At 39.5% G+C, this 142,960-nt stretch overlaps 6 protein-coding genes and 1 pseudogene across 7 annotated transcripts; 5 read left to right on the forward strand and 2 right to left on the reverse strand.

Annotated features, from left to right (window-relative positions):
- The first annotated feature begins 5,768 nt into the window (after nucleotides 1-5,768).
- On the forward strand, nucleotides 5,769-12,864 carry LOC148418594 (mitochondrial glutamate carrier 1-like). The gene is made up of 10 exons (XM_088422972.1): nucleotides 5,769-5,915; nucleotides 6,526-6,604; nucleotides 6,961-7,086; nucleotides 8,019-8,074; nucleotides 10,819-10,909; nucleotides 11,001-11,119; nucleotides 11,388-11,589; nucleotides 11,675-11,829; nucleotides 11,912-11,987; nucleotides 12,146-12,864. Exons 2-10 carry the CDS (start codon nucleotides 6,585-6,587, stop codon nucleotides 12,303-12,305), a joined length of 1,005 nt encoding a protein of 334 aa, XP_088279098.1. The 5' UTR covers nucleotides 5,769-5,915; nucleotides 6,526-6,584; the 3' UTR covers nucleotides 12,306-12,864.
- On the reverse strand, nucleotides 12,863-24,780 carry tspan2a (tetraspanin 2a). Its single transcript, XM_088422973.1, has 9 exons — nucleotides 24,706-24,780; nucleotides 24,029-24,298; nucleotides 19,317-19,419; nucleotides 15,210-15,307; nucleotides 14,959-15,033; nucleotides 14,406-14,498; nucleotides 14,261-14,329; nucleotides 13,722-13,805; nucleotides 12,863-13,650 (listed from the first exon to the last, which is right to left on the reverse strand). The coding sequence occupies exons 2-9, from the start codon at nucleotides 24,095-24,097 to the stop codon at nucleotides 13,585-13,587; spliced, it is 657 nt and encodes a 218-aa protein (XP_088279099.1). The 5' UTR covers nucleotides 24,098-24,298; nucleotides 24,706-24,780; the 3' UTR covers nucleotides 12,863-13,584.
- Nucleotides 24,781-26,789: 2,009 nt separating this feature from the next.
- Nucleotides 26,790-52,579, reverse strand: ngfb (nerve growth factor b (beta polypeptide)). 2 transcript variants are annotated; one of them, XM_088422956.1, is made up of 3 exons: nucleotides 52,438-52,579; nucleotides 34,233-34,363; nucleotides 26,790-29,363 (listed from the first exon to the last, which is right to left on the reverse strand). In XM_088422956.1, exon 3 carries the CDS (start codon nucleotides 29,350-29,352, stop codon nucleotides 28,750-28,752), a length of 603 nt encoding a protein of 200 aa, XP_088279082.1. In that variant the 5' UTR covers nucleotides 29,353-29,363; nucleotides 34,233-34,363; nucleotides 52,438-52,579; the 3' UTR covers nucleotides 26,790-28,749. The 2 variants fall into 2 exon arrangements, 1 of the variants encoding a protein (XP_088279082.1); XR_015866570.1 differs by lacking the exon at nucleotides 26,790-29,363 and having other exon boundaries at nucleotides 34,317-34,366; nucleotides 52,438-52,572.
- Nucleotides 52,580-61,669: 9,090 nt separating this feature from the next.
- On the forward strand, nucleotides 61,670-72,626 carry LOC148418597 (sodium- and chloride-dependent GABA transporter 2-like). Its single transcript, XM_088422954.1, has 14 exons — nucleotides 61,670-61,791; nucleotides 61,862-61,996; nucleotides 63,899-64,039; nucleotides 64,508-64,583; nucleotides 64,660-64,792; nucleotides 64,883-65,017; nucleotides 65,094-65,197; nucleotides 66,764-66,888; nucleotides 67,917-68,029; nucleotides 68,202-68,339; nucleotides 70,494-70,596; nucleotides 70,874-70,974; nucleotides 72,178-72,348; nucleotides 72,491-72,626. Exons 2-14 carry the CDS (start codon nucleotides 61,933-61,935, stop codon nucleotides 72,590-72,592), a joined length of 1,506 nt encoding a protein of 501 aa, XP_088279080.1. The 5' UTR covers nucleotides 61,670-61,791; nucleotides 61,862-61,932; the 3' UTR covers nucleotides 72,593-72,626.
- A 2,005-nt stretch (nucleotides 72,627-74,631) lies between these two features.
- LOC148418598 (sodium- and chloride-dependent GABA transporter 2-like) lies at nucleotides 74,632-82,342 on the forward strand. The gene is made up of 14 exons (XM_088422553.1): nucleotides 74,632-74,791; nucleotides 74,885-75,019; nucleotides 76,018-76,163; nucleotides 76,272-76,378; nucleotides 76,451-76,583; nucleotides 76,674-76,808; nucleotides 76,890-76,993; nucleotides 77,745-77,869; nucleotides 78,850-78,962; nucleotides 79,865-80,002; nucleotides 81,051-81,153; nucleotides 81,459-81,559; nucleotides 81,963-82,133; nucleotides 82,247-82,342. Exons 4-14 carry the CDS (start codon nucleotides 76,296-76,298, stop codon nucleotides 82,340-82,342), a joined length of 1,302 nt encoding a protein of 433 aa, XP_088278679.1. The 5' UTR covers nucleotides 74,632-74,791; nucleotides 74,885-75,019; nucleotides 76,018-76,163; nucleotides 76,272-76,295.
- A 23,359-nt stretch (nucleotides 82,343-105,701) lies between these two features.
- LOC148418599 (potassium voltage-gated channel subfamily A member 3-like) lies at nucleotides 105,702-110,549 on the forward strand (annotated as a pseudogene).
- Nucleotides 110,550-125,267: 14,718 nt separating this feature from the next.
- Nucleotides 125,268-127,992, forward strand: LOC148418600 (potassium voltage-gated channel subfamily A member 2). The gene is made up of 2 exons (XM_088423281.1): nucleotides 125,268-125,431; nucleotides 126,117-127,992. Exon 2 carries the CDS (start codon nucleotides 126,218-126,220, stop codon nucleotides 127,712-127,714), a length of 1,497 nt encoding a protein of 498 aa, XP_088279407.1. The 5' UTR covers nucleotides 125,268-125,431; nucleotides 126,117-126,217; the 3' UTR covers nucleotides 127,715-127,992.
- The last annotated feature ends 14,968 nt before the right edge of the window (nucleotides 127,993-142,960 follow it).

Raw genomic sequence — 142,960 nt, forward strand, 5'->3', positions numbered from 1 at the left:
ACAGAGGTTGGACTGACTTGAAGACTTTGTCAAACTGTGACAGTTTACCAATCTAAACAGACCTTTAAGTGTGTAACATCATCTGAACACAAAGATAAGATTCTCTTGTATGTACGAAACAAAACAAAACCAAAAAATCACGGATTGTACCTTAATCCAAAGTGGTGCCCACCCATTAATAACTTCCTTTTCTAATCCCTCTATAGTCATCAATTACATTGCCGTAGATATACTGTGTATGATTTAACATCATAAACAAAGTTTTAAATGCGAGAAAACCCTCATGTGATGAAGAAATCTTTGTCCGTGTAATGACCATTAAGGGAAAAAAAAATCCTGTATTCTTAGTTGAGAAAAGGAATGTACGTGTTTTTCAGGTTGTGTGGACTCTCCCATCCACTAATTGGAAGTCTGTTATTTACGGGCTCTGGGTGGCGCAACGTAAAACTCTGGCCAGCACTTGTCAAATCTGGCATTCCATGTATTCTTTTGTAAACCTCAGCACTTTAGCTCTTACGTGTTAGAGAGAATCCCTTTTGAAAGTATGATATACTGTACTTGGATTTATTTCATGTATATTTATTTTAAACAGAACAAAAAGAAATGCTCTTCAAAAGTTTAATGTCGCAGCTGTCTAATCGCACTCCATCAGGTCCCTAAGGCATTTTCAAGTATAAAGTCTACATCTTTAACAGGATGGATGGATTTGAATGACTTATACAAGTGGCAGAGAAAAGGTGGCAGAAAAAATCTGTGTTCCAAAAATTACAACTAAGAATGGGCGACACCAAGAATTGGTGCTGGGGCCAATTATTTAAGGTTTTGGTAATCATTATGATAGTCAGTACTGGTATAGGCCACTTTTTGGAGCAGTTTTATCATCACAAACTAGAAATGTTCCAATTGGAAGAGTAAAAAAATGCCATTCATTTCATGAAATTTTAAGGAAAATGCTATATTGGAATAGGTTGGCTATTCATGAAAATGATGTGTCAGGTTCTTTTAGGGAGGACGACATTTTGTGTATCAAAGTACTCGTGATTTCTCGACGAAGTATCAGTCATGTTTTTAAGTTGAGTACTCATACTGGTATCGTTCTGAAAAAATGACAAAACCTCATGTCCTCTTTGCTCACATGCTGGGTTTCGGAAACGTTGTCACAGGCTGTGCATTTATGTTGCTTAATGACTTGTGAAACATGGTGTACTAGTGCAGTGGTTCTCAAATGGGAGTACTAGTACAAGAAGTACTTGAAGGAACTTCAGTGGGTACTCAAGATTTTAAATAAAGCAAAACAAACATGCAAGAAAAAATTATTAATTAAAAATTTAAATGATTGAATTAATTGTTTGAGGAAAGTATAAGTTCATAAAACACATTTTACAGATCTGAAACTTTATGTTGATTATTTTTGGGGGGACAAATATTTATTATTAATTAATGATTTATTCTTGTGAGGAGATATTGTCACATCCCCTGTTGATTGGGCATTCTGTTCTAGGCAGAGTTTTCCTGCCGCAACAAGGGGGCGGGGTCACCGGCCGCACACCTGATGGCTATCGTCATCAATACCTTTTCAAGGCAGCCGGTGCAGGAGGACAATTTCTGGGTTATTCAATGAGCCACTCTCCAGAGAAGTCAGTGTAATTCCCAGCGTTCTGTTTCCTTAGTATCTGCCTATGTGCATTTTTTGCTTTGTGCTTTGTCTTTTGCACCCCTGTGGGCTCATTTCTTGTTGTACTTCGTTTTTTGATAGTCCTCCTGCTGACTCCGTTCCCTTGTGTCTTGCCTTTTTCCATTGACTCCATTTAGACTCTTTTGGTCTCTTTTTGTTGTACTTTAAAGTGATTGTTTGTACTTTGTGTTTTTGGACTTTTCCACACTTGTGCTTTTTTTTTGGTTTGTTTTGTTTTGTTTTTCCTTAATGGACACTTTTTGACTCTTATCATCTTGTGTGTCAGGGTCCTCAACCCGAGGTTATTCCTAACAGATATCTACTATAACTCCAAAACAGGACACTCTGTTTCATATTTTTCTGTGGATGAATATTCATGTTTTTCCAACAGGTCTGACATTTTACAATAATCATTTTGTTGTGGAAAAATATTAAGGTATTACTTTTTGACGACAGATTTCTTTAATGATCCAAAACGGGACAGTTTAGGTTGATTAATTTTTTTGTTGACCAATACAAAAGACGTTTGAAAGCTGAAAATTTCATAAATCAGACAATGATGGCATGTTTTTAGTTAGGGTTAAAAATGCTTTGCACTGGTTAAGGGGTACTTGGCTGAAAACGTGAACGTGATTGTGCTGTATTCTACAATGTGTATTTATTGTCCCAAAGCTTACTTGTTGAGCTTCATTTGTAAATGTTTCAATATTAAACATATGCTTTGGCTGTTTTGTTATGGCAACACTGTGCTGCTTGTACACAGTGAGCGAGACCGCAACATCAGGGATTTCTTCAGCTTACGCATCCTGATCCAGACACGCTGCATCTATGACAAAATGGAGTTTCGCACAACCCAGCTGCCTGGATGTCCTGGAGCGACTCGCGCCACTTTCACCTACCCGGTAGCCCCCAGCTGCCACCGCGGGGCCAGACTACTACTTACGAATGTGCCCTCAGGGTGGACGTGAGCCAAACCGGTTTTACATCTATAATCAGAACCTGATGACAACATACTCGCTTTCTAACTCCATGGGGTGTTTTTTTTTAACCATCGCGCATGCCTGCTTTGTTATACCTATGTCAGTGAAGGCATGTGAGCCTAGTGTGTGTGTTTACTGAGTTCATTCCCTCTGTACACAAATGTGCTTGTTTGACTCTCAGGCTGATCATGTGCTCTTGATTAAAGACTCTAAATAGCCTTCCAAGTTCCAACTAATCCGCGCTTGACTTAATCACATCCGGATTTGCATTTTGTTGAGTACTCACACACAGCTGGTCTGCTGAACTTTCCACAATGTCACCAAGGACTATATTTGGACTACATTTGCGAGGTATGTGCACAAGTGACAAAACGTTATGGGTTGAAGATTGAACGATTGTCAAAATATTTAATTCCTTGATGTAGAATCAACTTAACCAAGCGAGATCCAGTAGTTTGTACTGTGCTCCAGTGAATTGAAATTAACGTGACTGAATGATAGATTTTAAGATTTAGAAACAAAATTTGCCACACCAAAAGAAACCGTGGTTAAATGCTGTCAAAGTTGAAGGAATAAAGATTAAAAAGTACAAAAAATAAAAATCTTCATCTTCATAAATCATGAAAAATCATGTGGTTGTCCCAGCTCTCAAATGTTTTGGGGCATTGTCCTCAGAATCAACAATCAACTGTTGAATATCACTGTTATGTACAACCTCGAAAATGAATGCTTTTGTGCGGTATACTTTTTCATGCCTACATGTTACTACATGTCTGAGCTGCAAAATGTAATCTGCTCAATGCATGTGGTGGCTGGATTAAATCCAATGCCCCTGTCTGTCATGTTGGAGTAATAAAAACAATCCCACTCCTCAGTCTCCTACCATACCCATCTGAATGATGGCGCTCGAGTTCTTTTATTGTGGGGAGGAAAACAGGAAAAATGAAAGAGTAAAAACAAATCAACGCAATCGCTCTGAAATTGAGTCCTACATATAGTTCTTAATTTTTACTCATTTTCAACAATTATCTACAGACATCCATCCATTTTCTAGCTGCTTATCCTCACTAGGGTCGCAGGCTTGCTGGTGCCTATCCCAGCTGACTTGGGGCTGTAGGCGGGGGACACCCTGAACCGGTTGCTCGCCATTTGCAGGGCTCACCGAGATAAACAACCGTTCACGCTCCCAATCACACCGCATGATTTTGGAGTGTGGGAGGAAGCCGGTGTGCCAGGAGAGAACCCACGCAGGCTTGGGAGAAACATGCAAACTCCACACAAGAAGGCCAGAGTGAGGTGGATTTGAACTCTGGTCCCTGAATTGTGAGGCGGATGTCACTGTTCCACCAGCCTATCTATAAACGTGTGTATCATAAACAGAAACAAACCTCTGGATTAACTTTTCAGTGTCTTTAAATGGTTTCATTAAAATATCCTCGCTTTATGGATTTCATTATTTGAACAATTGACATAATATGTTAAAAGATTTATCTGATCTTTTTGTAGCTCTGGTAGATGTCACTAAAGTTTGCAACAACCAAAAATAAAGACGATTTCCCCCTTTGGTAGAATTTAGCAAAAAAATCAAACCATACACACAATGTACATCATTTAGTGGGCCACAAAATATGTGTACAATGCTGGAATTGGCCTCCGGAATTTACGTGACACCTGTGCTCGCGCTCAACCACGTCACTGATGATTTACCCAATGTAGGACAAAAAGGGTCATTGTTTTCTGTTCTGATGGCATTGTTGTAGACTAAATCTCTATACAGAATTGTTGAATGACAAAGTAATGACAATAATTATTTTAAAAATAGATTCTAGTTCATTAATAAAAGGGGTAACTAAGCAAATATTCTTACACCACAGCGTGACCATACATAATGTGGGCATTCTGTCAAAATTTTTGGCATGCAATAGTTTTCAAAATGACTAATGTCACTTTGTTCTCCCTAATCGGCAAGTCTACATTCAAGCAGAACTGCTGGCTGGTTTTAAATCTACTGAGGTGGTGTACAGGTCAGATTGTCAACACCCTAACACACATTTAAGTAGTAAGATACCAACCAAAAAATAAAAAATCCAAGTTATTTGATTTGACGGTAACTGGTTGGGTATAGCAGCTCTCATTTTCTGTGGGGCTTTTGGGAAGACAGCTGGAGTGTATTAATAGCAGGGCCACTCAGGATTGGGAGAATGCATGATGCACGTTGTCATGTGAATCCATGACATCGCTCTCATCATCATGTGATGTCCACTCTGTTGTCTTTGTGATCCCTCCTATTCCTGGCACACCTTTGATAAAGGGCTCATGTTCGTGCTTTAAAACTGATGACACAGAGGAGAAATATATCTTACAATAGGTTAAAAAAAAATTGCTTTTGCAAGATACATTATACAGTCACTGGAGCTCTTGGGAGCCATGCGTGAATCTGATTGCTTTGGAAAGGAATTTAATATAAAATCCGCAGTCAAAGTCTGATCTGTGATGCACTTATGAATCATCTATTAAAAAACAAACCCCAAAAATTAAATGTAGTGTCGTCAGTATTTTCCTTTACAACAGAAAGCATCAATTCAATTATTACTACTGTACAATGGACATGTGGGCCACAAACACCTTATTTTTCAAGTGAGGCAATCATTTTAGATTCTACATTCACTTTGAGATACCATGTAACGTTCAGTATATTCTGTGCTGATAGGGTCTGTCAAATCAAATTAGAAGACACATTTAGAAGACTACACACGTTGTTGCTACATGCAGTATATGTGAAAACAAAACGTTTCCTGCAACAGAATACAACTAAGTCAGAATAGACAGATCAGGGGTTCACAAGAGTTAGCAGCAGTGAAACGCATTTTTTTTAAGCGATACAATTTATAGTTTGTGCCTGTGCCTCGGATAAATTCACACTTCACAGTTTCTAAATTCCGGGCCGTTTTATTGAATGCCTTTTCATTTCAGACCCCCCTCAGGCTATTTGACGACAGTTTAAAAGATCGCTCTGGGGTCCAATGGCAGCGGCTTAAAAGTAGCCAATTGACATGGAGTAGGCATACAAGGGAGGGGTTGATTGGTTATGAAACGGTAAAAGGGCGGACCCTTTTCGCGTCTTAGACAATCGCAAAGACCCAATGGAAATTTCCAGGCTTCTGTGGAATTTCGACAACTGATAGTATCTGGCCGGATATCTTTCTGCAACCTAACGGCGCCAATAATCAGAAAAAAATACAATACAAAAGCGAATTTTGGTGAGTTTATCAGTTAACGTACTGTAACCGCTGTAACGTACTTTTAGTTTCCTATGACGTGCTTTGTGAGGGTACTTTTGCTTTGTTTAAAGATGCAAACCAATGTTAACCTAGAGGAAAATGGAATGCTACCGCTTGTTAGGATTTTTTTGCAGGTTTAATTCATAGCGTGGTGCTAGTTTACCGATCGAAGTTAGAATATATATATATATATATATATATATATATATATATATATATATATATATATATATATATATATATATATATATATATATATATATATATATAATTTCTGTCTAAGGTAAACACATGGGTATAAGTGAGTTTATAGAAGCGTTTTGTGTTTGCGTCTCGCCAGGCTGGAAAATATTTTTTCTTTTCTCTTACTTTGCGATGATGACTCATGTCCTTTTTTGATGTTCCGGAAAGAGAACACTGGGCGTAAACTCTGTGACGTCACAGAAGCTAGCTAAATGTATATTAAGCCCTCATCCGCTGTGACTTACCTTAACCACACCAGTGCTGTCAGTAGCGTGTGTTTACCCGTTAGGTAACTCATTTGTTTTACATCTATAAGTAACTCTTGATTTTGGTGTTATCTATTTAGAACTTTCCCATTCTTTTTTTGACCGGATCTTCCAACTGTACATCTTTAAGTCACTCATCATGTCTCAGCAGCAGATCAGGTATGTATTTTATTCCCCTTCTTTATATACTTTTACGTTTAAAATGAGCAATGTGAACAGTGGAGGACGTTTGCGAAGGTAGCAAATGTGTGTTCAAGGGTTTGTTCAAGGGTTTGTTCAAGGTCACTAACGTTCTCAGATTTTTGTAGTTTTAATGGTGGTTTAAATCTGTTAATGGTTATATTGGAACAAATTTCAAAATTTCTTTTGCCAACCCTTGACACAAACGTGTACTCGATCACTTTTACCTTCACCTTGCAAACTTTCCCCCCTAATTAGGATATGGGCTGAAAGGTCATTGTAATCCCTCGGTATGACGTTGTACATTTTCAATGAATGAAATTTTCTTCTTACAGCCTCCCTGCTAAGCTCATCAACGGCGGCATTGCCGGCATTGTGGGTGTAACGTGTGTCTTCCCCATTGACTTGGCAAAGACGAGGTTACAAAACCAAAGACAAGGGCAGCAGGTTTACAAGAGCATGTGAGTAGTCAAGCTTGGTCTTGCACAATTTACATTCCCTGGCCATTGTATACTCTGCTATGCCTTGTTTTCAAAAGGTTTAAGCATTTTAAGCCCTTTCTGGTACAATTAACTGTGTGAAAGGGAGAAATTCTTGAAATTCCACATTTTGTGGCCCCTGCTAGGGTAGCGCTCATGTTACACAGCATGGTATATTTGAGACAGATTAGGCTAGACTAGCACAACCAGGTCTCATTTAATGCAAATATACATTTTATTTGTTTGTTTTACTGTCATATATATTTCAAGTGACTCGTGTAATATGTAGTGGTTCTCGAACTTTTTTCCTTCTGAAATCACACTTTAAGTACCACTTAAATGACTAATGTTTCAATAATTTACCATACTACGCCCAAGTATTCGTCAGAAACAATGGCACAGTGTTATTCATAAAAAAACAGTGGCACAGTTTTGAGAAAATAATTGAAAATGTTACACTCAAATAAAAGTAGTATCGAAGTAAATGAAGAAAAAGGGTGTGCATCTCATACACTTTTGATTGCAGACAATTAAATAAGAGTTTGAGAAATAATTATAAGTACATTGACAAATCTAAACAATACTCATCCACTGCACCAGTTTAAGAAGAAAAAGTTTAAACCACTGTAACAGGGCCACTTTGGACATTCACTTAAATTGATGCTATAAGGCATATAGTTGCAATCTGAAGATAACGATACCATGTTTTTTTCTCCCCTCTGCACTGCCGTATTTCAACAGTCCCACTTTAGAGCAAAACAACAGTTAATTCTCGACTCAAAGTTAATTCTAGAGAAGTTTAAAATAACAGCAATAATTTTCACTCCAACCATGCAGTGCAAATTCACCATTTTGTAACAATAAAGAATGTAAGATTTAATTTGTTGAATTTTATTCATTTCTTTATTTATTAGGATGGACTGCCTTGTCAAAACAGTTCGAGCTGAGGGCTACTTTGGCATGTACAGAGGTAAGATTCTAAACTTTAATGATTTTAATCACTCAATGCTCAACGAGGATACATTATAAGTTGAGGGTAGGATCAGGATGTGTTGTTTAATTTCACTGGCTGCAGAAAAATATTTTCAATACAGTGGAACTTCCAAAGTTGAATACCCTGGAAAAGATGGGCAATTTGATGTATAGAACATCATGCATGACATGCAAATCTCTTTGAGACTTCAGATCAAAAATTCCCTAAAATTTTGCCATTGGCCGGCAAACCGAGTGTTCGTGATGCTTTAGGAGCTTTACAGCTTCACTAACACAAAGTTTGCTAGCCAATGGTTATAAAGCAAAAAGAGCATAACGTCAATTCTCTCTATATAAAAACATCAACGTGATCATTTTTGCATATTCCCATTTTGGATTTAAAAAAAAAAAAGGTTGCCACTAGATGCCGCCAAATCTTACACACTGTCCCTTTAGGACTGGTTCTTAAACTTTTTAGTGGTACTGAACGCCACTAGTTTCTTCTGTGTATTCACTGAACCCTTATTGAGTGAAAAATAAAATATATGTGAATCTATAATGTGCATATTCATCCAACCATTTTTGTTCTTGCTCTACAAAATTAATATGGATCAAAATATTAAAAAAAAAATCACATGCCATTCTATATTGTCAGACACGTTGTCCTCACTAAGGCTGGAACTGGAAGCAAACCCACAACTTCCGTATGTGAGACAGATATGCTAACCAGTTTTCCACCGTGCCACTATATACTGTATATTATAATGTATAATATGCTATAACAAACACATGGTTTGACCTTGGATGTTCCACTGCATTCAGTAATGTAAGGCTACTCTTTGTTGGTACTGAAGATGTAGAAGTATCTTTTAAGTACATGGTTTACAACATTTAACTAGTAAAGTGCCTGTTTTAAGACAAGGCTTAACCATTCCCATGTTAAGTGTGATAATACTTCCATCATCAAGTAAAATAAATGGAAATTCCTTTAAAGGGATTGTTAGATGTCATTCAAATCAAAGTGGACTTTTGCTTAGCCAGAAAAAAATCGAGGCCCTAATGTTGGGTCTCTGCCTGTGTGAGGAATGTTTGTTTGCATCTGTGTTTTTCATATTACAGACATGGGTCCCCCTGGGATATTGAAGGCTAGCCGATAAGGCGCAGCCACGCTGGAGGCAAACCGTTTATGGTTCATACTATATTGCTCTATTCCAAACTACAGGCACATGTTGTTTTTTTGCCATCTTTACTTGCCCTTTTGTGTCAACACTTCTTTGTCTGTAACTTCTATGTTGCCCCTTCACTTTCCAGACCTATGCAGCTTGCTTTCATTAGCTTTGCTTGATCTTTTAAATGACTTGTGAAACTCACAAGGGTTTATTTTCAAGTTCGATCAAAGTCTGATCACTAGTGTTGTAACGATATGTATCGATAAAAGCCTTAACAATTTGACACAAAGCGCTATGTCACTTGGCAATTTCAATACAATGTTTCCACACAGTAACAATGGCTTTGCTGGAAATTAACAAATAAAAGGAACCCCAAATTACACATTAGCATGAACTAATTCTAAAAAGTAAAGAAAAAATGATATCGGAACATGCTACTCCTCCTCATCCTAGCACAAAGAGAACAATAAATGATCTCTTTGTATACAGTCCACTAACTTAAATGATCACAATAACCTGGTTCATCATTACAATATAAATGCAGGCAAACCTTTTCGAATTTTTTAAAATATATTTAAACAATATTCATCATTCTCTTTTGATCTGCTATTATCATTGTTTTGTATAAAAAAAAGTTTGCAAAAGTCCTACTGTTTTTTTTTCCTAAACTGGTCTTCATGTCAGATGGCAAGACAGGTCCCTTTAAATGGACCTCATTGATGCACATTTTCTCGACCTTGCTTGCCTGTCGCTGCTGTTATTTGTAACCTCTGTGTCAGGCAGGTCAAAAAGCATCAACAAATCGTCACTTTGCCATTGGCTACTACTCGCCGTTTGAAAAGGCTATACACGTCGACTTTCTTGTCAAGATGTTCTCCTTGTAAAATGCAAAGGGGTTTCATATGAGCAAATAGATTGTGCCGGTTTAAAGATTTACTTTTGCCTCGCCCTAATCCAACTGGAGATGACATGGCCATAGGGCAGGACTAAATTTCAAAAAATCAAATCCCAATTTTTTATTTACTTTTTTTTTTTTTATTATTATTATTTCTTCACAAAAAGTTTAGTTTAATTTTTTTTTCTCCCAAATTTCCCCCTCCTTTTTAAAAGAAAATGATTAGGAATTTTATTAGGTATTAGGGATTTTGACTATAAAATTGTTTATTATGATTGTAAAATAACTTTTAAAACTATGGCCAGCATTGAGGTAATCAAGTCCGACTGGATCTTGGGCAAACACATTGATAAATCACTTAATAGCTATATCGTTACACCCCAACTGATCATGCACCATGTCTGTCTTTTCTTTTTACTAACATATTTTATGTTGTCAGCTGATTCTTTGCTTCTTTGTGCCAATGTAATGTCTGCCATTTATCTCTGTCTACTCTTATGTCTCTGTCTTCATTTTCTCTCTGTAACATCCTCTACTCTGCCTTTGTATTTTATTAGCTTCATATAGGACTTTAAATTTTAGTGTCGTAATGATAATGGCGGGGAATGTTTGTGTTATGCATGTGCAAAGATCAATGTGACCACTTGACATCTAACTGTTAGCTTGTTTGTCCCTTAGGCGCTGCTGTGAATTTGACTCTGGTGACGCCCGAGAAGGCCATTAAGCTGGCCGCCAATGACTTTTTCCGCCAGCACTTTGCGAAAAATGGGTGAGGCATCGCTTCCTTTTTGGACACCATTACCATGGAAGCGATTTGATTAATTATGAAGTCTTGACAGTTGAGATGTTTGTCTTTGCAGTCAGGGCCTAACAGTGTTCAAAGAGATGCTGGCTGGCTGCGGCGCGGGCATGTGTCAAGTCATTGTCACTACGCCCATGGAAATGCTCAAGATACAATTGCAGGACGCCGGCAGACTCGGTAAGAACATGTTAACAGACTAGACGAAGTTACACGGGACTGGGTAAACCTTTAGCTAATTCACTGTCAGCCCAGTAAAATATATTCTACAACTTTAGCTGTCAGTGAGTTAACTCATTCACTGCCTGCCTAGTAAATACCCCTTTGACGTCTAGGATCGTCAGTGGCAGTGAATGACTTTAGTGTGTCGTCATGGCACCGCATCAATGTTGATTGATGTAAACATTTCCGTTCTGTTACTCAACGCTTGTTAATCTTGTCTCTGTAGTTGCCCAGCAGCAAAAGCCAGTCATGTCGTCTCCCGCTAAGCTGGTGGCCACCAACACACTGCTTAGCCGCTCCTACAACTCAGGAACTGTGAACGTGACGGCGACACCGCGAGCCGACTCGGCGACACAGATCGCCAGGGAACTCCTCCGCACACAGGGCATCCAGGGGCTCTACAAAGGACTTGGGGCCACGCTCATGAGGTAAGAATACTGAAAAATCCTCCCCCAAAATATACGGGTTTTACAAGCGTCTTCCCATCTAACGTCATCTTCCGTTACGCCTCAGGGATGTCCCCTTCTCGGTAGTCTATTTCCCATTGTTCGCCAACCTGAACCGACTCGGACAGCCGAGCGCCGACCAGTCATCTCCCTTCTATTGGTCCTTTCTCTCGGGCTGCGCGGCGGGCTCCACTGCCGCGGTGGCCGTCAACCCCTTGGACGGTGAGGCCTCCGAATCATCTGCAAAATTTCCAACCCTGCATAATTAGAAGTATTGCCTCTAATGTCTTTTGTTACTTTCCAGTTGTGAAGACCAGACTGCAGTCACTGAAGAAAAGCTCAGCTGAGGAGACATATAGTGGAGTAATGGACTGTGTCAGGTTAGACTGCAAGCTCTATTTTCATAGAAGGCACATGTTTGCTTGGTGTAAAAACTGCCGCATCTTGATTTTTCTTTTGCTTACAAGCTGGCAGGACTAAAGGTGTTTTCCTTTACATGGACAATTTCATAAACGTGTTCTTGTTTTGTGTTCCACAGCAAAATCCTGCGTAAGGAGGGACCATCCGCCTTCCTAAAAGGCGCCGGATGTCGGGCCCTTGTCATTGCTCCACTGTTTGGCATCGCCCAGGTCATGTACTTTGTAGGAGTGGGCGAGTACATCATGGACAACTCGCCTCTACGTGTTTTGTCGCCGTGAGAGGTTCTTGCCGTGCTTGCAGCGGGAACACATGGAGCCAAAAGGATGGTCGCAACTGGCAGCTATGTTCTATCGGTTTACTACATCCATGTGAGGAGGAAGAAGAAATGTGTTGCACTTGAAACACTTTTGGTGGCTTTATGCTCGTTCGTTCGGCCTCAGACTTCGTTTGCACTTGATCAATGGCCTTACTGAGCGTAGAGTAGTGATGTTACTCCTCGATGCGGCTCTTTTCTTCCACCTCAATGAGGGCATAAGGAGCAGAAAGAGACACACCTCTTACGTTCAATGATTTTCCGTTACAGTAGTAGTTACAGTGGGTGACACTATCGAAGGCGTCATTTTTAAGTGTAAAAAGCTTTGTTACCACCATGTCACTGTGAATCACTTCCCTGCACATTTTGTGTGTTAGTTTTTTTTTTTCTTTGGTCGTCCATTCATTTGCATATAATTCCATTTCATCCTGCAGCAAAGCCTTTGAATGGAGGGAAAAAAAAAGTTACTTCCAATGTTTTGGTACTCTGTATGGCTGTACACATGCATTAAATAATGCAATCTACTTTGTTGGTTCATTTATTTCAATGATGGCACACTATTACAATGCAATGCATTTTGACCTAAATACACTTATTGGCACACCCAAATAATGTACATTACATTCACAATTATAGGACTTACTAAACTTTTAAAAAGACCAGTCAAACCTCTGCTGTGCCTTAAAAGTACAAAGATTGGTGATTGGTTGCAGTAATATAAATTCATTGTAATCTCTTGCTATCACTTCTCATTATGGTTGCAGTGAGGTGGAGCCAATCCAAGATAAATTTGAGCAGAGGTTGCTTGCGACCTGGACCAGTTGAAGCAAACTTAGTTGTGGAGAATTTCAAAATACAACATGCATGTTTTTATAAGTTTGTAGGGAGGCAAGTAGTCGAAAAAAGCCCACAAAAATTCAGGAGGACATGCAAGTCTGCGATTTGAACACAGTACTTCAGAAGACGGGCCAACCTCTAGTCTGCCCTGCATTTAATGTAGTCAATAAGACTTAGCTGCAAAAGGCTTGTCCAGTAGGCACGTAGAGTGCATGTTACATTCTAGAAGAAGTCAGGCTTACAAAAAGGCTAGTCCTCCAAAACAACGAGGCACACACTATGTTGGACATGCGAAGACTCGTCCATATTTACAGCAGGAATGTCACAGAAGCGTGCCACAGGCAGAGAGCATGTGTTAAATGCAGATGTGAGGTGAGGAGAGGAGAGATCAGTCCAATGATGGACGGCTATATGACCTCCCTGCTGTTCCGGATGGCACAACACAGCACCATGCTGAAGATCATCCCGAGGATCTGAAATTAATTACACACACAAGACACTGAAGACCTCCAGCGGTGCCTTCACTGACACTATTTACACATACCATTACTCCTCCAATGCCAATCCCGATGTAGCCAATGATGTGCAGCTTGTTGTTGAAGAAATCTGTGATAGCGCTCAGACAGTCCTGGAATGATAATGGACACTTCATTAAATACATTTGCAGTAAAAAAAAAAAAAAATGCCCTCAGAAATAACAAAAACGAGTGTGAAGTCCAGACAGTACCAGACAAAAGATCGAAATCTGAAAATCTGAATTGTAGCTCAATACTTCAGTCATCAATATTTTGATGGAATTATGTGGTTAAAACATATGTTCTGAGTCTGATTTATGACACGATTGACTGCTTTATCACCTGGAATGACTTTCAGCATAGATCTGCCCATTTTTAGTTGTGTTCATTTTCAGAGCTAAAAGCTTTAGTTTCTTGATAGCTTTATCCCAATTGGCCCCAGCTCACAAGCCTGCGGATGGGTGTTTTTCTATTGTTTCCCCACGTGATTTAGCAAAATAATCTTCTACTTTTCAAACTCAGCGCGCCATCTTGTGGACATAATTAGAATTAATCCGTTCGATTTTACCGTGGTCTCCTCTGGGACGTCAGCACATAGGTCAGATGCCGCCGACGTCGAACCCCCACAGCAGTTGAGCTATAAATAAGGAAAAAAAAAAAATATATATTATTAATTCCATAAATAAAATTTGGAAAAGAACCAGATGACTCACAGTTTTGTGGTAAATAAATGCAATGGCAGTTGCATTGGGATTGGATGCATCACCGATGGAGCTGCTGTAGAATTTTTGAACCTCTTCGACAATCTGGTAGAATAACATATAGGTTAAAATATGTTTGAAAAAAAACAAACATTTAATTCAATGAGAAGTTCGATTCAAAAAGTGAAACTCATGAGATACATCGTTTAATTCCTGCTCCTCCTCTAATTCCTGCCTAAATATCTATGTTAAATTTTGATGGGATCTGTGAATTTTTTTTAACTCGCTGATCTGCTCCAACATCCTGACCGTGTAAAGCTTATTCATTATCATCTTGTTTGTTGCACTCCCATTTTTCCCAGTAAAAGAACTGACAGCATTGTCTTTTTTCCAGCTATCATCAAGAATATAGTACAGTGATACCACAATTTACAAGGAACTGACCTTCATCCCGTGTAGTGTAGGTTTTTTTTAAAATTTTAAACATACACTTATTTTCACTGTTAACAATGAGAGAATATTACAGTATATTAAACCCCATTTGCCCATTTCCTGGTTTTTGTACCTGCTCTTTGTTGATGAATCCAAACACACCAGCTGCAATTTCTGCAGCGAAAATGATCAGCAGGCAGGCAAAGAACTGCAAAGGACAGCAATTTAAAACACACATGTATTATTTATTGTCTCTTTAATACTAATGCTGTGACAACAAACAATTAAATAAACGTTCAAAAGAACTAACCTGTACTTAATTAAAAATACGATAAAAATAAAGTGAGAACATCCTATGTAACATACACGTTTGATTAAACTTACCGAGGCGAGAAGACACTGAGATTCTCGGACAGCCCCGAAACAACCAAAGAAGCCCACAAGCATCATTAAACTGCCCGCACCAAGGAGAATATACACAGCTGCAGATACAAACACACGTGATAGTTCAATATCAGACGAGGAAAACAACAGATTTTTCAAAGCAAACCTTCTCAAACAGTTAAACTCCTTTCAAAAGCACAGGGTCTGATTCAGTTTAAAGGGGACTCGTTTAAGTGTGCCAGTTTTTTGTGGTTTTGTGGTAAAGTACAAAGGTTAGGGATTTATTCACAAACGGACCATTAACATGGAAGAGTGACTACATCGTTTCAATTGGGGGTCAATGCGTTGATAGCAGGTGATCGGTCGATCGCGAAGCTATTATTTGTGGATTACATGACATCACGCGATATTAAAAAAAAAAGAGGGCCAAGGGCGCAAAGAAATGGGCTGAAAAGTAAATGCAGATACACAAATGTGGCCAATGTAATGTGTTTACGCCAACCTTTTGGGGTCAGTGACACCTTTTTGAAAACAAAGGACCGTCATTGCAAATGTTTGCAGAAAAGAGGCAAAAAAAACATTTATGCCTTTTTTATTCACCATTCAATTTGACAACAATTATATTTGTTACTTTTCATCTATAGTGAAGTTTAGAAAATAAACATTGCAAATTGCATGCCTCCTTATAAGAAAGCGGGTCTATTCCCAATTGCTCAGTCAAAAACAGCATTATCAAATAAAAGGCTGCTTTACCTCTGCTGGTTTCATCGCAAGCAATTGCAGACACAAAACACATTTTGACAAATTTCAAAATGATTACATTTTAAATATATCAAACTGGTTGAATTGATTGCTTTATTGACGAGTCGTGAATCCTTTCACAATTTAAAGGAAAATGAAATTACATTAACACAAATATACATATATTTTCCATTAATAAACCGAATTATTTTACGGACCCTCTGCAGTCAGGCCACAGCCACCCGGGGGTCCGCGGACCCCACTTTGAGAACCACTGGTTGACGCTATGGAGAATATAAGGTTGATGATTAATGCTATAAAACTGAGTTGCAATAGTCGGGCTCTCTTAGGTTGATTCAGCTATTGTAAAGACATCTTGCGTGGGTTCGATCTCGTGTTGTTGTCATTACGTGAAGTTTGTGAGCCGCTGTCTGTCTAACGACTAATATTGCTAATGCCAGTTAGCGTACATTCTTCTTACTTTTGGTGCTGAGGTGTATCTCTGGCCCATAATTTCACCCCAATCCATTTTTCTTGATATTGTAAATCAGGTTTTATAGATAAATGATAAATTAGTTTGATATTTGCAATTATCAATGTTTAATGAGTTGATGGACATTTTTGTCTGATTTTGGAATGTCTGACTGCATTTGAAAGCAGGGTTTGCACCACCTAGTTAGCAGCTAGCGTTGGAAACTTGTGACCTATTAATCAATGACTGTTTCTTAGTATCCTTAACCACTTAACCACATATTACCTTAAATGTTAAAATGTTAAACGTATAATGTTGAATGTCTTTTCCTATACAAGACCTTTGCTTAGATTTCTGATAAAAATGGCATATGTACACATATTTTTTAGTACATTTTTCTTAGCTAAGGCAAACATGGGACAAAATATAACTCAAAACAACTAGTGATTACTGGGCAAAAAATAGTTGCAGACACTTTGAAAATCCCTTAAACGTAGCAGAAGGCTTAATCCGCAATTGAATATGATTTTTGTTTAATGTTGGTGTGATGGTGTTATATAATGTGATGTGATGGCAATAAAAATGCAGGCGCTAGGTCGAGTCAAAATAGCCGTGCCACCAAAACAGCTACAAAGGTCAACTTAAAAATAAGTCTACAATGGCGATTGCCTAATGCAGTGGTTCCCCACTGCAAGGGGTCTGTGAAATAATATGGGCTATTAATAAAATATATATTTGTGTTAATTTCATTTTATTCTACACTAAATTATGAAAGTATTCATGACTCTTCAATCAATTCAAACAGTTGAACTCATTCAATGCCAGGGATGTGTTTTCGGGTTTGTTTTTTTAAGAGTCCAGACATTCAATCCCAGACACATAAGTATCAATTTAATACTTAAGTATCTGGAAATTAATCTTCTTAATGTACTTAAGTATTGATTGTCCGGACTCTTAAAAAAACATGAAAATACTTCCCCGGTATTGAATGAGTTAATATATTTTTAAAAATGTGATAATTTTGAAATTTGTCAAAATGCGTTTTGTGCTTTAGCAAGCAATCACTTGCTAATGAGGCAATGAAGCCAGCAAAGCTAAAGCGACATTTCATTTTATAATGCTGTTTTTGACTAAATAATTGAAAACTGACCCAGTTTGTAATAAGGAGCCATGCATTCTGCAACTTTTATTTTCTACACTTCATTAAAGCTGAAAAGTAACAAATATAATTGTTGTCAAATTGAATCTGTTAGTGGATAAAAAGGACACTCGTTAAATGTTTAAATTGAATAAAGCTAATAAATTTCAAATTTTAAGGATTTTTATTTGTTGTGTTTACGCAAATATTTGCAATGGGGGTCTTTGGAAAATTTGCTGTCTAAAAGGGTCCCTGACTCCAAAAAGTTTGAGAACCCCTAGCTTATTGCACTGACATCCACCCCATTATTTGGAGTGCTTATTCTGAAATTGGTCTTTGCAGCATGCCGTTGTCATGTCACGTGCTGTTGTGTCTTCCTTGGAGTGCCTTTTTTTTGGGCTGCATCACATAAACAAATATCGAAATGTTGTCACAACTATACATGTATTAATTAAAACATGTAGTCGCGCCTTGCAATCGAATTACATTTTAAACAGCGCACACTTATAAAGTTGGCCGCATTTGCAAGTGAATCGGTCACAGTGGAACCCAGTTAGCTTGGCATCTTTGCCTTCCTGCTGGGATGTCGTCACCTCCTCAGAGGGGCCACCCTATATTGATGCCCTCTCCAGAGAGTGAGTGCTGCACAAATTTAATGAAGCCACGCGGGAGACCAGCAAGCTGTTTTTCCTAAACAAAAGAACTGACTGAGAATTAATGAAGCAGTTGATGGTTGGTAAATGCATAATCACAGTCATAACCAGAGTTTAATATGGCATGTGTACAGAATATTATAGTTAGATTTGAAGTCTGCTTTTTAAAGATTTTCTACATGAAAATGATTATTTATCAATGCCAACTGGGCTCTCCTCCCATCTGCCACTCTCCCTCGATATCTGCCCCTCCCAAAGAGCCTCGAGGAGGGGCCTTGGGGGAGGCCATGTCGTCATGTGACACACACGTTCACACTCGCACATTTGCACACGCAAGTGCGCAAACACCCACACACAAACAGAAAATGCCTCATTCTCAGCGTCTGTGCCCACACCAAAAGCCAATTGAAGGCCTTTTTCTTTTTTTGGTCCCACATTGAAGGTGGTGCAATTACAGCTAGCTGTATATTTCACCCTCATATTTGTGGTGCTTTCCAGAGGAATGGGGAATCAATTCAGTAACTGTTTTCACTATTGTGCCAAAAAGCAAAAGCAATATTGGGCATTATGATGCACCATACTGTAATGTTGTTTTTACGTGACTTTTCACTATTCTGCTTATCTATTTGTCCATCTTATCTACATACCTATCTGGCACAGTATGCTAGCAATTGATGATATTCATCTGAAGGTGATTCGTTTGTGTTAAATATTTTCATGGCGTGCATTTTTTGGGCCATGATTGTGTATGTGCTAAGTGTGCCAGTGAGGTTTTACGATCCTCTCCATTTTACGTGCTATGCTGCCGTCTTGAAGGATCTCAACCCGCTTTTGCGATGGGTGCGTGTGTTAATTATTCACAGATTTTTAGTAGTGGAAAAGTGGGAATGTGGAAAAACATGGAATTTGCTGGACTATATGCTCTGCACTCTATTTGCACCCTATTTTTCACCATAATGAATTGTGTAGTGTAGAACAATGGAGCGCTGTTTGGCACCACCAACCTTATTAATGATTACTGTTATACACTCTTCTGTTATGGTGCAATGTACAATGTAGATTGTATTATTACTGCAATAATGGAGAGGCGTTCAAGTACATACCGATAAAGAAAGTGTCCGGAGCATTGTTGCCTGTAAGAAGCCCCACGGTTTCAGGATCAAACCGGAGCCAAAGTCCCACGGCCAGAACCAACAAGCCAGATAACTGAGGGAACACAAATTCACAAGTATGGGATGTTGAAATGATGTCAGGCTAAGAGTACTATTGATTCTGAAATGTACTGGATTCAAGATCAAAATGTGTTCATTTTTTACTTTTCTATAACCCTCAAAAAGTGTTCTTTTGTGTTGCAGTGGTGGAGGTGAAACCTGTTCTTTGTGGCCTCTCGAATAATCGCCTTTCTTATGACAGTGCAAGAACCCTAGTGATTTTGAAGATGGTACACAATAGTTCCTTGAGATATGTCAAACGCAACTTATTTAATTTTTTAAAATTTCTTTACGCATTCATAAAATATACTATGCAGTACGACGTTTCTTAATAAAAACAGTAAGGCTGGAACGGATTCAAGATATTTCCATACATTTCAATGGAAAAAGATGAGTTGAGAGACAAAGTATTTTGAGTTCCAAGCATGGTTACAAAAGGAATTCAAGTCATATTTCAAAGCAGCAATGCATTTAATATTCCCCATGGTGTACTTGGTCCACAGGCCGTGTCAGCCTCACAGCTGTGAGGGGCTGGCACTCTAATTTCTAGGGGGTGACGTAACGCACCATACTGGCGCCCCCCACTGTTGAAAAAAACACCACCACGACCACATGAGCGCATGTACCGCCTCTTTTGGCTGCCGCCACAAGAGCCGCCGGTCCCACGGGCTCCCTGCAACAAAGAGCCGCTGTCTCCTTTTATGACACACAAGTGGTCATTCGACACAGCAGCCTTGGGTGATTGGGAGTGCCTCAATCGGACTATAACTTTCTCCAGTCCATCACTGACGCCAATACAAGCACTGTGCGCCATTAGAAAGATAATGGGGCTCAGTTTGGATTGGTACTTATTTTTTATATGCTGGTTGCTACCAATTTAGACAATGCTGGTGGTCTCAGCATTGCATCTCTACGTTTGGTGGAAGATATGGCGCTGTTGGCTTCTTCAAGCTAGGATGTACAACTCATTGGAGTGGTTCACAGCCGGGTGTGAAGCAGTTGAAGTGTTGTGTGAAGTGAAGATTAGGACTGCCAAATCTGAGACCCTGACTTTTAACAGTTGTCTAATAGGGCCAGCGACAGTGCAAGTGTGCATTCATTGGACTTGTGCACAACACAATTGATGATTGCAACCCCACTGATTAATCAAAACAAAAAAAAATCCACTAATTAACCCTGATAATGCACACCGGTGAAGTGAATACCATTTCATTGACTACCTCTTAAAGCTCATCGAGAGGATGCCAAGAGTAGTGTTGGGTATTCGATATATTGCAATGTGGCAAAGGTGTATTTCAATACGTATTGCAATACAATGGGCAATGTTTGAAAAAAAAAAATCTATGGCATGTATATTAACCATGACTGAAAAAGACAGAAAGAAATAATTAGAATAGACATTCTATTTATTTCTTTTCAACCGCCACACATCATTGACATCTGCATGCAGCAAAGCAGCCCCAAAACATTACTGAGCCTCCTCCATGTTTCACCGTAGGGACAGTGTTCTTTTCTTCATATGCTTGGTTTTTGAGTCTATGAACATAGAGTTGATGTGCCTTATTAAAAAGCTCCAGTTTGCTCTCATCTGTCCAAAGGACATTCTCCTAGAAGCTTTGTGGCTTGTCAACATGCATTTTTGCAAATTCCAGTCTCGCTTTTTTATGATTTTTTTTTCAGCAGTGGTGTCCTCCTTGGTCGTCTCCCCGAAGAAAAGAACACTGTCCCTACGGTGAAACATGGAGGAGGCTCAGTAATGTTTTGGGGCTGCTTTGCTGCATCTGGCACAGGGTGTCTTGAATGTGTGCAAGGTAAAATTAAATCTGTAGACTATCAAGGCATTCTGGAGAGAAATGTGCTGCCTGGTGTCAGAAAACTTGGGCTCAGTCGCAGGTCACGGGTCTTCCAACAGGACAACGATCCAAAACACACAGCCAAAAACACCCAAGAATGGCTGAGAGAAAAGCGTTGGACTATTCTAAAGTGGCCTTCCATGAGCCCGGATCTGAATCCCATTGAACATCTGTGGAAGGAGCTGAAACATGCCATTTGGAGAAGACACCCATCAAACCTGAGACAACTGGAGCAGTTTGCTCATGAGGAGTGGGCCAAAATACCTGTTGACAGCTGCAGAACGCTCATTGACAAATACAGAAATCGCTTAATTGCAGTGATTGCCTCAAAAGGTTGTGCAACAAAATATTAAGTTATGGGTACCATCATTTTTGTCCAGGCCTCTTTCATTAGTTTGTTTTTTTTAAATAATTATGTTAATCAGCCATTCAAAAGTGATGGCTGATTTTGATTATTTAAATTTCAATACATTTTTATTTATTGTTACTTTTGTAAGTTTCAAGTGATTTCAGTGAGAATTGTGGGTTTTTCCTTCTTTAACTGAGGGGTACCAACAATTGTGTCCACGTGTGTAGATGTATGACGTCACTCACGTCGGTGTAAAACATAAAACAAAAAACAAGGGCTAAATAAAAAACTAAATAAAACAAAATCAAACTTGAAATCTCAAAATTCCCATTTGAATTCAACGTAACATGAGATTTTCTGCTGTTTGCCCTCCTCCTCTGCTACCACTTTTGCTTTTAAACCTCGCCTCACTTGAACGCTAATGTATTTTAACATTTAATGTGGTGTTTTGGAAGCGCTTGGATTGATTTAAAGAACCAAATATGACAAAAATTAGGCGTTTCAAAACTGATATGTCTGAATGTCGTATAGCAATTTGCGTATTGCTACTTCGTATCGTAATTTATCAATGTTATCGCCCAGCACTTGCCAAGAGTGTGCAAAGCAGTAATCAGGTCGACATGCAAAGGCCGTTAGCCCAAACCCCGTATCAGCCTCAGGATTTGAAACCTTCTCTGCTACAGGAAATACTTTTGTCTTGAAAGCTACTGTAATGTTCCTGTGTGTGAACAATGCTGCACTCGGTCGGTGGTTCAATCTGCTCGCTTCTTTTATTGAGAATAATGCCTTTACAACCTCAGCTAAAACAAGCTGCTTTTTGGTGGAACAGGCACTGGTTGCCAACAGCAAACAGCTTCCGCCCTCCAGCTCGTCCCATTACAATAATTATTGTAACTAAGAATATGGCCAAATTATTCAATTAAACTATATTACATGGGGGGTGGCACTTCCCCGAGGCTGCCATGTTTGTTATAGCTAAGGACAATGGTAAATGTAGGACCTCCTCCTGTCCGTAATGAAAAACGGTCCAAATCTTACACAGTGTCCTTTTAAATGCGTAACTTCATGTGTAGTCATTCATAGTTTTGATGTTTTCATTGAGAATCTACTGTGTAAATAGCCATGAAAATAAAGAAAGCACATTGAATAAGAAAGTGTGAGAAAACCTTTGGTCTGTACTGTACTCTTACGTTACAAGATTGCGCCTAAGACAAGTCTTCTTATCTGAGCATATCTCAAAGAAGCAAGACAGACCGAAACAAACGTGCGGAAAAGCAGCTTAACGGCATCTACTTCAACAAAGTCACAGCGCAAGGTCATGTTGTGTGTGATATGAAAATAATGCATAATGAATGTGTAACATAAGCTTTTGTAAAGATGCATTTCTGGAGTTTTTTTCTCTATCAAAAGGGTGAAAAAGTGTCCTGTAACAAGTTAATTTATCCCACTTGTCAGTGGCTTCAAAGTTACATTTGCTTTTCAAATTGCGTGTCAGGCCAGATGACACAATCCATTGGGCCACGCATTGGCCCACTAGCCCAGGTTGACAACTCTTGTTTGATTCCATATGTTGGTTTCTCAGCAGCCATGTTTGTCAGGGAACTGTTCTAAATTCCATCCTCAAAAATTGTAAACTCATGATGCAATTATATGAAAACAATCTAAAAATAATTATCCATCCATCTTCTATAGCTCCTTGTCCCCACAAGGGACGCAGGCTTGCTGATGCCCGTCCCATCTGTCTTCGGGCAGAAGGCGAGGGACACTCTGAACTGGTTGCTGGCCAATTGCAGGCCACACCAGGACAAACAACCATTCAAGCAACCAATCACACCTAAGGAAAATTTAGTGCTCATTATAATAATAAGAATAATGTGTATGGTTTTATGGCAAAAGATATAAAATAGACCAGCAAAATTTAACGTTCAGTGCAATGGGTTTTCAATAGACCACCAAGCAAAGGTTAAAAAAACATCCACCCGAAATAAAAAAACAAAAAACAAACAAAAAAACGCCTTAAATATAATAATTTTACAAACATTATTATTCTCTCTTTTCAAATGAATATTTATTTGACCCGCAACTCTATAAGTTTTAAAGGAGTAAAATCACCGGATAAGTTAAATTAATGGTACGATCATGGAAATTGATGGTTTTCCTTGAGGTGGGCTGAGCTGGGTCTATGCAGCATCAACATGCACATTGTGGACTGTAAACAACATAAAACTGCACCGCTATCTCTTTTGGGTTTAACAATAAAGCGTTGCCATTTCAAGCGACAATATGGATACAATGATTGCAGCATGACACTCATACCCAAGGGACAACTTTTAAAAAATAAAAGAGAAAAAAATGATGTCATTTCAATCAGTGCCCCCCTCCCGCCCACACGGTAGACTCACCCAAAAGATGAAGTTGAACACGAAAAGCAGATATTTCACGCATTTCATCCCCCCGTGCACTTTGCTCATGATTGCCACCTGATCCGAGCCGAGTCGTGATGAACCTCTTTGAAGAAAACGGATGAGACGCTACTGTCTTGTTCTTCGTCGTGCACGTTCACGTTCAGACCACGACTGACCAGGGAGCGAGCGAACGTGCGCGCGACATCAACATCCGAAAACATGCGCGTGAGCGAGATGTATTCTGGCCCCGCCCATCTCCCTGCTCCGCTGTGTGTGTGGAAAAAAAGGGAAGCGAATTAAAACAAACAAAATAACACGGACTATATTGTACTTTACAAAAAAAGATACAGTAATAATGTAATTGAATACAATACAAAAACAATTGCGCATATAGAATGATAGCTCTATTGGCGTCCTGGCCACCACGAGAAATTAGTATCATACATCATATCGTACAGTGTAAACACACAAAAAATAATTTCACAACAAAATAATTAGTAAAGCAGCATGTGTAACCCCCCCCCCCCCTCCCGAAAAAAAAACATGTTATTACTGGCCTGTCAATCATTGTGCGCGTGTCACTTGCATGTTAAGTTAAAAAAAAAGATATTTTTTTTCCCTCTGGTCTTTGCTTTTCACAATACCTCCTAAATTCCCTCAATTTTCATGTTTACCTTCAAATTCATGAGCGAGATGGGATGCGAAGTAGACGTGCAATGGAAGAAAACAGCCAGCACAATCAGTCACAAAAAGGAGAGAAATAGCGCCGCTTCACAGCACCATCTATTGGTAAAATTGTAGTAAACATAATCGAGTACAGTAATTGGTAAATGTTCTATTATTATTATTATTATTGTTATTATTATCACTGTTATTATTATTGATGTTGTTGTTAGCTCAAAAACTGATCATAGTGTTTTCTGAAATTATTCAGTTAATCCAACAAAATATCAAAATCTGAATTGTATACATAAAAAATATCTCTTATCAACCCGATGATTTCGACCTAACGTATGAATGAAAAGCAAAGTCAATTACAATTATAATCTTTTTTTTTTTAGAAAGTCCAAACATATTGTCTTATTCTTTCAACCACGGGCTTTGATTAGAACATTGCGCATGCGCAACACCAATTCAGACGACAGTGCAGCCAGCAGGTTCTCGTGGCTGAAGGCAAAGACCAGACATCTTGCGTTGCCTCTGTTATGGCCCTGCTTTTTTTCTGATGAAAACACTGTTGGCACGTTTCACGTCAGGATACCCGTATGGAGTAACGAGAGTCTCGCAGAGGGCGAACGACTCTGATTGCATCGACTTGTTTGAGCATGAGAATTACAGAGGTTGACATTTCACATCGATGTTTTGTTTTTGGACTGTGTTTTCACTTTTATCATTCATAATTTTGACATCGTGATGCAGACAATTCTTTGAATAGCACTCGGAGGTATACCTTATAAGAGAAAACGTATAATTCCATTCTAGATGGAATTTGCGTTTAGGGCTCTCGTACAACCGTTTATCGTACATTACGGAATCTTTGCCACACACACAAAAATATATATTGTTTGCGAAACCACCACGGAGGTGTCAATGAATTACAGTTAAGCAACTCCATAGGCGGTAACTCAAGTTGTCCGCCGGTAGCTTCACTCCTGTTACCGTATATCTTCACTTGTGATGGATCTATCACAGCTCGACTTGAAAAAAAAAGTTCACAATTGAGAGGGTTATCTTTTTTCGAGTCAAATGTTGCCGGTGGAACACACAATGCCGCGCCATTTTCCCAATAAGGATAAAAGACAAAAAAAAATGCAAAAAAAAACAAAACAAAAAACAGCATGTCCTGTTTCAATGATACATGTTACGTGCCGTATCTTTAAATATGTCCTAACCAACTGGTTGTTAATTTTTTTATGGGGCTTTGCAAAGTCAAATTAGCACGCGCAGACGGAACTTGAGAGGAGCACTTGCTTGTCCGGATGCGTCATTACTTAATTATTCCTCTAGAGGTCAGTGTTTTGTTTGAAAAACAAAACCGGAAATCTCTGCTGTTTTAACAACAACTACTTTAACGACAAGATCGCTACAAATAAAATATCCAAAGGCCACGGATACATGAATTTAGACACTCACACAATCACACAATCACTTCAAATGATAATAATAATAATAATAATAATAATAATAATAATAATAATAATAATAATAATAATAATAATAATAATAAAACTGATCATAGCCAAAACTGTAATTTCAAGAAACACTTATTGTGATGGTTAGGGTCATGGAAGAAATGTCAAAATTTCATCTAATTATAGACATTTGTTTTTGTCTTATATTTTACCCCAATCCAGTCAAAACTAGCTTAAATGCCAATGTGATTGAATTCCAACACACAATGTACAGTATAATGTACATGTTTAATAAATAATAAACAATAGTTTCAAAACGTTTTCCTCATATCAGACCTGGGCCATGTAAAAAAGAACATTTGCAGTATGATTGTGTTGCTGTCTTGAGGGCTGTCTGCTTAGCTGCCTCTGTGACAAGTTTAAACCTGCTGTTTCGCAGAAAGTCGTGTTGTCTTTAGCTGCATTTTATTCACTACTCAACATCATTGTACTATTCTGAAACATTTTAAGATCAATCTACCATTTGACAGCAGATTGAATAACATTTGAAATACAATTGCATCATCACAGTCTTTTCACATAGCGACAGTATGTGGATTTCTTTGTGGAGTTGTTTCCCACTTGTTTTTGCTGTAAAAATCAAATTGTCACTCATCAGTGTGAATTGGTGTAAAATTTTTATATGTCAGGTAGGAACTAAGTTTAGCCACGGTCGTTAGTGGAAGTTCCAGAGAGTCTTCGCCATATGTGCAGTCCCTTCCAAAAGTCCTGAGATGGCAATCAATATCCTTGTTTTTGTTGTTTATTAATATCGTTTGGGTTACAGGATCAAATGATGAATGTGAGAAATTTTTCAGAATTTCAGCTTTTATTTCATGGTATTTACATCTAAATGTGTTAAACAACTCAGAACAGAACACCTTTTGTTTGAACTCACCCAGTTTTGAATTGAGCAAAAGTATTGCCTCTTCTTGTGACTGATGAGTGTTTTTAAGTTCTACAGGTGTTGCCTTAGCTTTGGGGTTCAACATGTGAAAACTTTATTTGTTGTTGAGCAGTCATGAAGAAAAGAGTACTACTGTCTATGGGAGAAAATGAAACAATTTGAAGATGAAAGGAAGGAAAAAATGATCGGACATAATGCAGAAATATTTGGCCAAACTAATACAAAATGAAAAAAAAAAGAACTACTGATGCACTGAGCAAAAGACACCAAACAGGTCAGCCAAGGGTAATAACAGCAGTTGGTGACTGACACATCATGACAGCTCTGAAGCACCTAAAGACAACAGTCAGTCAGAGCGGGGTGAAGGTATCACAATTTACTGTTCGAAGAAGACTTCAAGAGAAGAAATATATGAGCCCCACCACAAGATGCAACCTACACATTGGTAAAATCAATTGGTGGTCCAGATTAGATTTTGCCAAGAGGCACAGAGATGAGGCGCACAATTTTGGCACAAAGTTACCACGACTAATGAGATGAAGATTAAACTCTACCAAAGTCATGTAAAAGTCCAAATATTGAGAAAGATAGGATCTGCTTATGATCCAAAACACTCGAGCACATCTGTAAAAAATGCTGAAGGTAAGGTCATGACTCATCTTTGTGGAGGATGAAGCTAACGAGAGTTGCAGCAGAAATAATTCTGAAGTCCACAAACCATTTTATTTCACAAGTTACTGAAAAATGTACCCACACTAAATGGGAGAAGCCTCATCATACAATGAGACAATGACGCAAAACGGCCATCACAACAGAAAACCTGGGAGAACACAGACTGGCCAAGTCAATCACCAAACTTTAATTCATTAGAGCATGCACTTTACCTCCTAAAGAATAGAATGAAAGGTCCCACGCCAAAAGGCTCCAGTAAAGGCCTGGAATAGCATTTCAAATGAATGATGAACCTGTCTGGTGTCAACGCATCGCCAGTTTAATGCAGTTATTGCAAGTATGCCACCAAATATCAAAACTAATTCACTTTTGGTTATTTAATAATGTCTGTTCGAAAACTTGTTCTCACTTGATAAGTGGGTAGCAACAAACAAAAGATGCTCTGTTGTGAGTTGTTAAACACATTTAGATGTCAATATAATGAAATAACAGCTTGAATTTTTAACTTTTGTCACATTCATCTTTTGACCTGAAACCCAAACATCTAAAAGGCAACAGAAACAAAGGAAATGGCTTTGCCATTCCAAAACTTCTGAAATGGACGAGATGTGTGGGATTTTTCTGATGTAATTAGACCATCTGGGATTTTTTTATTTTTTACTGTTGTAAAATGAGTTTAAAATGACGCTGAAGGGATTTGGGCTTTGTAGTATCCAATACATTTATGCCAAGAAATGGATGTAGAGAGTTGAGACATACCCTACACGCTTACATTTCAACCAAATTTGTGCTTTGCCGCCATGTTAAGGCATCTGCTGGCAGTTTTTCAGATTTATTTTATTTATTTTTTCTTCATAAATTATATTGTGCTTGGTCCAGGCCTGCCAATATATGCTGTTAATGCAGTCCCCATACTTTGGCATAATACTAATAATTTACTCTGTGCAGAAGTCTTTGTTTTTTCCTTGTCATTGCCGCCACGACTTGCGGCTAAGCACGCACACGCAGGCCACGTTGATGCGTATGAGCCTCCACGCCACCAAGTTCTTAAAAGACGTCAACGCCCGCACAAACGTGTGCGAATTGGTACAATGGGAGTTCCAATGTCGGGCGTCGATGCCCAGGCAGCCCGAGTTTCCCGCATGCGAGCTGTGACACGTGGTCTCAAAGAAGTACTGCTTCTTGTTGACGTTGTTGATTTTGACGTCCGGCAGCACCGTCACCTCGTTACCCGAAATGTCCGTGGCCTTGGTCTTGTTGCCCACCCACACGCTGACGCTCTCGCACACAGAGTACACGCCTCGGTGCTGAGGCTGGCTCGCTCGCCGCCGGCTCCTCCGCCCATTATGGGACCCGGTTGGCTCGGCGTCGGGCGGCCGGGCGCTGAACAGCACCCTGGGGGAGAGCCTGCGGCGCCTGCTGAAGAGTTTGGGGTCCACTCGAGGTGCGGTGGCGGCATCGCCTGAGTCCCGCCGCGGTGAGTTGGAGGCGCTGGCGCTTGAGTCTTCTCCGACAGAGGCCACAGCCTGGGCACTGAAGAAAAGCAACAGGACCAGCATAGACGACCTCATGGGCAAACCGCCTGTTGGAGGCAAGTTATGCATTCTCAGTCAAATACACAATAAAACAGTGGTGAGCCGTGGCTACTTCTGTCAGTGCAGAGAGTTGCCATGGCATCAGACGAGTCTCTACCTCGGAAATTATCGGAAATTACACCGGTATTATTCAGGTCTAATATTCAATAGAATTTCATAAACATTGAAATATACCGCGGAACACAACAAAGACAGTCAAAAACTAGAAAAAGATATCAAACTATTGTGTTTGTGCCTGCAAAGAGATGACTGCAATATTGAAGGAGCTACAGAAATTACATGCATGTACTGGCTGTACACGTGAAGACAATTTCCGGCACTTCCGGCATCTTTCAAACGTGGGAGAATATGTTATGGAAACTAACCCTAACCCCTAATCTTTGTTCATCACCATATAAGCACCATACACTCAGTGAAGTAAAGTGGCTCATGGTTTGGGGTGATATCTCTAACTGGGTTGTCACGCAAAGTGGAGGTAAATTATGATCATTTCCAAATCAGTCAGTATTAGCACAAATTAACCTCGCTTCTGCTCGAAAAAAAAGAGGCTACGGACGTTACAATAGCTGAATTTTATATTTGTGATTGATCATGTGATTGGCTCCCAGCGCCACCATAGGAGTAGATTACAACTCTTGCCCTGCCCTCCTGCCCAGTTGTTATCTGGCCGCAACTCTCGTGGTCGCGCTGGGAGCTGTGCTTCCGCAAAATCACACAAAAGAGAGAATGAATGGAGCAGTTACAGAGCATTATACATCTCTTTCCGAGCTTTCTTTTGTAATAAATTTGAATTTCAAGGGTAAACTCTGACTGTTATCATCTTTGGTCAGCTACAGGCTTCAATTTAATAAGGGATGGGGGGGGTCCAATCCCCATTAACCGTGAAAAACGTGGGATACCTGTACTGCTATTACCCTCCCATGCTCAGTCCTAACGTGGACTCTAACAGCCTGTTAATACTCGATCTCGTTCAGCCGAAAATAAAGGCACTTTTGTTTAAAACTAAACCACTGCTTATGTTTTTCTACATCTGGAGAGTCGTTGCATTACACACGTTACATACGTTTTGGCAACAATTCTTCACAACTTTTAAAAGCAGTATGCTTGTGGCTGTGAGTGACAGAGCTATGCGGAGACATATGGGGGAGGGGAGTGGGGTGTGAGCGTATGCATGAGGGAATGAGCGTGTGACAGCACAGGCTGAGCCTGGCTCTATAAAGCCCCTTCCCCACCGACGTTATCTGCCGTACTATACTCTAATTTATTTGACAAAAATCACAGTTACTGCGGGAGTGGCGTGGGGGTGGGGACACTATATCCTTTGGTGTAGAGTGGAGTAGAGTAGCACAGGGTAGAGCAGTGCAGGGTATAAAGTGTCAATGGAGACAGGGCTTGAGAAAAATTAAAATGAATTGTGGGGAATAGGTGGGGGGAATGAGCAAGGGTGTAATGCAAGGGTAATGCTGTAGGTACAAGATGCCCTGTGTGTTGTAAAATACAGTAAAAATACATTTGCGTCAAAAGAGAGAGACATGCCTGTTTGGCCTCTGCATTACAGTTAAGAGATACTGGGCTTATGAAAGGTAGTCAAGGTTTAATTGAACATGTACGTACAATGTCCGCTGGGGGATGGAAGGGCAAATTTTACCATGCGGTTATCGCGGGAATTTTCTGGTCATCATTAATCGCAAAAAACGAAGGAACACTGTGCAGTCATCTCGAGTACGCCACACACTAGGTTAGTGTGAACCAGTACCTCATTTTAACATATTTCCTTCATTTTCACACACAACTATTTTCAATGTGGAAAAACAACGCCACTGAGTTATTTTTCTACACTTTTTGATTTGTTGTCAAATGTCTTCACGCTCCAGCGGGACAGTAGCCTCTCACTCTCATAACAAGTCGGGGTTTGTGGAAGTTTGAGTGGTTCTCAGTTAAATATCCTCATTTTTACAACAAAGACAAACAATCTGAGGCACCGCGACCAATTGGGCCAAACAGAACAATCCTCCACAAGTCAAGTTCCCATAAAAGAAATGGCAGAAATGGCCAACTCACCACAGATACATATTGAAAAGATACTTTTTCCAACCATTTTGTGACACTAGACTAATTGAATGTGACTGGGGTATGCTTCATAAGTTGGACTAATCATCTGCGAAACCAACACTGCATAAATTTCATTCACATTAACATATTGTATTCAAAACCCTCCATGAAAGTGTCATTTATCATAAGTGTAATCTTTTCTGTGGTAACGGACTGCGGCTAGGAAGCAAGCAGGCGTGTCGACACCCGTGATGGTGCCGTCGGCGGCCTCCTCTGTCAGGTAGGTATATTTTGGCATGATTTGCCCCTGTGTGGAAGGGGTGGGCCTCGGGTTTCTCTGTTGTACGCATTCAAATGGTTGACACTTCTAATTAAACTTAACGTGACACGTGATGGCCCTCTCTATGAGCTCCAGGGTCATGCATGAGTGAGTGAAACCAAAGGAATGCAACATGTCAGTTTTGTACTTTTCCTTTCATACACAAGCAGAGCTTGTGTGCCATGTTGGTATTTATTTTGTCTGATGCAGAATGCAATTAAAACTCTGGCTTACAAAAGCACATTGTGCAACTCTTTCCCGCCATCACAGGTATAAACAGATAAACAGAAACATGTGGCTTTGCAGCTAAAAATGCCCGATTGCAGGGATGGTGAAAAGAAGTTGATCATGTTTGTATCTCTTTGCTAAATAGTTAAAAGGCAACGTGATATAAATTTGACTTTTTAAGGGATTGTGTGAAAACAGTTGGATCCAGGCCTAACAAACAACCAAGTAAAATTTTTGTTAGCTGCCTTTTTCTGAAATTGTTTCTGTAGAGTAGAGTTACTTAAAGCCAGGGGCGTCACTAAGTTTTATGACACTGAGGAGGGGGTTTAGCCTTCAGGATAATGTACATGATGCGAACGAACCCAGCGCATGAGCAAAACATTTTGCAGTTTTACTGTGAAAAAGCTGAAAATCGCCATAGTGTAATTTCAGCATGTTTTTTCACGTTACAAAAACAAAGTAAATATATATTCGTAGCTTTAAAGAAAAAAAAAAAGAATACATCCATCAATCCATTTTCTGAAGCCGCTTAGTCTATGCAAAACTGTATGAAAACAAGGGTCACTGTGTTGTCACAAAGTAAGCCAAGCCCAACATTTTTAGTTGACAAAATATAATGCAGAGTAAACTTTCCCATCTCGGACTTAATTTAATCAAAATCAAAAAGCTGCGATCGCCAGCTACTCTTAAGTAGAAGCATCAAAATGCCATATGTTTTTAATGGTGGCATCTCTGTTTATTATGCTGTCGTGACTTCGTGCATAGACCATAAGGACCTAAAATGGCATTTTGGCTCACAGCACAAAAACTGTTTGCTCCCAAATGTATTTGATATTGCAGGGATTAGATTTTCATACACATGTGCCAAAATGAGTACCACATGCCTTACATGAAGGATGAACCTTGATTCCTAGACACCCTGCATATGACTTTATTCTGTGAAAATCCTTTAGACTTTTATTAAGACATCCTGCTGTTAGGCAAGAGCTAATTAATTGTTAATCCCCATTTTAGCAAGAATGAAGAGTTACTTTCTCGGAAAAATGTCCATCCTTGAGGAGCTTTTTCTCTCTTTTTATGCTTCCAAGCAAATTAGCTTTAGTGTTGAGACCAACAATGCCTTTTAGCGCTTACTTGGGTTAATGAAAATGAAGCCACAGACGGCCATTTTACATTGCCATATGAAGTTGAGTCACAGAAGAATCATGGATAGATTTCCAGGAAATAAGAACGCCCTCTATTTGTTGTTGTAACCCTGACTGAAATGGATTGGAAAAAGGTGCATGGTAAGGGGTGTCCTGAAGAAAAGGGTAATGATACAACTGTGTGTTCATATTTAACTCTTTCAGTGTCACAGACGTGAATTCTCATCTTTTAAAATAGTAATAAAAATAACAAATAATACAATTCTTGTCAATTCGTGTCAGAGTAGCTGATATCCTTGACTCGTAATTATCCAATATAAAGCCAATTGAGCTCTGCAGTGTTGACTGTGACCACTGGATCACGGTGTTTTCATCCATACAAAACATATATTACATACTTGTAATTCGTGTGATACCACTTTTGTTCACATAGTCATAGCACACAATATTTTGTAGCCCTTGAAAGATGAGTGAAAATGCTAAATATACTAGGAACTCGAGAGGTTGAAATAGGTGTATATTACAAACTTCGATGTATATGTAAAATTACGAATTAGGTGTATATTTACATAAAATGATTTTATGATCAGATTACGTTGAACATTTGGTCGTTTATTTTGTTGTTTTTGTTTCGTTTTTAAATAAATAACACTGTAAAAATGCAACCAAATCACTTAGGAGGCCTGAGAGCTATTTAAGGGATATTTCAGCCCCGCTAAAATAGCACTAACACCACTGATTAAATCTCTTATCTTAATGAGGAACGTGTGGGAGAAGGTAGCGGTGTCGCTCTCATCAGGGTTCATTCGAGGTCATAACATCAATAATAGCATTTGTCAAAGGTTATTAAGACATCATCAAACAGTTTTGATGTTTTTTCTTTGGGAAGCAAAATTTGGACATGAAACTGAAGGATGACTTGGCAAATGTTTGAGACCTTGAACAAACCCCTGATGTGAACGTTCATTCCATACACTTGCAAAGAGGGACAGGGGCTTAAATACATTTTTATGTTTAGTGTGTGGCACATATACACAGCGCACTTTCTGAAGTGCAGCCACCACAGGTGAAAATGACAGTTGTTTTGGCTTCTTGATGTGCTTCGTTCATACCTTTAAAGAGTCCGCTTGGGAACGGAAGCGCCTCACCGTGGTACCTAGAGTACACAAATCAAGCTGCGTGCTGCACTCGGGGCTCCTGCCATGTGGCCCCCCTTTCAGCACACCTCACCTCCTCAGCTTGTCTGCTGAGACATAAGACAGAGCTTGTATTTAGTGTCCTCATAAACATACTATAAACACATTGCTAGCATCATCACTGGATGCTCACATAGCGAACATACCCAAGCCTCAAAAGCAGGTTAGGGCGAGCAAGGTTATTTGCTGGAGAAATTCTAATATTTGTCCCTGTGAAGATGTCTTAGTTTGTTCCCAGTGCTCAAACTAGTCTACTATAATGTTTTTGGCGCTCAGCGCCACTGCCTGAAGATCCATCACAATAAAGCAGACATATTTGCTATTGTTGTGTCATCATGTCAGGGGATCAGACAGAATGTTTTCATTCGCCTGTGACACGATACCCGCTGACAGACCACGACGGTTGTTTGTTACTATCATATGGTGTCTTGCCTTCAGTGAGTGCACAGCGAGACAAGCCGACGGGGGAATGTAAGCCAATGTGCTACCCCGAGTAAACGGGCCACAAATCTTTGTGACAGTGAAATATTCGCCAATGCGCAGTAAATATTCTGTGCCTTGTTGCAGTGCTGGGGTTAGGGTTAATCTTTGCCATCACTGTTGTATCAAGTTAATTGTTAGCAAAATAAAGAACATATACTGTACACTCACTGGCCATTTTCACTATCTAGCCACCCATCTAATTTCTAAGTACATGTCCTCATTAGACTCATGGGTGCTGGAAGCTTTCCCAGTAACTTTCGGCAAAGAGATGAAAAAAATCCTGGACTGTTTACCAGTCAATCACAGGGCCTAAGTTAGATTCTAAAATGAAAATGTATATTTTTGGAATGCAGGATTTTTCTAAAGAGTAGTTGCTTGTGACTCCCTGTTTGTCCAGCCAGGAATAGGAAGTTGAATAGCACCCATAAGCTTTGGAAGTCAACCCAATCTCATGTTGGAAATTCATTAACATCATTAATTGTAAATTAAGTTGGTTGGTTGGTCAAACTTGGTTCTTTTAACGATGCATAATGCATAACAGCTTTTATTTCATGCTAAACTATCTTTTAAGCTAAGGAGATATAGCCCTTTGTGAGTATTCACTCCAAAACACAGTCCTGTTTAAAGTGTGCAGTTTTAAAATTGACACTCCGTTGAAAAAAAGAACCAAAATGTGCCCTTGCAAATTAAAAAAAAAAAAGAAAAGCCAAAGGAAGTCTTTATCGTAAGTTATTCAAGCTGAATTATAGTTTGTGGGGAATTTTGCGATATGTAAATCTTGTGTCATTTACTTGTGTTGGCCTCCTTTATGATGGCAAAAGGTTGCTCATAGAAAACAGACGTCTGATGCGAAACGTCTCCGTGGTTTCGTAAAAAGAAACAAAAATGTCCAGTCAGCAGTTACTTCTCAACTTGGTGGGTTACAAGAATTCATGAGACTGGGCCATGCACCAGCGTTAAGCTCGGTGGCCAATATCCTACTGAGAATTCAAATAAAAAAAATTGAATGTTTGAATATTCTGTATATAGTCTTACATGCCAATAATTTACCATTTATATGTTCAACTGGAAAAACAAATTACTGGTATTGACACACAGGTGATTAGGAAATAATAAATGCATTATATCATGTATTTCTCTGACAGCTGTATTTACTAGGTATTAGGTATTCATTCATATATATAATATATATATATATATATATATATATATATATATATATATATATATATATATATATATATATATATATATATATATATATATATATACACACACTCACACACACACGCACATGCACTCACACACTGTGGGCCCCCAGTTTACGAAATTAATACGTTCCACGGTTGGGATTGGAACGTGAATTCGCCATATGGCGGCAATCCAAACCAATGTTAATGAGCTGATGCATATAAAACCCCAGGTAAAAACATAAAAATTGTATATACATATTAAAAATTGGTATCAAAATAGTATAGTAAGTGCTACTTATATATAATATACATGCATACAATTAAATAACTTTATAAATAAAAAAAAATATATAAGATTTATTTACCGTTGAGTGACACTTGTTATGCCCATATTCCCGAGTAAGGCTAGCTTAGCTTTCTTTGTTCTTATTGATTATCTCCACCCTAACTTCTTTCTTTAACATCACTGGCAATCTTGGGACTCATGGATAACCGATTCAAGTTTGAATGAAGCACTAAAATGCATAATGAATACGATATTGAAAGCACATACGATATCAAGTCTTTAGGTAGCCATCTTTGTGACCCCGTTTGCTGACAAATAACAGACGAGCATCTTCACGACCTCGTCACGCTGACCAATAGTAGACCAGTATCTCAGGGAGTACAGAATCTGACCAATAACAGACCAGCATTATAATGGCAACGCCAACAGAAAATAAGAGCAATTAACTAAAAACACCTCAAGAGAGAGGCAAAAGAACACAACCAACCCCACAAATCATGACAGTTGTTGATTTACGTAAAGCGGGATAAATGCCTTAAAGAGGGGACTAAAAAATTCAGTATTCCACATCGTAACGTGAAGAAAAACATACGCCAGGGACGCCATAACCTTATATATATATATATATATATATATATATATATATATATATATATACAGTGGGCCCCCGGGTTACGAACTTAATCCGTTCAGCGGCTACGCTCGTATCTCGAATTGCTCGTATAGCGGGCAATCCAAACCCATGTTAATTCGTGAGTGCGTGCAACGCGCGCAGAAGCCTTAGGTAAAATCATCACGCTGTATACATAAATTAATATTAAGTGACATAATCTACTGTACAGTTGCATTAAATAACAAATACAAAGGATAAATGACTTTTACCTTTGGAAAGACGTGACTTGTGCTGAGATAAGCAGAGATGAGCAGAGATGAATGCTCTAAGTCAATACGGTAAATCAGATATGCTATTGGTCTTACAGTGTCAAAGTAACTTTTTCAGTCAGGGTTTTCTCTACTTCCTTCCATCCCAACCAGCTGTGCCATCAAGCTAGATAAAGGCGTTCGGCCAATAGCATATCGGCACTTCTGTGATTGACGTGTGACACCGGCCAATAGCATCTCCGTGAGTGAGACCGGGTGACCTTAATCGACCAATAGCATATTGGCGTCTCCTTGACTGACTGATAATTATTTGCACTTTTTTTTTAAACGGTTGGAATGTATTGACATCTTATTGATTAAAACACATTTAAATCTGTGACGATTTTTTGTCCTGCAATCGGCACACTTAATTTCATGTCAACTGTTTTTCCCGACGTGAATTGAGCACGGTGGAAGCGGAGAGGTGGTTGTGTGTGTTGCATTTACTAGGCAGCACACTTATGGCTTGTTCGAGCGTCAGTTCACCTTTGGTTACAACTCACAAAATTGCAACAATGACGCTGTCCCAATGCATATCGGGAGATCGCCGACTAACCTGACATGCAATCTTGTCTAGCAACCATTATATGGCGCTGTATCATCACCCGTAATAGGGTGCAGAGATTAACCTCTTGAGTTAATACGGCAACGCATATAGGCTATTGGTCTTACAGTGTTACAGTAACTCTTTCAGTCATGGTGCAAATCACGGAGATACTAAAACATCATCCTCTTATTTCTTCCTTTACCGCTGCTAGTAATTTTAGAAGCTATGTCTAACAGAGAAAGTTTGCAAAGTCTTCAAAACATTCCGTTTTTCACTCATTTTGTCTACTTCCTTCCATCCTGTCCCATCAAGCTAGATAAAGGCGTTCGGCCAATAGCATATCGGCATTTCTGTGATTGACGTGTGACGCCGGCCAATAGCATCTCCGTGAGTGAGACCGGGTGACCTTAATCGACCAATAGCATATTGGCGTCTCCTTGACTGACTGATAATTATTCGCACTTTTTTTTAAACGGTTGGAATGTATTGACAATTAATTAAAAAAAAAACACACATTTAAACCAATGACAATTCTTTGTCCTGCAATCGGCACATTTAATTTCATGTCAGCTGTTTTTCCCTTTAGCTGTACAAACACTACACTTAAATGGTAATATATTTAGACACCGTGAGTGAGACAGTCAGTGTGAGATTGTAAGAGCAATAGCGTTCACGTTACCGCCATAAGTATCTATTAATGATTGTAGATGACGCAACTGCTGAATATATTGACGCAGTTAGGCGAGAACAATTCTACATACTCAATGGCTGGTTTGACGGAATGCTCGCAAGACGAGAGGTTTGCTCGTAAGCGGAGGACAAAATTCTCCCTGATCCACGCTCGTAAGGCGGAATGTTCGCAAATCAGGATGCTCGTAAGCAGGGGGCTGACTGTATATATATATATATATATATATATATATATATATATATATATATATATATATATATATATATATATATACACACACACACACACATTCGTCTACAAGCCATCAGCCATCATCTATTCATGGCTTTCCCTCAGCCATCATTCTTAAATACATCAATTTCTGCCCATCAATCCATCCTATCATTCCAACCCCCAAGCTATCTGGAATATATTTATTTATGAAAGACAAGCCTGTCTTGTTAAATGCTTTCAGTAGGTATTCACTATTTGCAATGCACAGAAAGAGTGAGATGTATGAAAACATCTCTTTATGCATTCATGCCAGTGCCATAGTCATGCAGCAGTAGTACAAGGGCTGTAAATATCAAGTGGAAAACACGTCGGCATATTTTCAGTAGCTCCCATCTTCTGTAGTGGATGCAAATCCCTTAGTTAATGTCAAACCGTCTGTGGTGATGTCATCTCAAGAGACAACTTGAATAACAGTGTGAAGACAGTCGTGAGTAAGTCAGGCTCATTTTGTTGCTATGACAACTGTGTTGTCTTTTCCTTCCCCAGGCAATTGTTTTTTTCATGAGCCAACGTAGGGACTTTAAACCTCCACCTAGGAGTTATTTGTTTTTTCTTCACAAAGGCTTGCGTCCTTGTTCAAAACTTAATGTCTCCAGTTTTTGTTAAGTCAGTATATGTGTTGTTCCAATAATTTATGATGGTAATCTATGAACTTGGATGTCTGACAAATCTTATATTCTAGCATAATATTCAAGGAAAATCTACTGTATCTTGGCACGGAGGAGAAATTGAAAAAGAAAAAGGGAAAATCATCTGCCAAAGCCACCAGTACGCTCACATTCAGAGATCAGAACAAAACCCTTAAATTGCACCGCAAACTGCAGCTTTGGTCAAAGTTGAGGTTCATACATATTTTGGGAAAATTTGTTTTCGAACATTAAGAATTTGATTATGTGGGAATCACATTTTTTGCACCAGCACAGCGGAGTATGAGTCATGTGAGGTTAGGTGTTTTTATTTCAAAATAATAAAAAAAATTAAATAAAGAAAGGTGATTGGCTCTGATTTTAACTGGGCATGTACTGTACAATCATTCTTTTCACACGTATGTGTGTGTCTGTGAAAACATTTCTGCATACATTCATGCTAGTCCTGTTGTAGCACCATTAAAAGGAGCCAATCACAGGGAAGAATAAAAATAATAAAAGAATACTACCAGTACTTTTTTTTTTTTTCATAAATCTTTGCCACCATGCTGGACCTACACGAGAAGGTCTAGATAAAAAGCATTACAAATTAGCCTTCCTAATTTTCCTCATACTTATTTTCTTTATTTATTCATTACTTATGTGTTGTCATGTGAGAAGAAATATTTGGATCTGGGAGTTGACAGGACATGGAAGTGGAGAATCACAAAGTCTCATAACACAAAAATCCAACGTAAGCACTACAAACATCAAAACTTGAAAACGACTACAAAACTGGACTCTGAAAACTACAAGATTTGGAAGAAACTCAGGACACAGATTGCCATAAAAAGCCTGAGCGCTTGACTTGACTGCATAAGAAAATGATAAAAAGTGACAATTACAAATACTTAACACAGTTTAAAACAAAAGCCAGAAAAGTGACTCTAATGTTTATGTTTACATTTGCATGCTAGATCATTTCTTGCAATCTGCTCAATAAAAAGAAAACATTTTGGAGATAAAAATAAGACTGCTGATCTGACAGTTATGCAGGAAAACTGTCATTAAACTTCCACAAGGTTGGAAAACACAAAAAGAGGCAACAAAAGAAGCTAGGCGCTCTCTTAAAGCACATTAACAGACAGTCAAGTGGAAAGAAGTGGGGAAGAAAATGGTTTACAAGTCTGGTGAATGATTGAAAGCTAGAGGGGGTGATCAGGGAAAGGGCCACTCAAATGTATAGGGGAACTTCATCAGGAGTGGACTGATACTGGAATTGTTGCTTCCATCCAGAGAAACAACACACTGGCAGATGCTGAACACGGGCGCTCAAGAGTAAGCAGCGCCAGAGAGAAAAGAAGGACTGGTCACATTCTGAAGTCGTCAAAAGTCCTCTATTCTTATAATGGCAATGTTCACATCTCATTTGGCAACAAAGGTCCCAGACGAAAAAGAAAGACTAGAGAAGAGCACAGTAGATGCATGGAGTACAGTGTTACATTTTCCCAGTCTGTGATGACTTGAGGCTCTATGTTAGCTGCTGGTGTTGGTCTCCTGTGCTTTACCAAGTCAAACATAACCATACTCATCTACCAGGACATTTTAGGGCACTTCATGCTCGCTTCGGTGGAAAAAGCCTGATGAAGATGTAGATGTCATCTTCCAGCAGGATTTAGCACCTGCTCACAGTTAAGTACAACGTCCTGATTCAATCACTTTCGGATTAACATGCTCGATTGGCCCGCAAACTCACCTGACCTGAACCCCATAGAAAATCTGTGGGGCACTGTCCTGAGAAAACTGCACAGGAAGAGGTCAAAAGATAAAGAAGACCTAAAGGCCACAATTGAAGCATGTCCATCTTCCGTAATCTCTGTGATATGCCTCAACCTGGTAGAATCCATGCCACATTCGATGAAGGTAGTTACAGTATTTGGTTAAAGCTGTCCCAATCAAGTACTAAATAAAGATGCAAGGGTTTGGGTTTTGATGCCTCACATTTTTGTATTCAATATCCTTTTTTTTGTCCGAACCCTAACCCCTAACCCTAACCATAACCCTAAACCTAACCCATTTCTAGTCGGCTATAAAGCCACCCCAAGCCCCCTTCCCATGTTTGGTGGGAGTCAGCAGAGGAACGATGATCAATCAGCACTATCATTTATCTTCACACATTTTTACTTATGCCCACTTCCACCTCTGAAAATATCACGATGAGCCTCTCCATGGCTCACCTTTTTGGACCATAAGGAAATAAGCAGTTTACATGCGATTTCTTTTGTGTCAGATTTTCTTTCTTTGAGAAGTCCCAAAGTTATGGACACAATACAGAGAAGCTTTACATAGGCTGAGCATGATTTGTTATCCCGTATACCAACACATACTGTACCTTTGGTATTTGAGGTAATCATAGTGAAACAGAGCAACATTATTTTGTATAATTTTATAAATATCTGGCGTTGCCATTTTTGTGTTTTTTCTTATATTTGTCAAAACAATCCATTCATTTTCTTAATTTTCTTCTTCCTTATCCTAATGAGGCTCACTGGCTTGCTTTAGCCTATAGCGGTCGTCTACTGGCAGTAGGCAAGGGACACCAATTGCAGGACATAGAGGGACAAACAACCATTCACACATCCAATCACACTCTACGGTATATTGTGTAAGATTTAGACCGTTTTTCACCACAGACAGCATGGAGGTGCTGCATTTACCATTGTCAGTTGCTAGAACAAACATGGCCGCCTCCGGAGAAGTGTCACCCCCTATGTAAGATCATTTCATGATAACTAGACCTACGATTATATTTAAAAAAAACTGTTGGCCATGAAGAACACATTAATTTGCAATGTTTTCAAATGTACAATCATTTAATTTCTTCCTGAAAAAGCTCTAAATCTTACACACTGTACCTTTAGGGTAAATAAAAAAAAAAAAAAAATGGACAGAACCCAGGCGGGCTCAAGGAGACCATGCAAACTCCACACAGGAAAGCCTGAGCGAACTGGAGTTGAACTCGAGACTCTTTACTGTGAGGCGGATGTGCTAAAAACTCTGCCACTGAGCCGCCTGTCAAAACAATCTCCCTGGTTAATTTCAATGCATTGCACCATGTTATTATATCGTAGACTGGGCAGTCTCTTGCACCCGCCACTTGCAAGTGAGTCATTTGCAGAGGCTAATTGCAGCTTACCAATGGAGTTAAAAAATATCTTTAAATTGATAAATGCCTGAAAACAATAGCCGCCACTATTCATATGCACATTCATGTTCAACCACTTCAACCTATAAAAATCCAAAAATGATCGATAAAATAACAGAATAACAAAGCAACCTGGGAACAATGGTACAATGCTTGCCTCGTTTCCTTCATGGAATTGACAGGATTGGATATAAAATAAATAAATAAATGCAGACCATGTTTTGCCCATAAAAATGGCCGACATTCAGATGTGCTGAATGAACGTATTAAAACACTACTGAGTTTTTCAGTCCTATGTTGTTGATTTCGGCCCCCATTAACCGTGAAAAAAAATAAAATAAAATATCCGATCTAAACTTCAAAATAATTTTCCCCATGTCCCTTCCTTCTAAATGTTGGTCTGGTCCTCTGCAGCATGGACAACTAGATCCCAACTTTCTATTCAAATATTCAAACTTAGTGGCAGCTGTGATGGCGAGAAGATCTGTAGGTAACATTTGGACAAGCGTGGCAAACATTTGTTTTTATCCTCCGCCGTGTAACACAATACACTCACTGCACAACTGTGAGCGTGATTTACAATCTGCAACGTTTTCGTAAGAAGACTCGGCACTTCCTGTTCAACGCACACACGCACACATCGGAGTAAGAAAATCTATGAAAATACATGCTGTCAGGGATAAGTAAAACCAGCTCTAGAAGGAATGTTCCATTATCCCACAACAGCTTTTTTGTTGTTGTTTTTAAATACCGGTTGACATGAAATATAATGAATTTCAATGACAAACATGTGAGGCAAATTCTGACTCTGTTACTAAAGGCAACACATCAGATTCCCCAAATAGAGGAATGGCGATTTCGTCTTTCAACGTTTTCATCATTAATGGAATGCTAGTCAGGCTGTCACCTGAGCTGAACTTCACATCAACATGCTTGGGAATCCAAACCTATCCCTTCCAATGCTTCCTTGATTGCGGTGGACGGCTACTTCTTCTGCCAGAAAAAATAGCAACGCTTGGACCATGAAGTTATAATTTCAGCCGCCTCAAAAGGAATTAATTCGCCTTTTACGTCATTCTTTCCACACTTGGCCATCTTTGCAGAGAGTCCGTCACCTTGTCTACCACGCTAACCACTCTGAGTGTCATCGTGCTGCAAACACAATAAATCAGAACATGTTTAAGTTGAAGCCAGTGTGGGGTAGAACAAGTGTAGAGCAGATCTTTGTTTTATAGCTCTGCATGTCCCTCAGTGGGATTTGTGAGGATTGCCAGGGCAAATAGTTTGTGCTTGCATGTTGCGTTTTAGTGCTTTTGATGGACTCTAAACAATAGCAGGCGGTAGCTATTCTTGGAAAGAGAATGCCGCACAAGTTGTTTGTAAATCTGTCAAGGTAGATGCACTTTATCATTGCATTAAATGTTTTGGTGGTTTCTCCCAGTGGAGGTCTGTGTTAAGTATTTTTTTTCCTCAAAATTATTATTACAATTGCTTTTCTAGTAGTAAAACGGAACCCTTCAAAAACACAGAGGGGCACGACAAGGCATATGTTTCTTCTGGACAGGGACCCGTTGATGGACTCGGAAAAAATAATAAAGGATTACAGATGCAACATTGATAACGGATATCAATGTCATATAGTCCCCCCCCCCCCGACCCCCCCCAAAAAAACAACCAAAAAAAAAAACATAAAAACAAAACCATATTATGTAGGTTGCTCAATATCCCAAATCTTCTAAATTAGCTCAAAACTGATTCCCAATGACAACTCAGACAACTCTCTGTTTTATATGTATATATATATATATATATATATATATATATATATATATATATATATATATATATATATATATATATATATATATATATATATATATATATATATACTATAAACCACACCGGTATATAGGCTGCAACAGCAAAAATAAAAAAATAAAAACAAACAAAAAAACATGTTTTGCGGATAAACCGCACTGGACTATAAGCCGCAGGTCATAACATCAGATATTTATACAAAATGTATTTTTTTTTTAATTGTCTAGCAACTGCAACATCCCTTCTTTAACTTGAAGATTTAGATTGAACATGCCTGTATGTTTAGTCCCAACATTATTTTTATAGAAAATGGGTGGATCGATATTACATACATATCACCAAAAGAATTTTGCAGAGTTAAATAGCAGTTCAAACGTTAAATCACACTTCGATAGCATCTTGTCACATAAAGGTAAATAAATCCTTTCTATAATTTTTATTTCCAATGTTTTTAATTGTATACAGTACATGTATATTATATATATATACATATATATATATATATATATATATATATATATATATATATATATATATATATATATATATAATTAATAATTGGCACAAAAATCAATATATATATATATATATATATATATATATAATTAATAATTGGCACAAAAATCAATATATATATATATATATATATATATATAATTATATATATATATATAATTAATAATTGGCACAAAAATCAATATATATATATATATATATATATATATATATATATATATATATATATATATATATATATATATATATATATATTTTTTTTTTCTTTTGCTTCCATTTCTTACATTGCAACATGGGAGTTACGTCCTTATCCTCCAATAAGGAATAAAAGAAACTTTAAACATTGCTAGTCAATCTGGTGACTGGTGGTTGTTTTATTACTTGGCTAATTCTTAACGTTCTCTTGGTTGACAACTGAACAGCCGTACCATTTTCTAACTATTTTTGCTCAGTCCCATCAACTATTAGAGACAGAGGTAGGTCTCGTTCTGCTATGCTGATATTATAGACGTCTGCTAGTGATTAGATGCAGATAAGAATAAGAATAAAAACATGTAAATGGTAGGAATTGAATTAAATAAGACAAACAGAAATGTCAGTACATAAGGTACATCACATCACAAGCCACACTTTCAGTTTTTGAGAACATTTAAGTGTCTGGTCCGATAAATGCGTTATTACTTTGTACAGGTGTGACGTTTTGACTCGGGTGATTAATCAGCCTCTTTTTTATATCTGGTGGAACACAACATTTATAAATGTATCTTTCTCTGTACTGTAAATTGAATATATTCTTAACTGACAAGGTGAGGAAACCCTGTTTTAAATGATCAAGTTTGACGTAAGAGTTGTTGTCAGTAATGAGTCACTCGGTATAGTGTGTTTGTGTGTGAGTTTTGAGTGTGTGTGGTCTTGTTGTATCTCGGCAGCTCCTCCTTATTGCAGTTGTACTCTGTCTTCACTTGTGTTTGATTTGGATTCATTAATTGTCAAAAAAAAAAAAAAAAGTACATCGGTATGTAAGTGGGTGGTGGAATCCAGATGAAAGATTCCCAAAGCGGAGCACGGAGTTTTCAAGTTGCAGCCCTGTAAGTTCGTCTCACGCCGTTGCATACGCAGGTATTGCCATCGCGAGAAGAATGCCCGAGGCCTCGAGAGATGATGGGACATGCCTGTGTGGAAGCTTCAATGCTTGCCGTCGTTAACACACACAAAGGCTGGCTAATTCAGGTTGGATTCCAGCAAGGGAGGAGCTGACACAAACTGCTGTCTTTCGGGGATAATGGTTCTTTGTGAGGTCAGGGAAGCACAACAATATCATTATCATTTACAAGCAACTTCTTAAGAATAGTTTTTTACCATCACAACGGCAGTTAATCCAAAAGGTTCAAACTGTCATCAAAGTGTATGAAAATAACACTTTAGTAGAAGATGCACGCTATTTTTGTGTTTTTTCAAATCTGACAAGCTAGCGAGCGGGTCTCTGTGAAATTGTCTAAGAATGTCCTGGGGTTCCTTGCACAAATGCTTCATGTAAATGGGCATATCAACTAATTCAAGTCAAAAACACCATGATGCCACACTTCAGCACAGGTATCAACTCCTGTCCTAGAGGGCATGTATCCTGCGTGTTTTTCGATGAAACCCTCCTCTGATGCACCTGATTCAATGAATTAGGATAATTATCAAGTTCTGGAGAGCTTCCTGATGAGCTGATCTTTCAAATCAGGTGCGTCAAAAGAGGGATGCATCGAAAACATGTCGGTAAAGTACCCTCGATGGATGGATGGATGGAGACTATATATCAGCGGTCACACACTCCGGTCCTAGGAGGGGACCTATCCAGCATTTTTTCAGTGTAACCCTCCTCTGCTGCACCTGATTCAAACTATCATGATCGTTATCGTGCTCTTGCAGAGCTTCCTGATGAGCTCATCAAATGAATGAATCAGGTAAATCAGGTGAAAATGCTGGATAGATGCCCTCTAGGACTGGAGTTGATGACTACTGATATATATATATATATATATATATATATATATATATATATATATATATATATATATATATATATATATATATATATATATATATATATATATATGTGTGTGTGTGTGTGTGTGTGTGTAAAAAAAAAAATCTGATTATTTTATTTTTAGGCAAAATCGCCTACATAGAATAACCCTCGTACACAACATGTTGTTAAATGGTCACCGCCAGGGTGCTTATGATGCCTGCCCTTTTCATTTGCCCGGCGGCGACACCCAGTCCACCCCGAACATACTAGTAGAATGCGCTAGTACCAAAATGTGGATGCACATGTTTTGTAGACCCAGCGCATGGACGGCAGGCTACCAACACAGGGCACCTCAGTCTTCAGGTTCCTCTGTACTTGGCTATTAAAACAAAACATCAGCAGTTCAGTGTGTTTTTCTCTAAGTTTTGAGTCTTGTAAAAATGTTTTCATTTGGTTGCTAAGCTCTGCATTTTCCACAGGACATGAAACGAGTAAAATCTCTTGATCTTACACTGCTTAAAGTGCTTGTGAGAGTTTTGTGAGATGTAAAGATGTGAGGTGTATGCGGTGCCATCGGGAACTAAATTAATGTGCACATTTGTTAGCAATTTGTGTATGTTTTTGAAAATATGATTCAACAAGCTACGTCATTCAGTTCCAATCCATGGTTCTGTTCACAACTGTTGAAGCATAGGAGGGTTGTGCCAAACAATATTCAATCACTGTATTAACAGCAGACTGAAACAATTTGGACCTAATCCAGGTCCGTTCACACAGGAGGTGTTTGTACTGGTCACCTAAATGTACACGTAATGTACACTAAATGTACACAGTAAAATCAATTCTCTAAAATGACTTTAAACCCACACATGCCTACCCTCCAAAAAATCAGACAAACCAACTGCAAATCAACTTTCTGGGTTTTTCCACCCTTAAACGTCTTTAACGCCATTCCGCCTCTAGCCAACTTCGTGCTTAAAAGCATTAGCAATAATCCCAGAATCTAAACAATGGACTCGCACATGTCCGATGAGTAAAGGCCCATGTCACTTTGTCTTTTTTTCTTGCCAAGTGTTTGGAGAGACATCAGAAGCATCCTCCGAAGCAGCAATTTTACCTGTAGGCATATTCCACAATGTGTGGGCCAGAAGAGGTCGAGTACACAAGCTCAACATCAAGAATAAAGAATTTGACTGTTGGACTGCCATTGGAATGCTGTTAGCCTGTCTGTCTCTGCAAGAAGATATTATCCATTGCTCCTCAGGGATCAGCGGTCATCTCAAACCGTGCTGCATTCAGTTGGACATTGCTTGGCTATGAACATTAGGGAAACCAAAGAAATGTCTTTGAAAAGATTGCCTTTTTTCTCTCAGACTGTTAAGGGGATTTCTCAAACACAGGCTCGTTAAGACCGAGGCATTCTAATACCGTAATCTAGCCTCGACAGTCAAGACTGTGCTCACGTGCTGCCACATTTCAGTGATGCTGTGGTACTGCTATGCTACTGAAGTCACACAATGAGCTTTCTAAACTTTCATTCGGACTCATCAGCACTCGTTTAAGAATACCACTTTGAATCTGGGTAATTTTAATACTGCCCAAAATGCTTCAACAAAAAACCTCGACATGATATTGGACTCAACGTTCTCTTTTCAAATGCATGTTAAGAACACTATGAGATCTGTGTTCTTTCGCCTTCGAAATATCGTCAAGACTCGCACTATTCTGTCTCCTAGTGATGCTGAAACACAGCGGGACTCTCTCATCATATTATCCCGATACTCGCCAACCTGCATTGGCTTCCAGAACACTTGAGATGCGATTTTAAGGTGTTAATTACTTCTACGTTTTTACACTGCTTAGCTTCTTCCCAGCTCATCGACTTAGTATCGCCGTATGTTCCGTCGGACAACTTGAGTCACAAAATGCTGGTTTGTTAATGACGGGCACAAAAGATGTCCGCTGGATCCAAGGCTTTTCCAATTTGTGCGCCAAAGCTCTGCAATACCAGACCTATGGAAGGTCACATAGCCATCTCAGTAGAAATCTTCAAATCCTGGCTAAAAACATATTTCTAAACTTCGATATTACACAATGTGTTATTTTTCACCTGTTGAGCCTGGAAGGGGGCACCTCCCACCTGCGGTCCTTTCTCAAGGTTTCTTATTTTCCCCAGATGGGGGTTTTGAGTATTTCTCCTTCTCCTCTGAGAGCTTTGTTCAAGAGAATGCAGTTGCGTATTTGTAATGTTCTGTGTAGTCTTATGTGTGATTTCTTTTTCACCTGCGAAGCCCTTTGAGACTGTGGTGATTTAAGGCTACACAAATAAACTTGACTTGACATGACTGTTGTGTTGTTTTACCGTTTAAACCGGGAAATTCTGGAAAGATGAAGAACTTCTGGCTTGGAGAAATACTTAAAATGTGATTAAAGGGATATTTGAATTCACACGCCAGAAAAACTGTGGTGATTTATGACATTTTTTATGACAACATTCAACACATTTTGATGACGCCCTTTTTTATGGACCTGTCCTGCTTCTTTTTTTTTCTTCACCACATCTCAGGCTGTCAACATCAAAAGAATGCAACTAAGATTGTAATATTATTTCCTGTGTCATGATTTGTTTTTGCCTAGATTACTGTGTATTTTGGTTTGTTTCTTGTTATGGATATTTTTCTCAAATCTTTCATCTCCACCTGTGCTTGTCAAAAGGATCCCCAAGTAGCTTCCAATCAGCTTCTTAGTCCACTCTTGTCTTGTTTAGGCATTCCTCATTTTTTTCAACAGATGGCTTGTGTTTAATTTCCCGGTATCTTTCTGTTATTGTCACTGTCACATTACTGTGTGTGTGTGTGTGTGTGTGTGTGTGTGTGTGTGTTTGTTTCCTGATGTTTTGTATTTACTTTGCATTAGAGTCTTTTCAGAACTTTTTTGATGTATATATTTTTATTAAGAAAATAATAATGTCACTGGTACAGTGGATGCTAAAGTCCTTTTTATGCGAAATTGTGTTTTTATTTCTCAAATGTATGGAACATTTTCAGTCAAATTTAGAACCACAGACTTCAGTATTAGTATTAATATTAGTGTCAAAAATGAAGTCTGTGGTAGAACAAATACAATCACAAATACAAACAAATAAAAAAATACAAGCAAATAAAAATAAAAAAAAATAACTAGACACTTGATTGTTAAGAACAAATACAACAATTACATCACATACATTACCCTCTGCAGTGGCAGTGTAAAATATGTCTTATTTCACATTCATGTCCTCTTGAACCTAATTGTACTAGGCTGTGATAGCTTTCTGGGAAATCCACATTTTCAGGCATTTTAAAAAATCTATTTGGTACTTAGCTTAAAAGTGACAGGAAGATTAAAGAAAATACCTGTATGTTCAGAGTGCTATTTTCATCATTTTTATAGCTGACCTTTATTATTATTATTATTTTTTAAAGCACTTTTTCAGATTAGAATGACTTTTTTTATGTTAGCTATATAGTGACTTGCCAGAAAATCAAATGTTCTTCTTTTGCAAAATGACTGTTATGGGATGGTTTGAAAGTTGTTAGTAAATTAATGATTGTTTTAAATTAAGTAATTAAACTGAAAATTCAAATGAATATCATTTTCCTGATTTAAAAATTACAGTACATGAATTGAGTTTGCAAGTAAAAAACATGTTTTGAATCTTTTGATGCACCACAGCAAAACAAATACAAATGTATGACTGTGGAGAAAAACAAATATGTGCTGATATTGCAGACCTCTTCCTCTTTTACTAAACCAAACTCAAAGAATAAAATAAATGTGTCATTCAGAATGTAAACTATTATTTTTCTCCCCTCAAACACTTTCTGAATATTAGAATTTGTTTGCAAGAGGAGCAATCATAAACAGACCACCGATGACATCATAACACTGCCTCACAGTCATCTTTCTAAATTAGTAACCTGATCTAACTCTTTAAAAACACATACCTGTCTATGAATTTTGGCCTACTCCAACATTCAACACATTCGAACTGCTGAAAATGAAAAACATCACTTATCTATTGTTGTGGCATCGAAATAACGAAACATCTTCATACTGTATTTCAATGCAGTGTTTCGAAGTGAATTAAGACCATGAATTTCAAATAGAACCTTCTTTCACATCCATCAATTTATCTCTAACCATATAATTATAATAATATAATATAATTATTAAATGATCAAAATGTTCTTATACTAGATGAAACCCTGTTAAATTCTCACGAATGCCTCCACGTACCCCCAGTGGTGCACATATCTCTATTTGACCACTGGCTTAAAGTTATGGGTTATGATTTGTGTTTGACTTCTATCGATACCACTTGACACCGTTACTTGACTAGTGAATCGATGCAAAAGCATTTTCAAGAATACTCGACAGCTCGGCAGCCAACAAACTAAATAGAAAGACGTTAAGGGCTACTTGACCCCTCAACCAAGGTTTCATGACTTAAGCCGCCCCTCCAACGAAGTTTTCATGACTATAGTAACCCCCTCCACAGAGAAACAAAGCGAGGGCAACATGGATTCACTATCAAGCCTGAAAGACTTCCTGACACTCTCCATCCCATGGATAACAGTTCATTGATAGACAAAACACAACGAATGGTGATGGTTTACTAGCCTGTAGCGTTTTCTTGTTGAAATATCTTTCAATTTATGTTCTGTGACCACCATTCTCATATCCCACCCTGATTTGTTTTTCCATCACTCCTCAGTATTATAAACTGGCTTTTGTCTGGAAAAAAAAAGGAAAATAGTCTTTGTGGAACAATAACCGCTCGAACCATCTGCAGGAGTTCATGCTTTACTGCGCCCAGAGGAAGATGATGTATGCATGCAAACTATGAAACACTATGTACAGGTTGTCATGGGGACCCAAAAAGCCCTAGAAATGGATTTTGAGGAAATTCATCAACCCTATGAGCAATTCTTCTCCTTAGGAGACATCCAAATGGTAGCAAGTCTTCTCCGGTATAATCACCTGCTATTATGACAAGAATGCAATCATTCATTTGCTGTGCTCTGTGGCATAATTTGAGGAAATTGCCCTGCAGCTACCTCCTTGTTTCCACGCCAACATACCACACAAACTCAGGTACTCTGCAAGAATTTTTTTTGTACCTCCTGAGAAGAGGCGTGCAGCTCTGCTAGTGGCCACGTTGTAACCTGATGAGCCCCGCGGCTATGCTTCAACAGTCTCGCAGGGGATGGAGGTTCCCCTCTGGTGCGGATCTACAACACGCTCAGGCCTCAGAAAGTGTCTCCATAGCACAATAGTCATTAAATTTCCCCAGCAGGTTGTGTTTATCATCAAACACAAATGTAGGAAACAAAAAAAGAGTGTGCAAATGAAGCCTGAGAAAGTTGCCTCAGATGAAGAGCCATGCACATAAAAAGCTGACTAAACCTCCAGTCTTTTACCTGTAAAAAGTTTGCAGAAACTACTTTTGTTGAATTGCACTTTTCTATAATTCCAATGAGTTTAAAGTCAAATGGTGGTATACCTCTGCAAAAGCTTGACTTGTTGCTCCTCCAAAGGATTATAGAAATATACTCCAGCAAGCGTCCACAGGATGCTCGGGAGGAGACGAGCACATTCTTTGTCATTTGTCCCAAACGTTGCTCTCGGAACACTGCACTTGTTGGAAACTTGTTCTGATAGTGAGCAAGTACAGCGAGACACTGTGCGCTCCTTTTGCGTGCGTTGTGAGGTCCTAGTGCCCGCCCCTCAGAGGCCTGGGCCTCTTGTCTGCCTCTTTGGGTCGACGAAAAACTGCAGTACAAAAAATATTTTAAGACGATACTTTGAAACCATTAGAGTCATGTGGAGTATTTCCGCAATATTAAAGTGCCTTGGTAAACAACCGCACTCCTTAATTGCTCTATAAATGCCTATTGGAGCCTTGGGTGCATTTTCCATGCAAGTGAGAGTAAATAAACACAGAGCAGGCCCACTGTTGTGCAAAATCAGCACCCCCCCCTCCCTCCGCACACCCCAAAAAAACCCAAACAAACAAAAAAAAACTCCGCCATGGCAAAGTATTTTACACTGGTTTACAGAGGGCATCTTGGATTATCTTAATATGAATCGTTAGTAGAGCTGTTATACACCATAACACCATAAATACCAACTTCATGTGGACAAAATCGTTGATTCTTCTCTTTTAAAAAAAGAAAAACCCACAGTGGTTCCAGAAATAGCATGAATCAATTACACGACTTTACTGATAACATACCAGTTTATAAATTTCATCACTTAACAGCACAGTGATTACTTGCCTGTCTTTGAACATGCTGACTGGCCGATCACAAGTTCGAAAAAAAACTTTTGATGCTAAAGGGCATACCTTGGTTGCAAATCAAATCACCTGTTTAAAAAAAGAAAAAAACCCAATTGATTTCTTTGAAATAAAGCAGTATTAGAGAGCATTCTCATCTCTGATCTGGCTAGTTCCTGATTAATATTGGTGGCGTCTGGCAGAATTTTCCTCAATTGTCTTGATCAGGGGATCCTGATCGTCAGGGTTTGTTCAAAGGTTGATAAATGTTTGGCCAACGTTTGCTAGGTTCAAGTTCACCTGTACTGTTCTTGTCACAGGCAAATTTTGAACATATTCAAAGTTTGCTTACAACAAGAAAATCATGAAAACAGAACATTTGACGAACATTTACGACCTTAAACAAACACTGATGAACCCCAAAAGTGAACCCACATTTCCAACCTAAGCCACTATTTGGAAATGTTTGCTTTTCAGTATGAAATGGGCTTGTGATTTTCAATGATTTGTAAAAATACTCACACATATGGACTAACCAAATGCATAGGTTTTGAAAAAATATAAGTCACCAAAATGTGGCTTATGACCTGACACAGCTAGTTTTAGTAATGCAACCAACCAGTCAAAATAGCTCACTCTGTTGAGCAAACTTCAAGGGATTAGTCACAGCTATTTTTAACTTAGCAGTGCTTGCATACGCAAAGCCCAAAATTCCATCTAAATAATTTCAAAGCCTTGGTTGTTTATTTTTTAAATTCAGCATTTGGATTTGCAATTGGTGTTTGGTTGATTTGTTAGAGAACGTTGCCCTTGTCTGGGCTACTGTGGTTGTGTAAGAAACAAAATTTTGTCAGAATGTGATATAATATAGATCAATTATTTTCCTAGTGTCCGCCATCCCAATGTCAACATCCATTCCTGGTCATTTTTTTTTTCCGTTTGATGAACATATTGACAAACTGAGTTCAAGAAAACAACCTTTGTTTCTACGTACGTAACATACAATCTAAATATACTGAATGCAAATATGCAAAGATATTTTCTTTGGATATTTTTCCCTCCAGAACTTTAAGCTTTAAAGAGCCAGTGAAGATAGCATAACATTTATGAAAACAAAACCATTGCATCATGCTGAAGTTTTTAACGCATTCTCCTTATTCATGCCGTCCGATTCAAACGTGCACTTTTTACGGTTGCATGTAAAGCAAGCGAAAGTACAGTACAGTATTTCCCAAAAGCATGACTCTCTCGAGCTGATCGTGAGCAGATGTGTCACTCTGGATCACCTTGTATGTGTGACCTTTTACCTGCAGACCAGGTTTTGCATTACAAGTTTACAAATTGGATTCATAATTGGAGGCAGCACTGGCAAACTTGCAGCAGATTTGCTTTTGAGTTCCTCTTGTCCCAGCGCCACACATTGGAAAAATTGTTCTTTAAAGTTTTCCTTAATTATCAACAGCGTTTATGTGATCCAGTTTCATGCTGCGTGGAATAATGCACGTGTACGCTGGGTGTCCTTTCCCCATCCGAGCCTCGGTCCAAGGTTGCTCCAAGGGCACCGGGGAGTCGGTGATTTATTCCTCATAAGTGTAGACGACGGCGGCGGAGAAATATATGCGTTGTTTGTGTTCGCACGGATGTCAGCGGCCTCGCACATCTGGAGCCAAATGGGAGCATATGGATGCCAAATCTGCTTACTGCGTTACGCACCAGGATTACCACTACTGCTGCTGCTTTGAATTAGGCAACGCCAGGGGGCGTGGGCTTTTTAAGACAGCTCCAGGCCACTGTTTTGCAATCTTTATTGAGCCAAAGCACATATTTTACACTCAAAATACAGTAAATCTGATGGTGCATCACGCAAAGTAAAAATGCTAACCAAAGGGTATTTATGCACTGTCATCAACTGAGGAAAGGGGCTTTCAAGTTAAGATCTAAGCAAGTCGAGGTAGATATGTATTTTCAGGACACAAATTAATAAGCTGTCAAAGATGCTGAAAACCAATATTTGGAACCAATTTTAATTTGTAAAAAATTGAAAATTGGTACAACTTTGTTTAAAGTGAAATTACAGTTTTTTGCAATAATATGGATGCAGTAATATGTATTTAATATGCAGCCCGATTCTCTAAATACAGCATTCATACATTCACATATATATATATATATATATATATATATATATATATATATATATCACAATCTTTTCTTTCCTTTTTTGTTTTTATACTTTCCTTCAGTTCTTTCTTTGATTTGCTTATATTCTTCATTCCACTTTGTGCCTCTTAATTGAGTCCCTCCATTATTCTTTAAACCCTTCATAATCTCTTTTGGAATACTTTCCTTTAATTTTTTTTCTTTATTTTTTCATCATGAATTTCCGTACTTTATTTTATGCCTTCTCTCTTCCAGTTATGTTCCTTCTTTTCATTCATGTACTTCCTTCTCGTTTTGTTTCATTCATTCTATTATTTTCTACTCATTGTTTTCTTCTATCATTCATTTTCTTTCTTCCTTTCTTTGTTCTAGCTTTTATCATTTTTCTGTCCTTCTTATGCCTGTTTTCATACCTCCCTTAAATGTTCTCTCCATATTTGCATTTTTAGTTGTGGATTATTTCCTTCTACCTTTTTAAACTTGATTTTCTCTTTCTTAATTTCTGTATTTCTTTTCTTGTTAATTTCCCCCTTACTCTTAAAAATCTTATACCTCCACTGCATTCTTCCATGTTTTTTTTTCTCTCATTCTTCAAATTCTACTACTTCCGTTACTGCAGTGATTTACCTCCTTTGTTTCAATTCTTCCTTTCTGTGTCCCCTCAGTCTTTTCTCCTCTTCTCCCTTTTTCATTGATTTTGTTTTTGCATTTTTTCTTTTTCTTCCCCTCGGTTGTTCACTATTTCACTCCCTATTAATTACTTTCTCGCTTTTTCTTTTGTCTTCCCTTTGATAATAACTATTTATATTTATTTATATAACCGGTCTTCATCTTCCACTTTTTAATCTTTTATTTTATTCTGTATTTCAATTCCCCTTGATCTCTCTTCCTTTTCATTACATTTTCCTACTTTCTGCGACTATTTCACTTGATGAAGACATCCATGAGAGGTTATGATTTCACAGTTAAGGATGTTTTCTAAATAAATCAGTAGCGAAAGAAGAAGTGTAAGGGTTTGCTGCTGCTGCTCATGCTCATGATAAAATATCACTACTAATATCTTTTACCTTCCTAAATAATGTACACACAGCCCCTCACTGAGAACATGATGTGTGATCTTTAAGTATTCTTCTGCTGAGTCTTTGTCAGTACTGCGAACATCCCGCCGAGTTCCTCTGTCAGCTCGTGGTTCAACTTGTAGATGAAGATGATCAGGGCCAGATGTGGATTTCCACTTTGTCCTTTTCCATAATTTCAGACTCTCGGTTTACAAAACAGACAGACTGATCGATGGTGCCAAAATGAAAAGGAAGAGCGGATGAATTATAGAACAGTGCAATGGATGTGCTGTAGCTTTCATAGTTCTCAGTATTGCGATTGAGCGATCTGATGGGCCTGTGTTTAGACGTCATCCAAAGCGTGTGACCTTTGAACCACTCGCCCCCCTCCTCCCCAGGCCAGAAAGAGCCCGAGGCAAGATAGCCTTTTTAGGGGGAAGCCTCCTCATTGCATCAGGACAATGATTGTGCTGTGTAGGACATCATTTCTGCATTGGATCGAATTTCCCGTTGAGTAATAAGACTCCAAAATGGCTAAATTTCATGCTGGAACCCCCTAAAGACTTCGTGTGTGTGTGTGAGTGAGTGTGGAGAGTACTGTCCTTTTCACTTAACCCTTCCACAAAATATTAAGGGCACCTTTGAAGGTAATTTCAATTGAGCTACACTCACGGTGTATTAAAAATATTTGAATGGGACATTAGCCCCACAACCTGGTGGTTTACTTCCTAGTGTAGACATCAATGGATCAATAATGTCCCATTTATTATGCAGTCAATAAACTGTGACATGTCCTTCCTGCAGAAATAATCCCTCTTCCTCTCCACCAACGATTATTAATACAACCCTTGTATTACTTTTTACACCATCCATTAATGTATTATTTGTAAAAATGAATAGTTATAATATAGGCCCCAGTACAGCAAACTTGACCATGTACCCTTTCTGAAAAATGGAAAATCTGCATTTTTAGCTTTTAAACGAAAATATTACTTATTTGAAGCACATGTAGTTGGCACACACACGCACACGCACACTCTCAGACACACACACACACACGCACATTCACACCGACACACATGCACACGCGTACGCACACATTCACACCGACACACATGCACACACATACACACACGATATCTTATGACAGGGGCTCTTTGCCATTGTGTTGAGGTAACAGATACTTGGATGCGATGAAATAAAAAACACTAAATGCTGCAAGTTTGGGGGCCAACAAAGTGTCTTTTTCTTATAGCATAAAGCCACTCCACCCCACCACCCCGCTCCCCCAAGTGCCTGGTGTATAGAGTTCACAGTTTTTTTCAGAGTAAAAGGGGCTCATGTTGGGATTACAGTGTTCCGGACCAAAAAAATGCTCTCATTGGCGTTATTTAGCCTAATGAGGATTAAAAATTAAGAACAGCAGTCAGTAGTACTATTACAGTTAAATTCAGAACAAACTACAGAGATAAGCGTCAAACAACCCCCCCCCCCTCCCAAACAAATATTACTATGATCTGAGATGTAGCTCTTGTGCCGAACCTTGTCAGAATTTAAAGCTGAACTTAAATTTTATGAAGTTTTAATGATAACATGGACTTTTGCAGGCCATATGTTACACCATAACAAAGCACTATGCTACAGTATAATGGTCCCTTGTAAATTGAGTGTGACCTCACTCATTTATTTCCTATGCCCTTGTTCCTCTGAGACTTCATCTGCTTTGGTGCGCATGTGATTGCCTCACTTCAAACATGTGTCTGACTTTTGTAAAAAAAAAAAATAAAACACACACACACACACACACACACGCACACACACACACACACACACACACACACACACACACACACACACACACACACACACACACACACACACACACACACACACAAAACACATCCCTGAACCTTTGCTGTCGTTTCCAATTAAGCATGCTGCGCACGTTTGGTTCCAGCAGTGCTGCTGTGCCGTCAATTGAAACAAGATGCTTCAATAAAAGAAAAAGTCAGACTCGGGGATGGGGGGGGGGGGGGGGGGGGGGGGGGGTGCTGAAAGTGTCTACTGCCCCTCGGTGGATGCATGCTGTAATTTCTCAATTTCTTTTTTTAAAAGGGACAGTCCTTTTTACATGCAAATATGTCAGATTTAACAAAGAAAAAAATAAAGAGAGAGTGAGAGTAACATCAACACTGAGGAACTTGATGGAACCTGTCAACTAATGAAACTAGTTATAGGACATATTGAAGCTTTTATTTAAAAGTAGAATATGCAATTTTTGAAGAAATCTGTTGAATTAGTGTTTGAGTTAGAGGGTGAAGAATGATTTGGAAAAATACTTGATAATGTGGGAGGACTTTGCATGGCATGGGATGATTTACAATTACCTGGAATGAGTTGAACGTGTTAAAGCTGTAGTGGTTTTAATTGGTAAAAGAAAATGTGGAAACCTGAGGTGAAAGTTGCAAATGTGTCAATTTGTGGCTTTGAAAAATATGTGAATTAAGTGAACGGGGGTAATAAATAGGATATGGCCTTAATGAGCTGAACGTGTTGAAAATGGAATTTTTGAATCATACAAGAAATTTGGGGAGGAGTGAAAAATGTAGACTGTGTCTACATTTTATGTAAAGTACATTTAATGTAGGGATTTGTGAGCAAAAAAAGAGGTAATTATTGATATGCACAGGTGACAGTGTCTATGAGTGTGTTTTAGTGCAATGTACTTTATGAACTCTCCAAAATGGCCGCCCCCTGAGGATGCTGTGGTGGTGAGAATCTGGATTGCATCTATCCAGGTTGTACCTAATTAATTCCATCCTAATTAATCCCATATGGAAGCCGTGCCTCACTAATTTGTCACTTTCTCTGAAAAGTGTCATATTTGTACATTATGTATATCCTAAACAAACATGCTGATATGACTGCTGGATGTAAAAGATTCTCCTATTCAAAACTGATTAACAGCTTTTCTGGTTGTTCATTACGCGACAGGGAATTTAAAGTAAAACTGGACAGCCAGTTTTCAGGTGAGTGGCCGAAAGGAAGGTAGAATTCACGATTCTTGTGGAGAATGTGGAGGAAAAAGCATTTCTTTAAGAAAGGCCAAGATGTACTTGAGGAAAGAGGACATTGGGCAAGCAAGTTGGAGTTTCTTCTGGCTGTTGCTGGAAACATTGTGGGTGTGGGCAATGTGTGGAGATTTCCTTACCTGTGCTACAAAAACGGCGGTGGTAAGCAAATATAACTATCAGCACTTCTTGCAAACGTTGTACATATCACAAAAGCGTGCAAAATACCCAGGTGCATTTCTGGTGCCATATCTGGTGCTTGTGGTGACGTGCGGTGTACCGATCTTCCTTTTGGAGACTACCATTGGCCAGTACACTCAAGAGGGGGGCGTCACTTCCTGGAGGAAAATCTGCCCACTGGCTGAAGGTGTGTGTTGTACAAGCCTAACATTCACAGCATAAAGGAACTAGTTATTTAAAAAAGGGTCCACTTATATCTTTTTCCATCAGTTAGCTCAGTTCAATATTTCATTGATTAAATAACATAAATATACAAGGGAAAAATGACATTTACCTAAATTTATTTATTTATTTTCTTAAAAATAACTTTTCTCAAAGGAGAACCTATCACCGGCGATTTCCTTCTCTTTAATCCATAATAGAAGAAGCCTCTCCATTTTGTTGTTGACCGAGGTCCATCCCCTGGCAAGGAAATTCTTGCCCTTAGAAGATTGCCGAGCGGTTACGTCCATACTCACGAGCAAGGTTAACTATGCGTGCGCCTCTTTCATGTTTTTTTATTATCTCCTGCTTTGTTTCTATTGCCATCATCCTCTTACTTCTTCCTTTACTGCTACTAGCAATTTTAGAAGCCATGTCTAACAGATAAACTTTGCAAAGTCTTCACAACACACCGACCAGCTGTGCCATCAAGCTAGATGAAGGCGTTTGGCCAATAGCATATCGGCATTTCTGTGCTTGATGTGACGCCGGCCAATAGCATATCCGCATCTCCGTGACCGAGACCGGGACTGTGACCTTAATCGACCAATAGCATATCGACATCTCCGTGACTGAGACTGTGACTGTGACCTTATAAGACCAATAGCATATCTGCGTTTCTGTGTCATGTGAAAATAGTTAATTTGTTGACGCAGCAAAGCGAAAAAAATCGTGCAGACACGCTGACCGGCATGTTAGATTAGTTGTAAGACGAAAGGTTTGTGCATAAGAGGGGGACAAAAATCGCCGCGGTCCACGTCCATAAGATGAAAAGTTCGTAAAACAGGGAGTTCGTAAACCGGGGGCTCACTGTATTTCAAAATGGGTCCACTTACTGTATATCTTTTTCCATCAGTTAGCTCAGTTCAATATTTCATTGAGATCACAACACTGTGAGGTCCGTCCGATGAAATGGAGGCATTAGCTAGAAAAGAATACCCAGTAAGGAAAACCTAAACACAAAGACAAATGCTTTGCCATGGTTTTCAGAGTAAGGCAAACACTCACAGCATGAACACTTGTTTGCTTCTGAGACGAGACATAAATGCAATTAACAGATATTATCTGAGTAAATGTAGATAAAAAAGAGAAAAACATCACTTTTAGGTGATGGGCTGAAGAGAGATTCGCATTTGCATTTAAACTTTTAAACCGGGAGTATCTACAAGTGTGTGTGTGTGTGTGGGGGGGGGGGGGGGGGGGGGTCCTCTTAATAGCTCCTCTTTTCCACAGTGCACTAACAAGGATGGGAGGAGATTGCGCTTCTTTTTTTTTTTTAGCTTGTTGGGCCAGAAGTGCAAAGTAATACACGTTCTTTTTTCAAATTATTCCTTTTTTTTTCATTTTACGTTATTTGAGGCATTTCGTAGCCCTGATTTAAATATTGTTGGCACTCTTAACTCTTTCACATTTTTAGCTTTCAGGTTCCGGCAATCTGAGCTGGCAGCTATGCTTGTAGTTATTGTTTGAATACACACCTCAAAATGTGTTTGTTTTTTCCAGGGCGTCAACCTTTTTTGTTTGTTTGTTTGCTGGTATTCAGGTTGGGTAAAGTCAACATTTGTATCATTTGAAACATTTACCTGCGCTTGAGCTGTTCATTACGCGACAGGGAATTTAAAGTAAAACTGGACAGCTAGTGTCAGGTGCGTGGCCGAAAAGAAGGTAGAATTCACGATTCTTGTGGGGAATGTGGAGGAAAAAGCATTTCTTAAAGAAAAACCAAGATGTACTTGAGGAAAGAGGACATTGGGCAAGTAAGTTGGAGTTTCTTCTGGCTGTTGCTGGAAACATTGTGGGTCTGGGCAATGTGTGCAGATTTCCGTACTTGTGCTACAAAAACGGCGGTGGTAAGCAAATATGAAGATCAGCACTTCTTGCAAACGTTGTACATATCACAAAAGCATGCAAAATACCCAGGTGCATTTCTGGTGCCATATCTGGTGCTTGCGGTGACGTGCGGTGTACCAATCTTCCTTTTGGAGACTACCATGGGCCAGTACACTCAAGAGGGGGGCATCACTTCCTGGAGGAAAATCTGCCCACTGGCTGAAGGTGTGTGTTGTACAAGCCTAACATTCACAGCATAAAGGAACTAGTTATTTCAAAAAGGGTCCACTTATATCTTTTTCCATCAGTTAGCTCAGTTCAATATTTAATTGAGATCACAACACTGTGAGGTCCGTGCGACGAAAGGGAGTCATTAGCCAGTATGGATAACCTTAACACCAAGACAAATGCTTTGCCATGGTTTTTAGAGTAAGGCAAACATTCACAGCATGAACACTTTTTTGATTGTGAGATGTGGCATAAATGCAATTAACAGATATTATCTGAGTAAATGTAGATAAAAAAGAGAAAAACATCACTTTTATGTGATGGGCTGAAAAGAGATTTACATTTGCATTTAAACCTTTAACCCGGGAGTATCTGTGAGTGTGTGTGCGTGCGTGTGTGTGTTGGGTGGGGGGTCCTCTTAATAGCTTCTCTTTTCCACAGTGCACTAACAAAGATGGGAGGAGATTGCGCTTCTTTTTTTTTTTTTGCTTAGCTTGTTGGGTCAGAAGTGCAAAGTTTTTCAAATTATTCCTTTTTTTTTTCATTTTACATTATTTGAGGCATTTCATAGCCCTGATTTAACCGATCCCCAATGAAGGAGGGCTTTGTAAAGGGGGGGGGGGGGGGTGGGCTTCATTTTTTTTATTGTGTTATCTTCCGTTTTAAAAAAAATGAAATAAATATTGTTGGCACGCTTCGCTCTTTCACATTTTTAGCTTTCAGGCTCCGGCAATGTGAGCTGGTAGCTATGCTTGTAGTTATTGTTTGATTACACGCCTCAAAAGCTGTTTGTTTTTTCCAGGGAGTCAACCTTTTTTTGTTTGTTTGTTTGCTGGTATTCAGGTTGGATAAAGTCAACATTTGTATCATTTGAAACATTTACCTGCGCTTCAGCTGTTACATGTGGGGGAGGGATAAAAACGTCCCAAGACAAAAAACTAAGAGCGCTGGTTTTACAATCCTGCAGTTTTTGGTTTCACTCACGTGATACAAGCCCAATGTGGAGATAAGGTGTTATCAGCTATACCGAGATCAACAATAATATATTGGAGAAGAAAAAAAACCTATGATTTCCATCTTTGTAGTTTGAAGGTCATTAAGTGGTATAGCATCTGTCTTGCTTCATAAAAAAATCAAACAAATAAAACAAAACTTGCTGCTTTTCATTCATGGGGGGTGAGAAACTCTTTGCATGAGAATGAAATGAAACAAATGTAAGATTTATGATGTGTAATGGGTCACATGTGCTCTCTCTCTCTCTCGCTCTCTCTCACACACTCTATCAGTTCAGAGTAAAGCAAAACACTAAACTAAACCACAAAAAACTAAACTATTCTTGTGGAACACTTTTATTTCAAAGTTCCTTCCAGAGGCATAGTTACATCAACTAACTTGATGAAAGTTGGTTCCAGTGTGAACAGGCTCCGATGTGAACAACACAATGGGCTTCTTAAATCAGTTTCACAACATGGTGTTGTTCTGAAATGAAGTTCAAATTGTTAATTCGGAGCACTAAACAAACAACAAAATGAAGCGACATTTTTTTTAAATTGACATTCTTTTTTTTTGTTCTTGTCCTTTCTTTGGGCTGAGTTTTTTTTTTTTGTGCAATATCAAATGACCAAAACAGCGTCGACCGGTCGACAGCAGGCAACGCATTGAGCATCCTTTATCTATTTAGTAGGAGGACGACAGCAATGTCACATGAGCAAATTGTGACAAGACTGCTTTCATTGAATATGGTCTGTTGAATTTGCTTCATTGTTTGTTTTAGTTTAGGGCTCGACTCTCCAGAACCGGCTGTGTGGTGACTTTGTGGCACAGAGAACTCCTTGTACAACTGTGCAATGCTCCAAGACAATTTCTTCTCATAGAGAGTAATAAAGAGATGCATTCCAGGTATCGGCTATGGGGGGCAGCTGATCCTGCTGTACAGCTGTATGACCTACATCATTATTCTGGCCTGGGCTCTCTTCTACTTACTGTTTTCTTTCAACTCCACACTCCCCTGGAGCACCTGTGACAACTACTGGAACAGCGGTGAGGTCTAGTACACAACTCATATGGTATTACTTTCTTATCTTTTTTCATGGGTGCAACAAAGACATTTTTCTACACGGTAGTCAGTGTTACAGTGTAACTATTCTGATGCCTCAGAATAACTCGACACACAACCATTAATGTCTTAACTGCTTACAACAAAAGTGCACACATAAGGGAAAATAGATTTCAATGTATGCTGTATTTCTAATCCACTCTTCCATCTTCTATACTGGTACCGGATTAACATGAACAGACTCACTGGGAGGGAGACTGGTTGCCAATTAAGTTACAGGGTTGACAGATTTCAACCGTTAATCTTCACATTCATTGTCACTGAGCAGGAATGGAACCCACGGTGCCTAAATTAAAGGCATGCAACGAACCACCATCAATAAGTATTATAATATATACTGTCCACTTACGTTTACGGGATTTGGTGTCACTACCTTTCTTTCGTTCTTGCAGCCAATTGTGTCATTGTTACAACAAGGAACCATAGCAACCACACCAATGGAAACTCAGCAGCAATGGAATTTTGGGAGTAAGGATGATACTTTAGTATAATGGCATCTTTTTCACATTTTTTCATATGTTGTTTCTTTTTTCACCCTGTCCAGACGTCGAGTGCTGAGTATTTCAGGAGGTATTGAGGAGATTGGTAACATCAAGTGGGACATGCTCCTGTGCCTCATAGCTATGTGGGTTGTTTGTTACTTCTGCATCTGGAAAGGGGTCAAATCAACTGGAAAGGTGGAGTTTACATATGAAAAGGCCCCAGCTACAGAGAGAAGAAATATCACTGTATAGTTCTGACAGTCTTTTGACTCTATCCTTAACCAGGCGGTGTATTTCACTGCCACGTTCCCTTATGTGATGCTCCTCATCCTTTTGATCCGAGGACTCTCTCTTCCGGGAGCCAGAGAAGGAGTGGAGTTCTACCTTCTGCCCGAGCTGTCGCGACTCTCAGACCCCCAAGTAGGACGTGCGTACATGTACGCTGATGGATTGGTGGGAAATTGCATTCAATGGCAGCGGACGTCTTTTTAAACAGGTCTGGATGGATGCTGGCTCACAGATCTTCTTTTCATATAGCATCGGTGTGGGCACCCTGATGGTCCTGGGCAGCTACAACACCTACAAGAACAACTGTTATAAGTAAGTGTCACAATGAAGAGGGGTAACACAATACCCCAGTTTACTACAACAACAACATCAGTTACACTGGGACTAGCTAATACAATCCAATGCAAGAGTTGATTGAAAAATTATGTCTTTTAATGACAATGGTGTGTTATGATGTTTTGAAAGGAATTTAGTCAGAAATTCATGTGTATTAGTATTGGTTTTACTACAGAGCTGGGCATTCCATTACTACTGATGGGAGGGACTAGCAAAGCCAGGGGTGGGGGCCTTCTCATTTAACCTGCTTGGACTAGCTCCCTCCCCATAAATTTTGGTCATTAAGACGAATGACATCAGAGGCACAGAACACACATTTGAGTCAGCCTGGTTTGTTCAAATGTGATCAGCAGGAACAGCAACTGTGTCAGGCTGTCAGCATCAACTTGCGCAGTCATTTGCGTGTGTTAAACAGACTGTAAAAAGTAATGGGACTAGCTGTGTCATGTCAGCATTGCTAGTCTAAACCTTTCAATTAACGCCGTGCATACTTTTGATTGCTTCTTCCCTGATGTTCATCCTTTCAAAAAATTCTCATTCAAATTTACCCTTGTACTATTGCTTCATTGTAAATTTTGAAGTACATTTTAATCTAAAACGTAACTATCTGGTCTCTCTTTAAACAGTAAAATTTACACTTGGATTACTCGTATTATTTTGATTTCTTCCTACAGGCACTGTCCAAATACCAGTGAAATTAGGAACTGTTTTAGCACCGTGAACTCGAAATTGAACGTTATATCAGAACAACTTTGTGCTGTTTATATTGGGAGTTAAGAGGAACAATGATTCATTTTTCAAATAATTATTTTAAATGAACTGATTGTAATGATTCAGTACACTTAAACTGTTTTGCCCAGCCCTAGGAGCAATTGTTTGTGCAGTAAATGCTTAACGGGCCGCATATGGCTCCGGAGCAGCAGTTTGCCCATGTCTGTTCTAATCTGACAACATCTCCTTAGAAGAGAGCTCCCATCCCCAATATTTACACAAAATTCTCCTTGAATGAACACTCAGAAGTCATTTATGGTTGTTTTTTTTTTTTGGCAGCTTTTGAGTTTTGGGATGCCGGAAAATTGGGACCAGACAGCTTGATTCCTGACAATATCAATGAAGGCAGAATACAAGCAATATAATATTCTTCTTCAAAATTTTTGTGCACATCTCTATTATTTTCCAGTACAACCTGCGACAAATATAGACAAAAATACAATATTTTGGATTTTATCAAAAGTAAATATGAGCTCTTATGATCAAATGTTTTAAGTGAAAATCCAATATATTGTGATTATTAAGATAACCATGTTTTGATTTCCAAAAATGAGAAAAAGAGAACCTTGTTAGTTTATTCAAAGATTATGGACTCCTGTTTTGCTGGTAACTGAAGGGAAATTAAAAATAAATAAATAATGATGGACTTGGCATAAATTTGGCATCTCAGCTACGATACTGAGATGTTATTCCAGAGATAAAGAAGAGTTAGGGCCGCTCAATCATTTGAACCCACAAATTTTAGATGTTAAGTGTCTTTATTTGTTGCAGGGACTGCTTTTGGCTGTGTTTGCTCAACAGTTGTACCAGCGTGATCTCTGGCTTTGCTGTCTTCTCTGTCCTGGGATTTATGGCTCACAAGCAACGTGTTCCTATCTCAGAGGTGGCCGAGTCAGGTGAACTTGATATCCTCAGTTCAATATTATATTACATTATTTTCAATACTCCCAAGATATTGTGTTCAATAATTATATGTATACCAAATCCATCAAATTAATGTATAAACTCACTCCTTTCTGCCTTTCTATATTCTTTTACAATGAGCAGTAGAATAAAGATAGCAAGATATTTCAGCCATTTGTATTAGTACCCTTTCAACCTGTGTCGATCTCATATCTAAGGGGGGGCGCTGTGGTCATCTTGTGGCTGTGCGTCAATAAAAATGTTTCCACGTTCGACATTTACAGTGGAGCAGAATCAGATCCTAGCCACACATCACAGATTAAAAAAAATGGGTAGTTGAAGAAGTTGATAGGATAATCATGACGAGTAGCCATTGGTTTTTGTGAAAAAAAACAAAACAAACAAACAAAAAAAACCTATGGTCGAAATGGTAACAAAGTACATAATCTGCATTTGCTCGACACAGCACCCAATACAACAACAATATATATTATATATATATATATATATATATATATATATATATATATATATATATATATATATATATATATATATATATATATATCACAAAATGGTATGCCCTTATTAGTCACCAAGTTTTAATGTAGCCAATAAAGACAAATGCCACACTCATGTCTTCTAAAAACAAACAAACAATCATCTGAATATTGCATACAATTACATACGTTCATCAACTCTATAATTCATAGACAAGTAGATACTTGTTCAATTAATTTGAACTCTGGTTGTTAAATCATGAGCTGAACAGCTCTTTCTGAAATTGTTATGTTTGAATAAAATTATAGTGTTTTTTTTTTCCTCATTGTAAAACATTTTTTGTTTGTTTTTGAAGGGGGAGGGTGCAACCAATTAATGGCATTTCTAGTGATTTAATGGGCGCAGATGATCTCAGATACAAGTATTTTGAATTGTCACAAAATGAATTGAATTTGGATGTGAAGGCACCACTGTAATTTGACTGTTTAATTTTGGAGATGAATATGGATGTTGTGTCCAGGTCCAGGCTTGGCATTCATCGCTTATCCCCAGGCAGTGGCCATGATGCCATTGCCCCAAGTCTGGTCCATCTGCTTTTTTGTCATGATCATCATCTTGGGCCTGGACACGCAGGTTAGACCAGTGAAAAACTATCCAATGTCAATTTTGAATGACTATTTATTTACTATACTTAATGAATGTTTATGAATCTATTATTTGCAATGATCTTAAGTGAAAAGAATAAAATTTAAATGCCCTTCCACCAAATGGCAGAAGACACAATTAAAATGTGACTCTTTTGCAGTTTGTCTGCATGGAGGTGGTGATGACGTCCGTATCAGACATATTTCCCACGGTGATGCGTCGGGCGGGCAGGCGGGAAGGTTTCCTCTTGCTCTTCTGCCTTACGTGTTTCGTGTCGCAGCTTGTTATGATGACAGAGGTTAGAATATTGACTCACAAAGACCATTAGTTGTCAAAATAACCGAATCACAACATGTAAACGCAATCACGGAAATGGACCCAAGAGCACACAGAGATGGGTAAGAGGGATGAACAACAGGTTTATTTGATGCATGGAAAAGAAGGCAGCAAAAAACGGACAGGGAACAGACAGCTTGATCGGGGGCAGGCAGAAGCGTGGTCTGGCAGGCAGAACAAGTCTTCTTACCAAGGTAGCTTATGTTTGGGTAGCCAAAGACAGGCAGGGTAAAAATCCAAGTGGCTAGAACTGGACGGCAGGCATATGTGTAGAAAGGGTCAAGCAGGGTCAATTTCCAGGCTGGTACAACAGGAATGAGCATGAGAAAGTTTAGCATGAGACAAGATGATCTGGTGGTGACTGGCAGGAAAAGACAGGTTTATATACTGGGGAAGTAATTGGTTTACTTGGTGTTGATGTGCTGATTGACATGTTGGTGAGGTAGAATGAGCTGTCTGGACAGGCAGGCTGTGATACATCATCAAACAGTAACCATTACATTAGTTCAGTGAATTCACATCCCACATTTTGGCAAATAATTTCTTATAGCTTTTCATGGGATGATGCTGACTTACTGAAATGGGAAAAATTCAGTAGCTGTGCTAGTCATCGAATGTGGTCATATCAGCCCCACAGGAGTTGGGAAGACCAAGCATCTCAGGAAAGTCACAAACTCCTGATTGACTCTCTTCATTTGCCCATTCGGTTATTGATAAAATCCAGATGAAAGGCTGGCTGTGGCCCCCATGCCCCCAGTGTGATTGCACAATTCTTTCCAGAAGGTCGTGAGAAAACATTAAGGGTTTGTTCCAGAATGGCAATTCAGTTCAGATGTGTGTGCACACTGTAGGAGTGAAGAGGATCTGATACAAACAGGCAATTTGGGGGGCTTGGCATTGCATTAGGTGGGAACCAGGGTGGTAGGAGAGTACAAAGGGGAATCAGGTGAAGAACAATAGCCAGCAGGCTTGGTGGAAGATAAGTCTTTTTATGGATTGGATGTATATATTCCAGATTCCAGTGGTCAGTTCACACCAGGAACAGAACCCTGGGACTCAAACCAATGAGGCCCCTCCTCTTGGGCCATTTTGACCAACAGCTGTTCATGGTTCTCAATGTAGTAATTCTTCCGTGAAGGAGACAGCTGGCGGGAAAAGAAAGCGCATGGATGGAGGTTACCGTCTTTCGGGGACCGCTGAGACAGCGTGATATCTCAAGAATCCACCTCCACAATAAACTGTTCATCAGGGTTCGGCATCTGGAGGATGGAAGTTCAATTTTCCCCGTTCAGTGTCATGTGGCTCATTAGCTTTTCTGAATCTCGGCTACAATCGGGTAATAAGTGCGGTGCTATCACGTTCCCACTCTCCTTGGACATTTTCACTTGATTTGATTACTTTTGTTGTCAGGGGTATTGCTAGCTGTGTGTTGAAATAATTTGAGTGGACAATATTTTTTTTTCCTTTGAATGATACAAGTTCAACATTGCCTTCTTCACAATGTTAAGAAAACATCATTTCCTCTGTGTTGTCCCATGAAAAGACAACACTCAAAAACTCGGTGTGTTGAAGTGTATAGTCACTGTATGATGGTGTGCATTGAGTGAATTAAAGAAAGTACTCATGAGTACTACATGATACATTGTTTAGGTGTACCCAAAACTGTAACAAGCGACTTAAAATAATTACAGGAGAACTCCTCTACAATGAAATCATATTTGCAGCAACAAACCTTTCACAACAGGGGACTATTATATACTTGGAAGAAATTAGATTGTTTAAATCTACAAAGATTCTCAATCTCTTTTATAGAGTATTGTTGTTTGTATGTAGTAGAGTCCAATTACTGCCATAGAGTATAATAGTACATGAGTATAAACCAAGCTAGACTTATACTGCAGGCTTGTTTTCGCTGAAGTGAATTTTAGCAATGTGAATGCAGAAAAAAACATTTTGTATTACGCAACCATTTTTTTTTTTATGAGGAAGTAAGAAAGAGGGAAAGGCTTCAATGCCTGGATTTTCTTTCACATTGGGGGATTTTTTTGCACATGCAGGGTTCGTTGTAGAGGACCTTTACTGTATCCTTCATAATTATTGATAATTTCGTCCTCAGGGAGGGATGTACATCTTCCAGATTTTTGACTACTATGCTTGCAATGGAGCATGCCTACTCTTTCTGTGTGTGTTTCAAAGTCTGGCAGTGGGCTGGATATTTGGTAAGTTGATAGGTCATGTCTTTGTGTGTATGATTGTGTGTGGTTAGTGTTGATGCTTAATACTTACCTGCAAAAAAAAAAAGTTATATGTTAAGATATCTAGTAAGAGCTACAGACATAATTGATAGTAACTTCCCCTGAGGGTGAAAGTGAATCATTCCCAAAAACTTTTCTAGTTCTGTGCTAGTCTTTAGTAATGGCTTCACAGTCATCATAATAGTGCCAATATAGGCTTATTATTACATTATGTGCTGTAATACATATTTTTTTCCTGAAGGAGCAGATCGCCTGAATGACATCATTGCAGACATGACAGGCATGCGTCCCAGCCCTTTCTTCAAGATCTGTTGGCGCTACCTGACCCCGTTGGTCGCATTGGTGAGCGGGACCTTCAGGTTTTAGCTGTAATACTCTCATCAGACATTGCACTAAAAATGCAATCAGAAGTAATTTTAAACTACATACTTGTAGGTATTCTTGTTTTGGTTTGGGAATATACTGTAGTACAGTGGTGTCCAAACTCGTTCCCCAAGGGTTGCTATCATTCACGTTTGAGGTTTCTTTCGCTGTTGTCACGACGGGGCATGGCGGTTTGAGGAGGTGCGGGATGTGGGAAAGGCGGAACCAATAAAAATGCAGGGCTGACTGGGGAAGGCTCGAGTGAAGGTGATTTAATAACAAAGACAGGGTTGAAAGAATCGAAAAATACAAAGTACAAACCAAAAACGTTGAACTGAAGCTGACTGGGGCGACAAGGAACGGGGGGCGACAAGGAACGGGAGGCAGCACGGGAAGGAGGGCAACGCCAGGCAAGACGGCGAGGGGAAGACGTACAAAGACCCGACAAGGGATGAGGCAAAACGCTGGGGATTAAATACTAACAGAACTAATGAAAAACGCGAGACACCTGGGAACAACAAGGGGCGGGGTAGCTGACTGGAGGACACACACGGGCGACAGGCGAGGTTGATTAAACTAAACAACTCAAAACCCACAACAAAACACAGACAGATCATGACAGCTGTCACACTCGATTCAAATTATCAACTCACCAGCAGGCTCAGCAAAAGCTTGCCAATGATCCTGATCTTTTGAATAAGGTAAGTAGAAGCGCTTTTTACATGTAAATACCCTAATACGTTCCAAATCACCCCCATCCACCAAAAAACCATGCACCTAAACCCTTTATAAATTATAAACATCCATCAAAACCTGTAAGAAATACCACTTAGAATTAGATCAGGGTATCAAGTACCGATCCATGTATGTTTGCCTTTAACGGCTTTTAATAAGCTTTCATAAATGTACAAGGGAAACGTCATCGAAGTGAGCGATCGCGCCACTAGGGCACACTTTTTCACTTTTTTTTTGTCAAGAATTCTTTTATTCGGGTTGAATGAATAATGGCTGCCTCCCCACTGAATTCCTCCTGCACTTCCTTTCATATCCTGAATTTTGCTTCATGATGAGACAAACATTTTCTAAAGAGGCATTTTGTAACCTGAATTTTTACTAAATTCTTTCAAAAGTTTTTTGTAAGTAGAGGTACCACTGTAGTGTTTTTCTGTTGTTTTTTTTCAGGGTTCTTTTATATATTCTTTTATTGAGTACGAGCCACTGAAATTCAACCGCTCATATGTGTATCCCAATTGGGCCTATGCACTGGGATGGATGTTGGCGCTTTCCTCCATCCTGCTGGTACCAGGCTGTGCTCTTTACAAGCTTTGCACAGCCACTGGAACCTTCCGTCAGGTAAACTGAATCTACCACTGAAGTCCGCTGTGAACCAAGGAAAATGTTTTCCTTTAAACAAAACGCCAGTGATTTTGCAATGGTTGGAACTAAGATTTTGGCATGTTTCAGTCCATTGATGTTGTTTGTATCCGTTGATTAGCGTCTCCGACATCTATGCTGGCCTGAGTTGCCTGAGTGCTCGCCAACAGTAAAGAGAGACACGGCACTGCAACACATCACCGAGGATTTGAATGATTCATGAAGATTTAATGTATGACATACTATCTATATAACATACCAGAAAAAAAACATATACATGTTTAATCACCTCTTTATAATAAAAAGAAGCTTGCAGTACCCTTATTTTATTATTTTTTACATTGACTACATTTATTGCATTATTTATTGCACATGGCAATTTGTAATTTTGACACACGTTATTTTGTTTTGTGGACCACATAAGCCACATTATTATATTTGACACAATTATTTTGTGCAGATAAAGACAATTACAGCAATGCCCACTGAACATGATCATCCTCTCAAAGCATCAGTAGGAGTTGAAATAACCCTTAAAGTTGTTTAAAGGTCAGGGAATGAAAATTGAAATATTTTTCTTGAGACCTCCAGAACGTCTTTACAAAGGATAATTATATCATTACAAAGTAAATAAATGGTATTTAATTATTTATACTGCACTAAATTCAATTCAAAATCTGTCCTCTGCAATTTGAATCAGTCACGTTGCTCTTGGTTGTCGGTGCTGTGACACAGGGCTCGCTTGCGCCGATGTGGTGCCCGAGGTAAGATTCTTCTATGGCGCCCTCCTCTGCCGGTGATTATGCATGTTACATGCATGTACATCATACATGCACTTGCTAAAACAAATGCAAAACACACAAACGCATGAGTAATAATCAATACATAAAGTGCATCTCTAAAATATTCACAGTGCTTTTTTTTTCTACACTTTGTCATTTATGGCTCTCTTATCTCAAAACTGTACAGACAGTATTCCAATGTGTGTGTGTGTGTGTGTGTTTTGTTATGCTTTTTTTATTTTATTTTTTTATTTTTTACATAATTTTTTGGAAGATGTAAGATGTCACATTTGTATGTATTTACAGCTTTTGCAGCGAAGCTCAAAATTCAGCTGAGGTGCATCTTTTTTCCACTGATCATCCTTGAGCTGATTCTACAGCTTAATTGGTTTCTATCTGCAGTAAATTCAGTTGTTGGAAGATGAGTTGGAAAGGGACACAGCTATAAAACGTCCCACAGTTGATTGCGGATGTCATAGCACAAACACCAGGCACGAGGTCAATGCAATTGTCTGTAAACCTGCGAGATTGGATTGTCGAGGCACAACTCCATGGAAGGATACAAAAACATGTCTCTTGCTTAGAAGGTATGGAGTAAAAATCAATGTCGAAAGAGGCATGCAGGTTCAAAGGGAGTATGTGTCATTTTTCGCATGCGCCTGTGGGAGCTTTAGGGGCATTATGGTAAATGCAGCAATAAACACCCCTCCTGCTGTCCAAAGCTATAACAGACATGGCGAAGTACGGAGGAGTGCCACACCCAATGTAATATAATTTAATGGTAACTAGACAGATGATTATATTCAAAACATACCGTTGGCCGTTTATTATAATTTTTAAAAAAACTTGCAAATAAATGTGTACACGTGTAATTTATTCATTTTTAATGAAAAACAGTCTAAATCTTACAGTGTCACTTCAACCAATTGTATCCATAGTTTACCTATTCATATCAGGTATATAGGTATAATAGGTATATCCTGTGGGTATGAGTCTAAAATGTGTTGAATATGAACAATTTTCTTGCGAGCACGACAAAATTGTGCGGCTTTGAATATTTTCCTTGTGACTATGAACCGAAATTGTTGAGCGAAAATATGCAGTGTATCTTATGATATGTCCAAGATGGCTCTCCCTGTGGGGTGGAACACAGGCGCGGGAATCCGGGTGCACCTAATCAAAGATGGCCTTTGCCCCCGGGACAGTGAGAATCCGGGTTGTACTTTTCCAATTGTCCAAGATGAACGCTGTGCCTCACTTATTTGGCGCTTTGTGTGACAGGTAACATATCTGTCCATTCCAACTGTACTTTACAATGAAATACAGATATGACTGACAAACGCTGGAAGTAAATTATTCTCCTATTCAAAACTGATTAACTGCCGGTCCGGTTAATCCGTGACAGGGAATTTAAAAACTGGACAGCCAGTATTAAGGTGAGTGGCTGAAAGGAAGGTAGGATTCACGATTCTTTTGGGGAATGAGGAGTGAGAAGCATTTCTTAAAGCCAGGTCAAGATGTACTCGAGGAAAGAGGACATTGGGCAAGCAAGTTGGAGTTTCTTCTGGCTGTTGCTGGAAACATTGTGGGTCTGGGCAATGTGTGGAGGTTTCCATACTTGTGCTACAAAAACGGTGGCGGTAAGTAAATGTGGCGATCAGGACTTCTTGCAAAAGTTGTACATAGCATGCAGAATAGATATACATAGTTGTACAAGCATGCAAAATACCTAGGTGCATTCCTGGTGCCATATCTGGTGTTTGTGGTGACGTGCGGTGTACCGCTTTTCCTTTTGGAGACCACTGTGGGCCAACACACCCAAGAGGGGGGTGTCACTTCTTGGAGGAAAATCTGCCCACTGGCTGAAGGTGTGTCTCGTGCAAGCCTCATATTCATAGCACAATCGAGCTAATTCTTTCAAAAAAGGTCTACTTTTATCTTTTTCCATCAATTAGTGTGTGCATTGTAAGTGAACCATTAGTCACCAACGGAAACAGAAACATGAAGACATATGCTTCGCAATGGTTATTAGATTAAGGCAAACAGTCACAGCATGTGCACTTGTTTGTTTATTGAACATGTACAGCATACACAAGTAACAAAGAAAATCTTTGTTAGCCAAACAAGACCAACAATTAAAAATAGATTTTGTCCAGGGAGAAGAAATCTTGTGTCGCTCTTATGTCATGAGATCATGTTGTACTAGATCCATCCCCATCCCCATCTCATAGCAGTCTTTATCCGTCGTATAGGGCTGATGCATGAATGATTATTCTATTATTATATATTTGGATGCAGTACATCACACCTTCAAACACTGAAGGGCGACATGGTTTAGTGGAAAAGTGGTTGGTAGGTTCAATCCCCAACCACGGTGACCATGTTGAAGTGTCCTTGAGCAAGACACTGAACCGTCAGTTACTCCTGATGCTACGTCATCAGTTGGTAAATTATTCATTCGTGTAAAGTGCTTTGAGTACCAAAGATAGTAAAGCGCTGTTTACCGTAAGTGAAAGTCCATTTTACAGCGGTATGATAATATGCATAAGACAGTTGTCTGTCTTATACTCTCTGGCTGTTCTACTGTCATTTACAGTGTCGATACCTTAGCTTCACATATGGATATTGTATAGCACCAATATCAATCAATGTATGCAGCTGTGCCTTGTTCCATGACAAGATTCTCCTTATGTCATACATACATATATATATACATACATATATATATATACATACATATATACATACATATATATATATATATATATATATATATATATATATATATATATATATATATATATATATATATATATATATATATATATATATATATGTCAGATTATCCTTATGTCGTATATTTCAGGCATTGGCTATGGGGGACAGCTGATCCAGCTTTACAGCTGCATGACATATATCGTTATTCTGGCCTGGGCTCTTTTCTACCTGCTGTTTTCCTTCAACTCCACGCTGCCCTGGAGCACTTGTGACAACTATTGGAACACTGGTAAGGTCTAGCACACAAGATGGCAGATGCCATTACTCTATTACAGCTTTCCAAGGAGACAACACTGAAGAAATGACATTTTGCTACACAGTCAGTGTAGGTTATAGGTTTAGTGTGACCACTAGTTATTCTTTCAGATGACTGTGTCATTGTTACAACTAGGAACCACACCAATCACACAAAAGGAACCTCAGCAGCAACGGAATTCTGGGAGTAAGGAGTACAGTAATAAACTAAAATAGCATGTAATGCATGTGAGCATAGAATACATGATGTTTTGTACCCCATCCAGACGCCGGGTGCTGCAACTCTCAGAAGGTATCGAGGAGATTGGCAGCATCAATTGGGAAGTACTTCTATGCCTCCTAGCTCTGTGGGTCATTTGTTACTTCTGCATCTGGAAAGGGGTCAAATCAACTGGAAAGGTGAAGAATATGTATCAAAAGGCCCCAGCTACTGAGAAAAGTAATATCACTGTATAGCTCTGACAGTATTTTGACACTGTCCTTTTCCAGGCGGTATATTTTACTGCCACATTCCCTTACGTGATGCTCTTCATCCTTTTGATCCGAGGGCTCTCTCTTCCGGGAGCCCGACAAGGAGTGGAGTTCTACCTTCTGCCGGACCCGTCGCGACTCACAGACCCTCAAGTAGGACCGTGGTACATTTACTCTGACTGACTTAGAGGGCAAATACATTCACTGGCCATGGACCTTTTTTTTTTTAAACAGGTCTGGATGGATGCCGGCTCTCAGATCTTCTTTTCATACAGCATTGGTGGGGGCACCCTGATAGTACTGGGCAGTTACAACATCCGCAAAAACAACTGCTATAAGTAAGTGTCACAGTATGAAATTGCACTTCCAACGCGGACAGGTTGCTTGGTATACCTGGGCACTCTTACACACACACATACACAGACATTACACCGACCGTCTCAACTCAACACCTCTGTCTTTCCTGAATTTTGACCATGTGATGTGACCTACTGCAGATGCACCTAGATCTGGCTGCTAGTTAGCATAGTTTGTGACATGCCCCCCTGCATATGCAAGGATTTTTTTCTATTTGTGGCATGCCCAAAGACTCGATTTTTTTTCTCCTGTATCATCCCCCCCATGTAACCTTATCTTTCCTGAGATCTCGGAGATCTCAGCGTAGCACATCCCGACGGGCCTTTCTGTCTGTCTCCTCCTGTCAGTCAACTGTATTGTATGTTTCCTGGATGGTTCAAGTTCGTAAGGAAAACATTCATTGCCTTGTACTTGTGCAGGTGTAATGCTGATAAAGGCTATCTATCTATCTATCTATCTATCTATCTATCTATCTATCTATCTATCTATCTATCTATCTATCTATCTATCTATCTATCTATCTATCTATCTATCTATCTATCTATCTATCTATCTATCTATCTATCTATCTGATTACTGACAAGACTCCCATTTTCCTGGCAAATAACTAAAAAACTGAGAGCTTGAATGTAAATGTATTGCTTTTTCTCTGTTATTCCAACTGTAGACCTATAGCGACTCAATCGTTTGAACCCAATATGTTTAGATGACAAATGTTTTGATGTGGTGCAGGGACTGCTTTTGGCTGTGTTTGCTGAATAGTTGTACCAGCGTGATCGCTGGCTTTGCTGTCTTCTCGGTCCTGGGATTTATGGCTCACAAGCAAGGTGTTCCTATCTCAGAGGTGGCTGAGTCAGGTAAACTTGAAATGCTACTCATTCACTGCCTGCCAGCCAGCTTCAATAATTCTGACAGTTTCAATAAACATATGTTATTTTGTTCAACGTTTATATTATATACACAGAATCATTCCTTTCTTTTTCTTTTCATTTACAATGAGCGGTGGAAAAAAAGGGTAGGTTTAAGAAATTTTGGCCAACTCTCCTAGTGGCCTCTCAAACAGTTTTGATCTCATTTTACATAAAATGGGTCATTGTGGTCATCTACTGGTAGTTGTGCATCAATCAAGTTTTCACATTAGACATTTATAATGGAGCAGAATGAGCTACTCCTCCACCCATCCCAATTGAAAAAAAAAGTAATTGAGATTCATAAGTGAACTTATCATTGGTAGTAAAAACAATATCCATACTTCGCATTTGCATAAGACAGCACTTAATACAATGACAACAAAAACATTGTATTTACTTAAATACTGGCCCATTAAAAGGCATGTTGAAATTGGTCACCATTTATGTCAGCCACTAAACACAAACTCCTCACACCACAGGTGTCCTCAAAAGACAGAGAGAAAAAAAAAACAGATATCAAGTACAATCACCTCAGTTAAGCAAAGACATTGTTCATAGATATCAAGTATGTAGTTACTTGGTGCACTCATTTGAACTCTTTGTTTGAACAAAAGCTGCTGTTAAATCACGATACACAAATCTCTGGTGGTTAACTTGTATACTATGCTTTAATGAAATTCATAGTGCCAATTTATGGTTAATTACTATTACAAGTTATTGGGAAGAATTTTTTTGTTTTGTTTTTTTCGAGTGGGAGGGTGGAACACATTAATGGCATCTCCTTTTATTTCAATAGGAACGGATGATTTCAGATACAAATGTTATGAATTATAAGCATTGTCATGCAAATAATTCAATTTGTTGCTCAAGGCAACACTGTAATTTATTTGTTACCTGTTGGAAGTGCATTTGGATATTGTCTCCAGGTCCAGGCTTGGCATTTATTGCATACCCTCAAGCGGTCGCCATGATGCCGCTGCCTCAAGTGTGGTCCATCTGCTTTTTTGTCATGATCATCATCTTGGGCCTGGACACACAGGTTAGACCAGAGAGAAACTATCCTATGTCTATTTGGCTGAAATGTCTTAGGTATGTATTTACAATAGAAAATGTATGTTAAGGATTGGGTTCTCAAACTTTTTGGAGTCAGGGACCCATTTCATTCCATTTAGACCAAACAAGAGTGCCCTTTTTATTCAGCAACAGGCTAAAATTGACAACAAGTATTTTTGTTACTTTCCAGCTATACTGAAGTTTAGAAAATAACAATTGCAAATTGCACACCTCCTTATAACAAGCCGGGTCAATTTCCCCAAAAAAGCTTGCTGCCAATTATTTCGTCAAAAACAGAGTTAGCTTTGCTGGCTTCATCGCATCGTTAGCAAGCAATTGTAGACACAAAATGTGTTTTGACAAATTTAAAATGTATTAAATATAAAAAATATATATTAACCTGGTTGAATTGGTTGCTTTATTGAAGTCATGACACAATTTAACATGAAATAAAATGAAATTAACACAAATATACATCTCTCTCTCTCTCTCTCTCTCTCTCTCTATATATATATATATATATATATATATATATATATATATATATATATATATATATATATATATATATATATATATATATATATATACAGTATATGGATTAAGTGATCTGTTCTTTCGAGATGAGACAGCACACTATCAACAGTGGCCAGAGGCAGCGCCAAAACACAAAGACTAAGCCAAATAAAGCACACATCTGTAACTGTTTAAAGATAAACAAAATCAGTTCCAAAACACTCAAATGATTTCACGGATCCCTGCAGTCAGACCCTATTTGAGAACCACTGTGTTGAGGAATCCATTCATGGCAGTGATCTTTTGTAAAATGCAGAAACTTTGCACGTCCACCAGAGGGTAGAATTCACAATTAAATTGTGTCCTTTGCAGTTTGTTGGCATGGAGGTGGTGATGACGTCATTCACAGACATATTTCCTACGGTGATGCGTCGGCCGGGCAGGCGGGAAGGATTCCTCTTGCTCTTCTGCCTTACGTGTTTCTTGTCACAGCTTGTCATGACGACAGAGGTTAGAATATTGACTCAAAAAGCCCATAAGCATTTTGATAACCTATCACAAATGGTTACCTCCCATGTACATCATACTGGGGCTCTAAATGCATTTGCTATTTAACATAGGTTTGCATTGCCCGCCATACGGTGAATTCGCCTTACGAGCCCAACCGCGAAACGGATTAATCTCGTCACACGGGGGCCTTCTGTATATATATTTAGTGAAAATGAATATAAAATGAAATTGACTTTCATTATAGTTATTCTAATTATTATAATTTATTATAGTTATGATAATGATGTCAGGTTATATTAGGCCAGCAGAGAAGGCCTTGCTGTTCCTGACAGTCCACCACTGATGAAAAGACATTTGTCTTAGATTTAGAGGTGTATAGCTACAGAAGATGTCTACAGAAGTCTACAGAAGATGAATTCCATTGTCTCCACCACTAGCAACAAATGAAATGAATATACCTTAGAGCACATGTGTCGTACTCCAGTCCTTGAGGGCCGGTATCCTGCAGGTTTTTCGGTTTTATCTCCTAAACACACCTGATTAGGATCATTTTCAAGCTCCCCCAGAGCTTACTAATGAGCTAATCATTTGAATCAGGTGTGTTGAGAAGAGAAAACCGGAAAATTTACAGGATACCTGCCTTCGAGGACTGGAGTTTGACATCCATGCCTTAGAGTGAAAACGTCCAAATAGGTATCATTTCACCAATTCCCCTGTTCAGTGTCATATGGCTCATTAGTTCTTATGAATCTCCTCTTTGAATAAGAACAAGTTTGAGTAAGTTGATGTTATAGCTTTCTGCAAAAAATTCCTGTGAACAATACAAATTCAACACTGCGTATTTTACAACTTTTAACAAGACACATTTTTGAGTGTTAATGAAAAGAACAACACCCATACATAGGTGTGGTGGAGTGTATATTCGATTGTATGATAATGATGGAATTAAATCAAGTACTTACAGATGTAGCGACAATCGTATAGTGTTTGTTTGAACCCAAACCTGCAACCAGCAAGTTCAAATAATTATCCTTAATTTCATCCTCAGGGAGGGATGTACATCTTCCAGATTTTTGACTACTATGCTTGCAATGGAGCATGCCTACTCTTTCTCTGTGTGTTTCAAAGCTTGACAGTGGGCTGGATATTTGGTAGGTAGATAGATCACGACTTTGTGTATGTATTTTTCTTCAGTGTGTGGAAACTACATGACTTACTGGCAAAAAATAAAGGATCGCTTTGATAAATCATTTTGGGCCTTGTTAGGCACATTAGTGAACACTGACATGTATGATAGCAGATTCCCCTGATGATCAAAGTGAATGACTACCAAAAATCATGTTACTAATTATCATGCACTTTTTCCTAGGTCTTGCTGTGCTTGTCTTTAATAATGGCTTGATATGTATCTTAATAGTGCCAATATGTTGTGCTTTTGTACTTTTTTTTCATGAAGGTGCAGAGCGGCTGAATGGCATCATAGCAAACATGACAGGCAACCGTCCCAACCCTTTCTTCAAAATCTGCTGGCGCTACCTGACCCCTTTGGTCTCATTGGTGAGTGGGATTTTCAGGTTTTAGCTGTCATATTCTCATCAAACATTTCATTTGATATACCCTTACCATCAACGCAGGGCTGAGTAAAATTTTATTGTCAAAGATTATTTCATTTTTAAAAGAACAACAAAGATTGGTCATTTGTAAATGAAGGCAAATAGAGTCTATTAATGTGTATATAAAATAGTTCACCTTGTATGGCATTTTCACAAAAGCATAATGTAAAAAACACTGCTACATTTCCAGCAATGTGACACCAAGTCTATAGCTTGTGTACACATCAATAATCTACTGTGTACAAGTCGCAAAAACAATCGTCCTCCAAATCAAATTGTTTTTTAAGCTCCATGACCATGACACAAACAAAACATAATAAATCAAAAGTATTTCTCTTTTTTTTCAGGGCTCTTTTATATATTCTCTTGTTGAATATGAGCCACTGAAATTCAACCGCTTGTATGTGTATCCCAACTGGGCCTATGTACTGGGCTGGGTATTGGCAGTCTCCTCCATCTTGCTGGTACCAGGCTGCGCTCTTTACAAGCTTTGCATGGCCACCGGAACCCTCAGTCAGGTGAGCTGGGTCCACCACTGAAGTGAACCAAGAAAAATGTTTCCCATGAAACAAAAAAGCCAGTGATTTTGGCATGTTCTAGTCCAATGATATCGTTTGTATCTGTTCCTTAGCGTTTCCAACGTCTTTGTTGGCCCGAGCTGCGTGACTGCTCACTGACCAGGAGGAGGGACATGGCACTGCAACAGATCACTATGGATATTGAATGATTCTGATTCATGAACATTTCACGTGTGACATTCTATCTATAACATACCTGTGAAACCATAGTCGTGTTTAATCACCTCTTTATGATATTATACATACAGTTAAATGATGGCTCACTATTTTAAAATCAGAAACACAAGAATAATGTTCAACCATTGTTTAAGATACTAGGAATTAGGTAACTATAAGCTTGCAGTCTCTTAATGTTATTATTTGTTATATATGACAGCTTAAAATGTTGATACTCACTTGATTTGCTTTTGTGTTGCCATGAGAAAAAGTGTTGAACCCGAGCAAGTCCCATGGCCTAGGCATGTATAATCACCTCTGTCTGTCATTATACACACTGTTTCCGTTCAATCCCCCAAGCCGCAGACACGGGGACACAGCGATAGTCCTCCTTACAGGGTCGGAATTGCTCCCGGGGTAAATGGCCCTTGCGCGTTGGTTTGAATTGGAGTTCACAGCCGACGAACTAGGCAAAAGGAGGGCCAGGATCGACATAAGCCTTCACTTTTATTATATCGGAAACAGAAAGCTACCAGTCACAACAACAACATCCTCACGCGCCTTCATGCGCACCCTCCCTCACACACTTTCAATCGCTCGCCAATTCCCTCGCTCTCCATTCACATCGTGCTTGCAATAACACCCCACTCCCCCAAAAAACACACACACACACGCACACAGAAAACACAATGTTTTACGAACAAAAAAAGAAAAAACACAACTCCACAGATAGTCTAATTGGCATGTGTAATATTCATTAATACATATATAAAAGTAATTTAGCTGCAAATAAGATTGGATACTTGAGTGTAGTGATGGGAAACTGAAGCCCCAAGATGCCTTTTGGGTGTTGGTGCACCCAATGACCCCTCCTGATGGCGACATTTGTTCAACATGGGATTGAAAACTCACTGCCTTGCAAATTCTTAAACACCTTTCTTTAAACCACACATGTCCAAAGTCCAGCCCGTGTTCAAATTTTCACCAGCCTGCAGCCTCTGTTATCAGATCAATAATATGCAACCCACCAGTACTAGATACCACAATAAAAATACATGTGTACTAAAAGCTATGATACTTTCACGGTCATAAGGGGCAAATACATGTCTTAAATTATCACCCAAATCGAAGAGGCATCTATGATGCGCTGCGTCATGTGTGCACCTAGTGCCAAAGTCTGTCAATGTTTCTGAGTGATATGGATCAGTGCTCTGCTTGACTGACTGAAAACCTTTCCTGCCCACATGCCGCTTATCTATTAAACAAAAGGAGAACGTAATAGAGGAAAGGATGCGGACGTTAAAGGGGGAAGGGTCGGCGTGAAAGAGGAGGAAGGATATGCACTAAAAACATAAAGAAAGGCTGAAAAAAATCAAGAAAACAAAGTGTCAATAGAAAGAAAGAACGTCAGCCTTCCCTTGATTCTTGTTTTTTTTAGCAGTCTGAATTGACAACACTATATGAATGTAATTTATTTTAGACCAGCATTGTTCTGTCACAATGGAGGCTGCTTTATTATTTGCTTGATTATGGAATGTAGTCTGCTCGGGGAAGTGGACAGAATAAGAATTTCTTTGTGTTGTATCAATATGCATATGACAATAAACGTCTTGAATCTTGAATCAAGTTGGTTGAGTGTTGTTGTGACTAAGCTTCTGAAAAATAACATCAAAATAAAAGTGTGGAAATGCTCTTTGTGTCATATGTTACATTTACCACTAGTATATAATACTGTTATTGTTACGGCGGGACGAGGGAGGACCCAAGAGCACGCACGCACTGGTAAGGGCAATGGCAGAGTGTTTATTGAACAGAAGGTGCGGGTAGTCGTGGGAGCTGACGGGAGCGTGGCACAGACGTCTGGGGGGTTCTGGAGTCGGGAGAGCTGGGGTTTGGCTGGGAGTCGGGCAAAGGGAGCGAGACGGGAGGGGGGCTCGGGCATACAGGTAAAGACGGCAGGCTAGCGGGTGGTCAGAGGCAGGCAAGGTCGAAATACCAAGGATCCAGTCAATTCGGCAGGCAATCGGGAGGTCAAGGGCGAACAGGGTCGGACAACAGGCAGGCTGGCAGGAGGAATTGCTGGAAAGCTCGGCGTAGCGCATAGAGACGATCTGGCGGGTTGTGGAGGGAAGTGACCGGGCTTTATACTGAGCGGGTAAATGGTTGCAGGTGTTGGTGTTCGAGGCTGATTAGAAGGAGGGCTGAGCGGGTGTGGTGAAGCTGGAAGTGAGGTGGCTGAAATGGTGGACTGTGACAGTTATATTGTATTATTTTGAAGGACTGGCTTGCCTTCCTCACATAATTTGGCTTTGACTGTAATACCTTGGCTGGATCATTAGTGACTATTGAGGGCTGAAAGTGCCAAAACTCAATAAAAAAAAAAAGTGCCATTCAATAATTAAATCCAAGTGTCATGAAATAATTCAATTATTAATTAATTAAAGAGTCATTAATTAAATGAATGTTTGATTCATTAATGACATCTTTTATTTTACTAATGAAACAGAAAATGAATTGTTGGACAGTTCAGTATGTAGCCCGCCTACTGTCCGAAGACAGCTGGGTTTGGCTCCAGCCCGTGACCGTGAGGACAAGTGGTTAAAGACATGGACGGATGGATGTATGGATGATTAACATTAATATTAATATTTATATTAACATTAATATTAATGAAGAAAAATAGGCTTCTCATCAATGTTTGATGCTTTTCAAAGCAATTAACATGCTTTAGAAAGAACAGAATATCCAATTTTGATATTGATATTGATATTAAAATTAATGAGTAAAAATAGGCTTCTCATCAATGTTTGATGCTATTTAAAGCAATTAACATGCTTTAGAAATAACAGAATATCCAATTTTGATAAACTGAAAATCTAAATAGCATTAAACTAGACTAACAGCAGGAAAAAAGGTTAGTTGGTCAGAGATAAGTGATAAGTATAGGTTAAGTCAATTGAAATCAAACTCACTTTGAGTCATTTTAATCAATTAATATTAATATGTAATTGATATTTAATCTCTACAAATGTGACCTCTTTGTGTCCCATCTTCAAAAAACACAAACCTGTCTGTTACAGACACTGATCAGCCAAAAGAGGGTGGCAGAGGGAACTGTTTGGGAGGGGGACCAGGTTCACCGTCTGTTGGGAATAACCCCGGGACACGAGTGGGTGGAGGACCCCGACACGACACACCAGGGAGTAGCACCAAGGGTTTATTAACAGAAAATCGCACGCAAGCATGGAAGAGTCCAAAGAACAAAGAAATGAGAGACCAAAAGGGTCTAAACACTCCAGTGACCTGTCACAAGGTCAGCAGGAGGACAATCAAAAAACTAAGAACAATAAAAAGAGCCCGGAGTGGTAGCAAAAGGCAAACGAGCAACAAAGCAAAAAAGCACAAGCTAAAGTACAACTCAAAAACGCACAACTGCTGAAACTCGGGATGAACAAGCACTGGGGAGTGGCTCGTGGAATAACCTGTCAACTGTCTTCCTGCGGCAGCCGCCTTAAATAAGGCCTTGATGAAGATGGTCATCAGGTGCATGGCCGGTGACCATGCCCCCTTGCCAAGGCAGGAGGACCTCGCCTACAACAAAAGCACAATTAGCCAGGGATGTGACACCGTCAAAGAGACTGATTCAGAATTATATTTTCATATTACAGCATTTGTGCATTGTTTTGCATTTGACTTTGTTTTACATTTGACTCAATGGGTCTACAATATATTTCATTTTAAGACGTAAAAGAAACTAGAGTAATCTATCGAGCCTCAATTCGGTCTTAAAAATGATCATTCACTAATCGTTTCTACATCAGCTAACAAGTCAAGTGTCTCTTTAGAAATGTATCCCGATAATATAATGTCCAAATTTGACCTAAATGGTGGATGGAGCGGGGGCTTTGGACAGTTTGAGAATACCATGAAGAATCTTGGAATTTAGGAGAAGGTCTAATTTGGTGAAGACAGACAGCGATTACAGTGAGATTATTGCAGATATACAAATTTGAGATACTTCTCTGTCAGATTTAGGTTTTTGTAAAAATTCCTGTATCGTCAGCATGTAGCAGTACATCAACATTGTGGCAGACGTTGGGTAAGTCATGAATCTATATAAATAGAATAAAATACCTAGGTCCAAGAATGGAACCTTGAGAATGTTGGATTTGACATTGCTAAAAGATAAACTATTTGTATTATATGAGAAGCAATATTTAATCCAAAGAATGGCTTGCAGCCTTGACATTAAAATTTGGTTGTCAACCATAACAAATTCCTTTTTGAATCAAGAAAAGAAACGTAAAAAGGGGACAGGAACCAAGAAAAATATATCAGTTTATCGCATTTGAACGAAATTTAAATAAATAATAGTAACTGGATGCTAATCTAAGAACAACAGCTACCATACAGTAAATTTGATCTTAAACTGCTTTCTTTCCACACACTTTGCAGTCTCTATTATGTCAGCCAGCATTTAAGCTCTTCTACATGGTGTTTGTCTATTGAGCAAGGTTACATTCCCATGCCTGGGCTGTCATCCTCATCCAAAATGATGCATAGAGCATCTGAATGTTTCACCAAAAATTTGTACATTATGAAAATTCAAGAGCAAATGTGAAATCATTTGCAGCCAATCCTATTAGGCTAACGTTATGAACAGTATCTTCTGACATCTCGTACAAACGCTTTTCATTTTCACTGGCATACGTAGCTGAATATAGATACTGTATATTTGTAGTCAATGATTTGAAAACAAATGATGTGAAATCGGTTTCACGTAAGGCACACCTGATGATCTCTGTCAGTCTACTAATGTACTATCACTGGTTGGGACACTCTTTTAGACAGTAACTGATGCTAATTTTTGAACCTTTTTGTTTGTTTGGTTTGTCTTTACGGCATCTGATGGTTACTTTATTTTTTTCTCAGGAAGTAAAGCTTTTTGGTGATTTCCAAATACAGTGGGCCCCCGGTTTACGAGATTAATCCATTTCGAGGTTGGGATCGTAACGCGAATTCGCCGTACGGTACGCAATGCTAACCTATGTTAATTAGCTAACGCGTGTAAAACCCCAGGTAAAAACATAAAAATTGAAAATACTTTTTAAAAATTGTTATCAAAATAGTATAATGAGTGCTACTTATTTTTAATATATACAATCAAATAACATCATATATAAAGGATATAGAAAGAATTTATTTACCTTTGAGTGCCATGAGACCTTGTCATGGCCAAATTCCCTAGTGAGGGTAGCCTAGCCTAGCTTAGCCTTCTTCGTATTTCTTGACTCTCTCCAGCTCTCCAGCTTCGTTTCCACATGATTCATATACTTACTTCTCTCTTTAACATCACTAACAATCTTGGGACCCATGGCTGACCAATTCAAGCTTGAATTAAGCACGAAAATACACTGTAAATACCTTTCCGTAAGCCCTCACAGGCGAAAAAAGCTTTGACCTGACACCATTTTGGAAATCCAGACACCGACCAATAGCAGACCAGCATCATAGTTCTTCCGTGACGCCGACCAATAGCAGACCAGCACTCTAGCGACGTAAGCGGTGATGCGTGTGTAGTACTATGAGCGTGAAGCGACTTGCAGTCATGAGGAAGAGTTTTTGTCGTAATGTGAAAAAAATGGTGTGAAAAGGGGACAAAAAAACGCCGCGGTCGACATTGTAAGGTGAAAAAAACACAAGCCAGGGATGTTGTAAACCCTGGGTCCACTGTATTTACAAAATGTAAATCCCCTATATAATGTTGACCCAAGAAATATTACCAAATATTGTTAGTTACAGGCTACAAAAACAGCGCAACACCATATAGTAAAACTCCTCTACAACAAAACCTGCATGTGCAAAAATACCCCCAGTGTGAAAAAAAAAATCCATGCATTGAAGACTTGCATAAAAAGAATAAAAAGTCCCCCTGTTGCATAATATTTTTTTTTCTGCATTTGCCTCGCACTGAAATTCACTATGGTGATAACACGCCTGTAGCAAAAGTCTAGCTTGGTTTATGCTTGATGCGCCGGCACGCGTTTTGCAGCAATATTTTCGTATACTATACTAGACTATTCTCAGTGTGGCTTTTTTCTGCAGTCAGCTGATATTCTCCTATTTAGGTCACGGTAGTCCCTTTCAGCCAAATCATAAAGGTATTTGTACCAGCAAACTTTGGCAAGTAATAGTTCATCCGCCATGTTTTCCGCTTGTAAAAAATTTCCAGAAGGTATGTATTGCAGAAAATCTGGCCTGCATGGACTCTGCGTAGAGGGGCGCTGTTGCCGGAATACAGTACAAGTGCTGTACAACAGAATCATATTTGCAGCTAGAAATTTTTCACAATAGGGGACATTTCACTATAGCAAATCTGTGTCTTGGACGTAAACATAAAAATGTGTTGTGCAATCTAGAATCTGACTGAAGTTAAAAACAAAACCATCGAACATTTCAAAAAAAGAAAGAAAGAAATTGCAGAATCTACAATAAGCATTCCTTTTCATAGTTGCATCAAGTTCTTGCATAATGTCTTTAACTTTGCTTCATCCATCTAATTTCAGCCTGTCCAGAGTTGGCTTGGTTTAAGCTCCGTGCGACTGCACGCGTCAAAATGATGTTATTTTGGCAACCATGCCGCGCAGAGTCCACGCGGAACAGAATTTTCGCAATGTGTGTCCTCTGGAATTTCTTTACGAGGGAACAACATGGTGAACAAACTATTGCTTAAGGAAGTTCAATGATTTGTTCAATGATTTGTCTGAAAAGGAATACAGTGATCTAAAAACAACAACTCCTGGCGAGCACAATGTTGGGGAGAAATGGGGAGAAGTCTGTTGGAAGAATTTAGATTGTTTGAATTTACTGGAATTCTCTACTTCTGTCATGAAGTAGTGTTGTTTGAATGCTGTAGAGTCCGTTTAATGCCACCTATAGTATGGGAGAATATCGTCTGAATGCGGGGGAGAGTATAAAGTGCAGCGAAACACGTGTCGGTGCGTCAAGTATAGACCAAGCTCCACTTTCGCTGCAGGCATGTTTTGGTCGTAGTGAATTTCAGTGGAATGAATATGCAGAAAAGAAAAAAAAAATATGATGCAACAGGGGAATTTTTTGTTGTATGATAAAGTAGAAATAGGGAAAGGGGTCAATGCATGGATTTTTTTTCACTCTGTTTTTTTTGTGCATGCAGTTTTCGTTTTGGAGGAGTTTTACTGTAAGTACAAAGAGACTATAAACTCGAGAAGTCAGAAAAAATGCTCACGAGTACAACGAGGAATTGACAGGTACATCGACAAAACTCTTTGACAGCGACAGTTCGGCAATGACCCAAAAAGAACTTTAAGCTTTAAGCTTTAAGCTTTTATTTCAGGGTTTTTACAAAATTATGTATTTGCCATGATAGCATTCAATTGTCATATCAAGGTATTTTATTCACGTATAGTATCAAATTCAAAATTTGGTATTGTGGCAACACTACCTGGATTTAATTTTTTACAACACCGACGTGTCTACCCTGCTCACGTTTGGCCACACCACATCTTGTTTTGATGCCTTAACAGTCTCAGAGGGACATGCGACAGGGCAAGCACAGCGGTCTAGGCACTCATTAGACGACGGAGCAAATGAAACCTCGTGAGGACTGAGTCGGCGTGCCAGGCCAACAACAACAACAGCAGATGTCGCCTGTCGGAAAGCTGGAAGTTGTCGCCTAATGAGGCTTTCTTTCCTAGGCGTCTGTAGCTTGCTGAGGAGGTGTTTCAAATCAAGTACTCTACGCTGTGACAAATAAAAGCGCAGCCCTCCAGGCAAAAAGTGACTTCATCTTTGTGACGCTCTCAGTCCGGAATGTGCTCTGATCTGAGATGCATTGGGATGCCATGATGCACTGCGCACAGTGAGCGATTGTTCAGCAGATAGGCACTTGGGCATGAAGGCTTTATGCATGCGCATCCATAAGGTATCCCAGCTTAGTAATGGCGTTATATTTAGATGCAGTTCAGGCACTAATGCAACTGTGGTGTTAACATCTCTTATAACATCAAAAGAGCAAAAAAAGAAGCCTGTTGAGGGTTGTTTTTTTTTTTTTTTTTAATACCATTCCGTTCCATTTCACAGCCAGTTTGGCCATGTGTGGCAATGTCAGTGCAACAGCGACATTTATTCGCAATGTAAAAAACATGAACTGTGAGCAGGTTTTTAACTTCACACTGACAGGCAAATTTACACACATAAAGTCAATCTTGCTGTTTTTAAGCACTATTTTGCTCCTTCCTGATCATGTATGTCAAATATCATCTTACATTCATGTGATTATCTTAAAAGATTAGCCTTTTGTCTAAGGCCATTATTCCTCACCATAGCGCTGCGTGCACCAGCTAGTGGGCTGCAACTTAATCTCAAGTTTCCACCTGTGTGCCCTGATGCCCTCCAGATGATGGAAAAAAAAAAGGTCGCTATGGTCACCGTATTATATGTTCCTTGTAATTACTGTGATCTAGTTTCACAGCAAAATAATGAGCCATTAGGCTTAAAATGTATGGCACTTTGCTTTGAAGCACTCGCCCTCCAGATTCATGTTACATTGCCAATCAGGTGCATGTATTCACAATAAAGGCACCTGCAAGTTTTTATGATTGTGGAAAGAAACCGGAGTACCTGGGGAGATGGAATTGAACACAGGACCTATGAACTGTGAGGCGAATGTGCTAACTACTCTTTGAGCCGCCCGTTTTTTTAATTTTGGTGCTAAATTTCGATTCCTAAGCTGGGGTGAAGAAGAGTGAACTGAGGGCTGCAAATGGCCCCGAGGCCATAGTTTGAACACCACTGGGTTAAACTATTACATATCCTTGTTAACCCTTTAAATGCTGCTCTGCCTTTGTAATGTATGATGTTTTTTCCCCCCAAAGGATAACTGCAGTTTAATCCATACATCGGTGAACAGTAGCATGATTAGATGAACTGCTACATTTTTGTATTTACCTATGGTTTAAAAAAAATAAAGCTTTCATGGTAATTATACTATGGATGCTCTTTAAAAATATTCCTTTGAGTAATTAAGAGTTCACAAACAGTAGAAAATTTATGAAATTAATGAACGAAGACGTTCACATGATTTGTCCAGAAATAAATATGGTTAGCGCCCTCTTTGTTTGCTCCTTTTTTTTAAATTAAAGAATCGAAATCGAGAATAGTTTGGGACCGGAATCAGCCAAAGTTAAGCAGTACCCAACCATACACATCAGAAGAACTACACTAATATTTGGCAGACTGGCACAGGAGACTACTGCCTCGCTATTTCAACAAAAGGCAGCTGTGCATGGACAAGTATTTCTGATTTAACTAGAATTTTTGGATGTAAGCAAAGGAAGCACAGTTAGTGAGCAGTGTCATATTTCTAATGTTATAATAGGAAATATATGAAAAATATTGTCAGATTAGTAAACAGACTATCAGCCGTGAACCATGCTGCAATTCAGTCTGGCTTATTGCAATACAGAGAACTTTCACATGATTTTGCAATAAATATCACACCATGACATCAATCTTAAAATTGTAAAGTTCGTATGTGTGCACCAAGCCTTAGATGACAGTCAGAAATGTTAAGCCTGTTCAGTCCCTGTAATCTACTTCACCGAGCGAAAAATTAAATACATGCCCGTGATGTGAAACAGGATGATAGTTAGGAAAAGGCCTGTAGCTTGGACTGTTGTCGCACACGACTTGCATGTTTTTTGCGAGTCACTCACGACAATTAGAAATGTATCCAACTGCACTGTAGTAACCACAAAAGCTTCCTAACAGCCTAGCTAATTTTGTTGCTTTTACTTCAAAACTCAAAATCTCAAGCGGTCTTGAGATTTCATCATATAGCCCGATAAGACAAAAGCATTCAGACTTCCTAAACGCAAAATGTCCTGTTTTTGTGCGCCTTTGGGGAAATCCCATATCCGGATAAACACTTCCTCTTTGGCATCATCGCCATTGAGAGCGGAAACCCTCATTATGCCAATTAAATCTCTACTGCAACAATGCGGCCTTGCAGCGTGGCATGCCTGCCTGCCTGTTCGGCGTCACTGGGGTCTTTTCCCGCTCTGTCGTCATCTCCACTGACCTGGATCGCCAGCCCACGCCTCCACATTTGTAAATATTTAAATTCAGACTAATGCAGGGCGTGGCGAGAAAAGACACAGTGTGACGAGTACGTATACCTTTTGTGACCACGGATTTTGGATGGAGCCTAAATATAATTTACAAGCGAGAAACAAGCAAGGCTTTATTTTGATGATACCCTCCTACACGCACAAACACGCACAAACATTCACACACACACACATCATTAGCCGCTATGTTGTTGTGTTTGTGTGTGCGCAAAACTGTTTATGTCTACATGAAAGCAAGTGGGTGAACACTCCGCCTGGATTTTCCTTTCCTTTGGAACCAAATGAAAGTCCAAAAAGTAGGATATAATCCTGCTTTGCATAAGTGTGTGTGTTTGTGGAGAGGCTCGTGCAGCTGCCGCGCATGGTGGGCTAAGCCAACTGTGAAATGTGTTCTTAAACTGTTAATTTCACAGCCTGGATGGAAATGCAGGACGGTGGCTTACATGGCATCAGACGAGGTCCTGCCATTCCTTGCTATTAGCACCGTTACCGTGGTTACTGCTTGCGTGCCACAAAATATTAGATTCCCACCATCTGTTTGCAGCCAATTTGAGCAGCTTTCAAGTTGTTTTACAAATATCTTTCCCCGAGACCTTCTCGTCTCAGGGATGCATTTTTGTTATTGTTGGCAAATGCAAGTTGGGAAGAAGGAAAAAAATGGAGACTGTTTCAAGAAGGGCAATTCACAGGGTATATTGACCAAGCCTTGTCACAAATAGTGGAAAAAACATCAGTAATTTACACTGACCAATATTTGGAATGTTTAGAACCCCTTAGTGATGAAAACCGTAAATATTCCGGTACGTATTCCCAGGCTAAAAGTTAGTTCCTTCCCAACATATTAAGCTTGTCACATAGTCAAGAATCATTGCTTCCACATCCATCCATTTTCTCGAGCCAGCAAGGGTGATAAGGGTCGCAGACTTGCTGGTGCCTATCCCAGCTGACCGGGCATTCGGAGGGTGACACCCTGAACTGGTTGCCAGTCAATTACAGGGCAAAAAGAGACAGACAACCTTTCACGCATTGTTGCCTTACTGTGTGTGTCTTTTTATATTTCATTTATTTATTTATTTTTTAAACATAATTATTTAGCATTTTTTTAAATTACTGCTCGCATGAAATAAAGTGAGTTTCTAGAGTGCTTCTGGAGTCTTGTGGAAATTGATACTGCAAATACATGGTGGATGCACAAAAGACAGAACTGGCTAATTCAAGTATATGCCCATCCAGTATATATATATATATATATATATATATATATATATATATATATATATATATATATATATATATATATATATATATATACGATGCTGCACGAGTCAAAATCAACCTGTGGTTTTTATCATTCAACAAGTGGCAAAATGGACCTCCCTGAGATGAATGAAAACCAGTGGATTTCCCTGCTTCATTCATATTCCACAAATGCAATATTAATCAGAATGCTGTGTTTAGACCTTTAAAATTCCAAAGGCTATTTTGACCCGGTTTCCACAGATAAGACAACACCGGGAGCCGCAATCACTATATATATAAAAATGTATTCTTAGAATCTTAGAGTTCTTCGAGGCGAGTGGGAGGGTGGAAGCGGAAGGAATCAGACGGGTGTGAGCAGACAGAGAAGTTACTAAGAGCAGCTTTTGTTAAACAAGTTGTACCATAATATTTTCATTAAAAGAAGCAAGCAGACCGAACCAATGTCTGAATCCTTGTGTTGAGTGTCCTTCAAGTGCTTTAGTTTTTAATGTTGAGTTATAACTTACTCTCTTACCACCCTATTACCTAATCATTGACTGCATGTCAAATGCATGGCTTGTTATGGCGTCCACGTATTCGATCTGAACCAAGCATTAATTAATTTTCCAAACCACGGAGAGCCGCAATATAAGGAAGAAAGAGCCGCAGGTTTCTGACCCCCAGTTTAGATTATCGGGGGCCCACACAAGATGTTATTGTAAAGAACATTTTTTATTTGACTTCCCCATTAACACTGCAACTCTGCTTGCCTTTTTGCATTGTTGTAATAGCGCAACGCTGTACGTACTGTTGCGGTTGTTTGTTTTACTGCCAAGTTATGGGTGGAGATTTTGTGTGAGTGGGTGATTTTATATAAATTAGCCAAATTATGTTTCAAAGTGGCTCACTCACAGGCACTTTTAATTTCGCATATGATGGGCATGCCTCAAACCAGCTGTTTTTATACAAATAAGTAAAACGTGAATTTTTCTGCCTTTAATATAGCTCTATTGTTATATTTCATTAGCTTGCACAGGTGTACAGAAATTATGACACACTCATGAATTTCCCCTATTTCCAGTAAAGTTCAAATGGATGTTAAATGTTAAATGGATGTTTGCAATGGAATCTCTCACAATCGCTGTCACTATTTTTTATTCAAAGTGTACAAGCTGCAAAAGGACCAGGCTTGATCAAGCATATGCGTACTGTTTATTATTGCACCAACCTTTTTTTAAGAGAGCCCCCACCTTATGATTCCTTATGGGCCGCGTTCCCGCACGAGGGCTTGCTGCCACCTTGCCGCTCTACAATTTGGCACCCATCAGGGGTTACTTTCGTCAGCCCATCTGCTCCTTTGAGAAGTGTACGCTTCACACGCTTCCAAATTGTGTCTCACGCACACGAGCAGGATAAATTAGCTGCAGAGAATGAAATAAAGAAGCAAGAGGCAAACTAGTCATTTTTTTGTCTAAGTATTACAATGCATTAACCATTTTGAATGGATAGGAAATTTGTTTTCATCATAATTGGCCAAATGTACCCATACCGAAAAAGTGCATTGTATTGTAAAAGTGCTATCATTGTCTGATTTACTAACATTGGAGCTCCATTTGTGTAATGGTTTGTGTCTTGAATTAACCTTATTATAAATAAAGATGCATGGACAATATTACTATCCTTCTTTGGGACGACAGTAAAAATCTGTTCTCAAAAAGAAATAGCAATTAACATCAAATAAGTGACAGTTTCGATCAAACCATTTTTGGTTTGTGGGAGAGTTGGCATTTAGGATAATACAATTGAAATGCCTACTTAATATTTTTTTTGTGAATTAAAAATAAAAATAATTATATATCTATATCTATCTATCTATCTATCTATCTATCTATCTATCTATATATATATATATATATATATATATATATATATATATATATATATATATATATATATATATATATATATATATGTATATATATATATATATATATATATATATATATATATATATATATATATATATATATATATATATATGTACTACAAGTATATATATTGGAAAAAAAAACAATTGTTATTCACCAACAGTAAGTGATAAATGCATTGCTTATTGCAAATGTGATGAAAATGTTTTTATTTGAATTAAATATGATATATACGACAACACTCTAAATTTTCTTTAAATTTTAACATGTTTATTTGACAATCATTGCCCACGTTTCATCTAAACTTAGCTTGTAATACAAGGTGGCTAGTAGTTGTTGTCTGGTAGTAATAGGAATAAAGATGATAAACACTTTTATACCTTTATAGTGCTTTTTCAACATACATGGAGCCACACCAGCCCAGATGCCAAGTTACCTGTTACCTACAGGAAAGTGGGTAGAACAAATTACAAGACTGCCTCTTGAGATAGAGATAAACAATACAACCGTGACAGGAAAGTTGATACTATACCTTATCACACCATCACTATTTTCGCTATAAACTGGGTGATTGCAATAATCCCCACCGCCACAACTCACTTTATTTATTTGTGGGGATTTTGCCGCTTCTCGTTTAGTGGCGATAGTGTAACCAATCTTGGACTTGTTCCCAATTTCCCAGGTTGTGTTTATTTTGATTGACTTTTAGATTTGAAATCAGCTCAAAGCCCATGACTAGAATAAAAGAGAGTCCTGGTGGGCCTGTGTTTTCTCTCGCTCTTTTTCCAAAAAATATTTATTACTACTATCAATCATAATTAACCTTCAAGTCCATATGTCTCCTTTGAACACAGCCGTTTCAACTCTGGGTGGACATGAAGCAGGTGCTCCAGTCTTTGGGAGGCATCTTGCCAATTCATTACACCGTCAAACAGAAAGCAGAGCAGGTCATCCCTGAGAAAGTATTCATCCTTTTTCCAGACCCACCTGTTGGCCTTCACGATTCACCGGTGGAATATCTTTTGGAATCGCAATCACCTTTTTCTATTACTCTGGAAACACAGTTTCATTTGAGTTTTTTTTTGTTTGTTTTTTTTTCAAACGATTGCAGAGGTTGCACAAAGCAGATACACAGAAATACAGGACACGATAAATACAATAACCCAAAGTACAGAAGTAAATAAACAGCACAATCACTTCAACAAAGGGCAAAAACTGTTTATAAAGAGCAGTCTAGGACACATAAGTGAGAGGCTATGTCTCACAGCTGTTCTGGGAATGCCTGAGGATCCTCCAAGAGTTGACTAAAGTAGCCAGGGGGAGGAAAGTTTGGGTTAAAGCTGTAAAAGCACCTGCTGCCATGACCCAATTCCAGGTAATTGGAAGAAAATGGATGGATGGATGGATGGATGGATGGATGGATGGATGGATGGATGGATGGATGGATGGATGGATGGATGGATGGATGGAGTATGGTGATTCATTGGTGAAGTGTACCTTCTGGTATCTGGTGGATGAACGATTCAGTGTTCTTTCTACCTCTATGTAGCTGCCGTTTAACCTTTGTGGATAATCATCATCAGGATCATTGAGAATCTGATCTCTACAAGCATAAGGAAGAAAAACCCGTTTTAGCAAGCACATTGCTAATTTTGTTGATATTGTGATAGTACATTAATAATGACCATGACAGATGTGCTATTAGGCTAACGGTTTGGCGTACACAAACTATTCTTAGACCAATTAAATTCAACTGGGTTATTTCCCTTGGCACACGGGATGATCGCTCGCTGCATTCATTGATGTAATAGACATGTATCAAAATTTATAAGAGCTGTAAAATCTAAGAAGCTGCAAATTGCCACCAGTTAAGTGCCAAGCGGGAGCATATTTGGGTTTTCAACATTTTATCAACCATGAATTACCAGTGTTCCTGCCTAAAATTATGCAATGATGCTAAAATCAACATAACAAAAATATTAATACCATTGAAAATACTTGAGCGCTGAGGGGCCGTACTTTGACAACAACTAGCATCTTGTGTCGAGGCGGGAATTGATATTAGACTTGCCTGATTGTTATTATATTGAAAAGGTCTGGCCAATCTAGCAGTCCATAGGCTCTCAGACGAATCAGTGGTAACGGCTCTCATTTAACCCTGGCCCGCAGCCGCTTCTCATCATGCCAAGTAAAAGCGCCCGGCGCTATTTACGACCTTGGCCTTCACCTTGCCTCATGGCGGCCAATTGTGTGTTTGCGTAATGATCTGCTCTGGCAGGCACGTTGGCCCATGTATGATCGCTCAATCAATGCCTCTCTCCTCTCTCTCTCTCGCTCTCTCTCTCTCCCATTCTTATTGATTGTCCAGTCTGCCACAGCCACACCCGACATGGCGAATAAATCGTTGCACATTGTTCCTCAAATAATAGGCCAAGAGTTTTAGTAGATGGCACACATTCCTTATTTAACATATTTAACATATTCTCCATAGCAAGAGGAGTTCAAGTACCAAGGCCCTCCTGCTGTATATGTCCAAAAGCGTATTGCTTCTCACAGTGTCTGATAACTAGATACGGAGCTGCACTGTTAGTTTACAGAGTGGATTTTTCTTTCCAACATGGCACCTTTCAAGGTCTGAGTTAAGGGGCCATATCTTTTTTTTTTTTTCAGTTTTTTTCTTTTACACATTTGTCAGACCCGTTTACAAACAGTATATGTGTAATTGTCCGCTTACTTCCCTTTGAAATTATGTATAATACTATTATATATAATACAACTATGATAATACTTAAAGTTTGAAAATAAAAGCAAATTTAATGTAGCTGGATTGAAATCCCTACTTTTCAGAATTTTTTTTTTTAAAGTTTTACCACATATATCTTTCAAAGTTCCATTATAACAGTACCTTAGGAAAAATATATTGACCTCAAACTGTCAGGAATTTTTGAAAGACCACTGGAAAATATATTTCAAGAGAAGGTGCATTCTCAAGGTAACTTGAGAATGTAACTGCTTACAAGCTGAATACATTTGACCTCCCTTCAGATGAAATCAGACAAAAAAGGTGATTTGGCCTCAACTCTCTCCTGAGGCACCATTGGCAAACATTTGCTCTTTTTTATCATCATCACTTGTGCATGTTGTTGTTTCTTATTTTGGATTTAATGAGGTTACATTACCCATGCGGGACATATGATTGAAGAATTTTGTGTCACAACATTATTTGCCTGTGACAAGAGATTTTAATGATATTTTATCATAGATATTATACTGTATCTCAAATACATTTAGCCAATGAACCACCAAGCCAGTGATCCTAGTTAGAATAAGCAGCTACAGATAAGAGATGTATAGACATTACCATTTGATGGTTCAAAACTTTTTTTCTATTCAACATAGTAAGAAAAGGAACATTTTAGGTCACTTCAACCATACACTGTGTACATTATTGGGTGTGGCAAGATCTACTGTGATGATCTTTTGATGTTCAAGATCAGCAGTGTTCATATTTCAATTTATTTTGGTTTTGTCATCATTAGAAAACATTGCATGAAATAACTACGTTGAGAAATTATGAAAAAACTACATTATTTACATTGCATTATTTATAGCACATTAGTACATTACAGGTGGCACAGTTCAGAGGTTGCAGGTTCACTTCTGGTTGAGTTTACATGTTCTTCCCATGCCTGTTTGGGTTTTCTGTAGGTATTCTGGTTTCTTCCCATCCATCCATTATCTTCTGCTTTATCTGGTGTCATGTCACTGGGGCAGCAGCCTCAGCAAGGAGGCCCAGACTTCCCTCTCCCCAGTCACCTCATCCAGCTCCTCTGGAAGGATCCCCAGGCGTTCCCTGAAATCTTCAACCTAGCTGCTTTACACTCGCCTACAAACTGGTCCAGTCCAAGTTGGAGCCAGAGTCCATTCAACAATGAGGACCAAACTCGGGGTGACAACGGTGGTACAGGTAACCGAAGTGCCCGTATCAGGTGGTTCAGTACCACGTATTCCCGAAGAGCCCCCTAAAGAACTCCCCAAGGGACATTGGCGAATGCCTTTTCCCAGCCCACAAAACATATGTACCCGGGGATTCAACGTACTGCGCTGCGGCCCCGCTCCACTGCGGTGTGCTTCTGCAATGATGCCGCACACCAGCGCACTCTGCTTGTGTTTCCTGTCCGCCGTGCTGTGCTGTACCGTGACACACATTCCTTGGAAAGTCAATCTACGCCTGTATGAGGATTATCAACTCCGCGATTAAAAAAAAAAAAAAAAAAAGTTGTCTTAACTTCCGGAAACAAACTAAGCTACATTTGTGGAAAGTTTGTTTGGATAACCTTTCTTGGATGGTAAGGCTTAAAGGCCTTCTCAGGTCTCTGGAGGCAAATGTAACATTGGTCCCATTCACGGTGAAGCTGTGAATGCCGTCTTACTGCTAAGAGTACAAAACAACAGGGCAGCACGTGGTCAAACCTTCTCTTTTTTTCTCTTAGCGCGACTCTTGCGCTCTCTCCCACTATTGCGTGCATGTCAATCAAACACGCCTACTTTTAACACATATTCATTCAAAACAGAAAACAAATGTAAACACATGAAAACACAACACATGTTAAATATGTTACACATGTTTCATCTACAATGGGTGAGTGCTTACAATGTTTGTTTTAACTTCTAAGTGAATTGATAGAATCGTGACTCAAACAATATTACAGTATATTTGTACACGCATTAATCCCAATTAACAGGAGGAAAGCGTTTGCTCCTTTTGTCTCAATGACACAGACAAAGAGAAGCAGCCGCTTTTGGCCTCAATCAGCAAAGAAGAACAAAATCTTGTCCCCTTGGAGTTCTTTTTCTTTGTATCCAGATATAGACCACACTCTTTTTTCCTTTTTGGTGCTTTCTGAACTGTGGATTTGACCATGGTGGATGGCGTCGGACCCGATTTTTCAAGTACTGCATAAAGTTGGCGAACCACGGCGCAACGACGCAGCCGCGACGCAGCGCAGCATGTCGGACACGCAGCATGTCAAGCAAAATGCCTCAGTAGAGACACAACGCAGCGGAGCCGCATAGCAGTATGCGGAATCCCCGGGGTAGACCGTTTGGGCGAACTCCCATGCACCCTCGACAACATAGCAGAGGGTGTACGTTGTGGTTTTGTCACACATTTCCAAAAAAACAATTGCATGGTAGGTAAATTGGAGGTGGGCATTTTACATTTTTTGTTGCTTTGTCACTCGCCAATTGTTGGTGGATTATCATCGATCCATTACTTAGTTAGCCAATTGTGTGTCCATCACTCGCCCCACCCCATCCTTCCAAAACAAATTGAATTTTGTCATTTACGTAAACTTTTTCGGACCCTTTTACTGGTGGGTCTCATATGTATTTCACCGCTACCATTTAAATAAACAATTGGTTGGTATGAAGCCTTTACCTATGGAAATGTTATAGCTCAAGGTGTTTCATGGTGGAAATCACGAAATACAAAAATAATTAAAAAAAAAAGGCTGGTTGCTATGTGTTAATATGCATTTTGTCAACAAAGACGGGTTTCATGAGAAACGGTTGAGGAACAGGCATTTAGGCTTATTTTTAATGCTTTGATTTTTATGGGACGCTACTCTACATTGTGTCTGGGCAGTTAACGTGTGTCTGCTTTTGTAATATGTTTATAACTTGCATTGTTATTATGTAAGGTGGGTTTACCAGCATTGGCACCTACAGTAGCTTCGTTGCTCACAGTCACTGCAAGTGAAAGCCTTTGAAAGCTGCAAAGAGTTTCACAATGGGCTGGGGTTGCCCCCTTGGCGTGTACTAAACATATGGTTTGTTTGATGAATTATTCTCATCTGTGACCCTTGTATTTGTTTTATTTTTTTTTCTCTTCATTTACAGCTTTGCACACAGTTCATGACATCAAATTTCTCCTTCAAACTTCTTATTCTTTTTCTAAGTTATGCATAACATCGCGTTAATTTAAATGGTGACTTGTTAAGAAAAAATGACAAGTCTGTGCTACCAAAGATTTGGGTAAAAGGTATGTATTTTAAAATGATTTAAACAATTCAATTCTTTGCACTATATTCTTTGAAAAAAAAGTCATACAACCACATATTTTCATTGAGACTCTGTCTTTCTTTCTTTCTTTCTTTCTTTCTAAATGGAAAACGTCATGTTAAATTGCCCTTAATTTAATGCAATTTTAAAGGGACAATGTATAAGATTTAGACCTTTTTTCATTAAAAATTTGTAAATTAAATAATTATACATTTCAAAAACGGAAATGTGTTTTTAATGACCAACTACGTTTTAAATATAATCGAAGGTCTAGTTATGATCAAATTATATTACATGTGGGGTGGCACTCCTCCAGTGGCTGCCATGTCTGTTATAGCTACGGACAGCCAGAGGAGGAGTGTGAATTGCTACATTTACCATAATGCCCGTAAAGCTTCAACGGGCGCATGTGAAAAATGACACATACTCCCTTAAAGGTAAATGCTATATTGCAATATACAGGTTTAGTTTTTATATATACGTCCTTTGTATCAAAGTACTAGTAATATCGGTTACTTGGTATTTTAACTTTGCGTATGTGAAAGTTGAGTACTTGTGAGGGTATCGATCTGAAAAAAGAATGGTCTCGAACGTCCCTCATATATGGGCCTACAATTCTCAATAAATTAGAAATGTCAAGTCGTGAAATGTGCAGATATACAGGTTCACGTCTTATATGCAGCTCTCGTCTTTTGTGCCGGTGTACGTCATGTTGAAACCTGCCCACATTAATGTTAACAAGCATGCTCCAATGTGCGTGACAGCACATACATCAAGCGAGAGAGGGGCTTAGGATTCCTGGAGGTAGCCGACAGTAAATAACCAGTTGGTGGTGTAGAGCGTGGGAATTTACAGCGCGGGTCTAAAAGAGGCTGGATGAGATTCCTCCAGCTCTCTGGCCCTCAGTTCATTCCATCTTATCGAAGCAGCAGCAATTCCCTGGTGGCGAAAAGTCCCCGGACGACCATCAATCCTTTTTCTCCCCTGTGAAAACAGAATTGACTCGCCGTGTGGACTCAAACCTCTGAGCTGCGGCACAAGTCCAGACGCAATAAGCTGCCATATTTAAACAGTGACCTAAATAAATAAGTGCATCAAGGGAACAGATGACGAGTGGCTGGATAGCGTTGTTCTGTTGAAAGGAAAGTGTTTCTCCCAGGGTCCTTTTAGTCTTTTAATTGGATGTACAGATAAATAGCCTCGCTATCAAAACATATGTTTTGTGGAAGCCTCCTCCAGTTAATCCCAATATGTAACATCATTCATATTGGAGTGGGAGCACATCACACAAAGTCTCTAAGTCGACTTACTCCTGTACAAGCCAAAGCGGAAGTTATGTAATGTCTTCTGCTCAAACTACTTTTCTCTTTGGGGGAAAAAAAAAACAGCAACATTGGTTGCCATGGAGACTATAACTCAAGACAAAACCTTTTCTGGTTGTCGCTTGCGACCTCAAATTTCATGTCAATTACTTGAATAAAGAAACCAGTAAATACTGACACACAGAGTAGGAAGGTTTTTGCTAAAAAGGTTGCTATTTTTTTCATTATTATGATTACTTTGAATGACAATTTAGTTCAAGTACATGATTCATTTTGGGATATTTATGTTTATTTTTTTTTTAGAGTTCTTACATTTCCAAAATATGCCTAAAACTTATTGGGGCATGTGGTTTCCATTTCCATTTGGGCAATGTACACTAATTGTTTGGACTAAATTTGAGCATCTTACCCCACAACAGTTTTTTTGTCAAAAACAGCAAAACCTGGTTATCGGACCTTTGTAATACCTTGTTGAGGTCTGTTTTTTGAAAAAATAAAAACACATTATCATTATTTCATGCTGTTGAAACTCTTTGGAAATTCGTACAACAACTTAATATGACTGATTTCTTACAAGTGATTTTATCTCTGGCTGATCCCTCGCGCACACATGAAAAGAATATCAGCTACACGTGAAAAAATTACCTCTTTAATTAACCATGTGGGCATTGTTTATGTGGAGTGAATACAGTAGCAATGAATTACTTTACTAAGTAGTATGTAGCATGTGCGCTCTGAAGTGAATTTGTTTTTATTGGTGAATTATTTATCCAAGCATTGCAGATCAGTCCTGTAGTGTAGCATGTGTCGTGGTGACACAACAAAGTCAGATAATGCTCCAAAATAAATTGCGGGATATCAAGCAATATATAAAATGAACGTCATTGGGACGAAATTTAAACTCCACCGTTCTGTTTTTGTTCGTGTTTTCTGATTTTTTTTTTTTTTTGCCACAGCAAAAGTGGCATCCTTTTAAGAGGATTTTCTGCATGTTGAGTGCTTAGCCATATTCGGAAAGGCCCGGCTTCTGCTTTCTTTCTATCTCGCTCCAGGTTTTAATAGGTTCAAATGAAAATGAGCAACGCACAAAAGATGGGTCTGAATCCCATTTGGATTCATTAATAAACAGCCACCCCGCCCTCCCCTCGCATATGTGTTGCTCACCGCACACAATGTCAGCCGCCTTTGATGAAGCTTGAAACAACAGCGGACTGACAAAAGCGCACATGCGGGACGTTTCTTCATGCTGATTTTGTCAGTGGAAAATAGAAAATGCAGATTAGCCTTGCATGCAGGGTGGGGCTGTTTTATGCATAATGATCTCTTCCCTTTTTTTTTAATGCATACATGTGACACATTGACAGATAGGTCGGGCTGCTGTTCAGAACCTCGGAGAGCAGCGACAGCACCTCAGCTCCGGCAACATCATTATAAGCAGGAAGCCTTTGTGTGTTGCTTGCATCCATCTGCTTTACGCCACCATGACAGTCACCATCAATTTAAATTTCTGTCATGCAGGGTACTCACTGGACTCAACATTTGGTACACCTGCATGCTGTAACTATAACATCCAATACAACACGTTTGTCAAATTCAAGGCTCTGGGGCCTGATCCGGCACATTGAGTAATTTCAACTGTCCATTAAAGCAAATTATATGTGTTTGCTCATGTGTCTTGCTGTAAGAGTGTTTCCTTTTTGTTTGTTATTTTTACTGTTAATCCATGTGAAGGTTGCCCCAGCCCACAATTTAGCCAAGTTTTAATTGCATTCATTTTTTTTATTTTCACCAAAATCCTTTCAACCAAAACACAATGCAAAAATTGTCACTTTATGTTCCGTGTGCCCCCGACTCTTTGGTTTTTCCTGCAACTGATAATGACATCACCATTGCTCTGATGACAACCAATCATGACTCACCTTTTTTCTGAGTTTGCGCATGTCATATTAGCAATTTTGAATCGACAACAAGTGGTAGAATGACCCCCCCCACTGAGATGGGTGAAAACATTTTGAGATTTTAGCTACTCACTTCATATTCCGCAAAAACAATATTAATCAGAACCTCATGTATAGATTAAAGATGTGTCCTGTATAAACTTGGGATATGAGGTGGAGTATTGAAGGAAGATCTTTCAGGTTGGCATGCATCTTGTCCAGAAAAAACATTTCTGCGCCCATAATTATGATTTTTCTTTGATGAGGATGCCCCCTGCCCTCAATTCAAATGTTTGAGAGCCCTCTGCCTTTGCAATCGCGGTTCCAATAGCCCTCTATAATATTGTACTTGATCAAAACGTGGAGCGATGACAATTAAACCGACAGTAAAGAATTATAAAGATTGTGACATTGTGATTTAATGCTGCAACCATTTAAGCATCGTATACTTGGCTTTCCCTGAACATTCAAGTGTGGCAAGTTCATTTTCTATGTGTGGACATGTGTGTACGTGTAGAGAGAAGGGAGAGAGAGAGAGAGAGAGAGAGAGAGAGAGAGAGAGAGAGAGAGAGAGAGAGAGAGAGAGAGAGAGGTGAGAAACATATGTGCGCACAGTCGGCGGGTGTCGACGTGTTTGTGTTGGAGTGGGGGGAGTGGAGCCAGGAGGGAATCCTGGATGCCGGAGCGAGCCGAGCGCGTCACTTGCGTGGACAAGCGCGTGTCGATGGCTGAAAGTGGTTAGGCGGGTGGGTCGACCTCAGCTCCCCGGGTTCTGTGGGAGAGGCGTGCCGCGTCCCTCCCTCCCCCCCAACTCCGCCCCTCTTCCCTCCCGCCAAGCCACCTGTATGGACCGCCGGGATTCGGGCGCGATCCCATCGCCCGCGTCCTCCTCCGGGCGCCTGCAGGGGCTCACTCATGACGACGACGACATGACGGTGGAGAATGTGCCCGAGCTGGGGGCTACGCCGACCCAAAGCCAAAACTTGCGTCACTTTGGCCGGTACGAGCTGGGCTGCTGCGAGCGTGTCGTCATCAATATCTCGGGTTTGCGCTTTGAGACCCAGCTGAAAACTTTCAACCAGTTCCCGGAGACGCTACTGGGCGACCCGCGCAAGAGGATGCGCTATTTCGATCCCCTCCGGAACGAGTACTTTTTCGACCGGAACCGACCCAGCTTCGACGCCATCCTCTACTATTATCAGTCCGGCGGGCGCATCCGGAGGCCCGTCAATGTGCCCATCGACATCTTCTCCGAGGAGATTCGCTTCTATCAGCTCGGCGAGACGCGATGGAGAAATTCCGAGAGGACGAAGGCTTCATCAAGGAGGAGGAGCGCGTGCTGCCCAAAAACGACTTCCAGAAGCAGATCTGGCTGCTTTTTGAGTACCCGGAGAGCTCGGGTCCGGCGCGGGGCATCGCCATCGTGTCCGTGCTCGTCATTCTCATCTCCATCGTCATCTTCTGCATGGAGACCCTGCCGGAGTTCCGCGACGAGCGCGACCATTCCGCGCTGCTCAGCCGCAACACCAGCGTGACCAGCAGCGGCCCTTTGCGCTCTTCGAGCCCCTTCACGGACCCCTTCTTCGTCATCGAGACACTGTGCATCATTTGGTTCTCTTTCGAACTCCTCGTGCGCTTCTTCTCGTGCCCCAGCAAGACTTCCTTCTCCAGAAACATCATGAACGTCATCGACGTGGTGGCCATCATCCCTTACTTCATCACGCTGGGCACCGAGCTGGCCGAGACGGACAGCAACGGGGGCCAGCAGGCCATGTCACTCGCCATCCTCCGCGTCATCCGCCTTGTGAGGGTTTTCCGAATTTTTAAGCTCTCGCGCCACTCCAAGGGGCTCCAGATCCTGGGCCAGACCCTAAAGGCCAGCATGAGAGAGCTGGGCTTACTCATTTTTTTTCTCTTCATCGGAGTCATCCTCTTCTCCAGCGCGGTTTACTTCGCCGAGGCGGATGACCCCACGTCGAGCTTCAGTAGCATCCCGGACGCCTTCTGGTGGGCGGTGGTCACCATGACGACGGTGGGCTACGGAGACATGCACCCGGTGACCATCGGGGGGAAAATCGTGGGATCTCTGTGCGCCATCGCTGGAGTGCTGACCATCGCCTTGCCCGTTCCCGTCATCGTGTCCAACTTCAACTACTTCTACCACCGCGAGACGGACGCCGACGAGCCCCTGCCGTGTGCCCTTTCCGCCAGCTGCGAACATTTGCCGGGCGCCGAGCTTTTGCAGCCAAGGGGGTCGTGCGCCTCTTCCAACACCCTCGGAAAGGGGGACTACGGCGACTTGGAGGAGGGCGGCAAGCAGCCGCCTTTCAACAGCCAGAACTGCGTGAATATCACCAAAATGTTCACCGATGTCTAAAGTGGAACACTGGGACCAAAGTAGCGACATTTTTTTTCATTGTGATAAGTTTTATAACGTATTGCTCATATCTGTGGACAGTAAATGCCATTTTCATTTTTGTTCAACACACAAGGTTCATCAATCATTTTCCCGATGAAATAAAAACAAGTTAAGTGATAGGGCGTGTGGTGCATGAACTGAAAATGCATCATTTCAAGTAACCTAAATATTTCCTCTTAATTTCTGAATGGACTTGCCAAACTGTTCAGCTAATAAGAACCATTCGATCAACTATACTTTTCCTGGTTCGATTCCAACTAAAGGCTTCTGTTCAGTACATTTTGAACTGTCAAAGCAGGGGCGTATATTGCCAGAAATTTCTCAAATGCTGTGCAATGCTTTAAGTGAGAGAAAAATAAGTGCCGGTTCACCCCCGATTCGGCTCTTGCGGATAAATAATAATAATAATAATAATAATAATAATAATAATAATAATAATAATAATAATAATAATAATAATAATACAAAACGGACAAAAGACCCAATGACATGCCCAAATGTATTTTAATACACCTCATATCTCTTGTGCGAGACGTCAACATTACGTTATTACGTTATCATTATTTTTGTTTTAAATCTCATGATTACTTTTAATGATTATTATTTGGGGTACCCGAATTGCTCAAACGGTCTCATGAGTATCACAAACCACAGGAGAGAGTTGTGGGATGAGTGATTAGTTAGTACTATGTGGCGTAAAAAGTCCCTGTACTCAAAATGCTGAAATCGAGAAAAGTTGGATCGCCGCTGCGTACACGCCTACTAAAATCTCTGGTGGGATGGACAGCCTCAGTGAGGAGTTGGCTGTGCATGGGTATGTGCATCACTGTTTATCAATCATCCACATGAAATTCATAAATATCCAGAACAGTGCCCATCACACTAAACAAGCCCTGTCAAGTCAAAGTGAAATGTAACATTTTGTTGATCTGATTTTGTTCTTATATTTGTTTCAGTTATGTTTTAACAATGCCATCTTATTTGCCTTTGCTTCGCTTTTGTGTAACCAATAGATTTCTATAGCGTAAATTTTACTCTAAAAAGACAATATGTGGTCACAGTCAAAACAGAGTAAAATTTACGCTTACGTTTACTGTTGAATATTTGACTCTCTTCCAAGTGTAAATATTACCAAACGTGACCAAATATAGTAATTTTAGAGTAAAATCTACTCACTGGACTTTTAATGTACGACGTTAGTGTACCTCTATCCAATGTTCTGATTTGTTAGCTAACAGCCAATCAGTGACCGATCCCAACCGACAGCTGATACGGTCGTATCCACATACAGCTCTGATTTTGAACAATAGCGAGGACACATACAGAATGTTTTTCAGACAGAGGTGACCACTCAACTGGGAGTGTCACGGTCATCAGGCAATTGAAAACACCGAAAAAGACTGAAAATCACATGAAGACGTCGAAGTTGACATCCTCAGAAATTGGTCGGTCTTGTCTTAAACACTTGTTGTGAAAATTGCCATTCACCACCTCACAGAGACCATAAAGTTGTGCGAAAAGTTCTGAAACATCAATGGTTAAACGAAAAATTGTAAAATAGGCTTTTTAGTTTCATCCTGAAATTTCACCCTAAAGTTGAATATCCCGAGCTATTTTGTCATGTATTTTTGAGATTTTATATTGATAGATGAAGTAATATTGTTAATCCTAATTTACTTTTGTAAAGTATTTATTTTGTGAGAAAATAGTATTTTTATTTTGTGGGAAAACATGTAAGATCGGTGTCTTGTTTAATGTTTAAATATATATTTTCCATCCTAGTGCCTATACATATCTAGTATGGGGGGGAGAAGTCCTTGAGCGTGTCAAGAATATGTACATTCACTGGTCACTTTATTAGGCACACCTGCACAACGTTTCCCAGCCTTTATCAAGCCGGGCTCCAATTTTACATGAGAAAAACCTCACAGCAAACAACCAGTCGAAACTTTTACGAAAAGTGTAAGTGTCTTGAAAAAATTCTGATCTTAATTTACTCACGTCTTTTCATTTGTATGACCGGGAGGTTAAACGTTTACGAAAAAGCAATAAATTGCTCTGCTCATTGCACATCAATGGTATAAATAGAGGAAGAAAATTACATTATTTATAATAAATAATTGTGGGACCATTGAAACGAACTTGATGATCCCTCATGGCAAATGCGTTGTAATGAAATTTTCAAATAAAAATGCCTTTGCAAAGGTGACAAGGTATTTTTATTAAAGCTGTCAGGGATTGTATGCTTATTGCTGCAGGTCATTTCTAACATTCTGCTTATAAAACTATTAAGAACCCTCTCAGAAGATGATGCACAGTATTGTTTTTATTCAAGCCATGTTAAGGAAGTCATTTTAAACATTTATAACTGCCATTCGAAGATAAGATGAACTAAACCAAACTGTCATAAAACTTAAATAACGCAAAACTGCACAATTGACCAAGTGGCATTAAAAAGAAGAAATGGGATAGCTTTGTTGCAGAACAATACTGTCATCTAGCGGCATTTTGTCGTTATTGCTGGAATTACTGCGATACTGGGTACAAATGCTTGAAGTCCCATGAACGTTTTTTTTTTTGCCTTAAAAATCTGGGTACAAGATCACATTCGGCAAAGTATTTTTAAAATCACTACCAATTTTTCAACATGATAGCCCACACACGAGGAAAAGGTTGGACACGATAATTGGGTTTCCCTTAAGGATTTGTCATCATAGCATATTGAACATCTGTTGGCAAATTATACATCAGCATAATCACTCAGAATAATCCTACAGAGATCCGACAATCGGGCATTTTGATGACTTTGATTGTGAAGACGAAAAATGTTCATATTTATCTGTATGCGTGTCCCCATTTCATACCGATGGGTGTGCCTAATGTCGTGTTCATTGTTCTGTATCTACTATATGAATACAAATCAAGCTTGAAATTGTCTATTGTCAAGGAGTAAGAACGAGTTTTGAGGTATTTTTAAATGATCGTGAATTGTGAAGATTATTAAGCAGACATACATTCCTGCAAAGTGGTGATCATTACGTGAAAGTATTTTTTTATTATTTAAATTCAGAGCTGCCTGTACTTGATAAAGTCCGTTGTAAATGAAACTATGCTTAAGTTACACAGATTGTCTTCTATGTGTTTTTAATTGTGTTGATAACACCAATCAACAAACGCACACATGCACACGCACGTACAAATTTAGACACCTTTGCCTTGCCTGATGCAGTCTCCGTGACAACGCCGGTTCCCCGGGCAACATCATCTGATGTTTCCTGCCGCATTGTGTTTGACGAGGACTTCCCTTCCTAAGACCTTTAAGTTTTTTCGTTTTTTACCTCATAGCTACTAGCTATAGCTAATAGCTGCAGCCACCCGTCCGGCCCTGATCATTAATAATCAATGATCAGTAATTTTAGCACCCTTCCCTTTTTCTTTTGTTATTCCTTCAGCCGGAGGTATTCCTCCATCTTTTAGTGTTCCTCTTTCCAGATGTTGCTATCAATCGGCATGGCTAATTCACAACTGTTGTCATGTATTTTTTTCCCCCATTCTTTGGCTTTTGGTGTCTGACTGCAGAATCTTTGAAAAACGTATTTTGTGCCCTCAAAAGCAGATAAAAGCTGTAGAAAATCCAAAGAGATAGAATTACATTGGCTATTAATTTGAAAAATGAAAATAAATGCAAACTAAGAAAATAAAAGAAAATACAAATACATTTATCAATGTACATAGTAAATACCACATTTTTGGTGACCAACATTGTAAATTCCACATATTTGGTTGCTCACTCAATATGCTTATAACAATAAATTTCATGTTTTGATGCTTGAGATTTTAGTTTATTGCATCATTCTGGGAACAGTTGCAACCGCCAAAAATATTCTAGTAGCGCAACACTGACACTCGGTGGACAATTTGAGCTGTTACAAGTCAATGTGCCTTTGGTAATATGACAGTCAGTGGGCCAGATCCGGTTGGGCAAGTGCTGGGGTGGGCAACTCTGGAACTCCTGCATGTTTTCCAGTTTTCTCCCCCTAACACACCTGATTTAAACCATTAGCTCATCAACAAGCTCTGCTGGAGCTTGAAAATAATCCTAATCATTTGAATCAGGTTTGTTTGAGAGAGAAAACGGGAAAACATGCAGGACGCCGGCCCCCGAGGCCCGGAATTGCCCACCCCTGGGCTAGTGTGTACCATGAGGACACAAAGTGCCCTTGGTCCTGAAGACAGATGTTCACGCACTATATAATGTGTATGTGGTGCACAGCCACACCCCCTGCCTCCGCGTCGGTGATTTGTCGAAACGTTGAAGTATGTGCTGGTTCTCAGAGATTGTCACAGATAACACTGCTAGCTAATGTTAGTGGTGGATCGTCAGGGCCAGGAAGGCCTTCTCTGCTGGCCCAATATAACCTGACATTATCATAACTATAATCAACTATAATAATTATAATAACTGTAATAAAAGTCAATTTCATTTTAAATTTATTTTTACTAAATATATATATTTTATATGTAAAATTAAAGACCACCACTGGCTAATGTTAAACCGTGTTAACAATGCAGCTCTGCTTAACTTTTGCCTCCGACCTGCTTCAAGGTGGTTTGTTTGCTTTGAAATTTCAACCAGGCTTGCTGCTAAATTATTGACTGAGAAACTGTGTGTGTGTGTGTGTGTGTGTGTGTGTGTGTGTGTGTGTGTGTGTGTGTGGATGGCTCACCCTCCAATACGCCATTCAAAAATTACATTCTGGATCACTCAACACATGCTTTGAAGCCTCGGCACATTTTGACCCATCACTAGGGAGCATACATCAGCCAACATTCAAATGCCTCTGCTCATGGCTGGACTGGCACCAGTGATAGATTGATTCAGTCTGCTGACTATATTGTGAATGGATTAACGGTCTGCTTCGTCTAAATTGTGGGATGGTGGAAGGAAAATACAAACGGAATAGCACCACATGTGCCCCAAAAGATACCGGCCCACCAGGCACCTGCCCTGTATGCCAGATGGCCAGTCCAGCTCTGCCTCTGATTAACCCCAGATGAATAATCACTCATGGACACTTTTGAAGAAATAGGCAGATAGAGAAACATTTAATTGGTTGTTTCGTTTCACATTAATACAAAATCGTATATTAACAACAAAAAGTGAATTCCCCCACATGAGGGAAACGCTCAACTCTCTGGGTCAGTTTGAAGCAGTCCTTCAAGACAAACTGTCGGTAGGAAGTGATGCAGACACAGATGTATGGTGTATTTAAAGGAAGTGCTGACTTGTTTCATCCTGTAGCCGCACAGAGTCGCTCTCCTTTTTGCCGAGTGTTCACTTTTGGTCGCATGAAGCATATTTCGTCCAGGCAGGTGCGGCACTTTTAGAGTAGTCCGTAAAAACAATTATTTTCCTGTCCGTGCCCTTCAATGCACTGCCTTTGAACTTCTTTTCCACAGCAAAGTGTGCCTGGAGGGAACCGTCCTGCGCGCGTCACTTGAGCCCGAAAATTGATCTTCCTCCCCTGCATGGTGCTCGGGGAAGAAACGGAAGAATACTGGGACTAAGTGTGCCTGGAGGAAACGGGCCTGCGTGTATCAATTGAGTGTGAAAATCGGGCTTCCTCCCCTGGCATGGAGCTCAGGGAGACAACAGTGGTGTACTGGGACTACGTTTGCCCGGAGGTGACGGGTCTGCGCACGCCAATTATGTATGAAAATTTGCCTTCCTCCCCAGCTCTGGGAGGACTAAAACTGGGACTAAATCCTCATTTTTACCGATGTTATCTACTCTACTCAACAAAATCCCAGGTTCTACTGCGAAATCTACTCTACTCTACTTTACTCTTTTGTGTCCATTCCTTTTGGTCCCTACTGATTTGTGGTTCCAAAAAAGTAACCCGGTTCCAACTTGTGATGCAAATACTTTGGGAGCCATTCATTGGTCCAATACAGATTGGAATTTGCTGCAGAGCAAAAACCACCCAGGAAAAACAGTCACCATTCATGACAAACAATCAATAGTGGAAAAAAAATGACTTCCAAACCTTCTTTGGATGGACTCAAAGTGAATATCGTCCTGTGGTTGATGCAATATTGCAAAAGAACTAAAAACCAAACACCAGGTACAATAATATATTCATTGTCATTGTCTGCAGTGCACGTTCGTTATGTTGCTGTAACTTCGGGAGTCGAGATGGAGATGGAATGTTCTTTGGTGTAGAGCCAAAGAGAGTAGAGTTTGGTAGCAAAGAGGGGAGTTGATACCAACCGTGGAAACATAAATTTAGTGCCCATGGAGGTGCTGGGCCTGCATGCATCATTTGTGTCCGAAGTGGGCATCCTCCGCTGTCAAACGTTGGACGAAGCAGCATTAGGTGGGACTACTCTAAGTGTGCCAACGCACACACGTGAACTCGTCTAGAGCCGGTTATCCTCAAAAGGGATGCAAGCTTGCTGGTGCCTATCCCAGCTGGCTTCGGGCACTAGGCGAGGGACTTCCTGAACTGGTTCCCAGCCAATTGGGGCACACAAAGACCAAAAACCATTCACGCACCCAATCACATCTAAGGACATTTTATTATGTACCATACACTTGCTTTGCATGTGTTTGGAGTAGTTGAATAGTTGGGATATTTATTATATTAGAGAGAGAGGTGTGGCAGTGCGAATGAAAAACTGTGTAAATAAAATCAGTAGTATTATCGTAGTTTGTTACCCCCATTGTGCCTTCGCTTTGGTTGTCCAGGAGACCAGATCCCTGGAGATGTTTGTCAGGAATGGAAGGAGTCCAAGTGTTTGTTGGATGGTTCAGGGACAGGTCACATGGCGCTGCCTCATAAAAGTGTGACAGATAGCCTTAGCTTTACAATATGTAAACCTGAATAAGTAAAATATTGTGATCATATATTGATAATGCTTGAAACCGAAATTAAATGATTAACAAAAGATGAACAAATGTTAAAATACCACTCATGTTTAAATTAAGAATAACATTGGTTATATAATGAGTGACACTAAAACATATATACTAAGTACTAGATAGATAATCATTTCAATCATTTCAAATATTGATGCCAAAGGACCAATATGGAGATAGTTTTTAGTCTGATTCGTCTCATTACCAAGACCAAGCTAGCCAACCAAGTTTAGCAAAGATCTCTGAGTAATCTGAGCCATATTAGTGTTGTATCTGTGGCACGACTAAATGCACTTATTGGTATACTCACTCGACTCACCAAGATTTCTTTCTGAGGAGACGCTGCTTCCTTTCTCACATGCTCTCATGCAGGACTTTTGTCTGAGTGGAGGCCCGGAGCCCACATCTCCGTGAAGACCAGTGAACTTTATGAATGGCCCCTAGAGTGGAATTACACACACGCCACAGAGCAGACGGATGGATTCGTGAATGGCAGGAACCTTGCTTCCTGCTGTTTCCCGCAAGCAGCAAGTCACCGTTTTAGAGCACACTGAGGAAATATCATAGGCGGACAAGGAATGACAAAACGCTGAGAGCTGTGAATAATTGCTTCAAATGCACACTCCGCTTCTTCCTCCTTTGGTTTGTTATGAATGCGCTTCAAGTGAAGTTCAAGCGTGGCCCCGGGGCGTATATATGTTATCATAGGAGAATACACTGCCAGGCGCCACTTTTACAGCATTTGGTGGGTGATATGTGGGTACAAGTTTGGGAAGTCAAGTAAAAAAAAAAAAAAAAAAAATCTTTGCACGAATGTTGCATGTGGCCACACTTTTCTGACCAAGGCATCCTGATTAAAGTTGCTTTCTTCGAGGATAAATTTATGGAGCAAAATCGACCCGTTTTTACTCAAGGGGCGGCCATTCTGTCACTTGCTGTCGACATGACAATAACATCACAGTTGGCTAGGGCTTAAAAAAATAACCAAACATGGCTCATCTGTTTTCTGAGTTTGGACTGGATGTCAATATGATTAACCCTTATGACAAACTGGAAGTTCTAAATGTTATTACAGATAAGGAGTCATTTCCAATAAAATATGCTTATATGGTATAGTTAATACGATAATCTTCTGTTTCACGCTTACCTGTTAAGCACACAAAACCATTTTAGGAAGCACATGTTCCAAGGATCTCTATGCAAATGTTTGTGGAAACCAAACAAACAAACAAAATCCCCATCATAATTATTGACAAATCCATTAATCAAGCTCTTTGATGATGACGTGGATAGCGTGGCTGTATTTGACAAATTTTAAAATGATTACATTTTTAAAAATATGTTAAACTGCTTGAATTAATTGCTTTATTGAAGAGTCATGAAAACTTTCACAATTTTATATCAAACCAAATGGATTTAACACAAATATTTTTTTTCACTCACTCATTTAATGCCAAAGATGTAATTTTACATTATTTTTCTTTTTTAACCCCTAGAGGGGTTAAAAGTTAGAGCGTTGTAAGATTACATAAATGAATATTACAAAAGTTAAACGGCCACAAATGTGAAATCAACATTTTACTCTGCTGCCAAATAATGGAGCGACAATAGCGGATCTTGGTATTATTAAGAATTAAAAGCGGCTTTTCACTTTTCTTTCTCTCTCACACACATGAATTTAATGTGTTAACAAGGAACAAATATTCACACAGAACAGAAAGCAATCAACACACAAAACAAAACCAAATGAAACAACAAATTAATACACAAACACATATTACTCACAAACAAAATAAAATGAATGAAAATGCTGTCTATAATAAATTATATGTTACAATTGTGACCGATAATGGTCCCGATATGCTTGCAATTGCACAGATGAACAACCTAGCACATGATTCATGCCAATTCACTCAATTTAGCTGCTCAAGTGAAAAGGTTTATTTTCATATCTTGTTTTCCATAAAAGTAATGTGAAGTATTCATCTTTTTCATTTGTACAACAGGTTCTCACATAATATTTTGGTACTGCAATTTCCTGAGAAATGACAATGTACCTATTTCAATATATTTTTTACACTACTTTTTTGTTTCACGGTACTTTATAATATCTATACCATGTATGAGTCATTTCAAAGAGTCGCAGTTGTCCACAGGCTGGTTTTTTTTTTGTTTGTTTTTTTTTTTTTTGGGGGGGGGTGGGGTGTTCTTACAAATCAAATGTAAATAAATCTAATAAATAAGTACCGTAAAAAAGACTGTCTGCTTTTGGTAAACTATCTTGCAAATCAGACTCAAGTAGTATTCTCGATTGCAGTGATTCTCAAAATGGGGTCCACAAACCCCTGGGGGTCTGTGGGCTGACTGCAGAGGTCCGTGTGTTATTAAAATAAATAAATAAATAAATAAATGTAACCATTTTGAAATTTTTCCAAATGTGTTTTGGTGTCTATAATCGCTCGCTAACAAGGGGATGAAACCAGCAAAGCTAAAGTGGTATTTTATTTTATAATGCTGTTTTTGATTCAATAATTGGCAGTAACCTGTTCGGTGGGAATTGACCCAGGCACGAAATTTGCCTTTTTTTTTATTTTTTTTATTAAAGCTGAAAAGTAACAAATATACTCGTTGAATCTGTTGGTTAATGAAAAAGGGCGCTTTTGTCTGGCTTAAATGTTTTTTTTTTCTTGTTTTGTTTTGTTTCTGCAAACATTTGCAATGGGCATCCTTGGAAAATTTGCTTTCTAAAAAGGGGTCCCTGACTCCAAAAAGTTTGAGAACCTCTGCTCTATTGATCCTTGTAATCAGGGCCTATTCTTGTGCCACCATGATTAGTGCCTCCCTGCTGTCTTTCAGTCCAGTCTTTTCCCGCTCCTGGTACTGTCTGTTTTCTCGGTCAGCCATCACCTCCATTTTCACGTTGGTACATGCCATGGAGGGATCTGGTCCTTCCATGATAGTCCATCTTGATTGTCTTGGAGCCCTGTCGTTTCCTCCTGGATGGCGCCCTAGACGCTTGAAAGTCCACGGCCCCTCGCTTTCCTCTTTGTGTATAGCCTCAGGGTGCTGGACTTTAGTCATCCATGCATTGGAGCTTTCCTGTCTTGCATCTCCTCCAGGGACCAGGGAATTATACCAGCAGGAGGATCTGATTACTGGCAAGGCAGAGGTGTATGCCTGGATCTTATTCCTGTCGTTCAGCTGATATTCGGGATCTGCCTCACCCTCATTAGCTATTTGCCCGTGGCTGCCCTCCAAGATGTCTCCTTGTGATTGCTTTTTGCCTGTGTAATACGAAAATACTCTCCTACACATCTTCCATGCTATACTATTTTAGTAACAATTTTTAATATGTATGTACAATTTTGATGTTTTTATTTGGGGTTTTACACACATTAGCTATTTAACATAGGTTTATATAAATATTATATAATAATAATAATTAATATAAAATTATATAAATATAAATATATATATATATATATATATATATATATATATATATATATATATATATATATATATATATATATATATATATATATATATTGTCCGTGTTTGTGTGTGTAGTAAGAAAAAAAAATATCTACTACTATATTGTTTACGTCGAAGGACCAAGCTTTCTTCTTTCTTCTTCATGTCTTCATGCCTGTCTGTATTTTGATTTACACTGCTCCCTGGTGTCCAAGGTACGCACACACCAGTTGGTGCAAATAGGCTTGACGGATTAATGGCGTTTCCATTCATTTCAATGGGTAAAGATTATTTCAGTTCTGATCATTTTGACTATGACAAGTCAAGTTAACCACTTCCAATTTTAACTTTAAAAAGTTGTTACCTATTCTTCTGGTTCCCCGCACAACCAAAAAGCCAGGCATCACATCATCACAGTGACTCAGTGGCTGTAATCCCTCACGTCCCACAATGTAGAGGACGTCTCTGCTGCATGCAGCACACACTGCAGCACTTTCTCTCCCGCTTGCAACACCCGACTGCTTTTTCAAAATGCTAAATCATGCCGTTTCAATGCTCAATCAACCTTATAATAATCATCATCATCATCTTTCCAGGACCTTTCCGTACCTCACACGGAAGGGAGTCTTATTTCAAATGTGACCTTGCTGTAATATAATGCAGTGTTCCCAAAGGAAACGCTTAACTTGACTTGAATTTCACACAGTACTGGCACACACACAGACTCACACACACACACACACACACACACACACACGCACACACACACACACACGCACACACACACACACACACACACGCACACACACACACACACACACATATACACAAACACACACACGCGCACACATATTGACGCAGGCAACATTATTAGGGGATCCCTGCTTCTGTGACACTGAGTCACCTGCCTCCCGAGGCATGCATTTTTGAAAATATATTTTTTGAATAGACATGTTCATCTTTTCATGCAGTCCAGTGGTATACAGGTAGCTCTGAAATTAAAAGAAAATGTTCTTCTAGTTTGACTTGCTGTATTTACAATTGGCAAGTGTGTAGATGCTTTTGTCCATTTTAGGTTACTTTATTTTTCGGACAATAAGCCGCAGCTTTTTCCTCATGATTTGAGCCCTGCGGCTTATAGTCCGGTGTGGCTTATCTGCTGGTTTTTTCCACTGGTCAAGCAAATATGTGTATCTGCTCAAGGAGTCAGTTTATGGAACAACTATGCAATAGAACTGAAAAGATGTATATCAATGGCAGTGCTCAAAAAGAGTTTTAAAATATATTATTAAAAATCTTTTTTTTGAAAAAGTCTTAATTGAATAATATCTTGTATAAACGTTTGTGACAAGTACATTTGATTTACCGTATACAGTATATATGATTGTATTTACAATATTATGATTGTATAAATTGTTTATGTGCAGTGTGTGCAATATTCACTAAATTAATCTATCAATTAAACAATGGGAAAAAGAATGCTATCTAAAAGTTGGTTTCAAGTTTGAACTGCTATTTATCACTACAGTATTCTGTTGGTAATATATAGGTAATATCGATCCACCAATTTTCTCTAAATATAATGTTGGGACTCAACATACAGCCATGTTCGGTCTGTTAAAGAGAGGCTGTTGCAGTTAGTAGACAATTAAAAAATGTATTTTAAAAAAAATAAAACTTTTACCTTTTCGCATTAATATCTAATGTTATGACCTGCGGCTTATAGTGCAGTCCGGCTTATCTGTGGCAAAATATGTTTTTTTTGTTTTGTTTTGGTTTATTTTTTTTTTTTGCTCAATTGTTGCTGCTGTGGCTTATAGTCCAGAAAATACAGTAATTTGTTGAATGACAGTTTTTGAGAAGTGACTCAATTGTTTTTAATTTTATATTACAAACCATTTGTTCTCATTTTAATGTTAAATAACCAAGGTAAATGATTATATTATAAGTGTATGAATCGCATGATTTCATCGTATCTATCCATCAAACCATTTTCTTTAGCCTCAGTTGGGTCGCTGGCTTGTTGGTGCCATGTTTTCAGTCTTTCTCTGTCCATTGCACCCGATTTAAATGATCGATTTGAACGATGGAATCATTTTCAAGCTCCTGCTGAGCGAATGAGTTAATCATTTGACTCGGATGTGTTAGAGAGAGAAACATTGAAAACATGCCGGATACCGTGCATGACTGGACTGACTGAAGTTTGACACCTATGGCAAATCTACACATAACATGATTATGGTTCTATCAAAGGTAATTTAATTTAATTATGGTGCCAGTGCGAGAAAATAACTTATTTTTCTTGCTCTGGCTTTATGTTTGCCATTAAGCTTATTGCTGGGTAACATTCACAGGGATCAATTGCAACATTCCGGGAGGCCAATGAGAAAAATACCTTAAGCCTTTATGAGAATGATGTGTCATTGCATAGACATTATACTATACCACTATTCTGTATTAACTATAAAATACATTGAAAAATACAAATTGATAGACAAAGCCCAAACGCTGAGTTTCCATGACACAATGTTCTTGTCTCATTCTACTGGGCATCCATCTGATGGTCCTATTCCTACTTTCTCTCCTCCACCTCTTACCTTTCCCTCCAGCTGCGCCCCCTCTCACATGCCCCCAAAACAGCCTGGGTGAAGACGCTTTGGAGAGGAAGTGAAGTGCATTGACGTTGAGGGATGTAAGCTGGATACAGTGGAGGTGGGAGAACAACACGCTGGATGAGGATAAAACGGTTTTAGTATGAGAATAATTCCCAGATAAGGATTATACGCATGAGGCTGCCTGCATATGGAGAAGTACAACATCAAAAGAATGAACATTTTAATCTTATCCTCTCGCCTCACATGTGGACCAAAGTCTTGAGGCAGACATCCTAATCAGTTTATTATTAAATCAATCAGGGGTTGGATTCAGTTCCCACTGTAAATCGGCATTCATCTGACTTTGATGCATACCAAGCCAGTGAGGACAAATTAGTTCAAGCACGAAAGATGGAAGTACCAGTTAGAACAAATGTAAATTTAAAAGTTATCCCATGTGTACTTTTTATTGTATTGCAAAGCATTTATTTAGCAGTATAACCTTGTTTGAATCATGAAAGAGAAAGGTGTCCGTGGAAGCAGAGAGCACAAGAAAAAAGGAGACACAGTGACCCAACTACAGGACAGAACAGAAGCCCTTTGAGACTTCAGTGATTTAGGGCTATACAAATAAAATTTGATTGATTGATTGATTGAACAGTCCGTGGATGGTCATTAGTCCCTTTCACACCAAAAAAGCCCAGCAACTATTCATATACATAATTAGAGCTGTGCAATCTGTAAACTTGTCAAGGGGAAGGAGGAAGGTTCTTGGATTCCCTAAGGGTAATACCGTGATTCCTATTACTGTGGTCTTCCTACTAAATAGCATAAAATGACAGGACCAATGCAGTGCAGTCAAGTCTCATTTATTTTTTTTCCTCTTTCACGTCAGTCTCGCTAGGCCACACTGCTCCTTCTCTTTCTCTCATGTAACTCAAATGTGGTTACTGAGAACACATCCATTCAAAACAGAAAACAAATGTAAATAAATGAAAACACCATACATACTAAATAACATGTTACATAATTTATCAAAACTATGAGTCGCTGTTGGAGCAAACACTTTCCCAATTCCAGCGAGTGCTTTGTGACTCGAAGCCAGCTAAAAGTACACGACGAAAAGGACCATCTGCACTAAAGCAATTGGCGGGGATGGCTGTGTCTTCTTTTCAGGAGCTTCCATCATGGTGAGGATGCTTGGCAAGATGGGCACCGTCGGTGGGAACGATTTCTGTGTTCCCCTTTGAGATGCAGAGCTTTCGGGATAGTGCATGCCGCGGACTCAGCTACGATGGTCTTCTGTCAAAACTGTTTGCCGATGCCCGTTTTCGGCTGGTCTTTCAGCGTCTCTCAGTATGTTGTTTATGAAAAAAAGCTATACAAAACAATACATTTCTGATCCAGGTCACTGGGAAGTAAATCACCTTCAGTCGATGTTCTGTCCGTGTGTTTTTAATTTTTTATTTTTTTTTTAAAGCCCCGTGCGTCACAAACACGCTAGCTCATGGTGGGCATTCCGGTCAGCGATTCGCTTTTTCTCGTAGTTAAAGCAAATTGGAGTTGGATGTCCTCTTCTCCGCCAATACACAGTAGAGTCTGTTCCAGAGCACCCATCCATCTATCAATAGTCTTTCGTTCCACGATTTCAAAATATTAAACTGGCCTCAGTGTAAACAAAGTGTAATGGCAGCTGCTGATACTGAAACACCCCCCCGTGTTTTTTGGTGTGAAGGGAAAGGAGAACTAAAGCTACCCGGGTAATGCGGACGAGTTCCTGTGGTGTGAAAGGGGCTATTATGTTCTTGGGGAAGAAGATAGTAGCCACCGTATGAACTGATAGTATAGCAGACACACACACACACTTACACACACACACAATTGCGTGTTGATTGTGATGTTGCCGTCATGTGCGTTTCCCCAAACTTTGAGGAGAGCAACGTTTTGTAACTTGTGGAGATGTGTTCCCACATGTGTTCTCATATGTGCATCGCCCAAAATTACCGTGTACAACTCCATTGAAATAATGGTTTTATTTCTGAACCCAATAAGTGACCCCAATACAGTATACACCTCTGCAATCGGGGCCATTTATAAATAATTACATAAATATTGTGCATTAGTTCTGACTTGGTGGTCCCAATTAGAGAAGTGGCACGCATGCCCTATTTTGCCCACCACGAAAAACTTCACAAGCTTTGCTGTGTTCTAGGACAAATGTCGTCTGGTGTGACGCGATTAGTAGTGCGAGAGCCTTCGCGTTTAATTAAAGGAGGCCACAGCTAACACAAAGTGAGCCAGGCCCGGCCGGCAGCCAACGACAGTGCACCCCTGACTCATAAATAATGGTGCCCTGTCATGGCAAACCTGGGAAAGCCATTATCGAGACAGTGAGAGGCATCAGCGTGTGTCGGAGCATCGATGGACTCTGCCATTCCTAACCTTGGCAAAGCCTCACAAATCAACAAACACACCCTCGACACCCCGTGCCCCTCCTCATGTGTGACAGGATTCCCGCTGACCTTTGGCCTTTCTCGCAATGTCACGTTAAGCCCACAGTGCTGTCGCCACTTCTGAATGTTGAGGATGAGGTGCCATTGATCCATGTTGTTCTGTCTGCTTAAAATAGCCCCAATAGAGCTTCAGCTCTATTTTTGGCACCTTTTGATGTATTATTAATAGATGCTGTGTTGCCAGGGAATCTTGCAGTTACATTATATTGTAGATAGATGGAGGTCCAGGCGAAGGGTGGGCGGGCAACCTTTCGGACAAATAGCCTGACAGGCAGACAGACAAAACAGACAAACGGTGGAAGGAAACCAGAGCACTTGAAGGCGCTGAGAATGTGCAAACTCTCCACACAGAAAGGCCGCAGCTCAGCAAGTTTGCTCATCAGCAAAAACAAAAAAAAGAAGAAAAAAACTACACCCTGAGCTCATCAACAGTCAAATCAGGTCACACAAAGTCCAGGTTTCTGAAATCTCATGGTCAATAAAAGATAATTTAAAGTCTCAACACAGTACCCAAGGAACTGCTCTCCCCCTTGCTCCAAAAGTGCGGCTCTCTGTTTCATCTGTGTTTGGGACAGATGGGGGTTAAAATAAATGAGTGGATTTGATTTTGTACGCTATGCCAAGCAACATGGTGAAGCTTGGTTGAATAACATGTTTTTTTTGTTTTTTTTTAATAATTTTATTTAACGACTTCAATTTTTCAAGGTTAAACATAAAATATCAACACAGCAATGAGTATCCAATCACGTCACGTTCAACATGAGGCTTTGAGATGACCACTTTATGACTCAATTGGCTATTGCAACAGTCTATTAACTATATGGCCCCCTTAAGATATCTCTTTGCGTACTGCACAGAAGCCCGGTACATTTGATTGCAACTGTTGATTTCAGACAGCCTGGCGACTCAAATAAGCTGAATTCTAATTGGCTAAAAACTCTAACCTAAAACTACAACACCGGAGGGAGCGTGACAAAATGGATGTGACACGAAAAACAGAACATGTTGGATAATTCTCTATCTGTCTGTCTGTCTGTCTGTCTGTCTGTCTGTCTGTCTGTCTATCTATCTATCTATCTATCTATCTATCTATCTATCTATCTATCTCTCTCTCTCTCTCTCTCTCTCTCTCTCTCTCTCTCTCTCTATATATATATATATATATATATATATATATATATATATATATATATATATATATATATATATATATATACATATTCCAAAATGGTTGACTCCAATCTAAATGCCCATATCTCGGAAACTACTTAATGGATCCTAATGAAACTAAATGCACTATATGTTGAAGTTAAGTTTTATGGGTTAACTAAATAATTTAATTTGTTGGTTCTATGACAGATTTTCATAAATGTTCCATATGAGCGCCGTCTGTGACTCTTCACACGTTGATGGCCGTCCTGGCGATTTAGGTACGCATAAGCAGCCCTTTTCTTGAAATGCATGGTGCCAAGTCCTAATTTGTTTTTTAGTTGGTGCCCTAACCCCTAACCCTAACCCTCTTTGCAAAATTTGTGAAGAAGACTCAGTGACTGAGTCCGAGCATACTCGCAAAATGACTTTTCTTTGGAAGTAAACGGCAATAATTAACCTGAAAAAATAGAACTGCCAAACATTGCACACAAAAACATGAAACGTTTCTACACAAGCTGTGAAAATTTGAAGTCATTCCAACGAAAAATGTCAAAATTATCGGCCTACATAAAGGGGTCAGACATTTTGGAACACCCTGTATATAGGGAGAGAAAATATATATATAGAGAGAGAGAGAAAAAGAGAGAGAGAGAGAGAGACTTGCTAAGTCCATATTTTTAACTTTAAATCACCCGTTGCAGAGAGGAAGGAAAGGGGGGTTTCCACTGGTTTATGCTATAACTGAGTGTTTTCTCTTTATCACTCTTTATCACACACAAATCATTTGCACATTCATATGCATGAAAAAATTAAGAGTCTCTTGTCACATTTGATAGCGTCATCTATATTGCTTCACACTCCACCAAACGTCAAAACTACAGTAATTATGGAAAAACGGCCCCTCTTGCATCAACCGGTCATGATTGTTTACCTTTGTGCACCATTTGTGTTTATTTCAGCACCTTTTTTTCTTGCTCCACGATGATGTCTGTTTTCTTGAGTCTAATCATTCCATTATTAACCCCATCACCATCACCATCAGCCAACATCACAAGAGTCGTGGAGGAGGAAAAGGAGGAGGAGGAATAGGAGGAGGAGGGGGATGCGAGGACACACCCGCCCGCGCACCGTCGCCTTCGGCCGGTGAACACGGCAAGGATGCAACAGCAGCAGCAGCAGATGGAGAAGCAGTCAGCATGAGGTGATCGCCAGCACTCCCACAGTGGAGATGCACTGTAACGACGCTGAGCTCTTATCATTTAATAGATTGAAACCGTTTTTTATTTTAAGACAGGAGCGCCAGTTGTCTACCAACAGCAGCAGCAGCAGCAGAGTCCACTAAGATGTCTGCAGGTATGTACATTATGCATACATGTTTACATTTTTTCCATGTGTTTTTCAGTTGGTGCAAGCTTCTCTTTAAAAATATCAGTGACACTCCTCCCACTCATCATCCATGCAATGCAGAGAACACATTTTTCTTCCCTTGACTGCTGTTTCCTTCTTCTCTTCAATTATTCACATGTGTTTTTGAATATTTCAAACACGGCCGTGCAGAGTGTCGTAAATCCTCCCCCTTAAAGAACGTCTATTATCTGCTGTGTGTTTGACGCAAACTTGATTTAGAAGCAGCCGGTACCATTTCGGTGTGTGTGCGTGCGTGCATGTGTGTGTTAGTTAGACTGCAGTGATGTTGTCAGCAGGACACTGCATGCTTGGCTCATAGTGCCGGCTGCATTGTCACGTTCATGCATGGCTTCACTGTGAGAAGGACGGGGAAAAAAAAAAAAGCAGGAGCTGGTGGTTTTAGTTTGAAATTGCCCCAATGCAGCAGATCGGGAGTCCTAATTTACGAGCTGCTGCACTGGCTCTGCCTGCAACAAAGCAATTGACATGCAAGGCACACAGCCGGGTGGTGTATTAATTGCACTCTAGCAAGTTTGAGGTGATTCCTTAATAAAGGTGCAAGTTAAGGAAGTATCAAGTGTTGCTTGTCTCAAGTTTACCTGACCTACTTGTGTGACTGTCCTACATGCAGTCCCGCCTTAAGAGACGCCCGGACGATACTCCGCACCCTAACGCACTACCGCATTCCCCACGAAGGGCGCAGTCCTTGCCCAGCTGCCTTTCTCCGCCACGATGACGGTCGCCACGGGCGACCCGTCCGACGAGGCGGCGGCGCACCCTGGCCACCCGCTAGACTACGACCCCGAGGCAGACCACGAGTGCTGCGAACGAGTAGTCATCAACATCTCTGGCCTGCGTTTTGAGACCCAGCTCAAGACCCTATCGCAGTTCCCGGAGACACTGCTGGGGGACCCAAAAAAGAGAATGCGCTACTTCGACCCGCTGCGCAACGAGTATTTTTTCGACCGGAACAGACCGAGTTTTGATGCCATTTTATATTATTACCAGTCGGGCGGGCGACTACGGAGGCCGGTGAACGTCACGCTGGACATTTTCTCCGAGGAGATCCGGTTCTACGAGCTGGGCGACGAAGCCATAGAGATTTTCCGAGAGGACGAGGGCTTCATCAAGGAGGAGGAACGCCCCCTCCCCGACAACGAGTTTCAGAGACAAGTGTGGCTGCTGTTTGAATACCCGGAGAGTTCGGGTCCAGCTCGGATTATCGCCATCATCTCCGTCATGGTCATCCTCATATCTATCGTCAGTTTCTGCCTGGAGACGCTCCCCATCTTCCGCAATGACGAGGAAGACATGCACAAGTCCCACGCCGAGATCTTTTCCCCTGAAACCAACACCACAGTCATCAAGTACACCTCCACCTACTTCACTGACCCTTTCTTCATCCTGGAGACGCTGTGCATCATATGGTTCTCCTTTGAGTTTCTGGTGCGCTTCTTTGCCTGCCCCAGCAAAGCAGGATTCTTTGGCAACCTCATGAACATCATTGACATTGTGGCCATCATCCCATATTTCATCACGCTCGGCACTGAGCTGGCAGACAGTCCAGACGACGGTCAAGCCGGACAGCAGGCAATGTCTTTAGCAATCCTCAGGGTGATCAGACTTGTGCGAGTGTTCCGAATTTTTAAGCTCTCACGCCACTCCAAGGGACTCCAGATCCTGGGCCAAACCCTCAAGGCCAGCATGAGAGAGCTGGGACTGCTAATCTTCTTCCTCTTCATTGGTGTCATCCTCTTCTCTAGCGCGGTGTACTTCGCAGAGGCTGATGAGCGGCAGTCCCAGTTTGAGAGCATCCCGGATGCCTTCTGGTGGGCGGTGGTATCAATGACCACGGTGGGCTACGGCGATATGGTGCCCACCACCATCGGGGGCAAGATTGTTGGGTCCTTGTGCGCCATTGCTGGCGTGCTGACCATTGCCTTGCCTGTGCCCGTTATTGTGTCCAACTTCAACTACTTCTACCACCGGGAGACGGAAGGGGAGGAGCAGGCGCAGTATCTCCAGGTCAACGCGCCCAAGAGTGAGTCTGGCGAGGAGCTGAAGAAGAGTCACAGTGGATCAACGATCAGCAAGTCGGACTACATGGAGATCCAGGAGGCCGTCAACAACAGCAACGAGGACTTCCGCAGGGAGAATGTCAAGACGGCCAACTGCACACTGGCCAACACAAACTACGTCAACATCACCAAGATGCTTACAGACGTATAGAGATCACTGGGTAAAAAAAGGCAATAGAATTCAGGAATGAGATGCTTTTCACGCCATGCTTCACACCTGCCCTTATCACTCTCAGACAAAGCTGTATTTTTCTGCATTTGCATGGTTTCTGAGAAGGAAACAAATCTCAAACGTCACACTAATGCTAACCAAAAAGAGGCAATGTGAAAAAAAATAGCATTCGAAAAGTTAGGTAACACAGTAAAGTCGCTTGATTCCTCTTTTTCCAGGGTGTACTGCTCTGCTTTAGGCACAAAATACATGGTGTTGCCATTGTAAAAAAAAAAAATATATATATATATGTATATATATATATATATATATATATATATATATATATATATATATATATATATATATGTATATATATATATATATATATATATATATTATATATATATATATATATATATATATATATATATATATATATATATATATATATATATATATATATATATATATATAACATACTCATGATGTGGGTCCATTCCCAGGTTTAAATCTCACCGCTAGTTTTTTGCAAGGATGACTGACGGCCATTGGCATGATATATGCTTGTGGTGGGACGCCTTAGTAGTCAGTATCTGAAGAATGGCCTTGATGCCTCGCTGCTTTGCTCTTACACAACGTGTTAGTATGGGGCAAACTGTCTTCAAGACACTTTCCCCAACATATATCAACCAAACTAGTCTTATATCGCAAAGCTTTGAGGACAAATTGAATGTTTCGTTGTGGGTTTTGTTAGGACGCTTTTTTTATACGCAGAACGTTAAAACCTAGCCTGTAGTTAGGGACTCTCAGTCTGCTTCGGGGGCCCCCAGTTTACAACAGTATGGTATGCAACCTTTCGAGGTTAAGAACAGTGCGTACACAATAAGTGAGAGAAGACGTATAAAGATCACTGGCATAAGAAGGCACGGTTACTGCCATTCCAATATTTTTTAAGGAATTGTTTAACATTCAAGGCCTAAACATGTTTCATACAAATATGTACTTTGAAGTGTACCTGCAGCACACTTACCTACAGTAGTACTGTATAAGGTTTATCAATGAAAACTGCATCCAAACATGGTTTGTTGGTTCGCTGGTTGTTTTAAAGCAAGCCTAAAACAGCTTAAGATATTTGCCAAAACAACATGCCACTGCCATACTGACAGACTCATCAGTATTGTTTCTGGAAATATACGAAACATATTCAGATTTATCATAGTCTCTATAGCAAATCAATGAAACAACTGACAGCATCGCTATGCCGCCTCTTGGCAAGTATATCTCTATATCGCTATCTCTATATAAGTATATCGAGCTGTTTTATGGTTGATTTATTACAACAAGCAGAAAAAAAATGCTTATCCTCACAAGGGTCGCAGACTTGCTGGTGCCTAATCCAGCTGACTTCAGGCAGTAAGCGGGGGACACCATGAGCTGGTTGTCAGTCAATTGCAGGGCACACGCGGCCTTCACTACGATGCAGTGGCTTGACAGGCAGCGCATTGTCCCGTATGTCTTGTAGCACGTCTAAAAAAAAATAAACTGGATAGGTAGATAGTGGGGCGTTGGATGCTGAAAAAGTAGATCTTGGGGAAAAAAAGGTTGGGCACTCTGCTGCATAGTATCTGCTTGGTGCTGAGGTTGCCCCCTGCAAGCTAAAAAAAAAAAAAAAAAAACAGTGAATAAAGCTGCGCATACACCAAGTCATGGAGCAATTGACTGTTGCTGTAGAAATCGATTTGAAATTGACAAAACCTATGAACAGGCTTTTTTGACGCAGTGTATGCCCTGCCTTTTTTTTCCCCAGGGAAAACACAAAAACACACTACCAAACCCTGACCTTTCACCTCAACACCTTTACCAGGTTGCCGTAAAAAGCACATCGCAGTCATGGATGTTACTTAATTGTTTAGGATGCCGCCGTTACCATAGCAATTTTAATGAAGAATAGATGTAAACAAATCTCTCCTAGTCTTGCATGATATCGAGTTCATCCCTAGAAGCATGACTTTACACTTCAAATAGAAACTCACTAAAGTTAAAAATATGACTGAATATGTATTTATAATCATGTAGGTATGAATTTTATATACCATCAGAATGCATATATAGTACAATACCACCAGAGACTTTTGATACAGATTGTTGCCATAATGAAGCTAATGTTTAATAGTGAGTGCCAAAGAAACACACTCCTACACGCCACAAGCCGTTTCCCAGCATACCTCGGGGCGATATATTTAAAACAAAATAATACCACAGAGCTGTCAATTGGCGTTTAATTAGCAAGAATGCCTGGCTTGTCTTGAAAGATTGGCATTGGGAGTAAATATTTTTTTTTATTCCAGAATGTTGTATAGCTAATGATAGCTGCCAGTGTTGCAACTGATTAAACAAAAAAGTTGTTTTTTTTTTTGCTATCACAGTGGGGACATCCAATTGACATAATGCATTCCCTAACCGTCTATCCATCCATCCATCCATCCATCCATCCATCCATCCATCCAAACAGCCAGTTATAAAGCTAATCCTGGTGGTGATGATCAGTAGCTGTGTAGCAGAACTTAGTTGCCCCTCCTGAGCCCCAGGTTTGACATTTGTCCGAGGGATGTCGACTTGTGGAAGAGTAAGAGGTGGGAGGGACATTTGTCTGTTTGTAGCATGCGGCAGTTTCAATGAACTCTCCACGTTGAGGCACCCGCATCTATTTTTAGGCTTCCGACATGCAACAGTAACAACACGTGTCACGCCACCGCTGCCAATGCACCGCCCGCCCGCCCACGTCCACTTCTCTCACGCTGCCCCTCAACATAGGAAAAGTCCACTGAAATGAGACACCGAGAGCCAGGCAGGAACAACATTTCCCCATTCATTTCTGCACAGAACTTAAAAATGACAAAAATGAATTAAGCCCACTCTCGTGTCTCAAAGATACATTTTCAAAGAAAATGATCATGTCTTTTCTGTTCTTTCGCAATGTTTTGCTTTTTAATCAACAAAAAAGCACTCACTATGTGTGTGCATTTGTGAAAACGTGTGAAAACTATGTTCTCATTGGGAATTTAGTAAGGCATGCCTTAATGGATTTTTTTAGGTCAGCTACATATATATATATATATATATATATATATATATATATATATATATATATATATATATATATATATATATATATATATATATATATATATATACATAGTTTACTTTTTAGTATTTGGCTTTAATTCTTGGGGTGAGGGTGGTCTTTTGTGTTAATCCGTTAAAAAAAATAAATGAATAAAATAGATTTAAAAATAAAGTAGTGTTGGCAAATTTATGGGTCAAGCACCCCAAAACGGCATTTTTGCCAGTAAACTGCTACAATTTGTCACAATTATTTTATGCAGTGGTACATTGACTTACAAGTAAATTAGTTAATTTAAAAACTGTACGATCCGATTTCCATTTGTATTTCCAAAACCATTCAATATTCATCTAATAATTCATCAATTAAAATAAAAATGCCAAAAATGCCACAGCTCTACCAGTTTCACTCTTTTTTTTTTTTTTTTATAATAGCCTATAGGCCTGCAGTACTAAATTCTCATGAGAACAGAAAAAGGGGACACAGCTGTGGCATTTATGTACAAGCATCTTTGCCTATATGCATGCTGAGACATTTCTCTGAAAATGCTTTTCTTTGTTTTGGCCGTAGCTGGAATGCACAGTGTAGACTTTTGTTTTGAAAACACACCAAGGTCAATGAAATCGACTTCTAGTCCTTGCATATTTTCTAATCGTTTATAGATTATAAATGTTACATTGATGTTTGAAATTCATTCCATGGGAAAGTGGAGATCACTGGGAAACCTATGCATTGCTTTTCCTACGAGATTATTAGATGGTGGTCACAAGGTGACACGGTTTTACATGACAAGGTTTTATGGGCACAACCACATTCTGACTGAACCAGAACTTACCCCCCCCCCCCCTCCCCCAAAAGAAAAAAACAAGTTGCAATATTCAGCTGTGGGAAAACTCACTTGAAAACATTTCAGATTGTTTGAGGGTTTGTTTGCCCCACGTGAAAACACACACACAAAGTGAAACAAGGTGACTAATATGCAATATGTACTGTATGCATGTGTGTGCTTAGGAAAGAATGACTGTGACTTCACACATTATTGTACATTTGTTCACAACTCTACTTTGTATCAAACAGCTGGATTTACACTGCATGGTCCAAGTGAGCCAATTGCCATTTTGTCACCTCTGGAATTAGGTGCCCAAGTGACTGAGTTCACTTTTCACAGAAGTCGGACTGTAATCACATTCAAGCCGAGGGTATCCAACTTTGAACAGCAAAATAGCAGGCAAATTAAGTGACTGAAGATACAACTATACGCAGAACCACGAATGAATTACTGTTCATTATGGTGTACCTCCGCCAAGAGGTTTGGGCTGTAAGATTAAATTAAGCTTAATATATTGAATATTAATGTCAGTAATGGTATTAGTTTATTTTCACAACACAGTCCTGATTTTATTTTAACTTTTGAGATCTGCACTGCAATAAATGTTCTCAAAATTAAATTACTGAAGATCTTTTTTTTTTTAACAAATTTAGCTTTGCTAAAGCACCATACGAACTCAACTCAAATTTTTTTATTACCACAAATTCTAAATAAGACATTTAAACTGAAACTCATTTGTGTTGAAATGGTCCTATTGAAAATGTCTCGAGACAGTTAGCTACTATGCAAAATGTGAATTAAATAAATTTAAAAAAATGTATTTTTTTTCTTGTGTAAAAACAGAAACCAATTGTTCATCTATTGTGTTGTTTAATAAAAATCCAGGACACGTGTCCCTGGGGTTAAAAATTGCTCCTCAGATTTAGAAAGTTGCTCTTCAAAGGGTCTCATTGATTAGCATAATTGCTCCAAAAAAAGGAGGGAAAAAAGGTTTTTCATTATATCATTTGTAATTACGCACTTTGACCTGCAGTGTAAATAGCGCCTCAAAGGCCTACAAGCTTACAAGGTGTACTACGGCTTTTGTTTCAAATCAAACGATGTTGAGGAACATAAGAGCAAAGAAATGATCTGCAAGTGTTATATGGACTCTGCAAGTGGTAGTATCAAGACAACAAGGACAATCTGTAACCCAGAGAGCAACATTTAGTTCTTCCGAAATGACTGAGAACACTGACAAAGAGATATCAATAACAATGAAGCCAATGCTAATAATAATAATGCTAATAATAATAATTCATGTTTTGTTTTTTCTCTGCATTTAAGCACTACTGCCAACTTCCTTTTCCTTTGGAACTCTAATATTAGCCCAAGTCAATGAAAGGCCTCTTTTGCTGCTATTCTGGGTGCGCTTTTGAGTCTTTGTAACCACGGGGAGGCGTGCAAGAAATGTTGAAAACGCCTCTTGGTGTCTTCAGCATCGTGTGTATGGTGCATGCGCTTCCTGCAGCTTGACAGTGAACCCAGCCTGCTCTATTTTTAGACTTTTGCTTCAAGAAGGAAAGAAGAAGAAGAGGAGAGGACAGAAGGAAAGGAAACTTGAGAGGAGTCAAGATGTTTATGCAGTGCAAACACTCTGACAAATACTGTATGAGCCATATTAAATCATACGTAAGGTTAGTTGCTATTTCCATGAAATTAAACAAGCTCTTTCGCTCACCTATGTATGGAAAACTAGAAGCCATAATCTAACTGCTAAATCGTGGCCACAAAAATACTAAAGCGTAGTACTACGTTGCCAGATCATTTTGAATAATTAAGAACAGAGTTTTTTTTAAACTTAAAAAAAGAGTATAGCTTAGCATACGATTTGAATATTCGAGGACTGTAACATATTTATTCATGTAACTGTTAACTTTTGTCAAATGTTCTCTGTAATTTAAAAACAGTACTATGCAATTTTACGTTCATTACTTTTCTGTGGGGCGGCTCGGTGGCGCAGCGAATAGCACGTCCGCCTCACAGTTCAAAGGTCCCGGTTACGGCCTTCCTGTGTGGAGTTTGTATGTTCTCCCTGAGCCTGCGCGGACCTCTCTTCGGCTTCCTCCCACACACCAAAAACATGCGTGGCAGGTGTATTGGACATACTAAATTGTCCTCAGGTGTGATTGGGTGCATGAATAGTTGTTTGTCTCTGTGTGCCCTGTGATTGGCTGGCAACCAGTTCAGGGTGTCCCCTGACTACTGCCTGAAGCCAGATGAGATAGGCGCCAGCAAGCCTGTGACCGTGGGGGGTTAACCAGTAGCATTGATTAGTGCGGTGGCCCTGAAGTGCAAATCACACAAACAAAAAACTCAGCAAACAAAAAAAGATAATTGCAAAAAAAAAAAAAAAAGCCTTATAAAAAAAGCACACAAGAAAAAGGATCAAAGAAAAACAATGCAAACAAAAATAAAGAAGCAAATAAGCATACAAAGAAACACAAACAAGAAAAAATGCAACCAAAAAAAGGATTCGAGATTCAAGAGGTTTATTGTCATATGCGTAGTCAAAAGTTTTATTGTCATAGTAAATGTAGTACTACGTTGTAATACTAGCCTCAGACATTCTTATTTTGTTCACTTCCTTGAGGAGACTTAAAAAGTAAACAAAAAAAATGATACAAACGAGAAAAAGGACACACGCAAAAACAGAAGCACGAAAGAAAAAAAAAGTAAACAATAAAAAGGAGCAAACTAACTTACCCTACTGGAAGTGGATGTTCTGGGTGCAGGAGAGGAGTATGGACTCACTCCTGATTGCACGACAGGGGTCCAGGTGATTGGATGTGAACAAAGTTCAAGTTTTTTTTTTCTCTCTCGACATCACATTGACATAACTTGATTAACATATCTACTACAGCGGTTCCTTAATTATTGTGAAAAATCATTAACATGATCGGTGTCTTCACATAAAAACTGGTAGCCCTTTAGGGGCACTTTGACATGCTCAATGGTTTAAAGACACTTTGACATGGTCTTGATGGTCATAGGATGGAACCCACAGCCTCTCAGCTGGGAGACGACGACTCTACCACCGAGCCATGCTGCCCACAATGACTCAAAGAAAAAAAAAAAAAACTAATGGGAGTTTGCATGCTCTCCCCATGCCAGCCTGGGTTCTCTCCAAGTACTCTGGTTTCCTCTCACAATCCCAAAAACATGCATGGTATGAATCCGACACTCCAAACTGCCCTTAGGTATGTTTGTGAGCGTGAGTGGTTGTTCGTCTCTGTGTGCCTTGCGATTGGCTGGCAAACAGTTAATGTTGTCCCCCGCCTACTGCCCAAAAGTAGCTGGAATAGGCATCGGCAACTTTGCGACCCTTGTGAGGATAAGGGGCTCTAGAAGATGGAAGGACTTGCTAATGATAACGACTGTGATTAAAACCATTTTATGGCCATTTTATTCACTCATGATTTAGCAAATATTAATGCAGTGTATAAAAACAGACCCCTTAGTTACACCTTATCTCATGGACCTAACCACCAAAAGCATGTGTGATTAACGTTAAGTAAACCATCCAACGAGAAAACTAGGCTTGGAAACTTTTAAAGCTAAATCAAGGATCAATGAGCAGTGAATGTTTGCAAGCATAGCAAATTTGGGGGTCTTGTCAGAGTTCATAAAAGGTCGCAAACATGTTTGCAAACTTTTACAAACCCCGACTAAACCCAAGATTCACTCAAGTTGGCCAATGTTCACCACTACTAGCTGCTCTCCAGATGCTGCAAGTAATACTACTAACAGACTATTGCTGCTGTCTCATAGAGGAATAAAATACAGAATATACAAAACATGTGAACGACCTATGGTAACAGTAACATATACCAGAAAGTAAGTAAAGCCATGTTCAAGATCCAAACCTGTTATGACTTAACCTCGGGACACAGAATGGAGAGAGACCCCAAACAGACAAGTCACTCGGGAAGGAATGCTGAGAGTTTATTAGAAACGAAAGAGAAAGCTAAGACAAGAACAACAGAAATTCCAAATTAAAAATAAAGGCGAGACAGAAGTGTCTATAGTCCGATATAATAAAAACAAAACAAGCCAAGAGAAGGCGGGGTCGGCAGGAGGACGACTTAGACAAAAGTAGTAAATAAGGAAGAAAACTAACGGCCAAGCATTAGGGATACAAAGTAGCAACCAAAAGAGGGAACGCAACTCGGGAAAACACTAGCAAAATAACGAATGACATCTAGGAATGCAACGCACGAACAAAGGGAAAACACGAGGCAGAGTGCTACTTAGAAGGAGGACAGGAAAAGGATCACATGGGAAAAAAAGGGACCTGGTAGCAGATTGGTGTCAGGTGTGCGGCTGGTGACTCCGCCCCTCATGGAAGACCAGAGAACTCCGCCTGAAAGGAAACTCAGAAACAAAAGCATAAATGACAAGAGCTGTGACAAACCTAGTTAGAGCTAATTAAGGTTAAAGAGAACGAGCAAATGAACAATACAGTATCTCTTACTGTGTGATCTTGACTAGTCTTGATCAAAAATCCTTAGTCCTGTCCAACACTCAGTTAAAATCGAGTTTAAAAATGCCTTTGCTCCTGAGATGAGAACAAGACCTCTGACAAGTGGTCCATGTGGAACCAAGACCAATCTTAATATCTGGTGGGCCAAATATGGCTAATGCTCAAGAACGAGTGGCCCTAAGAAGCACTTGTGCTAATCGTTGCGCTGTGCTTCCCTATTAGCATTGTACAATGGCAATGGCAATTTTTGCCCTTAAAAGGATTATCATGACAACAAGCTGCATTTTCTTTAATCCCAATCCGCTTTTCCTGGAAAACAAGAGTTCACACAGGGGATCAATACAGAAACTTGTCCCTCCGAGGGTGACCCACGGGGTAAGCCGAGGTCAGCCTAGTAGCGCGCCCAAAATCCTCTTTGACGCTAAACGGGCAGGTGAAAACCAACTGTTATTAGGAGCAGTTAAGCATGTCGATGTGCTTGTGTTGACCTCCTGACCCTGCTCCAACATGGAGAGCTCAATCTCTGCAATGGGCCTGTATTACCTAAGGCGACAGTTTATGCAACCCGAATGAAGGGAACTTGTCAAAAATTGCACAGTGGCAACAGCACAACTAAAGCCCTCCCGCCCTTCCTTATGATTCAAATATGATTCTCTCTGCAATGGATGGCGTCTACCAGGAAGCAATACAAGCACAAAATGGTACTCTGCTTCCCTCTAGCGGTGCTTGAAACACGCATCATCCAAATCACTCAATTCAATGTATAAACTGTGCATGTAATGTGACATTTGTGTAGGACACTTCACTCTTTTTCAATGCACCTGAGCATTAACTCAAACTCCTTGAGCTGGCTTTGTACCAAGGTGAGCAACTTCAGACATGCACGCAGTGAGTTGCTCCCATAGTGACCTATGTCATATAACTCAAATTTTGTCATTAACGAGCAAGGAAGGAGGGGGGAGCGCCGTGTGTATCCAGGGGCCAAGCTGCAGTCTTGGACTGAGTCAGCCAAAGTGGGCTCATTCGTGGCTCGTGATTTGATGACGCAAGGCAGCTCGGATCTTCCAAGATTCCGCATGAACAGCACGACATGATGATGTCCAACAACTTTGAAACATATGTGTGGACCAGTAATGTGCTTCTGAGGACTTATCTCGTCATTTATGAGGGGAAGGCTGAGGGGACAAGCGTCGTCCAGCACCAATACGGGAGAACGATGCATCTATGCTATCGAGCCATGTTGCCAAAAACATCACATCACCGTTCCGCCTTTTTGAAACAAGTGAGGCCGACTGATAGCAGACCACCATCTCCGTGAGGTGACGACGTAGCAGACCAGCATTGTAGTCACGCGTTGCATGGACGCATTTAGACGGCAATAGTAAATAAGTGCAATTACCATGACAATTCTGTTTTATTGTATTTCACGGTCCTTGAGAGAGATGGACACATTTGCCTAATTTGGGTCATTCAGAAAAACTGATTTGGGGGCTTTTTTTTTTTTTCATAACGTTCCAAGAATCTTTGAAATGATCACCAAACCTTGATCCTTTGCTTAGCCCATGCTTGCTTCTGTTTGGCCTTTTTTGGGGGGGGACACATTTTCTACCAGGAACTTGCGGTTTACAGTTTCTGTTCAGTTTTTGTCTCGCATGCCACACAGAGGCTATTTGGAATGAGAATAAGCATGTTTCTGAATAAGATGGCAAGTGGGAAGCTTGATATTTTGACAAGGGGATGAGGAGAGTTGACTTCCAGGGGCCACCTATTTTTAAAGCTACATTATCAACCGTGTATTTTGACTTTCAACAGAGTGACTTTCATGCTCTAAAGCAGTTGGGGCTGGCGGGGATACCATAAACTTTTCATTTCCCTTGATAAAATTTCTGCCGCCCGTTCCTACTTTATGAGCCTGTTTCGTAAGTGGTTGGTGGTTCGCACTTTTGGCCTCGCAGTTCTCGGGTTCTGGACTTGAATTTCGCCCCAGTTTTAAATAAGCAAACCTTAATTTAATGATGAAAAGCCCTAAATAAAAAACATGGATGGGCAAATTAAAAAAAAAACAAAAAAAAAACTATGTAATAATAACTACTGTATGTAAAAAAAAATGAAACCACATTTTTGTATGATCATTTTATTTGTGAGGATAACCGGCTATAGAAACAGGATGGATGGATGTTCTTAAACTGCAGCTTAATATTTATTCAATATTTAATATGGTTTTATTAAAACAATGCGTGGTAATCATCATGATATTTGATAGTTTTCTGTGATTCAATTACTATTAAAGGGAGTATGTGTAATTTGTCACATGCGCCAGTGGGAGCTTTATGGGGCATTACGGTAAATGCAGCAACACACACTCCTCCTCAGGCTGTCCGTAGCTATAAGACATGATGACTTCCGGAGGAGTGCCAACCCCCATGTAATATAAATTGATGATAACTAGACCTACGATTATATCTTTAAAACATACTGTTGGTTGTTAAGAACACATTTGATTGCAAGTTTTTTAAAATTATAATATTTTAAATTATTCATTTTTAATGAAAAACGGTCTATATCTTATTTATTGTCCTATTAAAAGGCTCAGATTAACCCCACATTAAGTTCAGATGCTGCAATCGGCTTTTTCTGACCTTATGATTGTTTACTCTTACAGCATCAAAATCTTCAATCAATCAATCAAATTTTATTTATATAGCCCTAAATCACCGAAGTCTCAAAGGGCTTCACAGAATGAAAAGAGGTCGTACAGAGACATCTTTTCAGTATAGGGTACACAACAGCATCCCCTGTCAAAGCTCCCAGAAGGGGAAGGAAAAACTCAAAAACCCCAAATTAGGGGAAAATCAGAAACCTCCAGAAGGGACCACAGGTGGGAGGAGCCCCCTTCCAGGCCCACAGGTTGAAGTGGATGCTGCATGTACCAGACACAGAAACAACATAAATTACAGAAAACATAATGTGCTATATAGTGCAGTGATGTCTTGACAGCAGGCAAGGCCATTGGGCAGGAACCATCCCACATTCCAACCAGGTGGACTGCAGACGGCCGAACAAAGGTTTTGAACAGGGGCGTATAGACTTTTTTTTAATCCACTGTATTTAGGTAAGCTATTTATATACCATGTGGCTTTGCTGCAGGAATATTTCACAAAAAAGATGGTGTTCCATGTACGTCTGTGGGTATTAGTGTCTGTGATTAGCATAGTGCGTTTTGTGTGGGCTTTCAAGCTGCTCTGCTCAGATAAGACCTCCACACGAATGTTAAATGACAGGAAGCTTCGCAATGTTAATACTAATAATAAGAGCAATAACACAGCCATTAGTCTGCTTGCATTGTGCAAATGTTGGATGGCCTCATGGAGCACAAATGTAGAAATTACTTTTCAATGAAGCTGTGCTCTTTTGATAGCAGTTCTTTTCATCCTTCCATTTCTCTGCAAAGTGACAGACTGTCGCCAGGGAGTTACCGCAAAATAACACAAGATCTTGTGTTCAACCAAAATCATCTGAGTAATTTTGACACTGTTGACTCAAATCGAGCTTTTTGATGATAGATAAGGGTTAAGTAAAGGTGAAATATTCCAACAATTTCAGACAACATCATCAAGCATCACTGTACCGGTGATTGGCTTCCATATACTGCTGATATAGTATGCAGAAAATTTGCAATATCTTATTGTGGTATGACCTCTTGATTGGGGTCCAATAGAATAAAAAAACTACATTCTCAAACTTAACCCCTGGGTGCCCGGGGATTTTTCAACAGCTGATCTTATTATCACCTAACTTGGGCTCTTGGGCTGTCTTTAAAAGGGTCATAACATGATATACATATATATATATATATATATATATATATATATATATATATATATATATATATATATATATATATCTTATATATCTTTGATTTTCTCCGCTCATTTTTTTTTTCGCGCGCTCATAATTGTGGCACAAATATAACGCCATAGTTTTTTACCTGTATCTTGATACTATTAGAGAAAATGGAAGTCAAAATTAAATGACAACAAAAGCTTAGTTAGCATTATTTCCTTTTATTTCAAATAAATGGAAGGACATGCACATGGCTGTCCTCTCATAACCTTTAGTCTGTGCTGTTCCACAATAAATAACTGGAGTGATATTGCACTGTTACTGTACTGTACTGTGAGTTATGAGTGCTTTTTTAATGGATATTTAGAGAAAAAAAAAGTCACAAATGCTGGTGTGATGTTTGTGCAAATTTGAAATTCTACCTCAAAAATGAAACAGCAAATCCCCTAATACAAATCATGTACTATTAATGACTGAACGTGTATCACAATACTTAGCGTAAAAATGTGTAAATAGTTTTTGATAACAAAAGTTTACTTAGGTGTTATTTCCAATTGTTTCAAACAATAGTAAGAACATGCATTTCTTCTCATACCCTTGTATGCACTTAAACCTCTGCCCCCCTCCAGCCACCCACCCCACCTATGCATACTCTGTGAAGTTTACACTCATTGGTGCACATAATGAGATCCCCCACCCTGGAGACAAAGGCCTAATATGATGGATAGCCAAATGCTCCACTGTATAAAGACTTAAGAAGGTTTTTTGGGGGGAGGCGACCTTGAAGCGCGATGTGTAGGCTGCAGTGGTGCCGCTTGCGCCGCAGTGTGACAGGAAGGGGGGGCAACCTGCAGCACCACCACACATAAGCACTGTGGTTTGAAGTGGGTAACATTAGAGTCTCACCTTTTGCAGCTATAAACTGGTTGCCCAACTGGCAAAGCATCAACGAGCTGGAGGGAAGTTTTCAAGGTCAAATTGTTGGCATTAAACGATTTATTATATGTGTGTGTGTGTGTGTGTGTGTGTGTGTGCGTGCGTGTGTGCGCGCGTGCGTGCGTGTGTACGTGCATGCGTGTGTGTAGGTGTGTGAGTGTAATCCATTTTCACACAAACAGGCTTATGTTGGATATAATGAAAATTGAGAAACTAATTCATTCTACACAAAATTCCCTTTAAAGAGATATATAATAAATGGTGGTAGTTCAAGTTACAGCACTGTATATGTGTCCAAGTTGAAATCCTACTTTTGAGAAAAAGGCCGTTAAAGTTTTGTCAGATTCATCCTTTAAATCACCATAGCAATCAGTACCTTAAAAAATATTGACCTGAAATATTCCGGAAGTGTTAGATGACCACTGAAGAGTAAATTCCAATACCAGGTATTATCTGCGATTTTAATTCTTTAAAATCTGGAGAAGCTAAACATCTCAACAGATGAAATTGGGCAAAAATGTTTTTTTTTTTTATTTATTTATTTTTTTATTAAGTTGACAATTCAATCCTAAGTCCTCATCTACAAAAGTTTGCTTGTTTTAATGTTGCTGCACATGTGTGCGTGTGTATGTGTGTGTGTGTGTTTTTGAGGTCAAATTCTCATAAATGCGAGATTTGATTTAAGATTTTTGTGTGATTAAAACATTTGCCACAACACATTTGCCATTTGGTGTGGGCTTGTGGTGATCACAATGTTTTATCATCCACATTATATCTAAAATGCATTCGGCCACATAATAAAAATCTGTTTTCAGATGTGCTGGTATAAGTAAAACCACCCCAATTTACAGCAGGGGGTGAAAATGAGGAAAAAATCGAGACTGGTACGCCAAGAAATCAGGTACAACCAAAAGAGAGACATAAAATAGTCCATACAAAAATACACATCAAAAAGCATCGGGGAGCGGCGTCCACAGGAGAACGACGGTACACTACAGAAAGTAACAACAGAAAGCTTCCTATCATCAAGGGAAAAACTCGGAGTAGCAACTAAAAACTACAGAGCAGGCAATTACGAGGTTCCCTGGCTGGATTCTCAAGGCAAATACTCAACAGATAGCAAGGAATAACCCAGTGTCGTTCTCCTGCTTCAGCCACACTTGAGAGGCCCCCTGGATGGATGGATGGATGGATGGATGGATGGATGGATGGATGGATGGATGGATGGATGGATGGATGGATGGATGGATGGATGGATGGATGGATGAAACTTGCAACAGTCTTCTGACTATTACTCTGGTGCTCAAGGCTTTGGACTACATCCCAAACTGCTGTAGGATTTTAAATTCTGCAACTGATTCAGAAATCACTAAATGATTTGGGTCCTGAGCACGTTAAGAAGTGTTGATTGAATATAAATCTTGTAGGGCTCTGCAATTTGCAGACCCTGGTCAGTCAGTGCAGCCGACAGCTCACAATAAACATCGTAAAGCTGTATATAGGTGTTATGCTGCTCTCCAGTTGTGACAGGCAGTGACTACGCGTTCAAGGTCGGATTTGTTCTGAAGATGTTTTCTTACTGAAACAATCATAAATGGTTTTTGGTCCTTGCAACTCGAAAAACAATGAAGACAGTTTCAGAACAATGAAGACAGTTTCACAATGCAGTGCACTTGTCAACAATTACGTTCTGTCAACAGGGATGTGTGCTGGAGTATGATTCTGCACCGCTGTAAATATCTAATGAGGAAACAGCATATGAAGACTTTTCCCCATTTTAGATATGAGACCAACATTATTTGAGTCCACTGGAGAAATGGCAGAATTTTGTCAATCTACTATTTTCTACTGCTGATTAAAAAGAACCAAAAAAGACCAAAGAAGAGAATCTCTGCTTTCATTCAGTTGAATCGCCAAATAGATCATCATTAAACACAATAATGGGTGTGTATTGAAAACATCAAAATTCTCTAAAATGGCTGACAGTAA

Source organism: Hippichthys cyanospilos, chromosome 9, assembly GCF_059441005.1.
Source record: "Hippichthys cyanospilos isolate Australia breed blue-spotted pipefish chromosome 9, RoL_Hcya_1.0, whole genome shotgun sequence".
In the NCBI taxonomy this organism is placed as follows: Eukaryota; Metazoa; Chordata; class Actinopteri; order Syngnathiformes; family Syngnathidae; genus Hippichthys; species Hippichthys cyanospilos.

Bases quoted from the DNA above. Each gene is read 5' to 3' on its own strand.
- tspan2a (XM_088422973.1), bottom strand. From the start codon at position 24,097: ATGAGCAAAGTGCACGGGGGGATGAAATGCGTGAAATATCTGCTTTTC. The intron at 13,806-14,260 runs GTAAAATCGAAC...TTATCATTCCAG, and splicing joins ACGTCCCAGAGGAGACCACG to GACTGTCTGAGCGCTATCAC. The intron at 13,651-13,721 runs GTATGTGTAAAT...AATTAATTTCAG, and splicing joins TTGGCATTGGAGGAGTAATG to ATCCTCGGGATGATCTTCAG.
- ngfb (XM_088422956.1), bottom strand. From the start codon at position 29,352: ATGAGGTCGTCTATGCTGGTCCTGTTGCTTTTCTTCAGTGCCCAGGCT.
- LOC148418598 (XM_088422553.1), top strand. From the start codon at position 76,296: ATGACTGTGTCATTGTTACAACTAGGAACCACACCAATCACACAAAAG. The intron at 78,963-79,864 runs GTTAGACCAGAG...TGTCCTTTGCAG, and splicing joins TCTTGGGCCTGGACACACAG to TTTGTTGGCATGGAGGTGGT. The intron at 82,134-82,246 runs GTGAGCTGGGTC...TCTGTTCCTTAG, and splicing joins CCACCGGAACCCTCAGTCAG to CGTTTCCAACGTCTTTGTTG.
- LOC148418597 (XM_088422954.1), top strand. From the start codon at position 61,933: ATGGGCCAGTACACTCAAGAGGGGGGCATCACTTCCTGGAGGAAAATC. The intron at 64,040-64,507 runs GTGAGGTCTAGT...TCGTTCTTGCAG, and splicing joins TGACAACTACTGGAACAGCG to CCAATTGTGTCATTGTTACA. The intron at 70,975-72,177 runs GTGAGCGGGACC...GTTTTTTTTCAG, and splicing joins TGACCCCGTTGGTCGCATTG to GGTTCTTTTATATATTCTTT.
- LOC148418600 (XM_088423281.1), top strand. From the start codon at position 126,218: ATGACGGTCGCCACGGGCGACCCGTCCGACGAGGCGGCGGCGCACCCT.
- LOC148418594 (XM_088422972.1), top strand. From the start codon at position 6,585: ATGTCTCAGCAGCAGATCAG. The intron at 10,910-11,000 runs GTGAGGCATCGC...TTGTCTTTGCAG, and splicing joins CAGCACTTTGCGAAAAATGG to TCAGGGCCTAACAGTGTTCA. The intron at 11,120-11,387 runs GTAAGAACATGT...TTGTCTCTGTAG, and splicing joins GCAGGACGCCGGCAGACTCG to TTGCCCAGCAGCAAAAGCCA.